General features: G+C 32.1%; 7 protein-coding genes across 8 annotated transcripts in view; 5 read left to right on the top strand and 2 right to left on the bottom strand.

Moving 5' to 3' along the window:
• Positions 1 to 5,082, bottom strand: part of LOC133194126 (ATP-dependent RNA helicase DHX8-like) — a 23,107-nt gene extending 18,025 nt beyond the window's left edge. The window contains exons 1-3 of the mRNA XM_061330101.1: positions 4,931 to 5,082; positions 3,919 to 4,004; positions 2,137 to 2,304 (exon numbers count right to left, since the gene is read on the bottom strand). Coding sequence (XP_061186085.1) covers positions 2,137 to 2,304; positions 3,919 to 4,004; positions 4,931 to 5,024 — 348 coding nt within the window. The 5' untranslated portion in view covers positions 5,025 to 5,082. The remainder of the gene's footprint in view (positions 1 to 2,136; positions 2,305 to 3,918; positions 4,005 to 4,930) is intronic.
• Positions 5,083 to 5,121: 39 nt separating this feature from the next.
• On the top strand, positions 5,122 to 6,166 carry LOC133194130 (GTP-binding nuclear protein Ran). The gene has a single exon (XM_061330105.1). The coding sequence runs from the start codon at positions 5,194 to 5,196 to the stop codon at positions 5,833 to 5,835; it is 642 nt and encodes a 213-aa protein (XP_061186089.1). The 5' UTR covers positions 5,122 to 5,193; the 3' UTR covers positions 5,836 to 6,166.
• Positions 6,167 to 10,993: 4,827 nt separating this feature from the next.
• LOC133193512 (uncharacterized) lies at positions 10,994 to 22,300 on the top strand. The gene is made up of 6 exons (XM_061329476.1): positions 10,994 to 11,132; positions 16,093 to 16,273; positions 18,216 to 18,386; positions 18,507 to 18,773; positions 19,680 to 19,936; positions 21,418 to 22,300. The coding sequence occupies exons 1-6, from the start codon at positions 10,994 to 10,996 to the stop codon at positions 22,077 to 22,079; spliced, it is 1,677 nt and encodes a 558-aa protein (XP_061185460.1). The 3' UTR covers positions 22,080 to 22,300.
• An 18,954-nt stretch (positions 22,301 to 41,254) lies between these two features.
• On the top strand, positions 41,255 to 77,222 carry LOC133193760 (uncharacterized). Of its 2 annotated transcripts, none has more exons than XM_061329691.1 (3): positions 41,255 to 41,497; positions 75,914 to 76,026; positions 76,942 to 77,222. In XM_061329691.1, the coding sequence occupies exons 1-3, from the start codon at positions 41,440 to 41,442 to the stop codon at positions 77,191 to 77,193; spliced, it is 423 nt and encodes a 140-aa protein (XP_061185675.1). In that variant the 5' UTR covers positions 41,255 to 41,439; the 3' UTR covers positions 77,194 to 77,222. The 2 variants fall into 2 exon arrangements, with proteins under 2 accessions (XP_061185675.1, XP_061185676.1); XM_061329692.1 differs by lacking the exon at positions 41,255 to 41,497 and adding an exon at positions 69,414 to 69,783.
• A 1,698-nt stretch (positions 77,223 to 78,920) lies between these two features.
• On the bottom strand, positions 78,921 to 82,908 carry LOC133193878 (mucin-5AC-like). Its single transcript, XM_061329794.1, has 5 exons — positions 82,695 to 82,908; positions 81,804 to 81,935; positions 81,280 to 81,445; positions 80,759 to 81,032; positions 78,921 to 79,320 (listed from the first exon to the last, which is right to left on the bottom strand). Exons 1-5 carry the CDS (start codon positions 82,906 to 82,908, stop codon positions 78,955 to 78,957), a joined length of 1,152 nt encoding a protein of 383 aa, XP_061185778.1. The 3' UTR covers positions 78,921 to 78,954.
• Positions 82,909 to 83,711: 803 nt separating this feature from the next.
• LOC133194124 (WD repeat-containing protein 75-like) lies at positions 83,712 to 101,806 on the top strand. Its single transcript, XM_061330098.1, has 19 exons — positions 83,712 to 83,815; positions 85,927 to 86,056; positions 89,504 to 89,569; positions 89,706 to 89,829; positions 91,592 to 91,686; positions 91,951 to 92,021; positions 92,275 to 92,379; positions 93,250 to 93,338; positions 93,496 to 93,651; positions 94,478 to 94,674; positions 95,255 to 95,442; positions 95,647 to 95,810; positions 96,108 to 96,294; positions 96,736 to 96,827; positions 97,754 to 97,840; positions 98,710 to 98,936; positions 100,251 to 100,373; positions 100,812 to 100,903; positions 101,555 to 101,806. Exons 1-19 carry the CDS (start codon positions 83,733 to 83,735, stop codon positions 101,796 to 101,798), a joined length of 2,520 nt encoding a protein of 839 aa, XP_061186082.1. The 5' UTR covers positions 83,712 to 83,732; the 3' UTR covers positions 101,799 to 101,806.
• A 12,296-nt stretch (positions 101,807 to 114,102) lies between these two features.
• LOC133193757 (perlucin-like protein) lies at positions 114,103 to 127,192 on the top strand. Its single transcript, XM_061329689.1, has 4 exons — positions 114,103 to 114,413; positions 123,724 to 123,803; positions 124,099 to 124,189; positions 126,459 to 127,192. The coding sequence occupies exons 1-4, from the start codon at positions 114,155 to 114,157 to the stop codon at positions 126,668 to 126,670; spliced, it is 642 nt and encodes a 213-aa protein (XP_061185673.1). The 5' UTR covers positions 114,103 to 114,154; the 3' UTR covers positions 126,671 to 127,192.
• Positions 127,193 to 132,392: the final 5,200 nt, after the last annotated feature.

Here is a 132,392-nt window from a genome sequence, read left to right as displayed (position 1 = left end):
CCCTTCATTTGAACAAACTTGAATCTCCTTCACATTGAAATTGGCCCAGTAGTTCTGGAGAAGAAGATGAAAATGTGAAAAGTTTACGACAACAACACAGCCACCGACAGACAACGGACAAATTTCGATCAGAAAAGCTCACTTGAGCCTTCAGCTCAGGTGAGCTAAAAAACAAATTGTAGGGGTGTGAAAAATAAGAAACTTTAATATGAATTTATTTAATATGAAATTATTTTAACTGTGGTCTGAAATGAATTCACATCAAAATTTTGAAATAATACAGCCTATTCCACTTATATTGAAATCCCTCATTTTGAAATATTTCTTATTTTTAACTAAAACTAAATCCCAAGTCTCAGTTTCTTGTTATCTTTGCAACAAAATATTGGTTAAATTTAAATCACTTATGTTGAATCATCACTTATTTTTTAAGTAAATTATCAGCCTGCTAAGCTGATAATGAGTTGTTTTTACTTTTCTTTTATGCTTGTGTTGAAGTCCTCCTGGCCAATCATCATCGCTGTTGGTGACATTCTAATTATAGAGATGGTAAGGTGTCAGTAGATATATTTTTAACTAATATGTCATCCTTGCATGTTTTTATAATAAATTACTGAGGGGTGTCTTCTTCTCTCAGATCAAATATTGACAATTAACACTTTTGAACAGCTGTTGTGTGAACAGATAAATCACAAGAAAGAAAAACAATGTTTTTAGTTAATTAAAATGAATTAATGTCTGCTTAAAGATAAAATTGTGAAATCTAATTCCAAATTAGTAAAGGATTTTGGGATAAACCCATGCACACACTAGCAATGATATACATGTACAAACAGCATGCAGCCTTCGAAGTTCAAACCCATTTCAATTCCATGGGAGTTTGGCAACTTTCGCCCTTACAGATAAGGAATAAAAATCAGAAAATTATAGACTTTTTGAAAAAAAAATCTTCAATGAACAAACTATTTCATTTCACTATTTAAATATTGTAAAGTTAATTGTATAGTTGGTTCAGGTTTTCCAAGTTGTTTTAGATTGGGATCAAGATTTAAAAACATCAGCATAGGCCAATTTCTCTTCATTGAACATTGGTTATATTGAAAAAAAATAATGTGTTGGTCTCTTGGATTTCAACATATCTGAAGTAGACCGTATTAAATATTTCAACATCTTATTTCCATACAACCTTCAAATGCCCTTAAAAAAAGATGTACACATGATTAAATAAAGGACAACAGCATGGTAGCATATTAATTCAGTCACAGTAGAGAAAGCAAGGTTACATACACTTTGTATATAGTTTTAAAAAAGACTTGCATCAAACTCAACACATATCTGTTCCATGACAATGACCATGGTGACATAATTAAGAATTGAGGTCATGAGATATGTTTAGATTATGGACAAATGATACTGCAAGAATACATAGAGGATATGCGATGTTTTGTAGTTGGATATGGAATTTATTTCACGAGTGGGACAGAATTTTTTTTATATTTCCACGAGTGCGAAGCACAAGTGAAAATATCAAAAAATCCTGTCTCACGAGTGAAATAAATTCCATATTCAACTACAAAACATTGAATTTTCTGTTTATTACATTTTAAATTCTTTGATTCTTCCCATTGCCTCTGTCTTTTCTTAACATGGTGTCATAGGCTTTGACATCACAGCTTAGCAGTTGTGAGATTGAAAACATTGTAACATGGATTTTAGCAACATATTTGGGAAGAAAGTGGCAGTTTTAGTTTTTCAAGATGGTTTAGTAACTATATCTTATTACAGCCCAGAAATCATTTTTTACTTAGATATCCTTTCACACTGTGACAAAATATCATTTTGGTATCCTTTCACACTGTGAGAGAATATCACTTTTATTCAATAAATAAATCTGACACAGTATTTCACTGTTGATATTTGTAAAAAAGTAATTAATTCCATGCAATTTTAACAATCTCCTTTTGAGAGTTCCAAATTATGGCTTTTAAAAATAAAAATAAAAAGTTAAGAGAATTATTTATTCTTTTATCAAGACTTTCAAAAATGATGCAAATTTTTCTCCCTCATATGGTTTAATTCAACTTTGTTACCTGGTATAAATGACCAAATCAAGCTGTAGAAATTATCCCCACTCACCCTGGTTTTGGGGTCGTTTGCCAGAGCTAACCCTGGGAATAACTTCTTTTTGATCTCCACATCACTCTGGACACTTTCTTTGTCAGTCTCTATTTCTTTCTTGGCTTCTTTCTGTGGTTTTGGTTTCATTTTCTGAATCAATCTGAGCAGATTTGCAACCAATGAATCCTAAAAAAAAATACCAAAGTATACGATAAGTTTGATACAGGAATTAACAGGAAAGGGTTTCTTTTTATTTTTAAATATGCAATACATACAACTCAAATTGTGTTAGAATTGGTTCCTTTTTTTTCTTTCCACAACTTGTGGCATATCATCAGGGATGGGACCAATTACATAAGAAAGTAATTAATCAAATCACAACTACTTGCCCAAAACCTTTTATTAAACAACCATCACCATTACAAAGATTTTGAAAAGTAATTAATTAAATTACGAGGGGTGATCAAAAAGTTCGCGAACTATCTCTATATTTAGAAAACCACAGTTCAGATTAGAATACAATTTGGCACAAATATAGAATTACATATGTTCTATAAATAGCAGATGTTATGTAATGTTTTGCTACATGTTTTTGACGTCACAATGTGAAAATGATGTCACAATGCAGGTGTTTTGTGACAAAAAATAGTTGACTCAGTCGTAGTTGAGCAACAAAAGGCTGTAAAGTTTAAAGTATATCTCGGAAATTCTTTTGCAGTAGCATATGATAATTTGTACAAGGTTTATATAAAGACAAAAGACTTGCCAGAAGTTCAATTATTAATTGGATTGATTATTTTAGTGAGGGAAGGGGGGTGGTTAAAAATGATGTTTGTTATGCTGCCTAGTGAAAGCAAGCTGGGGAAGAGGTGTGTCTTTAGTTGAGCAATTTGTTATGAAAGATCACCAACTAACAGTTAGAAAAATAGTTGAATATTTTAACAATAATACAATTACTAAATCCCTAAAATATTGTTTATTTTAAACTTTAAACATATCAGATTTCATAAAAAGAAGGCATCTATACTATATACATATCGGATAATCGATGTTTTTAAGACAGAGAACTCGGGTTGTGATGGTCACCATGCTCATTCTTGGAAAGGACATCTTTATCCACCCATCCTATTTTCGAAATTCGGCCATTTCTGACAAATGGACATTTTTTGTTATAAAAAATAACTTGCAAGGTAAGAAATATAGGACTAGGAAAAATCTTTTAGCTTCTGTGAACAGAACGCCACAGAGCATGTCACGTGACCTCCTGGATACGTGATTCGCGCATGGGCAGAACAGTGGAAGATGTGCATTAAATTCAGAGAGGACTACTTTAAAAAATAAGGAACACTGAAGCCTAATTTCATTTCTTTCATGAAAGTAATTCAATTAGTTCGTGAACTTTTTGATCATCCCTCGTACAATAACTTTGCAAGTATAATTAATGAAATTACAAATTAAAATTGAAAAAAAAAACAACACAAAAACAGGAAGTATTTTTTATTTATTATACATCAGTGTGAATTGAATGTTATTGAGAAGTAATGTGAATTACATGCCTTTTCTCAAAATTATTTGAATTACAATTACACATGTACATGTAATTGAAAGTTTGGCCAATTACACATGACTTTCAGTCTTTCAATTACATAGAAATTTGTTATTAATTACTGTTAATTAGCATAACACATTACCAATACCCCATCCCTGATCATAGACTATTTCATTTTTCACATTTCATCTAAGAAATGTTTAATTTATTTCAAATACAGAGTAATAAATTAATTAAACACCATTTCTTACCGCAAACTCAGCACCATTTTCATCCAAAGCTTTTTTAAACTTCTCATAAGTATCATTCTTTTCTGCGAGATGTATGATAAATTCAGCTGAAAAGACAAAGAGATGTATATATAACTTTCAAATCCATCTTGATTACTCCAAATCACTTTCCATTCACAAGTACTTTATTTTCTCGTAATTACGTAAGACGGTCTGCTTGCAAAAATTTCATTCTCGCATATATTTTTAATTGCATAGGATATATAGTATTACAGCAAAAACCAGCATTCGTGAAAATTTTGTCTCTCTTATTAATACCAAATACCTATCTGGCGAAAATAAGATGTTGCGAAAATTTGGTGATTTACATTTAATAAACAGTCTGGTCGAACCCTCAAAATGGTGTAAACAGAATGGGAAAACCACATCCCCGAATGGGAGTACAAGCATGTGTAGATGCAAAATGTGCGTATTTCACTCAAAAAGTAGAGGTTTACAAAAAATGCTGGTGTAAAAGATCATTTAGCAAATGTAAAATTACTCCTAAATGACAGATTCAAGGAGTTTTGATAGTTTATAATCCATTAATGCCATGGTCATTATATCGATGATGTGCATTGCATGACGGGCCAGAAAACCCTAGTTTGAGGGTATATGTATACGCCAATTTGGGGGTTCGACCAGACTGGTAAGCGTCAGGACTTATGCATAGTGTATAGATCTCTGGTAGAGGTTCTTCTAGACTTTTAAAGGACTGAAATTTTTGTTGTCCTATTCCGACTCTGAATATAAATACATATTTTAGAATCGATCAACAAATTGCTCTCTTTAATAACCCTCACTAACGGTCGCACCGTCCTATATATTACTGTAATGTGTATATATAACCATTTCCATTTATAAATCTTGGTAATATTAAACAGGTTTAACGGGTTTTTGCCAGTAATAACTGGATTGTAGTTGATATAAATGTTACACCATCTCTTCATTTTGGAGAAAATTCGAGTTCCTTCTTTACACTCAATTTTCATACCTAAGTCCTTGTCATTTAGTCCCAAATGGTTCTCAAGTTCTGTACAAACTTTAGAGACCAGAGACAAATACTCAAGCTTTTGCAACTCGTCCATCTTTTACTTCTATGAACGAATGTAAATTGAGATGTTTACTCCGGAAGTACGTTTTTCATCTGCGCACTTCCTGAGCGCATGCTAATTTTGCTACCTTCTTTCATAAAAGAGTGAAACTCTTGGCAGGCGCGCCATTTTGCGTAGCACACCGGATTGACTGAGACTCACAATGGCGGATCAAATTCCTACATTTAAACTTGTTCTTGTGGGAGATGGTGGTGTGGGAAAGACAACATTCGTCAAAAGACACGTCACAGGAGAATTTGAGAAGAAATATGTTGCCACACTAGGCGTTGAGGTCCATCCATTGAAATTTCACACAACTCGTGGCGAGATCATCTTCAATGTTTGGGATACAGCTGGTCAAGAAAAATTTGGTGGTCTGAGAGATGGTTACTACATTCAAGGACAATGCGCCATTATTATGTTTGATGTCACATCTCGTGTGACCTACAAAAATGTCCCTAATTGGCACAGAGATCTGGTGCGCGTTTGTGAAAATATCCCCATTGTTTTGTGTGGAAACAAAGTTGATATCAAAGATCGAAAAGTGAAGGCCAAAGCCATCGTGTTTCACCGTAAAAAGAACTTACAGTACTACGATATTAGCGCCAAGAGTAACTACAACTTCGAGAAGCCGTTCCTTTGGTTGGCCAGAAAATTGGTTGGAGATGCCAATTTGGAATTTGTTGCTATGCCTGCCCTCCAACCGCCAGACATCAAGATGGACCCAAATCTAGCTGCACAGTATGAACAAGAGCTACAAGCCGCAGTAGAGGTCGCACTCCCAGATGACGACGATGATTTATAGATTTTATTAACATTTTGCTGCTCTCACTGATATTTATATATGAAACAATTAACTTTGTATTCGTGTGAACTACCTAGTAAAAATACGTTGCAAGCGAACAAAGAACAGCCTTGCATAAAAATTCAGAACAGTTACAGATGTGAAAAAGTTAACTCGGGGCTTTTAAAAAAGAGACAAAACACGTATTTGCAAGAGACACATTGTGACACATTCACAAACATTGTTCAAAAAGTCTTTATCATAAACTTTATGTTTTATTTAAAATGGTTTTGTTATATGAAAAATGTTTGTATTTGTGTCAATTGTAAACAATAAATTTAGAAAAACTAAACTGTGTTCACTCCAATTGGTCATGGATATCGCTGTCGTATTGAGGAAATGTGAACAGTTGTGCATTTCAAGATGCTTTATTTGAATGGTTTTACTACCTTTAAGGGTTACAAGGCATTTGTTTGTCAAACCAGAAGGAGATGGGCAAACAAGGCATGCAGAATGCTTTTGGCTTCAGATTTATAAAAAATCATTTTTAATTTGTGAATATATTATTTAGGGTAAAGTTCTTATTATTGAAAGGTATGAAATTTTGTCAAAACTTTTGCAGAAAATTTTCTTGCCAAAACGTTATTTTTTAAAAATTAATGTGGTTTTCTTGGGGTTCAAACCCTAGCCAAAAAATCCTGAGTATAATTTTTTGTGAGACTAAAACGCTTACCCCTTAGCCTACACTAAGCAATTCACGACTAGTAGTGGCATTTAAATCGTGTTCGTAGTAAAACCTTGACTAAATTGACTTCCAAGTATTTCTTTGATATGTACGAATGTTGTGTTATACAAGTATAGTCAGAATTTTATTTCATAGACGAAAAATTTCAGACTTTGTAAGATTTTGCAAATTGTCGAAATTTTTAAAACTGTACGTCGTGAATGTTTGATGAAATATCAAAGAAAATTTTGTTATAAATTGAGATTTATCACCTTGAGTTCATATCTCTGGGACCATAGGCTTTTTTTTTCACCCATTTTCTTTCAGAAAAAGATATAGGGGGTGAAAAGGGTAGGGGTTGTTCTATGCTTTGATTTGAACTGTAAGTTCGAAGAAAATTTTTTAAACAATCCAGATAATGTTGAACAAGTATCATGTTTCTCTTCTTTGTGAAAAAATAAATTAAATCATATAAATGGGGAGAATTTTTTATTTTCAAAGAATGAATGATTACATTTAAAGGCTACGTAGATGCCTATTTAAGTCCTCTAGCATGGACTTAAACTGAACGTTAAAGGACGGCAGCATTTGCCTGCACTGAAGGAAATAGGTTGTCGGAGTTATCTCTCTTTGCACGTGATCGAGAGTTAATAGAACGTGCACAGGTACTAGGGTCTTGGTTTAACAAAAAGAAAAGCACTTTTTTAACATAATCAATAGGTATATATTTTTATAAACAAAGACCCAAGTACCCATGAGAAAGTGTTGAAATATCTAATTTATGGTTTTAGAAAAAAAAATTATCTTCAAAATAAAGATAGTTCCTCCTTTCTATTTTATTAAGTTGTTGCAAATTTTTCTGCAATTCTCCCCTGTATGCAAGCATAATTATAGAACAGAAGAAGAATATGTAATCAGCATACAGAATTCATTTTCAATTTTATATAATATATATTAAAAATCAAAAGTGTCTTCCGTACTCTGTTATTAATTATAAATTTATAGTGCTAATTGTTTTAACACATCCCCAGTAGGATATGAATATTTTCTGCAAGATAATCAGGACACTTCCTTCTCAAAACTTGATTAAGTTTACTCATAGCAGGGGGCTACCAACACTGGTAACACATACAGGTGATAATATATGGAAAGGTCACCTAGAAGAGGGGTCAGACTGAGACAAAAACACAATGGAGGAGCCAAAAAGGGACGGATACGGCCAGAAACCTATTTAAATACTAGAGCATATAGCACTATAAAACAACGACTTTTAGATGTTTCTAAGCAAAAATAACAGAGTATATCAAATTCTCCACAGGGTTATGCATATCAACATTCAATTGATAATTTCTGCTTGCAGTCATATATTTAACAAAACCTATTGACAAAATATTTAGACAGTTATTAACAAAATTTAGGTTATCAAATCATACCTTGAATATTGAAACAGACCAACAGTAACATAACTAAGATTAATAGATTATGTATACGTTGTAATCTCCATGGTATAGAAGACGAATTTCATTTTGTTTTGAAATGCCGTTTGTATATCGACCTAAAAGAGATTTTTTTTTTTTTTTTTTTTTAAAAAGTATCATTATACTAAGCCAGTGTCTTTAAATTGATTCAACTGCTAAGTGCTAATAATGTTTAAGATCTTCAAAATTTATAATTTGCCTCTTGTTAAGAAAAAAATATTGATGTATAACACTATTTTCATGCATGTATTTTTACGTTCATTCTCTCTGTGTGATTTTTTTTCTTAATAACATACCATTATACTTATTTTACTTTGATGAGTCAGTTGGCTTATAAGGAAATAAAGAAACTTGGAAAGTAGATGATTTTAAGTAAGGGCGGTAATCCAATACTTAAAATAAGTATACACTCTCAAAGTTGGGGATGATATATAAATAGCACAGGCACTTGTTTCGGTAATAAATTTTTAACCCATAGTATAATAATAACATTATTATACTATGAGTTAAAAATTTATTACCGAAACAAGTGCCTGTGATAAATAGGTATTATTTTTCAAAATATATAATTATCACTTGAACCTGCAGAAAAACAATAAACTGAATCAAAGTAAAGAACGTGTCACAAATAATAAACATATGAAATATGACAGCCCTAGTGCCAACATTCAAAAATTATTACCAAGATTAGTTTTTTTTTTTTTTTTTTTTTTTTTTTTTTTTTAAAGTAGGTAAAATTCCAAGGTCAAGGTAAAAATGTTGATACTATAGGGGAATGGTATTGTCATTAGAAATACACATGAGAAATATGAAAGCCCTAGCGCTAACTGTTCAAAATTGGTAAAATTTTGTAAAAGTGGTTCAAACTCCATCATCAAGAGAGGTCAGTTATATTGATACCGAAAGAAAGGTCTTTTCACAAGGAATACATGTGAAAAATGAAAGCTCTAGCAATCAATCAAAAGTTACGCGCAAAGTTAAAAGCTTTTTGCGGACAAACAGACATACAGACGGACAGACCAAAAACTATACGCCCCGAATCTTCAGTTGCAGGGGTATAAAAAGAAAGAAATATAGCTGAAATTAAAGAATTTTGGCAAAGTATGACATGATTCATGCAGCTTAAACTGTACACATAAATAATCATAACCATGTAAACTGCAAAAAAGTGAGGGAGGAGACATTAACTAATAATTTTACTTGTACTGTACTTTATACTTTTATTTTTTGAGAGAAGAGTACACGTATTTTAACAGTTTTTGGACACTTTTACAACATTTAATACATTGTATTATACTTTTACATTTATAATACTTTTTTCACTAATTGTTATTATTTATCACACCTTTACTTCTTTATACAGTGGATATAACTCATAGGGTATCGTTTTGTGGCATCACAATGGTTTTTGCGTGAATTTGATCGTCAAATATTGTAGATTTACCGGTATATATATATATAAATATAGGATCTTCCTTGATTTGTGGCTGGATGTGATTTTTTATCCAACGAGTTGTGTGGGTTTTTTTAGGGTTTTTTTTAATCCCCGAGCCTTGGCGATCATATCCAACCACAAAACACGGGAGATTCTTTTTATCACATGTTTACACTGTTTTTGTATGCAAATCCACATTATTTTACTTCAACATTTTCACACAAAAACAATCGTAACGTCACGACAGTGGTATGTGAAAAAAATATTCAATGAATATATCCATGAGATAAAGGAGTAATCATGATAAAACAGTGTAAAACATGAAATAGCTCTATGTAAAACGAATCTCTTAGTTGTATCTATTAGTTAGATATGATTTTTTATCCAACTCGTTTTTTTTTTTAAATCACCGAGCCTTTGTTTTTATCCCTAGACAAGGCTCGTTGATAAAAACGAACATCGAGTTGGATAAAAAATCATATCTAACCATAAACCATTGGAGATCCTACTTCTGACGACACGTTGCTCGAATATCAGTTTTGTATATCTTCGTAATATACAACAAATTAATCACAATTATCATTGTCTTCCGATTTTTAAACTGTTTTCAAAATGAAGATAAAGGCACCAAAACGTTTGATATTTGCAATGCTAGTGATTTCCAATAGGGTTATACATGTATAGTAAATATCATCCTTTGGTATCTTGCACAAATGCCTGGTAAGGTACCTTAATTTTTTGTGAGGAAACTTGTAAAAGTAGCAATACTTCAATGGCAACTTGAATTCTTGAAAAAAGTTATATATTAGTGAGGAACGTGTCGTCTGACCTTAGTATACACTATATATATATAATAACTAAATCCTGTAATTAATAACCAGAAGATCCGTTTATCGGTAATTTATTTTCAAGTATACAATATTAACGGATGTAACCCTAGATAGACTTGTCATTAAGACTACAGACCGAATTGCAACACAATTTTTCAACGTCAAACAAAGAGCACCTAATTCTTCATACTTTTGAACGAACAGGTAACTCTTAATTTTAAATATTATCCTAACACGTTAAGTGAGATGTGCAACTTTTCCTTCTCTGAAATACATGTATGTATCTCCCAATAAGCCATTTTTATGAATTGTAATTATGTTCATAATATATACATATATTTTGAACGCCTTGCATTTCATACTAATGTTATTTTGAGAAAATTCCATTAATATATTCATTCAATATTATACTCTTCTTTCAAAAGTTTTCTAAAATTTCTTCTTAAGTACTGAAATTGACAGAACAATTAAACAGTTTTTGAAAATTGCCATTAACATTTTTTAAGCAGTGAAGACCAACCCATTACTGTTAACTACAGTCAAACCTCGTTATCTCAAACTCGATTGGACCGAGGATTTCAAAATATTGTGGGTAAAATACTTAAAGAATAAGTGGTTGGGACATCCAGTTCACTTCGACAAATACACGGTATTCGAAATATCGGTGTTCGAGATACTGAAGTTCAACTGTATTTTTTTTCAGTGAACTATGATGGTTCGTTGGCGGCTCCTAGTTCTGAGCTTTGTTCCTCTTTGGCATATAGGATTTTGCCAGGAAGCGTTTATGCAAAATGAAACCGAATTGATTGACTCCATAGTGAAAGACTGGATGAAATGTAGAAATATTCCAGGTAAGACGTATCACATACTTAAAAATGATAATTTTCTGTATGGAAAGTTGTTCTAAAGCCTTTGTATGAAAATTTATTTGTCATTAACATAGCAACTACATGTATCATGGCGATGTTCATTCAAAAAACAAACAAACAAACAAACAAACAAACATTGAAATAAAAGGAACACGAAAAAGATATCAGTTACAAGTTTAAAAAAGTAAAAACTGTCCAAGAAGTAGATAAACAAGCAATCAACATTTGTTTCTGTGGAGATGGATATTTTTAAAACCAATACAAACCTGTGAACAGGGCATAAAACACGGAACACTGGATATTCAAGGGGTGTGATAAGGTGCATTGGAGGAGTTTGGGGGAAAAAGACAATATTCCACTGTAGTCAAAGTATTCAAACTTAATTAAGTATAATCAACTGTATTGAAATTTTTGCCAAATAAGATTATTTAATAATAAAAAATACAAATGAATATGCTAATTTTAATTCGGGGAGAGGTGTTGGGGTTCAAGGATGGCTAAAGGTTCGAGCGAATGAACTTTTTAGGTGATCATCAACTTTAATTCTTTAAAGCATACACAAAGAAAAAAGAAACAATTTAATGTACCTAAATCAAGTGCATTAAACGAATGAAAATTTACAATGCATAGATAAATTTAAAAAGCAGATACTAATTATACATTACCTTCGCAAGATCTTTTAAAAAAGAAATTTTTATCGAATCATTTTTATCTTTGATTATCTATCAAAAACAGAATTAAGAATCTGACTAAATACTTGGAACTTGTGAGATTACCGCTGAAGCAGTGAAGTTTGATTCAGCTCTACCCAAAGTATTTTATTCACGAAATTGTTCATAATTACTAACCTGCTTTGACACAACATTGACTACCGGTGTTGTAAAGTAGGATTTCCCTCAAAGCCAGCTTTTCCACCGGAATCTGTATTCTAGGATTTCCCTCTAAAGGGAAATTTCACCCTAGAGCCAAATCCCCCCCCCCCCTTTCTCTCTCAGAGTAGGATTTCCCCTCTTTTATCAATGCTTAAATCATATCGACAATATTTGGCGAAAAGTTTATATGAAAGTCAACTGATTCTTTTATGGAAATAAGATTGTTTCGTCTCAGGAATTGTCGAATTTAGTGTGAAATCTTAAAATAGATAGTTCAAATCATTGAGTCTCAACCCAAAATTTTAACTCTTGGAAAATTGTTTAAAAAAAAGTATCGTAAGACTCGAGGTCTCAACATCCTCTCACGGTACGTGTTTGTTTACGAATTTTAAATTATATCAGGTCACATTTACTTATTTGATAATTTGTTTGCCCTCTAAAGACCCGGGCCAGTATTTCACCTATGGATCTATCCTTTTGACAAAGAGTGCGTGAGAAAATTCTACAATTTATGTTACTGATGGATTCCATATGTCATTTTGAGAATATTTAAATCGAGTAATTTTTCAAAGGTGAAAAAAGCCAAAACCCTAAACAAAAACAATATGAGAAACACTGCTTTTGCAAGCCGAAGCTTAAGTATGTCCCCTAGATCCCAGCGATGTAATACTGGATTTGAAAGCAGAGAGCAAATACATGTACTTTCTAAAAGTTTTGCAAAATTTCAAATTTTTAGAAATGATTGACCCATTTTTCAGATCCATGACAATAATTAAACACCAAAATTTTGAGGAGACACATCGATATAATGCACATATATAGTCTGAAATACAATTGCAGAAAAATATCATTTAATATGAAATTCCTCTTTGTTTCTATGTTTCTATTGCCCTGTTCACACGGAGAGTTTAATTCGAATTAAACGTAAGTTACTGCGAATTAAATTTGATCCGCGTTCACACGGAGAATTTAATGCGAATTAGTTTAATTCGAATTAGTTTACTGCGCATTAAATTACTTCGCATTAGCTCCGTGTGAACGCTAAGCGAAGCTAATTCGAATTAAATTTTGACGCATGCGTAAGGGCAGAATTAAGTCACAGGCCACATGTCGATGGTCAAATATAGGTACTTGTGCTATTTTTGAGTGGAAAACAAAGGAAAATTATGTAAATCACTAAAATGTGTACAGACACTATGACATTATGTCAAATGTATATCTGCTCTGCACAATATGACGTGATTTGTAAATGACGTCATAATAGCCTCACTGAATAGTCTTGTTGTAGAAATAAAATTATAATTCGCATTAGTTTACTTCGCATTAGCTGTCGTGTGAACGCAATTTAATTCGCATTATTTTAATTCGCATCATTTTACTTCGCATTAATTTACTGCGAATTAAACTCTCCGTGTGAACAGGGCATATATTCTACAGTTAAAATTTGTTCGATCGATTACATGGTAAAGTAAATCTTGTCTAGTCCGGAAACCAATGGTTCCAAAGAAACTGGCAACATTCCGAATTAGACATCATATTAAACAAATGAATTTACTGAAAAGGACTTTAAGTTTACATTGTATTAAACAAGATTTTGGATTACACAACATCCGGATTAGACATGATTCACTATACTTTTTTTAAAATGACGTTTGACCAGATGAAAAGAATAAGAGTTTAATGCTAAAAAAAAAAAAAAACAAAAAACAAAAAAAAAAAAAAAAAAAAAAAAAAAAAAAAAGAAAAAGAAAAAGAATTGGATGGACGATTTAAAATTTTCATTTTTCATGCTTCAATGGAACTTGTCGCCATTTTGAAGAAGGTACGCTTGTAATATGTTGCCCCTTCTCCCTCATACACAAGTACGGCCATGGTATTTGATGGGGGAGGGTGATTGGCTCTGGGGGAAATCGCACTCTATAACTATTAAACAGAGTAAGATTTCCCCCCGGAAAATTGAATCTGGAGTGGGATTTCCGTACGGGAAATCCTACCCTAGAGTAATTTTTCCTTGGGGTAAATCATACTCTAGAGACTATTTTCCGGGAGAAATCCTACTCTAGAGCCAGTTCTCCGGGGGGGGGGGGGGGGTTAGAGGGGAAAGCCTACACTACAAGACCTTTAACCAATCCCACATCCCACACCAGCTAGATTCAATTTTCCGGGAGGAAATCCTACTCAGTGTAATAGTTATAGAGTGTGATTTCCCCCAGAGCCAATTTTTCTCCATAAAATATCATGACCGTACTTATGTATGAAGAGGGCGGGGTGAAGAGGGCTACATATCGTTACAAGTGTCCTTCGAAATAGCGACCAGTTTTGCTCTCAAAACGTTTTGCTTTTCAAATTCAATATTACATCACTAGGGTCGAGGGATATACTTATGTTTCCGCTTCCAAAAGCAGTGTTTCTTCTATTGTTTTGTTTATGGATAGTTTGCTTGAGGATATCAAACAAATAAACATGAAAAGTTGCTTCTCTTCAACTTCTAGCGGCCCTAATATGAAGTAATAGTTATGCACAAATATTTATTTCAGACATCAGTAAAACAGTACAGATTTAAACCTAATTTATCGAATTTAAAAATTAACCATTCGATGTTTTATTATAATATAAACAAGGCTTACATTTATATATATATATACATATATAAAACTCTTGAAAAATAAATCAATAAGACCCCAAGTTTTTGTTCTAGAAGAAATAGCAATGAAATTCATGCGAAAATTTTAAAATGACATTATTTCTTCACTAGCACTGAATTTTAGGAACATACTTTGAACATGTCAAATTTTCTTACTTTTAAGTGCAAAAAGGTCACCATTCATATTTCATTGGCACTTGGTAGAGACCTTTTTTAAACAATATCAAACTCAGTGAAGTGACCATGCTTATTTAAAAAGTGGATTTCTTTGTGAAGAAAATAGAAATACATGCGGTTTTCGGTGACCAGGAAATCTTAAATAGAACTTTTCCTCTGTGAAAAAATAAAATTAACTGCTTCTACACGTATTATGATAAACTGTATGTTGCATAACTTATTGAACGTCCCTCGTATATATATATATATATATATATATATATATATATATATATATATATATATATATATATATATATATATATATATATATATATATATATATCTGGTTTAGTCCCTCCTTTTATGTAAGTTTTCCTTTCAATCATGCAACTCTTTCTCTCTTGTGTGTATGTATATTGTAATGCATGTATATGACCTTATACGAGTATTAACAATGTATTTTCCTGCCCTTGAGGACCCTTAATTGGTAAACTAATTGAATTGATCAAATTGTAATATAATAGGAAAAATCTTTTAAAATTCTTTCTCCTTAAGAACAACTGTGCTCTGGTCAGTTATATGGATATGTAAGCTCAAATGCATCTATATAATGAAGATTTAAGTTCGTTCAAACCATACCCCTTGGGTGTAGGGTGGGGCCACAATGGGGGATCAAAGTTTTACATCTATGTTTCAATATATCTTCTCCAGAACAGTAAAACCATGTTAGTCACATTGATATTGAAGCATCCCTGTGTTGTGTGGATTCAAGTTCAGCTAAATTACCACTTTATATTAGGCAAAGGTGGGTCACATGGCCGTAGGAACCGGGGGGGGGGGGCACGGGGAGCCGTCCCCCCCCCCCCCAATAATTTTGCCGATATATAGATTACTATAGAAAACATGGCTACTTTATGCTTGTGCCCCCTCAATAAAAACGTCTGATGACCTTTTTTTTTTTTTTTTTTTGCTTGTCAAGGAATTTTTTGTTGATAGTGCCCCTTCAACTAAAAATATATGGCTGTGCCCCCCCCCCAACTGAAATTGCTTCCTACGGGCCTGGGTCACAATAAGTGGGACAACATTTTTCATGGGAATAAAAAAGAAAACATTTTTTATAATCTTCTGAAGAAAGTAAATTGAAAATTTTCTTTTGAAATAAGAATAAACCTGCATGTAAATCAGTTAAAACAGTACATCACATGCAGAAGTTATGTTTGCTACTAAACCAATTACATGCAATCAGTGAACATTTTGTTTTTCACAGGTTTGGGAATATCGTTGATACGGGATAGAAAATTTTTTGCCAAGGGATATGGACTCGCTCGACTTGATCAGCCTGTCAATTTTACGGAAACAACACCAATATACGTCGCTTCTCTTGGAAAAGCATTCACTGCTGCTTTATTAGGAGTAATGATGACCGAGGCACGGAGTCAATCCGTTAGGTTAGTGCATCACTGTAGAGTATCTTTTCAGTTGAAATCTGTGCATTTTCTTGGCACTCATAAGGTTGGGAAACCAACAGATTATTTTTATGCCTTCATTTATTAGGTGTCTGACTTAAGAGATTGTAATGAAAACACATGAATACTAGACTAAGTACTCTTTTCACAAGATCTGGTTAAAATTTGTAAAACTGTTCTATTTCTAATTTAGGGCCAAAAATAGACATATATGAACGATTACAATAATAAGGAAGATACATACCAGTGGATAGTATAACAATTAGTACATGACATTGCTTATTTTAACAATAATCTTATGACAATCTATTTCAGGTTAAAAAAAATTACTGGATATAAATTTATATGACTACTATAACAGGTTATCTTTAATATATATATATATATATATATATATATATATATATATATATATATATATATATATATATATATATATATATATATATATATATGTATGACCATAATTTAAAAAAAAAAATATTGTCTTCAATATCAAATATCCCAAAAACGTGTTTATTATCGTAAGCTGAAAAATTTGGAAATGTGCTTTTGATTAATTGAAATATTTCTTTTCTTTTGTGATCACATTTTTCATATGTTATCCAAAAATAAGTTTCAACATACATCGTGTTAGAATTACATCCGATACATTAGCGATTTTTTTATAGGGAACGTTGGTAAACCTACCCAGTATTTGTTTTTATGCACAAATAAGAGTCAGATAACCATACTGTATTTGTTTAAAAAAAACAATTGTGTAAGGGACCAGTCAAAATTTATCGAAGCATGTGCAATCTGGAAAATTCATTCTTAAAAATCTTAAAACCCCATGGTAACAGGTTTGGTAAAATTCATTGGTCCCATGCTCTATCTTGCAAAAAAAGTTGGCGTCCCATGCTAGTTACATGCGAAACATATGCTTTAAACCTTAACTTCTTATTACAATTTTCAACAAGTTTCAATTTCTTTATTTCCTTAAGCCAACATAGTTTATGCAATCCATTCATATTGACCATTTACAATTGTCAAACTTTATTAAGCCTCAAAGAGCATTAGTCTAATACATGTAGATATATGTATGATATACGGATTCATGGAAATACAATATATTGTATGCAAGAGTGTATTATCTACCACATAGTTGGTCCTATGTATCTTAAGTGTATCTTGAAAGTTATTATGTTCTTTAAGTAGTTCATTGCATAGACAGGGGGTCAATCTGCTAGCATATAAACAAGAAAAAATTGTCTAATTATGACTAGGTACCTTTATTAAAAATTATGAAACAAGGATTTTTCATTTTTGTTTAAATCATTAAGTGAGTACGTATACAGTAATCTTTAACAGAATTGAGAAGCTATCAAGAATAGTTTTATATTCTGATTAGTTTAAATAGATAATTTTTTGTATGTTAGATTTTTCCAAGTTTTGAATAACTTTTTTTCCGTGATCCATCTTTGAAAAAAGGTTGATGTTCCATGCTCGTTAACTGAAAAAAGTCACAGCTCCATTACTTGAAGACACGAAAAAGTCCTTGTCCCCATGTATTTTGACATGGCTTTTTGGATTGTATTTCCTTCGTAAAAGCAGTTGTCGTTCTTACAAAGGCCTATTGTACGCCTTTTTTAAAAAACCAGATCTGCGTATTTAAAACAAAATAACATTGACAGAGGCACTTATTAGGTTTTTAGTTTTTGTTTGTTTGTTTGTTTGTTTTTTGTTTTTTTTTTAAATTATATATTGCTTTTATTTTGATAGAAAATTCAGAAGAATTCAATGTAAGTTAAACATTCCAAAAAGTATGAAGTGTCCATAAAATGTCCATAAATATTGTTTTTCTAGTTGTATAAAACTTCACCGATACATTATTCTGATTTCTTGGTAATTAAGGGACACTCCCATTTTGATATTTTAATTTCAGTCGAGATTGGGATACAAAACTGTCTTCTGTATTCAAAGAGAATTTCAAGCTGCCGGATAAATTTCTTGAGTCCGAGTTGACAATCAAGGATCTCTTGAGTCAACGCACTGGATTCAGTCCTGCGGATGTTTACACTGGGTTGCCGAAAATAGGCCGGAAAGAATTTGTTAAGTAGGTTAAATTACATACTTTTATATTTAATTATAGGTCTATATTGTACATGTATGTATCAAAAACGTTTTGAAAACAAAACAAAAAAATCTAATTATGATAATATGTAAATGATTTTAGGAGATTAAAGTATTTACCAAAAAGCGCCGCTTTTCGGGATCAGTGGATCTACAACGATCTACTTTACTCAATAGCTGGTCACGTGGCGGAAGAATGGATGGACACAGAATATGAAAGCTTGATAGAAAGTAAACTTTTGAGGCCAATCGGAATGTTTCAGGCTGTCTGTGGGACCGATATATATCCCAACAGCTCAAAAACTGAATACGCACTTCCATATCATTACGCAGGAGAAGGACTGCGAGTAGGAAATAAACTTATTTACCAGCAAGTATTCGTCATCTCTAAATATCACGATAAATTTCAGAGTACCATTAAAAATAATTTTCATTTAGTTTTTTTGTACTATTCTGGGGTTTTTTTACTTATCATATCTTCAATTCTTAAGACTCTGAACATTTCAAAATAATTGAAAATTATTTTCAAATAATGTTTGATAAAAAAAAAAGAAGAAGAAGAATCCAAATTCCTTCGTAAAATAACATTTCAAATCCATCTCTAAAACACAGTTCTCAGTCCCTCTAATTTTTAAAAGTATTTATTGTTCACATTTTAAAAGTATTTATTGTTCACATTTTAAAAGTATTTATTGTTCACATTAGTGAAATTTTCAAAATAAATAAAACTTAAAGAAAAATATATAGAGGAGATTCAACATTTTGTAGTTGGATATGGAATTTATTTCATGAGTGAGGCTGGATTTTTTTTACTCGTGCTTCGCATCCGTGAAAATATGAAAAAAATCCCGTCTCACGAGTGAAATAAATTCCATATCCAACTATAAAAAATTGAATTTTATGTTTATTTCATTTTCTTTGATTTTCCCTTTGCCTCTGTCTTTTCTCAACTCAGTGTCATAGGCTGTGACGTCATATTTGATAGATTGGAAGCATTGTAACATGGATTTTAGCAACGTTTTTTGGGAAGAAATTGACAGTTCTAGTCTCTATCTAGATGGTTCAGTTACTGTCTCTATCTTATTACAGACCAGAATTTTTTATTACTTACTTTGATATCCCTTCACACCGTGACAGAATATTACTTTGGTATCCTTTCACACTATGAGAGAATATCACTTTTATTCAATAAATAAATCATAGTATTTCACTGTTGAAAATGTAATAAATTCCTGTTTACCATCATTGACGTGTTTTAATTTGAATACTGTGACAGAATTGGCGATGTGGGTCCAGCCGGATGTATTTCAGCTTCGCCTCAGGATTTGGCGAAATGGATCCGATTTATGTCCTCAGGGGGAAAGACAGTGGATGGATATCAATTAATTCATCCAGATGTTTTCAAAGAAATCATTAAACCTCAAATGATCTTAGATGATTGGTCTATAAATAGATTCCTTCTTGACAACGATTATCCTGTTCAGGCTTCCGGGACCTGGTATGGATTTGGATGGTATGGCGGGTCCTACAGAGGTAAGTTCTCAGGGGACTGGTATGGATACAGATGGTATGATGTGTCCTTCAGTTTTATGTTCTTGGGGACCTGTTATTGATATGAATGATATGGCGGGTCCTACAGAGGTATGTTTTCGAAGAACTGGTATGGATACAGATGGTATGACGGGACCTACAGAGGTAAGTTCTCGGGGAACTGATATTGATATGAATGGTATGCCGGTTTCTACAGGGGTAAGTTCTCGAGGACCTGTTATGGATGTGGATAGTATACGGGTCCTACAGAGGTGAAACATGATTGTTTTTAAAAATCAAATACTGTAGTTATCTGTGATTAGTTCAAAGAAAAAAATTGTAGTTCATTTAATGGTTACCGGTATAACTTCTCACAACACACCATAAAGACAAACGTTCTAAACATCATATCCTGGAGAAAGATGATACTCTTCCAATGGCGAAGACTGTAAAAATGAATAGTTTAAGTGATTGCAACAACATATTTGAGAAGCTTTTAGAAAATTTTAGATCACCAACTTTTATATAAATCAGTAGCTTTAAAATTAGACTTTTCAACATTTTATAGAGCCATTCCCAACAATGAATTAATTGCACCCCCTTCCTAGCAGACCTGTTTTATATCCTTATCAAGCTTATTCAAAAACTTCTGCATGGAAAGAAGTCTCTTGCCGTGGTCTTCAATTAAACAATTTTATATATTGACGATGTTTTATTAATCAACAAAATTATTCTTCATTTATACATTGATTTCGAAATAGAATACAGCACAAAGGCTGGAACATCTATTTCATATTAGGATGTTTTACTAGCGAAAGTCATAAATATCAAACTAACAACTAAACTTTATTACAAACATGACAACTTTCCTTATTTATGTACCAAAATACCATTATCACCCGCTTATTGTGTTTATATCTCAATATGATTCGAAATGCAAGAGCTTAATCTTTCTCATTTAAATTAACATTTCGTAAATTCTATGGTGGATACATACAGGTAGAATGTCGTTGTTTGCAAGTACATTTACAATCTCTTTATTTTTGCACAAATTGATATATTATAATTTACACACTTAATTGTCCATGGATTTCTCTGTTTATTCAGTCATAATTAGAAGCACAGCTTGAACTCTCAATAGGGATTACTTACTCCATCATGACACATGATTCCACTGCTGATGATTTCAGGGGTTCGAGTGTGCTCTACTCTCAATTTGTATTGTTTAATTGGACTTTTGAGCATGATTTCTTTTCGTTATCGTAACATTTCATTCTATTCAGTTAAGCATTAGGTCCCCTAAAACCATTCATATCTAATACATCAGGAAATACAATGTTTTTTTGCAAGATGATATTACTAGTATTATAATTAGTTCAGCATATTCATTTCTATTGTATGGATATGTTGCTATCAATTTCCAGTACAAGATTTTCGCTTTTTTGGTTGCTTAAATTGATAATTCTATATCTATATTATTTAAGGTTATAAAAAGCTGCTTCACCCGGGAAACTGGTACGGATATTCTGCTGTAGCTGGATTCTTTCCTGATCAGAAGGCTGGATTTGTGATATCCATCAATGGTCCCTGGTACAATAATTACAAAGTTACTCTTGCGCCATTGACTTATGTTCTCTCAGACATTCTTTTAGGTGAAAAACAATGGATAGACAACAATACTATCTGTAGTTTTCCTTTCCCCTGGAAAAGCACAGGAACTTCCACAACAAACAACCACACAATGTCCACCCAGTCAAACCAAATGGATATGAACCAGTTTACTGGGGATTACGGCCATCGAATCTTTGGGACTTTGAAAATCAGGGAAATAGAGTCGCAAAAACTTTCCTTTCAAATGAACTCTGCAGGAATAGGTAACCTCACCCTTGTGTCTGATGGCGTGGGAAAATTCCGGATGACGTTCAACGAACTCCTGAGTGACGTTGCAGAGAGCACGTGTAGTCTGCAGTTTTTTACTAAATCAGAGGGAAAATATCAGAAGGTCACTATCTCCTGCCTTTATTCTACTTTCGAGTACCAAAGAGGAGTTAATTTTCTGAGTCCTGAACCAGAGACTGGTACAGCCGCAGTGATTATTCTATCTTGGATCCCTTTACTCTTTTGTTTTCTGAACGTGTTGCTATGAATATTCCAAATTTATCAGCTGAACAAATTCTAAATTCTACCACATACAGGTATGTAATAAAACAGGAACTATACCATGTTTACTCCATCTTAATACCTGTTAAACCAGATGAATACTGTCACTTCAACAAACTATTAGACGAACAGAAATTGTAACGGGGAATTATTTACCCTAAACTTATTTCAGAAACTGACAAAATAATAAATCAAGTGTCAATTTTAATGATAATGTAGTTCTTATATACATGTATTTCTCCTTTCAAATGCAAATTTTCTGAAAATTCTGATTAGCATTATATTTGAATATATTTAGTTGCATTTATCATGTGTAACAATAAATAAATAAAAAGATTCAGCCTGCTGTTGTCTTATGTCATTTTTTGTTGTTGTTGATATTTGTAATGAATTATTGATAAAATAAACAGAACCATACACTCAATCAAAATATTCGAATTTATTGAAATCATGGTCTCCAGGATTAGAGTGAAGCCACATAATCGGATTAAAATTTTACCTTGAAAAATTCCTAGGTTGTGTGGATTCAAGTTTTTTCCTTTCAAATTACGATCCCCGGAGCCAGAATGCGTCTAAAATCAGGGATATAAATTTACATAATACATACATATAGGAACAAAGTTGTTTAAAAAATCTTCTTCAGAATAATAAGTCATGTTACTTGATACTGATATTGAAGCATGCCCGTGTTTTTTGAGGATACACGTTAAGTTAAATCATGAAACCTTTAGGATATGAATTGGCCACAACAATTTGTCAAAATTTTCAAGGGAACAGAGTGGAAAAAAGTCTTCTGATGAAGAACAACAGGGGCAAGTTTATTCAGATGAGCATTTTGGCATTAACAACATTTTGAAATGAAGTGAAATTAATTAAGAAATCAGGGAATTTAGGGAACTGTTTTTTCATGACACTTTTGTTACTCTAGAGACGTACAAAACATCATTTAATTCAAATGAATAACTGATACTGAGTTTATTCATTCCTCCGATTCGAGGTTTTCTTTATTAGATTGTACATTTGACAGATTATTCCAATTTGATCTGATGCAAAACAGAATGTGACAATTTGAAGCCTTATCGACCAAAGAACACGAACCTCTGTAACTTTTAATTGGTCCCAGAGATCTTCCAGAAGGGAAGCCATAATGAGGACGTCTGCTGTCAATGGCTGGCTGATAAATCATGATTCCATCTTGCCAGCATCTGATGCCTTTTGTTTTGTTTAAGGATCTCTGATCTGTGTCTGAAACTTAGGTTGAGAATTTTTATGTCTTCTTTGAATTCTGAATAATCATTAATAATCACGTGAATTTATTTTTGGTATTAATCATTATATGCAATTGCTGTGTTTGTAAATTTTTAAACTCTATGGAATTTATTAACACAAAGTGTTAATGTTGTGAACAGTTTATTTTTATTTTGTATCAGGTAAAGAATTTTAGATGAAATTAATAATGATGAAAAAACACAAAAAAAAAAAAAAACTATCGGTATTTTCATAAAACACTGATTGAAATGCATTTTTTTTTTAGAAACTACGGTTACATTCTAGGAAAAAAAAAATAAAAATTGAACACATATTTAGAACAAGAGGCCCATGGGCCACATCACCTGAGCACTTTGGTTAGATATAAACAATAATCACTTAAGCACTAAAAATTTAGATATCTAAGTGGCTGCTCCAATATCCTAACTAATGATATGAACAAATTTGCTTCTATATTGGTATGAGTAATCATGGCTTTTCTTGAGAAGAAGATTTTTCCCTATACACTGTTAATTCCAAGATAAAAATTTGGTCCTCTTATGTAGCCCAGTCATAGTCCCATGGCACTTAATATGAACAAATCTGAATCTACATTACATGAGAATGTTTCTGTATTATTGTTAATAATCATGGCTTTGCTAATGAGAAGATTAGTTTTGAAGAAGATCCCCCATATATATTCCTTTGTAAATCTTTGTTCCTATGTTGTGGCCGTACCCTACACAAAGGTGTTAAAAAGAAACTTGAATCTTTATTACATGAGGATGCTTCTGTATTTATATTACTAATCATGGCTTTGCTGGTCATCTGAAGATGATTTTTTAAGATATCTTCCAGTGTAAAACTTGACAGTGTGGTCCTTCATTTGAACAAATCTGAATTCCCTTCATCCGAGGATACTTTGTGGCAAGTTTGGTTGAAAATTGGTCAAAATTTGGAATTTAGCTCAATTAGTGAACTATGAAGTTCATAATCCTTGTCCCCTAAGGTCTTGTGCTAAAACAATTAAATTCAGAGGTATTGTAACGATTCCATATTAAACGATTTTTTAATAATACAAGAGCCCTACAGCAACGGTGATTTAGAAATGTAACTATGGAGCTGATACACAGTAAAATAGGAAGTGATCGAGAAACCGTTGGTAATCATGTGACCCACAGAGGGTATAAATACAGCTCTACAATATTGTTAGGACCATTCTTTGGAATCTTACCACAGTTACGATGCTAACATTTTAAAGGTTGACCTCTTGGGGGTTCGCCTATCTTTTTGTCGCTCTTCCTCAAAAAGGGAAGGTGTAAGACTTCAGAGATAAGCAGTTTACTGTCCGTCCTGAATAAGGCATTAAAACAGTAATTGCTGCTTCTGGAGTTAGACCACTTAATTAGAGTAAGGCTTGCCCCTAAGATAGATGTTACTGCCTGAATAAGGAATGTTCATATCTAGAGATATGTAAACTCATAAATCAGTAAGGTCTATCAACATTGATTTTTCCCCTAAGTAAGGGAAGACTCTTATTTGCATATATTTGCAGACCAGTAGTTATAACGTCGAATCATTTTAGAGAGGAATCAACTGGGTACGAACCCTTTTTAGCTCACCTGAGCCGAAGGCTCAAGTGAGGTTTTCTGATCACTTTTTGTCCGTCGTCCGTCTGTCCGTCCGTCAGTGTGTCCGTCTGTAAACTTTTCACATTTTCGACTTCTTCTCAAGAACCACTGGGTCAAATTCAACCAAACTTGCCACAAAGTATCCTTGGGTGAAGGGGATTCAAGTTTGTTCAAATGAAGGGCCATGCCCTCTTTCAAGGGGAGATAATTAGGAATTAGTGAAAAAATAACGGTATCATTTAAAAATCTTCTTCTCAAGAACCACTGGGCCAGGAAAGATGAAACTTATGTGGAAACATCCTCAGGTAGTGTAGATTCAAGTTTGTTCAAATCATGACCCCCGGGGGTAGGGTGGGGCCAAAATGGGGGATCAAAGTTTTACATAGAAATATATAGGAAAATATATTTAAAAATCTTCTTCTTTAGAACAGCAAAGCCATGATTGGTCATAATTATATGGAAGCATCTTCAGGTAGTACAGATTCAAATTTGTTCAAATCATGACCCCCGGGAGTAGGGTGGGGCCAAAATGGGGGATCAAAGTTTTACATAGAAATATATAGGAAAATATCTTTAAAAATCTTCTTCTTTAGAACAGCAAAGCCATGATTGGTCATATTTATATGGAAGCATCTTCAGGTAGTACAGATTAAAATTTGTTCAAATCATGACCCCCGGGCGTAGGGTGGGGCCACAATGGGGGATCAAAGTTTTACATAGAAATATATAGGAAAATATTTTTAAAAAATCTTCTTCTTAAGAACAGCAAACCCGTGATTGGTCATATTTATATGGAAGCATCCTCAGGTAGTGCAGATTCAAATTTGTTCAAATCATGACCCCCGGGGGTAGGTTGGAGTCACAATGGGGGATCAAATTTTTACATAGAATTATATAGGAAAATATTTTAAAAAATCTTCTTCTTTAGAACAGCAAAGCCATGATTGGTCATATTTATATGGAAGCATCCTCAGGTAGTGCAGATTCAAATTTGTTCAAATCATGACCCCCGGGGGTAGGTTGGAGTCACAATGGGGGATCAAAGTTTTACATAGAAATATATAGGAAAATATTTTTAAAAATCTTCTTCTTTAGAACAGCAAAGCCATGATTGGTCATATTTATATGGAAGCATCCTCAGGTAGTACAGATTAAAATTTGTTCAAATCATGACCCCCGGGGGTAGGGTGGGGTCACAATGGGGGATCAAAGTTTTACATAGAAATATATAGGAAAATATCTTTAAAAATCTTCTTTAGAATAGCAAAGCCATGATTGGTCATATTTATATGGAGGCATTCTTAGGTAGTTTAGGTTCAGGTTTGTTCAAATCATGACCCCCGGGGTAGGGTGGGGCCTTAATGGGGGATCAAATTTTACATAGAAATTTATAGGGAAATATCTTTAAAAATCGTCTTCTTAAGAACAGCAAAGCCATAATTAGTCATATTTATATTGAAGCATCCTCAGGTAGTGCAGATTAAAGTTTGTTTAAATCATGACCCCCGGGGGGGGGGATCAAATTTTTACATAGAAATATATAGGAAAATATTTTTAAAAAATCTTCTTTTTAAGAACAGCAAAGCCATGTATGGAAGCATCCTCAGGTAGTGCAGATTCAAGTTTGTTTAAATCATGATCCCCGGGGGTACGATGGGGCCACGATGGGGGATCAAAGTTTTACATAGAAATATACAGGAAAAAATCTTTTTCAGAAAAGCCATGATTAGTAAAACTGATATGGAGGCATCCTTTGGTAGTGTAGAATGAAATTTGTTCAAATGAGAGACCCCGGGGGTAGGGTGGGGCCACAATGGGGGATTAAATTTTTACAAATGAATATATGGGAGAACATCTTCTGCTCAAGAACAGCAATGCCATTTGTTATATTGATATGAAAGCATCATCAGGTAGTTTAAAATTCAACCCTCCCCCCCCCCCCCGTTAACTTTTCAATACTAAACTGATTTTTGCTCTCTTTTTTTCCTAGCCAATGTGCTCAGGTGAGCGATGTGGCCCATGGGCCTCTTGTTTTGAAAGTCTTCTTCAATCCTGAATATCAATATAATACCAACATATTTGAACTCTTGACCTTGATCTTGGAATTTGACCCACTTTACCTTTTGAACGGATGGTGCTAGGGCTATTATTCTTCATATCTATATGACCCTTAAATGCCATTTTTTTCCTTTGCTAGGGCTATTATTCTTCATATCTATATGACCCTTAAATGCCATTTTTTTTCCTTTTGATCCTCACCTTGAGGTTTAACCCACAACTTAAACTATCTGTAACCTAGGTCATATGTTTTAAATGTTTGGAGCTAGAACTTTGAAATTACATATGTGTATTATTTGTGACAAGACCTCCCTAGGGCACTATTAATTTCGACCCGTTGATGTTGACCTTGGCGTTTCACTTTTGAAAAACTTCAACCTTGGCCATAACTTTTGAACGGTTAGTCATAGGACTTTCATCTTTTACATTTGTTTCCTTGTGACAAGACCTTCATTTAGGTACCAACTGTTTTGATCTTTTATCCCTGACCTTGGAGGTTGACCTTCTTTAGAAAAACTTTTACCTTGGTCATAACCTTTGAACGATTGAAGATAGGGCTTTCATATCACAAGTGTATTTCTTGTGACAAGTCATTTCTTTGGGTACCAACATTTTTCACCTCATGACCTTGACTTTTGAGTTTTTCTTTATTTGAAAAAAAAAACTTTAACCTCGCCCATAACTATTTGGCAGTTGCTGCTAGGCTTTCATATTTCACATGTTTGTCTTGTGACTAGGCCTTTCCTTTGGTACCATTATTTTTTTTCTCATGACATTTACTTTGGAGTTTGACGAGTTATTCCCAGAAATTTAAGCCATTGTCATATTTTCTGAATGTAAATCATACACGGTACCAATTTTGATGCACCAGATGCGCATTTCGACAAATTATGTCTCTTCAGTGATGCTCATGCCGAAAGGTTGGAAATCCAAATTACTTAAATAAAAAGGATTTTGAAGAGCAGAAAAAAGTGTCAAAGACTGGAGCCAAATACGTCGAAGGATTAGAGCTATGCATGAGGGAGATAATCCTTAATTTTAAAATAAATTTCTAAATTTTACTACAGCAATTGAATTTATATCCGTATTTGAATGCTAGATGAACTCTTGATCTTGGAGTTTTACCTACATTTTTAAACTTTAACCTTGGCTTTGAGTTGCTGTAACGTGGACACCAGTGTTTCACAAACACATTTTGTTGGGTTTTTTTTTCTTTATATATATATATATATATATATATATATATATATATATATATATATATATATATATATATATATATATATATATATATATATATATATATATATATACTTCTTCCCCGTCTATGAAAAAAATAAATATAAGACGCATAGAAAATAACTACGAAAGCCGGATAGGCTCATTCTTGACAAGATAAAAAAATAATTAACTCGTTATAACGAGATAGTTATCTCGTTATAACGAGTTAGTTATCTCGTTATAACGAGTAAGTTATCTCGTTATAACGAGTTAGTTATCTCGTTATAACGAGTTAGTTATCTCGTTATAACGAGATAATTATCTCGTTATAACGAGATAATTATCTTGTTATAACGAGATAATTATCTCGTTATAACGAGTTAGTTATCTCGTTATAACGAGACAGTTTTCTTGTTATTTCGAGACTTAATAGCAATATAGGAATAAAAATGGCTGCAGTTTTAAATGCCATTGAATTTTTAGCAAGTAATTATCAGTCAAATTTAACTTGAACAATTGATAAATGGTTGAAAATTTAATTTGCTCTGGGGTTTACTTATGATTAAATCTTGAACTATCTCGCTGTCAATAATCATAGCAACTCTAAGGCGAACACATTTACACATTTTCGTGAACTCCTCCTCAAATTGTTGCATTAGGACGCGATATTTTTCTTAAAATAATATTGCCAAACATACTTGCTTCAAACTTTGGCAATTTATTTATGACAACTATTTCTGATGAATGACACTATTTCGATATGTTTTGGACGACGTACCGGTATACACTTTCATATATCAATTTCTATACCGCTAAAATTAAATATCATGCAGAGACAATATAAGTGCAACATATCGTTTATGCAACATATAATATATAGAATACAGTGTTATACATATGTTACTTCTGAGATTCAGAAATGTTTTGAAGACTGGGGATGGTGAGACATCAGCAGTTAGATCATAGGCGTAGTAATAGAGGGGCTAATGTCCACACCACCACTTTTGAAAAGGGGGCGGTCAAGAGTATCTTTGTGCCCCTTTCTCCATATTTTTTTTACCTGAGTAAATATCTCCCGAAAATAATGGCGAATACTCGTAGCTGGAATATCAAATCTATTTTTTTTTCTTTTTACTTGTCAAATATTTTACTTGGTTTACCCCCCCCCCCCCCTTGAACTTCGTGACTTAGCTTATGCATATTGTCCACTATAATGAGGAATGGTGAAGCAAAAATGATGTTACATCCTTTTAAGTAATAAGACGTTAAATCTGATCTGCTGATATTGACATTTTATCTAATATTCTGTCACGATTCACTGTTTATATTTTTTGCGGGGGGGGGGGGGGGGGGGGGGTTCCAAGTTGTGGAGATTCACGGAGACCTATTTGAGATTCACGTCTATTTGGCGGATCCTATATGTTTACCACATAGTGTCAGAACGTTAAACCAGAGTTTACAAAACAAAAAAAAGAGTTTACTACGCCAGTTCACTTTTATAATCTTTTTACTTAGGATTGATCAACGAATAGGCCTAATACTACATATGTACATTTATATTATTAATACAACATTGAAGGAATGTCGTTAATTATTTTCCTCATCACAATATTTATTATGTATACTTTACAAGCATATAATTTTTATTTCAAAAAGAGATTGATGATTTTTTTTTTTTTTTGGGGGGGGGGGGTTAATAAATAGAGGATATTCAATGTTTTGTAGTTGATATGGAATTTATTTCATGAGTGGGACAGGAATTTTTTTTTTTTACATCTTCATGAGTGCGAAGCACGAGTGAAAATATCAAAAATCCTGTCTCAACATACAATACACATTTCTCGGCAAAATTTATGCTTGAAATACACCCTAAGTAATGCTTATCATATTGTAAACTTTAGATATTAAACTTTCATTCTATACCCAAAAAAGGTTCACATGTCAACTGTTTTTACTAATGCTGAAATTCACCTTTTATTGTGGCTTCCGTAGAATAAAGAGCTCCAAAAGTTTTTTTAATTCTACCACATTGATAATAACGCAAAAATTACATATTGTAATTTAAGATTCCATGCCAAATTGGTAAATTAAAATGTTTCTTTCTTTTAATAAACAGAAGAAATATATAAATTATTAAGTGATAAGTACAGTATTAGTTCTTGATATTCATCATATTTATTATTGAGGGGAAGGAGGGATTGATGATAAAAACAACGTGGATTTAGTTTTTTGTCAGACATTGAATTTTGATCTTGCCCCTTTAAGACGATAAAATTGAACTGGTATTCCTTGTTAACAGGCAAGGAATTACCAAAATATGATCGTTAAAGCCTAACAAATGGTTTCATTTCCACATGATTTATTCGGAATATTCAAAATAATGGGATTATTTCTATGCATTTTTTATTGCGACAAATATTACGCAAACATTATTATAATTTTAACAAATTCAAGAAAGCTTTCAAGAACAGGGCAGTTAAATCAGCCAGAGTATATCATTTTTTCTGATCTCCTTGTACAAGTTGACAAAAGTTTGATGTTATATACATTCAATTTGAAGATGACACTAATTCTATTTTGCAATTTTAAGGTATAACACAAAAACATGAGGCGGTCACGTTTCCGTATATTTGTCTTCGGTCATTCCAATAAACAATACTAATCAAAGGCATAACACACAAAAAAACTAGTATGCTGTTCCATAAAATCTTTATCACGCACACTTCAAACAAATTTGACCGACTTGTTTCTGTATATTTCCTTTAAATAATGGTCTATTCTTTACTTAGATATATCAATTCTAGATCAATTTTTATCTCGTTATAACGAGATAACTAACTCGTTATAACGAGATACTAACTCGTTATAACGAGATAACTAACTCGTTATAACGAGATAACTAACTCGCTATAACGAGAAAATTAACTCGTTATAACGAGATAATTTTCTCGTTATAACGAGAAAACTAACTCGTTATAACGAGAAAACTAACTCGTTATAACGAGATAACTAACTCGTTATAACGAGATAATTTTCTCGTTATAACGAGATAATTTTCTCGTTATAACGAGATAACTTACTCGTTATAACGAGATAACTAACTCGTTATAACGAGAAACTAACTCGTTATAACGAGATACTAACTCGTTATAACGAGATAACTAACTCGTTATAACGAGATATTAACTTGTTATAACGAGATACTAACTCGTTATAACGAGATACTAACTCGTTATTACGAGATAATTAACTCGTTTTAACGAGTAAAATATTTTTTTTGTCTTGTCAAAAATGAGCCTATCCGGATTTCGTAAATAACAAATACATGTATAGAAAATTAACATAATTAAATGAAAATCGGGTCAGCCGATATTTATTTTAGTTGATTATTTACCTCAGTTTTAAAGTATTTTCTGATAGAGCTTATGTGGTATTATCTTTTCATGCAAAAACAAGAACATGAAATATCTTTAAAAGAAGAAGTTGGTTTCAATAATGGGCAACAGTGATAACTCCTCCTTAATTTCAAGGAAAACATTATGACCTTGACCTGACCTTGTTTCTTAAAATTGACGATCAAATCTTATTTGCCTGATACCATCACTAAGTTTTATTGTCTTCTTGAACGTTTTAAAAATTCATGAATTTCTTAATACAGTAGAAATGAGAAAAATCTATACTTAATTTCTAGTAAAAATGAACAAGTTGACAAGAAATGCACGAAGAATTTAAAGAGTTAAACGTCTTAAATACACAATGTATTGTGATAGAACTTCGGGTATTCGTTGATACAAATGTAATGCTGATAATAGCCATAAAAGTTACGCACGTGTCAATAATTACTATCAGGCATTTAATTCCAATCCATTAACGGTTTTTCTCTAAAGAACACGAGAACGTCATCAGTAATATGTTACCGAACCCAATTTAATAAAATTCATATTGTATACTCAATTTGTTTTTAAAATTTTCTAGAATCATGTCTATCGAATCTATAAGAACGATGAAGCGGCTCAGCTATACCTTTTCAAAAATTAAAAAAAAAGTCAGAACAACTGAAACTTCATTCAAGACTGGCAAAGCGGGTGACATGCGCATGCATTTCCATCGTTATAAGATATATAAGGAAACTCAGTGTTGACACAAAGCTATTTTTTACAAAAACATGCTAATAATTTTCAGTTGAATAAATGTTTGAATTTCCATTGCATAACAGAACAAGGAAGAATTCGTCATCTGTATGAATTTATTTGGATAAAATGAATAAACATAAAAATAACTGTCCTAAACATTGCTAATTTGAGTCATTCGAGGAAATCAATTCCCCAGATACACCACAAAGCTTAGTTCATCTATCACAAATTGGCAAGCTAGATTTTCTTATTCAGAAAGATACCAGTTACTCTGTATTTTTCAATAGTTTAACAGAGTAAAGACATTTTACATTTCGTCAACTGAATTGTTAAAGGCGAGATAAAGAAATATCCTTTTTAATTTACTGCTTTTGAGGAAAAAAGACGTGCTTAATGCGCGTGAAGAACTACCAGATATGGTATTGGAATTAATCTTAAAAGATTTAATAAAATTTTGATTACAAGTATTTCCACCAATTATCGATTAGATTATTCATAATCCAAAGATTACGATCCAAAGATTAGTCCTATAAACCAGCAAACCAATAGAGGTTAAAAATCAAAAAAGCAAACTTAAGTTAAAATTAATTACGCCTTGTTTGAGCAGAACTAAAATGAAAACCAAAAAATATGCTCGAGTCGATAATAATGAGCAAACCAAAATTGATTCAGCAACTAACTCTCCTTTTGAAAAGCCTCTCTGAAGTGTTTAACAATATAAAATTTTGCTCGAAGATTATAATTGCACAATTGTAAATTATACGTTAACGTTTTTAAGCATTTTTTAAAATTAAAAATTTGCATATTTTTAAAAATAAAGATATGGGTTTTTATATATGAAGGCTTTTAGTAAACGCACAAGCATCTATATAATCTATTTTAATGTATATCTTATTTCTTAATTTCCGTCTGAACCACCATGGTAAATAACCGTGTACGTCTGAATGAGTAATTTTTTATTGTTGCGTAAATCTTCTATCATGCTTCTTACTAACGTCCGATCGATCTTCCCACAAATATACAATAGAGAACTGTTTCGCTCTGCAGTTAGTCTACACATTTACAACACAGAATGAAAATGATTTACTAAGCTTGAGGAATGGATTAACTGGCCAAGTAAACATAATTTAGGTCTTGCGTCCAAAAGAGAGGACTTATAGCTATTTATTGTTTCTTTTTATTATATTACTCTACTCAGAGATGGCAATAAATAGATTTGCACATTTTTTTTTCATGATAATAGGTGGTTGCATATATAAAGGTTATAATATAATATTCCAGTTTTTTAAAACTTCACTTCCGGTTTGAATGGAAAAGGTAAAGAGATCAATCACAAAAAAATTGTAAAAGGTTAAGATAACGATCAGTGATCCATCTCAAAAAATCCATAAACAACACAACTCTGCGAAGAGGGCACAAAACACGGACCTCTGGAATACCCTGAGGCGGGACCAGGCGCCCAGGAGGAGCAAGCATCCCCTGCCGACTGGCCACACCCACCGCGATCCCCAATACACTGACCAGGCAGATGGAACACTCCGTAGTCAAATTTAGCACAAAAACAAAGGTTCAACAACCGGCATGAAACAGGTCAGCCAAAATACGTAGAGGCCGTCGAAATCCGTGTAACATCAACCTATCTGTCGATCAGTAGCTTGTCCCGGCTTAAATAAAACTAACACAACTAAACTAATACAAATCAGTGAACAGAGTACAAAACATACACTCCCGGAAATTCCATAGGTTGGATAAGGTGCATTGTAGGAGTAACCACACCCACCGTGAGCCCTATGTATTTATTAGGTAGACGGAATATTCCATAATCAAATTTAGTATAAATACAAAGGCCTAAGAATTTGTATAAAGCACTTCAGCCAAAATGTTATCTTTTCTCATTCAAATTTTATGGCCAATTTAATGTAATGTTAAAAATTTTGAAAAGTAGGTTAAACTTCAAGGTCATCACGGGGTAAAAAATCATAGTATATGTGGAAAAGTCATGTCATAGGTAATGCTCTTATCATATATGAAAACCCTATCTCTTCTCAATCAAAAGTTATATGCAAAGACATAATTTTTGAAAAGTAGGTCAGATTTAATGGTTAAGGTCATGGGGTAAAAAAAACCAGTCGTAGAAAGGGTTCGACACAGGTAATATTTATGTCTAATATGAAAGCCAAATCTTTTCTCGTTCAAAAGTTATGATCAATTCAAAGTTATGTTAAAAGGTCAACTTCAAGGTCAAGGTAACGGGGTAAAAAATCATAGTATATTTGAAAAGGTCTTGTCACAGGTAATGTACATATAAAATATGAAAGCCCTATATCTTCTCATTCTAAGGTCATGACCAAGGTTAAAGTTTTTGTGACAGACTGACCGAGGGAAGACTGACAAACAGATAGACTGACAGACGAATGAGATTCAATGTTCCTTCGCTTTCGCGAAAGTGGGGGAAATAAATTGTAAAAGTTTGAAGAAGTGAATTTTGTTTTATTGAATACACTACAGTTGCAAATGGCACAAGGATTTTTTTTTATTATATTGTGAAGCATATCATCGGTTTTATCACATGACAATGATCCAGGGTATCAGCCTTTGAAGTTTGTATGTCTTTTTTTTGTCAGCTTTCAGACATTCTGAATTTCATTATTAATAATTATGCCCCGGGATCGAAAGATCCCGGGGGTATATTGTTTTTGTCCTGTCTGTCTGTTTTTCTGTCTGTCTCTTGTCAACTTTAACATTGCCCATAACTTTTGATTTGTTGGAGCTATGACATTCATATTTCACATGTGTATTCCTTGTGACAAGACCTTTCTTTGGGTACCATCATATCTGACCTTTTGACCTTGGAGTTTGACCCACTTTAACAAAATTTTATGAGACATTAACCTTGGCCATAACTTCTGAACAGTTCTAACTTCTGTGTTTGGGGTTTTAAACTTCACATGTGTATTCTTTGTGGCAAGGCCTTTTTCTGGATATCAATCTCTTTGACCCTTTGACCTTGACCTAGGAGTTTGACCTACTTTTGAAAAAAACTTTAACCTTGGCCATAACTTTTGAATGGTTGGAGCTAGGGCTTTCATACTTCACATATGTAATCCTTGTGACAGGACCTTCCCTTGGATGCCAACCACTTTGACCTTTTGACCTTGACCTAGGAGTTTGACCTACTTTTGAAAAACTTTAACCTTGGCCATAACTTTGGAATGGTTGGTGCTACGGCTTTCATACTTCACATATGTAATCCTTGTGACAAGACCTTCCTTTGGATACCAACAACTTTGACCTTGACCTTGACGTTTTACTTACTTTTAAAAAACTTTAACCTTCGCCATAACTTTTGAACAGTTGCAGCTAGAGCTTTCAAATTTCACAGGTATATTCCTCGAGACAAAACCTTTCTTTGGGTACCAACATTTGCCATCTTTTGGCTTGGATTTTGACTTCCATTTGAGAAACTTTACTTTAACTTTTGCCATAAGCTGCCATACGGGGGCATCAGTGTTTCACAAACACATCTTGTTTTAGATACATGTATTTGTTGCATTTGTCTTTTAATCAAATAATTTGATGATAATGAACTCCCATCCTTTTAATCGCGAACATTCTGATTTTCATTTTTCATAATTTTATTTATTTATTTGTGTGGATAAATAAATATTTAACAATTGATCACTGAAAATTAAATTATTTTTAAAAATGCACAGAAAAGTAAGGCAAGTGTACACATGTACCGTTTGCAATAAAAATGTATCTTATATTATACTTTTGTTGATTTCTTTTCTTTCCCACCTTTCTTGTGGAAATACTTTAAAATGCAATATATATATATATATATATATATATATATATATATATATATATATATATATATATATATATATATATATATATATATATATTTGCGGTCGATTTGATGCTTTGCATCAATTTAACTTGTTTGTTTTAAAATCATGATTCCTTTCGTAAATTTCAGCTACTTTCATTTTTCGGTAAAAAAAAAAAAAGTTCTGTATAGTACTAAAGGTCATTTACTAGGTACAACCTGCTTTAATTAAAATGTAGCTAGTATATACATGTTTCACGACAATTTATGCATACAGTATCATATATACTGATGGAGGCTACTTTCAACTGCAGTAAAAATCAAACTTCCATAAGTACTGAAACTACATTTCTTTTTGAGGTTTTCTAGAAAATTTTCTAGACAATTCCTACTTTAACTTCTACCAGTAAATACGGCATATGTTTCTGTACATATAAAAATCAATACATACAATGCATTCATAAAAGGACCTAAATCCTTTTTGTTGCCAATGAAATTAGTTTCTAGTTCTGATTTAACTTTTTGTAACTTCAACATACATTTTCTTTTTGGGATTATCCCCTTTTTTAAAATATAGAAGACAAAAAAAAGACAAGAAAAAATAGCCTTCGATTCACCTGATCCCACCTCTGATGTCTTAGAGGTCCGTGTTTGCTCTACTCCTATTTTGTAATGTTTAATGGATTTTTGAGCTCGAATACTGTTCGTTATCTCCACATATTTCATTCAATATTTAGATGTATCAAAGATGTTAAATCATTGAACAAATGATAATTTCATTCATATGTCGACTAGATATATCGCACTTAATTCGAAATAAAAGACACCAGAGAGTCTGCCACATTTGTTTTATGTATATTTTAATTTTGGTTGCAAAGCATAATTCGATTGGATAAAAAATTAGTTTATATCGGATAACCTGTGCTGCCTACGTCACAATGACTTATGTCAAAACGTATCAATTCGCTTGACGTTACATCTAAAATATGTATAAATTGAAGGCATTTTTGAAGCAGAAATTGTCTTATTTTCTACACTTAATGATGGAAAATGAAATTATAAGGAATGATTTTAATACCTATCCGGTAGAACCTGGATTGGAACAGTTTACGCTTTTTATAATCCGCTTCGCAGTTTATAAAGCGTAAACTGCCCCAACCCAGGTTATACAGTATAACTTCGGTAGCTATTAAATTCATGCCTTAATTTGATGCTTTACTGACTACAGATGTTACTACAAGCCGACTAACAACAAACGTATACGACAAACGGGATGACCAACTTTTACATCGTCTACATCCACTATTTATGTACTTATATTCCACTATCACATATAATGCTTATATTTCCCAACTGATTTGGTTCCAAAAACATTTTCTGAGTACGATAATTTTTTTCTTCAACTGAGGCAAGCTGCTAATGACAAGTAAGTTTATGTAACTTTACTTTAAAAGTCTTTCAGCAATATCATTTCTAAAATTCTAAATGTTATAATAACTGCATTGCAAAAACAACATTCTTTGAGTCATATTTTGAGTGACAGGCTTCATGCCAATTGTCAAACCCTTGTTTTTGCACCATTTTCGACTTCGGATTACTCTGTATATTTTATTAAATATAAAGGGCTCGCAGCGGGTGTGATTGATCGACTGGGCATATTTACTCCTCCTAGGCACCTGATCTCTCCATTGGTGTTTCCAGGGGCCTTTTGTCCTGCTCATGATTTGGTTTGTTTACAAGATTAGGAGACTGATCAATTTTTGTTATCTGCACCCTTTTCATACTAAATCTTGCTTCCACAAAGGTGAAAAATTTAATTAAGATCCAAAACTTCGAAGTGCATATATTTGTTAAATTAGTTGACGATGGAGCAAAAGAAAAAAATATTATATTTTGTTTCTGTGATGTCACAAGGTATAATTGGATTTCCACAAAACAAAAAGTATAAACAAAAGCTTTGACTATTTAGACTTAAGAAACTGTAGCGTCAGGTTGCTCTTTTTACTCAAATTTTTCAATAAAGACTGGGTTTTACTGGGTAGAGATTTGCTCTTAATGTATTTTAATCCAAATGTAAACGTCAAATACTCTGTATTCTCTTTATGCCATGTTATTTTGAAGAAAATGAACAATGAAAGCATTTTTCTCGCCTTCTTTTTGCATTCTCTCTATGTTAAGGTTTATAGACCATTCTCGTTAATCAGCAAAAACGCTACATTTCAGTATTTTGAGTATATTTTTAATATTTTCTTTCATCTAATTGCTTTTTATTTAGCACATTATATACAACTGATGTACAAAATAGTCGATACCTTCACAGTAAGAAGAAATTGTAAAATGGTCCTGATTACTTACAGTGTGTAATTACAAAATATGTCTAAATCATACTCATATTATTTTAAGTTATAAAAGTAATCATACAGAAAGGTTTTCAAACAAGAAGGATGGATCTCGCAAATGATTGGTTAAAGTATCATCTATTGTACATGTATAATAAATAAAAATTTATCCACTAATCATGTTTCTTAAATCTCTGTCGGCCAGTTATAGATATGCAGTTTAATCTGACGTGAAACAGAATAAAAAATTGTAGCCAACTGTACACCGTAGATTCTTTTTGAGAAAAAGATCAGCAAAACGTCTAATTGATTTTCGAAATCTTACAGATGAAATTCCTAATGAGAATCCTTTCTGTTATTATCTGCTTTTAGGATTCTTTACTCTGATTCCGTCAACATCTCACATCTCTGTCGTCACTGGTGTTACATATTGTCTTGCATCAAATTAGAATTTTGTTACCTTTCATTATTTCAAGTTGCTCAGAGGGGGGGGGGGGGCATTATCAGATATTGATGTTTTGAACGACTCTGAGTTTCTACAGAGGTGCTCTTTTGTACAAATGCCGTATATCTGTGTATCTTTAGCAAATTGCTATAAAGTTAATATATATTTCTATATGCTATCATGTATATAAAGAAAAAATATATTTTGTGTCTAAATATCAATATTATTATAAAACATATGACATAATGATTCAAATGTTCAAGCAGTCTCCTTTTGAAAAATGACGATTTAAATTTTTTTTTAGCTCTGGAGTACGGAAGCCCTGGAGGGACATTGACTTACTTGTTATGACTTATTTGTTATAGCTTATTTGTTGTGACTTATTTGTTATGACTTTTTTGTTGCTGGTTATAACCAAGTGTAACGTAGCTATGGAGAACGTGTAGCTTGGCTTAATTTTATCATTAAAATGATATGTTTAGTCCTAGTTTAACTGTGGTTTTTGATTGATTAATTGTAATTTAATATCCAGTACAGTTGTGATAACTTTATCTGTTATATCTTATAACTTAGTTGTTATAACTTAATTGTTATTTGTTCTTTCTCATTTTGTTTCTTGTTACTTAATAGTTATTACTTACAGTTGTAATTCTTTTTTTTTTCTTTTTTGAACTTTTAGTGTGCATAATGATTGAACACATAAACATATTTAGTCATCAGTTAAAAATTCAAGGGCAAAATATTCCTTTCTTCATTTCTGAAACTACACGTAGCCTCCATCTTGTACGCCACGTTTTGGTACGGAAGCCCTGGAGGGACATTGACTTACTTCTTAGGTGTTTTGACTTAGTTCTTAAGACTTAATTGTTAATTCTTGTTATTCTAAATTTGTTATCACTCATTTACTTGACCCAAAACATGGCGTGAAAGATGGAGGCTATGTTTAGTTTCAGAAAAGAAGAAAGTAATATTTTGCATTTGAATTTATTAGATAAAATAGTAGTTATGTTAGTGTGTTCAATCATTATGCAAACTGGAAGTTACAAATAAGAAATAACTATTAAGTAACAAGAAATACATGTAACAAATAATAATTAACAAATAAAAATTAAGTTGTAACAACAAAGTTGCAAGATATTAACAGATAAGAATTTAGTGGCCACAACAGTACTGGACGTTAAACCACAATTAATCAATCAAAAACCACAGTTAAATTAGGACTAAACATATCATTTTGATAATACACATAAGCCAAGCCACACGTTCTCCATAGCTACGTTACACTTAGTTATAACCAGCAACAAAAAAGTCGTAACAAATAAGTTACAACAAATAAGTTATAATAAATAAGTCATAACAAGTAAGTCAATGTCCCTCCAGGGCTTCCGTATATAATACATGTGGGCCTTCAATTGTAAAAAAAAAAAGACTTAGAAGAAAAACTGTTACATAAGTATCATGCAAAGTTAATATTTCAGTAAAAAGTAAATCGACACTGGTTAACAAACTTGGACAGAACTATTACCTTGGAGATGTTGGAATACTTATGATGTTATCAAGTAACAACTTCGAATTCATTTGCTCAACAAACTTGTAAATTTTGGGACATTACTCATTAAATCAAATACATGCAGAACTTACTGATAACTCTTTTAAAGCATGCTATAAATCCCTCAGGTTTTTTTTTCTTTTTGGAATTTACAGTGATGATGAAATATGCTAAATTATAAAACACGTATTAGATAAATTCACTTTTTTTCTCAAGAGTATAATGGGGCAAAGACATTGTTGCTGACTAAAATGAAATTTTTACATAGTTATTAAAAGTAAAAATCTTTGTTTCCCTTTTGGGTACAAATATTTTGAATTAGTGTATTTATTCCTGACAACCAAGGATTCAATTTACTAGACTGCTTTTATCTTTATTCTTTAAAGATTGATACAGAAAGACGTTATCGACGGAACTGTAATATTTGGTCCAAATACGAATTCAGCTGGAAATATTTGCAGCTGGTGTATTTATTGCATGAAAGAACTTAATTAAATAATGTTCGTCTTGTTGCATAAAATCTGTTCAAACATTTAAACTGGAAAATTGTGATGGAAATCGCTACAAATAATTCAGAATACGGTATCGATTAAGAAAGAAGAATGCTCTCCTTCTCATTACAGTGAAGACTAGTGATATTTGATCAGATCTAGTGAATTTATGGAAGATGTAAAGAATCGTGGTCTATGCAGCCATGACCTCATCGAAACATTAGAACATTTCCTGAGTTTTCCTTCAGAAAAATGATTACCATTTTTACAAAAAGAGAGAAAATGACAAAGTGAATATGTTATAATCTTTACGTTGACTTCATCGAAGACAAAACACCTCTTCAGGTATACTTTCAGAGGAAATAATTCCGATAATCACAACCCTATTTGGATTGTAAAATGGTTATATTCTACAGACATCTATTGATAAACTTCTACATTTTTCTGGAAGTCCTAGGTAAGTGAGATTTTCTAAAGGACTTTTTAATTAGTAATGATATACAAGTATATTCTTATACTAAAGTGTGTGAAGATCAATTTTATCTTACTTGAAATAATTGTTCGTACGTATTTATCAACTATGCAGGAACATCTGAATTCTTAGATGTCAAACTAAAATGTGTTAATCAGTGTTAATTGAAATTTAAGCATATTAAAATGTTAAAAATAATCTATTTCATTTCACAAAATAACTGTATTCAGATTTTAAATAACATATATATATATATATATATATATGTGTGTGTGTGTGTGTGTGTGTAGGTGTGTGTGTGTGTGTGTTGCAAAAGTTATGACACTTCAACAAAACTTGAGAATTTTGGACATTTGTAAATTGTAAATGAATTGTGAAGATAACGAAAACTCAAAAGTCCATTTAAACATTACAAATTGCGCGCATTGTCAACACTGACCTCCAAAAACATAGGTGGGATACGGAGTCTTGAATGATAAGCATCCCTTGCCGACAGTTTACACCCGCCGTGTGCTCCTTGTCATAGACGGCAAATCGAAGAAAATCTGTAGACAAGTATGTGTGAAAATAATGGCTGAATACGAGGGTTGATACAAAAAATGTCACAACTGCTATAAAATCTTTAATAATAGAAAATTTTCATCAAAACTTTATATAACAATATCTGTGTATATGTTGACCTTTGCCTTAATTTTTTTTTTTTTTAGATATATGCAAAACTTTAAAAAATATCAAAATAAACACAGCGTTGGGTCTCGCCCATTACCTCACGGCAAGAATGTAGCTACGTCGTTATGCCGATTCACTTCGGCACTCATTTTTAATCTGATTATACATAAAATTTACGCAAAAAGAAATGAATTTAGAAATAAAACTTGGACAAAGTCTAAATAATTTAATGGTTCAATTCAAAACAAGACGCTTTATAGCGAAATGGCAGTAAAGATTATCAAAAAGAAGCTCGTAAGAGTTTAGAAAGATATGCGGATGAAATGAAAATCATTGCCGAAAAATGAGGTCATAAATACTTCGGTAAAGTTAATTTCTACTATGAGGCGATAGACAAAACCTTACGAAGTGTTACTATTTATATTTTAAAAAGTAATTTACATGTATATAATCGAAAGAAATTTTCAGTCAAAAATCAATATAGATACGGGTATTAGTATATCAAATTTTGTTGATAACATTTGATTAAAGATTTTATAGCAGTTTTGGATCAACCCTCGTAATTTCTTTGGAAGACCTCAGTCATCATTCGACCCAACGACAGATTGTATTTGACAACATATATACATGTGTGAATGGATGAATCTTTCTAAAATACAACAGGATAAAAGGAGATCCTAATGAGACGTTTGAAGTACATAAATTCGTGAATCTTTGTGATATTCTGTAGCAGAAAATAACTGAATAACTGTCATATTTTACACATAAGATTAATTAATGTCATATTTTCACAGATAAAACTACGTAAATCACTTCTATTTTACATTCGTATAGAATAGGGGAACCACTCTTATATTTTGCAAATAAAATGTGTGTCGTCTTTTAATGCTGTATTATTTTTGATAATCTGGAGGTTCTGTTAATGAAATATTCCTTTTGTTCCTACATGAAATTTATTTTCTTCAATATTTTGGTAATTCATACACTTTAGATTATGTGAATTAACGGTTAAATGGATGACTTTGAAAGTTGTTTTTAAAGGATGCAATGCCAAAAAACATCTAACGCAAGCTTAATATTCACTTGACAAGAGCACAGATCGATAAAGGTAACAAATTGATATCGTTGCTCTCTATTTGTTATGTCTTTCTTAAGATAGTTTAAGTACCTTTCTCGAGTTACCGATCGCCTTCCTTTCAAATATTACAATATAGTAGAAAAAGAGGGTCATTAACCGTTCCCAGATCCAGATATTGATCTCAACAGCTTCTTTATAAATCATTTTATACCAATGATATAGGAAATATATGTATAGTTTATTTCAGGATTATAATTGCAGTATATTTAATGTCATTTGTAATATTTGTTTCGTCCTGTTATGAATTAAAAATAGATTTTCTTGCAATTGAAGAATGAATGTAAACAAAATATGTATTTTTGCGTTTATAGCAATGAATTTCCCACAATATTGACTGACTTAAGCATATGTTGATTTTAACGCTTGATAATGCTGGATACGGTGGTACTGATAATGCTTTAAAGGCTGATAATGCTGGTAAAAGTGGCTGGTGATAATACTTGTAACAGTAATAATGGTAATAATGCTGGTAACAGTGGTACTTTTGATAAAGCTGGTTTTTATTTAATTTAATCAGTATTTTATTATGTAAAGTCAAATTACATAATTGGATTGGACATAAGGCATGTATAAGTCCTTTCCAAATGCTGGTTATTGTGGTAATGCTAATAATGCTCATAATGGCGTTTATGCTGATGATGCTGATTATGTTTATGATGGTATAATGCTGATTTTGCTGGTTGATGCAGTAGTATTTCTTCAATATGCTTATATTTTATTTGAATATTCATATATGACACTGAAAATAGTCCCTTTGCTGAAGAGCTACACAATTTTTTAAATCTGAATTTTCCTACCTTTTCAATTTATTCGTGTTGTAAATAATTGAGTTAAGTTGCAGGTACCCGTGCTGGCAGGGGATTAATTTCCTGTTTGCACTGCATGTCGCAATGACTTCTAACATATGGATAGTGCTGGATGTCCTACCCATGTAAACTCCCTCCAATCAACAACATTTTACCACAGGGTGACAACTTGTGAGAAGTGAAATACACTCGTCTTTTTACTTGGTAATTACATCTAAGATCGATACGTTGTTATTTCAGGAATATGTCTGTTCTGAATATGTAATGACATTGCCAATGTCGTGTCCAAATATTCAGGTTCTTGAACCTAATAAGCTTCGAAACAAACTTGCAAATTCATTAAATTAACATCCTGAAATTCGATTTTGTCAAGGAAAAGAGACACATATCCAACATATTCTCTTTCAATTGCTTCCTACAGAGCCAAAGCTATCAATAGTATTGCCTACGTCTTGGCCCTTTTTCGTTATACTTTATGACAGATGATACAGACAAAAAGAATTTGGATTCCTGGAATATATATATATATATATATATATATATATATATATATATATATATATATATATATATATATATATATATATATATATATATATATTGCAAATATAAATTTCTAAAATGTAAAGAAACTGTACACTTTCTTTGATGTTCAAAATTCTACATATGTACTGTCACCCTATAAATCTATATAACTTTTCACTGCTTGACTGTGAGGACATCCTTGTGAAACTTGAATCAAAAATTAAAATCCAAGACGAAATGGCGATAATGTCATTCATGTTACTTATATTAACATGACTTAAGTTGTTATTGTCACGATTTGTGAAGAAAGATTGTTTTGTAACATATGTCCTAGAAAAGTGTTAAATTTGTTTGTTGGATACTGATGAATAAAAAAGACAAGAAAAAATATCTTTATTGACGTCTCGAGTATAAAATTAATATACATGTTTATATTTGAAATAAAATTATAATATATCTGAAAATTAATACCAACTAATATCATTTGAAAAAAATGAGACTCTAAGAGTGTCGTATCAAATGGATTGTCACAATTTTTAAAATACTATTCCTGTCAACATCTAGAAAAATACATTTTTTTTAAATGAAGTGAGACGGATTTTTGAAATACTGACAAATCTGTTCTATATGATACCTAATAATATGTATTACACAGAGGAAGAGTCATTTTGCTGAGTACAAAAAACTGTGAAAATGATTATTGTGATCCATGATTGGATTAGTAATTCTTATTTTAAATTTACCAATTCTATTATTATTCATATGAAGCAGAATTTATTCAAAATCTTATACATGAAAAAAAAAGAAATCTCTTGCTGTGGCCTTCAACTCGACATTTAGATATATCGACGACGTATTATCAGTTAACAATAGTTATTTCCATTCATATATCGACACAATATATCCCAGTGAGCTTGAAATAAAAGATACCACAGAGTTTGACGCATATGTTTCATATCTGGATATTTTGTTAGAAAAAGATGTTAATGGTAATCTAACAACAAAGCTTTATGATTAACCTGATAACTTTAACTTTTCAATCTTCAACTTCCCTTACCTATGCAGCAATATATGCTTATCACCTGCATATTGGTGTATATCTCTCAGCTGATTCGATATGCAAGAACATGATCTACGTAAGAACAATTTCTAAAACGAGGTAAGTTATTGACAAACAAGTTGATGAAACAGGTATATCAACAGGAATATCAACAGTCTCGTTTAAAGTCATCATTTCGTAAGTTCTATGGTCGATACAATGACCTTGTCAGCAAATACAATATATCATTAAGTCATATGCTGACTGCCTTTTTTCATGCTAATTGTTAGGCCATTATTTACACACTGAATTGTCGACGGATTTTTTCGTTATTTCCCGATCATGACAAGGAGCAAGCGGCGGGTGTGACCGGTCGGCAGGAGATGCTCACTCCTCCATGGCACCTGATCCCACCTCTGATGTTTTATGGAGGTCCGTGTTTGCTCTGCTCCCGATTTGTATTGTTTTAATGGTTTTGAACTTGAATACTGCTTGCAAATACAATCTATCATTTTAAGTCGAATGTTTACCATACCAATTGTAAGGCCATTATTTTCACACTGAATTACATAGATATTTCCGTATACAAGATCGCGACAAGGGGCACACAGCGGGTGTGACCGGTCAACAGGAGATGTTTACTCTTCCAAGGCACCTGATTCCACCATTGATGTTTTTAGAGGTCTGTATTTGCTCTGCTCCCAACTTGCAGTGTTTTAATGGACTTTTGATCTTGGTTACTGTTCGTTACCTTCATACTTTATTCAATTTCATTAACAAATGTTACCTGTAGGAGATTAATTTGAGATAATATATTCTGAACGTTCAAGGTTAGCAATGAAGCCACTGAATCATATGCGGGGGAACGCAAGAAATAATACCCCAAGCGATTGACAAAAAGCAGTGCCGTAAATCAAAAGCCTTTACAATGCCCTCTGGTTTCTCTGTCCGAATTTCCTCAATCAGAGAACTATAGTTCTGCAGCAGTTGGGTCAGGTGATTAGGACGAGTAAGCATCCCTTGTTGACTTTTCACATCCGCTGTAAACCCTATGTATTGATCAGGTAGACAGAACATTTTGTAGCCAAAGTTTAGTATAAAAACAGAGGCCTTGCAATTGGTATGAAACATGTCAGCTAAAATACGCATTTTTAACAAATTAATTTTGTTGATGATCAGTCGATTTTGTTGATGATCAGTCACAAGATTCGAAAAACAATCCGGCAGATTCTGCGGTCCATTTTTATTGATAAAGCAGTTGTTTATGATATCGAAAAAGCCTTAGTTTTTAATTTTTCCTGAGGAGTGGTTGTATAAAGTGGAGAAATTTCGTACTTTTTGGTGTTATTGACTTTTGAAAAAAAAATGTGATTTTAAATTTCCTAGAACTTCTTTGGAGTTTTTGAGAATCCACATCTGATTTAAACCTCTTTTCGATTATGCTGTAGCACAGTACATCTGAAGTAGTTAATATTTTTGTAAGAAGTAGATATATTATAAAATTGGGTGTGGTTGAAGGAGTTTCCATAATACAAAGTAGAATTATTGATGTTATTAGAAGCCTCCAATGAAAGATACAATTACATTTGTTTTATTTCATGAAATTCCCATTTGGAAAGTTCACATGTAAATATTAGAAGAATTTTTTGGACATGAATACACAGATTTTCATTGATATATGTGTTATAAATTAACGAGTGAAAAAAATCAGATTCTGGACAAAGGTGTCCTAATGGTTTGAAGACATCAGTGTTTTAAATATGTGAAAAGTTATGCGCTCTGCTGACATTTTGTACTTGATCATTCTGAAAACAAATAAAATATTTATAATCTATATTTCTTAAACAACCTTCCATTTTCCTGAAAATATTTATATTCAGCATGACAAGGGGTATAAAATGCTTTATAAATAAAGACATTAGTTAAAGCAGGAAAAAATGTATATAAAAAAAACGTGATAAGCATAGCCAATATTCATGAAAATGAAAAACAAAAGGTTTTGATTCATAGCTCTGATGATTTTAGAGGTCCGTGCTTCCTAGCAATATGTATTGTTTCAATGGACTTTTGAGCTTTATAAGTGTTCTCTGTTCGTTGTCTTTTGAACGAGGTAGACACTCATGACAACTCTCAGCTGTCCACACTATCCTATCTTTAAAATTTATAGTCACGGAATTAGAAAGACATTTTTATTTTAAAAAAAAGCAAACAGTTGACGTATTGTTACCTCATAACGTTCCAAGGACTACAGAATTTATTGTTATAAGGACAATCTTCGGAGCAAAGGATCGCAAGAAGTGATGTTTTAATACCGTGATAATTTGAACCCCAAAAGGAAATTAATTCCTCTGACTGACAACGTTAGTGCTGAGCAGAACAGTAATTGATGATTTACATGACATTTTTATTTCGATCAAACGATCTATTCTCAACTTTCCTTCATTTTCATCGATAACGCTTGTGTGTATCTCGTCAACATAATTGTTATAAGCTTCAATAAACGAATCCTATTTATTCTAATTGCATTCCAAAATTGACATCTTAAGTTTGCAAGAAGAATTATTGTAGCAAAGGAAAACTTTATCAGAAATCAATCGTTTTGTAGAATCTGCTTTTCTTTGCTTTCCTGTCTAGAACATCAGCAAAATATTTTCGGTAATTCTGTCACTATCTGCATTCTGTCAATTGAATAATCAAGAGAATTGAATTCGATTGCTTCCGCACCCCATTCTTATTTACTTTTGCAAAGAAATGGTCTTTTCATCATATCTTTGTTAAGTTTTCTAGTACAGTTCCAGCGTATTTAAAATGGAACGATTATTTTGAATTTTGCATTAAAATCTTAAATTTTTTAGCACAAAATTGATAGGAAATACTCAAAATTAGATATTGAAATTGAGAGAACGTCTTGATTCTTACTATATTTTCGCTAGATTTTTTATCCTTAAATATAATTTATACTTTACAAGAGGTTTGCATTCAATGAACTTCGAATAAAGTCTGGTCTTGTCAGAAATCTAGTTGTGAAGTTGTTTGAGGCTAGGCTAGGTGGCATCTTCGGCTATTTTATTAATTGAAATTATCTTTCACGCATGCAGTTACGATAATAGACCTTCAATATCTGAAATTCATACCAAACTATCTTCATTATATATCTATCTATCTATCTATCTATCTATCTATCTATCTATCTATCTATCTATCTATCTATCTATATATATATATATATATATATATATATATATATATATATATATATATATATATATATATATATATATATATATATATATATATATATATATATATATATATATATATATATATATATAGTAATAGTAATTCATATCTTAATGCTTAATGGCACAAACTTGATGAGAAATAATCAAAAAATATACATTGAATTAAAACACCGTATTCTTATGTTTAGCTAGATTCATTGATTCTTTAGGACAAGGTTGGCTTAACAAAAGGTTGACATTCAGTGCACTCAGAGTAAAATGATCTTGTCAAAAACTTCAAATGCAGGCTTGATTTCGCCTTTACCAGTCATCTGAGATTAAATCTAATGAAACTTATCGAAATCGACTTTCACGCACGACAGCGGATATTTAATATCTTTGCTTCATTGCAAACAACTGTCCATATTTCACTCAAAATAGTAGTATGTCTTTTAAAGAATAAAAATTGTAAAGAGGAGACAATTTATATAAGGAGTTAAAAAAAATAAAATAAAAAACAAAACAAATCAAAACAAAATAATCAAAAATACAGAAACGAAAAACAAGAGCAAAGCATATTTCACTGAAAATACTGGTATGTCTTTTGAAGAATAAAAATTGTAAAGAGGAGACAATTTATATAAGGAGTTAAAAGGTTGCGGTTAAAATTGTATCGTAAAAGTCGTGAGAACATCAGATTATGTTCTTATTCGTGCCACTCAAACGAACATAAATAATTTACAAGTATTAGCTTTCTTAAAAAGCTTGTCTGACGTGAGCAAATTTATTATTATACAAAAAATCAAGAATAGTTAAATCCAGGGTAATCAACATAACTCTCCAGAAATAAATTATTTTCTAAGAAACAAGACCAATCCAGTGGCATCTACATCAAATAAGACTCAGACCAGAATTTATTCTATATACACTGAATTACTTGTATTTTTTTCATGGGCGTTGGAAACGGGAAGAGGATGGTGACTCCTCCCCCCCCCCCCCCCCAAAAAAAAAATATTTTGCCGATAAATAATATGCTACAGAAAAAAGCTACATTTTACTTGTCCCCTAAATCATGTAAATTATAAAGTATGATAACTTCTTTTTGCTTGATAAGGATTTTTTTTTTCTTGATAGTGCCCCCAACTGAACACTTTTGGTTGTGCACCCCCTCTCCGTGAAATTTGTTCCACCTGGCCTGTTCCTGAATACATAGATATAACCATTGCTTTTGAAAGAAAAACTTATATATACAACACATAAAAATCTAAACATCATTTGGTGAACAGTTTGGATAATTTTGATTTTTTTAAAATAATAAACATGTTACAAATGAGCTAGCATCTTTCCATGTTAGCAAAAACAATGTTCATCCTCTCTTTCACTTTGATTTTTTAAAAGTATGAATAAATCAAACATCTGCATAGTTAGGAATATGTCAATATAGACTTCAAAAATTTCTAAAGGTAGATCTAGAGAGACTTTGTATGCATTGAAAATAAACATCTATTAGTTAATCTGATAAGGATATTCGACAAGTGACCAGTTTCATTCCTGCTGTTTTGCTGGAGATGCACTGATGAATGATAAATGATGCATTCGAAAATGGCCAAATGATGTGTAACGTGTATGTATAATGTGATAATAAATAGGTCCAATGCTCTGGCTTGATTGGGTGTTTAGCATGTTTCCATTAATTACGATGCTCTCCAATCGATAGTTAAGTAAGTATGAAGTTTCCAAGATCGAGTTATCACAAGAATTCTATTGAACGACTTGACCAACAAGCCTCGGCTAAATCTAGTACTGTCTGACGCCATGACGTCAGACAATAAAATAAACACAAACACGTATATTAGGATGTGAAGCGCTCTGATAGTGCAGTTTACTTTTTACACATATGTACAAATGTTATATACAATTCTTCTTTGTCTTCCTTTCTACAAAACAAAACAGTATTTTTAATATAAAATCTTATTAAACATGTAAAGCAAGGGAGAGTAGGGTGGGGATTCAGTTATCTGCACTGAAAAGAGCCTTCGAATGGCTATAGAACTTTCGGTGATAACAGCGGTCAGTTAAAACCCGTGCAATGAATATTTAAATGTCACCTGACAAGGTGACCAGTATTACAGCCAATAGATTACAGATATAAATAAACACGAACACGTGTTATTAAAACCTTTGATAAATACATACACACACACACACACACATATATATATATATATATATATATATATATATATATATATATATATATATATATATATATATATATATATATATATATATATATATATATATATATATATATATATATATATAATTAAATTTCTACCAAGAAGTCTTGTTTATTTTGAACTCAAGTAAGAATAAAAAATGTAAAATTGCTCATTTTGCAACGCAAAGATATAAAACGAATATGATAATCAAAAGAAAAACAAACATAAAAAATACAAACAAAATAAGCAAAAGTACAAAAACGGAAAACAAGAGCGAAACAGAAGCAAAACAAAAAAATCAAAACAAAACAAAAAACGAATGAAGTGTACAAATCATCACATTAAGTGGGTACAAATAAAAAAGAGCATAGAAATAAATATAATGTACTTTATTGCAGAAGGAAAATCTAGTATGGGTAAGAAATGTATGCTTAATTCGTATTATCGATTTCTTGTTTCAAAAACAGATGCTAAATACAAAAATTCGGGCGTGAAGATCGGTATATATATGTTGGACGAATTCTGGTTTTAAATGATGAATATGTCAAATAATTACATGTCCTTTTAATATTTCTTTTCTAAAATAGAATTAAATGAAACAAAGTGATTAAAGCATGACAAAAAATAAAAACAGGCATCCTGAGATTCTTGCATTTGCAGTATATACAGTCTTCTACTTTAATGTGTAGCATAGATTCCTTGAAAATGATTCAGAAAAAATCATTGATTAAAGGACAAATATAGCAGTTGATGAGTCCAGAAACCACAATTCCGTCAAAAATCATCTAAGATAAACGAAATGCAAACTTTTTCTGTAACTCATCAAGAAAGATTCACAATCTCCTCCTTGGCACCTGATCCCATCTCTGATGATGTTGGAGGACCGTGTTTGCTCTGCTCTAGATTTGTGTTGTTTTGGTGGGCTTTGAGCTTGAATGTTGTTCGTTATCTCCATATTTCATCCTAAAAATCAGCTCTTATCTGTAAGCCTCTAGTAGAAAAAAGTAAAAACAAAACAAAACAAATGGGCCTGACTGACCGACAGACAAATGGATGGCCAGACGAACAAACTGAAAGGACGTCTCCCTCCAGTTTCAGGGGTAGGGGAGTAATAACAGAGATTGTCCTCAGTAGCAAATGAATGGCAGTGCATATCTGAAGAGAGTAATGGCCGATGGGTACCATGCTTGGCTATATATTCATAATTTATTTTAGATAGTTTTATTCACTACATTGTATAGAATCTCTCATAGAAAACACTAAAAGAAATTTACAAATTTAGTGAACGGTTTTATATAAAACATCCTTAAGTTTGTAAACAAGGAATAATTTCAGTGTGTCATATTTTCTCTCATAAGATTGTGCAATTTACGTCTGCCCACAGCTCTGAACAGAATTTCTTTCTGTTTTTACTTCAGTTGAGTCTAAAACAAATTATAGCTATCAAGAAGTCAGACATCTGATTACCTAATTTTGACTGCGATCATATTCATTAAAACTGTCAATATCGTTGAAATTAGTTTGACGTGCATTCATATATTTTTCAAAAGGAATGTTTGCAAATAAATCTCTATCAATAACATACCATTAATCAGCATTGATAACAACGTGCAAAGGGCTTTGTATTTAGACTTACTCAATGCATTATAAAAATCAGTACACCTCTCAGCGCCTTTTTGTTGTTGTCGAGAATCCAATATAATATAATTCATCACAATCTCACGAATTCACATGGGTCTCTGAGAAATGCCAGAGACATATCTGTAAATATTTTTGTTTCCCCCATGTAAAATTGATTTTATCACCCTGTCTATTAATGCTAAAGATTATGCATTGCTATTTTTTTTTCTGAAAGGATATTGATGAAATTACGTGGTAGATTCGGACTCAACATTCGAATAATTCTTTGGTGTTAATGTATACTATAATGATATGTATAGACTGTGAATAAGCATGCAGGGCATAAACATACAGGAAATTGCATTTCTGTAAGTCGAATAATAAGATTTGTATGATATAATTATGTGAAACCAGACAAGAGAATGTCTGAAAGTGTAGAAAATGTATACTAACATGGTATAATTAAATTGCATTGCATTCATGTAACAATGTTACATTTTATTTGTAACACTCTTACATTGTATATATAGCACTGTTTTATTTAATCGCCTAACTTTGACAATTTTATATACTTTGTCATCTTCTCCAGGGCGTTTATGATTTCACAAAAATATATAACTTTGCTTAAAAATGATAATTTACCGAAAGTTTTTTTTTATCAAGTGTAAATAGGGTAAGGATAATTCATTGACCAGGAAAAAATGTCATTTTTGAAAATACAAAGGATTCAAGCACCTTATAATTCGTTAGAACATAACAGAAGAAATCAATAATACCGAAATTTAAAAAAAAAAAAAAACTGATGTTATCGTTACAACAGATCAGAGAGCCATTGGGAGCATTCGGTTCACTATTGCTTGCGAAACATATTTTTTAAATGATGGCACGTTTCTCCATTTCCAGCTAATTAGTAATTATCTGGGCCTAGTACAATTGATTGGTCCTCAAGATAATTTAACATATACAATTTCAGCAGATTAATGTGCCTAATTCCATCATGGGACAATCTTTATTTTGAACCAGGCACGAATTGTTTATCTTCAAGATCATAAAACAAGATACATGTTTATACCAGCAATAATCTTTGCAAGTGTAGCACGTTTTTAAAAGCATAATCTTAATCTAAAGCAAATAATAAAGAAACGTATATCAAAGGAGTCTTATTTCTTTATAAAAGTATACGCCTGGATTTAACATGTTTAAGGATGCTAAAAATAGAGGTTATTTTGGAACATGCAAGAAGGAATCAATGTTTTGGTTACTTCTTATAAGTTTAACTAGGTACGTACGTCATTTATTGAATTGATATTCAAAAAATATTCATTGCAGTCCATACCTTCATGATCAGAGAGATCCCCGGAGGCAGATTGGATCATCGTCTTGACATTTTTCATGATACTTGATTGAAAATCTTTATTATTGATTATTAATGTATTATATTAATATTTTTAAGTATCACTCCTTGTTTTTGTCTTCACCTATCTCTCAGTTGATTCGATACGCCAGAGCATGCTCCCACCTCTGATGTCTTAGAGGTCTTAGAGTGTTTGCTCTGCTCCTATTTTGTAATGTTTAATGGACTTTTGAGCTCGAATACTGTTCGTTATCTCCATATTTCATACAAAGAGATGGTATAAATAGGCTTTACTTGTTTCCGAATTCTTGCTGAATTTATTTTTAAAAATACGATTAAACAGTTAAAATTCGGGACAGATCGATTTATTCTGTTAACGAAGATGAAACAAATTAGTTAATACAAGCCATTTTTTCAAATTATCTTTTTTTTTCAATTTGTGTTCAAGATGACCTTTTATTATCTCACAGATTTTATGCCAGTTTATTTTTAAGGTACACTATTATTTGTTATTTCCGATTTTAAATTCAAATCATATTTTTTTTCGCTGTTTAGACTTCGTTAAATATTCATATTTCTGTTTCTTTAATTGAACCATAACCTCTTCATATGTAGGACACATTTTGAAGATTTCAATTGTTGATATTTTAACTTAATATAATTTCTAAACATACGAGTAGGTAACTCTTACTTAGTACGTTGAATAGGCAAGTAAGCAGTTATTGAAATAGTACAAGTAGATATTAGAGAAAATAGGATAATTATTTTTAACGATTTTTTGATAGTATATAAGAGAACCAAGAAAATTATTTGGTATGATGTAGAAGGAAGAGAAATATGATTTAAGATATCTTTTAATTTTGATTCCTGATTTACGCTCATGTCTGCACTATTATATTCAAAATAGTTATTGAATATTAACGAACTCTTCCTGGTGCAAATATTTGCACTCTAGCAGGTGTTTAAACAATAATTAATTAATCACGTAATATGTCACATGACCTGTATTTGGTGAAACATTGTTCAAAATTGCAGTAGGAGACTGCTACAGAGATATTTTCTTAATGAATAATTTAGGTTTCTGTATTGATTAAGAACATACATATAAACAAGGTTTTCATTCCAATTGTCCAATTTGATTTGTAATGTTTTGATCAGATTTATTGCACTCGAAGAGATTTCTTGGTTAACACTTTAGGAAGTAACTGTTCATTTCTGACAGCCAATAATCTAATAACAGCAGTGAAGAAGATTTTTGTTTGTTTATAACGTAAGCTTTGGTTTGGAAAGGTTAATTGAAAATATTTTTGTGAAGAAGTGCACACAATGCTTAATTAGACGAATCACGAAAAATGTTAAAAGAAATGTGGAATCAAAGGGATTGTATGCTAAAGTTGACGTTTCACTAAGTACATTGCTGAAAATGGTTGAATTTCGTGTACATCTCCTGTTACTCATCAATATTATGATGCAGAGTATAGGTAAGTAAGTGATATTTCTATGTCTGATAGATTACACTTAAGCAGTGGGTGACAATTTTGATTCAGGTCAGCCATGCTCTGTAATTATTTGGTTCTTGTTCTAATGGGGTTTTGTATTATTTTCTGTTTCTAGACAGACTGATCAAACACTCAGAAAGCGCGCAATCAAATTTTTTCCAATCTCTTTAGATTTACTCTATTTCATTTCTTTTAAATAAAGGAGATATATTCACTGACTTTTAAGTCATTTTTGCTCGATCACTCTTTTTTCTTTGTAGCTGTATGAAATTTGACTTTCTTGAGAATTATTAAAAGTAGAAAACACATGATTTATGACAAACTTTTCTTCTTACAATATGTGTTTGAAAAACTACAACCTGGCTCCGGAACTATAAAACTTAGGCTAGCTCACTTTTGATCTTATTCTAACTATTTTATATGGAATAAATAGTGGAAAAGTGAGATTGAGATCTGAAGTGAGCTCATATAAGATTTATGGCCCCGGAGTCAGGTGATTTTACTTTTTCAATGTTGTTCAACATTTAATCTAAATTTTGAATAAATAAATAAATATATATATTTTATTACTAGTTATACATGTCTTCGAGAAAATTTATATACTATAGCATTAAGCTACTAAGTTTAGCTTAGGATCCTTAGCTAGGGACTAATTGTCGTAAGAGTCGTATGCTATGTTATCAGTTGGTTCATGCACTAAACACACACTTGACAAGACTGTGGGTCGATAGGCGTAACACCTTGGTATTTTTTTTTTAAATATCTACATGATAATCAATTGAATCTAAACCAAAAATATAATCAAGCTGTACAGATGTGTCAAGGGAACTTATTTTCTTTATTGTACATAAAAAATATTACCAAAAAGCATTTCATGATAAGGAAAAATTATATGATTTCATTTAACATACTTTTCTTTATCAGATAATTACATCTGCACGTTGAATCAATATTCTGTAATTACTGACAGATATTTCCGGAGACACTAACCAGAGTTGTTTCATTAACAACGTAATTATAGATAAAATGTCATGTCTTACATTTGAACATATTCCCTTGCCATATCTGTTGTCTTCATTTGAAAAAAAAAGAAGTTAATGGATGTAACGTATGTGGATATTTTTTGGACATGAAAAGTTATTTTCTAATATCTTACCCTTTTTAAAGTCATTTGATTTCTAATAAAAGATAAAATCAACCTTGAAGATGACATACTTAGTAGTTTATGATTATCAGATATACAAACATGAATGTGGGTCATAATTGAATTCTTATATTTCAAATGCGGACTTTTACATATTCGATACTATGAAATCATTAATTTTCATGGGGGTGTAATTTTCGTTGTTTTCGAGGTAGGGAGAGACCTACGAATTTATGACTAATGAATTCATGACCAGCACGGAATGTAAAATATATACATAACTACTCAACACATCTCCAACCACGAAACCAAATACCCACAAACCAAATACCCACAAACCAATAGTTTTTTCGCAAACCGAGAAAATTTGAACCCACGAAAATATGTGATTTTACAGTAATTAATTTTAGAAAAATAATTTGGCTCATGCTCGTCTTTCCTATGAAAATGCAAATTAATATTTTGTTTTGCAATACTGAAAAAAATTGAGCTCATACTTTATGTATGTTCTGTGTTTTCAGTTATCTAACCCTGATTACATTAATGCTTAGTTATCTGCATTACAAGTTGTACATGGATCTTCGTTTAACAAACTTAAATTCTCTTTAGAATTCTTTTTTTTTTTTCGTTTCATTGTCTGGAACAAACATATCAGAAATCAACAGAAGACAACATTCATGTGTCAGAAAATTCTGTTTGTAGTATCGTGTCGTTAATTGGGCGAATATGACGAACAGTACCGATCTCAAAAAAATCTATGAGCAATACAAATCCGTAAACAGGGCACAAAACACAGACCCCTGGAATTTCCAAAGGTGGGATCAGGTGTCTTGGGGGAGTTAGTATCCCTTGTCGACCGATCACACTCTGAGCCGGAATAATCCGTAGTCAAGCAAAGGCCTAACAATTGGAATGCAATATGTCGGTCAAAATATGGCCTAACCATATGTTCTATTTGCTAACAAGAACATTATAAAGACCACAGAAAGGACATGAAACCAAGCCTCACACTTGTTTTGAGAAAAGAAATTCTTCATAAAAAGTCATGTATTGCTAAATTTATGTTTATTTTCAACACTTTTTTGTGTTTAACAAAATGGAAGTCGGTAGATAAAACGGTTGAGATAATAAACACTCAAAATATTCCTTCTTCTTGGTCGTAAAGTTGTCATAATTACTGGAACCAAAAGACAAACACCTGTTACAGCAATTTTGCCTTTTATATACGCACCGTGTTTTAAACTCCTATTTGATAGGCTTTCGTCCTCACATAACAACAATTACACATTTAAAATACCGACAGGAAAATTAACCTTAAATTTGAATCAAATATACTCAATTAAATCTTTTCTCTCAAGAATGAAAGAAAAGTATTATCTTACAGAAGAAAAATGCATTAAAATTGGTTTAGAATTGTTAAACATCTGTCCATTGAAAAAAAAAAATTAAAAATCCCTAGTTTATCTAGTATAAAATTGGGGGTAATGTTTTTTTAAAGTATATAATATAATAAATAGTTCATGAAATAATTAGTGAGTTTTTTACAATCAGATATTTATCATGATCTGATGTCTGTATTGAATTAGAAAAGTTTGACTCAAAGACCCACATATCAAAGCCCTCATTGGGACATCGATGAAGGTTTAAATGGCTATTCATTTCAAAAATTTCCGATTCTTCTTTCAAGTATATAACTGGGTCTAAGAAATATTACCCGAGTCAATAAGCAATTTCAAATAACTTGCATTACATGATGGACAGAAGGAGCTATTTAACCGAGATTACTTTACCTTTATGAATGCATGAAATGATCCTGGACACTAACCACTCCAGAATGCACCATAAAGGAATCCGAATATCGAGAAGACCTAAAAGTGTTCAGTTTTATTCGAAAAAGTTATCAGTGAAATGTTATAGGAAAGAAGAAAAAATGCTTCATAGATGATAAAGGATTATCGTGAAACAACGAGGCTGTAGTATTCAGTCTTTTTATCCCCGAATGAATAAAATTTGGTGTGTAAAAAATTTTTAGTTTTATATATCACTTATCTCCAAAGAAAACAATTAGTGCATATAGCTGCTAATTACAAACTAGGAATCACAGGCAATGGATGGAAAAATAGCATGATTCTGCGAAAACATTAAACTAATTCCGATGTGATTGTTTAGTTTTAAATAGTGAGAAATATTTGAATTGAAAATTGCAAATCTCTAGAGTGGAATATAATCTTTTTTTAAAGATGGTGGATAACCACGTGTTTTGTTTTCTCTCCCTCATCGTTTTACTGCAAATTTTAGGTAAGTAAAGTTTACATTCATACAATTAAATTATCCTTCTCTAGTCATAAGCATTATATGTATATGTCTTTATGATAAATTTATTTGATAGAATAAATGACAAAATTTTAAATTTTAAGTATTAGATTAAAAAAGGTTTAAGTAGAGTGAATCATAAAATGAAAAAAAAAATTACAAATATAAATTATTATAAATCTTTTCAGATATAATGTATTATTATACAAAAAAATACAAATATATAGTATTATAAATCTTTCAGATATAATGTATTATTATACGAAAAAAATTACGTTGTCCTAATTTGGTGAACTTCATCCCATTCTTTTGTCATATGACCTGATAAAAAAAACAAACTTCTATATATGATCAGTACGCAAGATTGACCTATTTCCAAAAAAAAAAAAAAAAAAAAAAAAAAAAAAAAAATGTCATGAGCTTCTTTTGAAGTTTCTTGATTATAATGTTTCTGTATATCTTAGGTGTGTGGAAGTTTTGGCAATGTATCGCATTTTCTTGTAATAGTCTTGTAATAGTCTGGACATAGTTTATTTATATATTAATGAGTTTTTTTTCCTCTTTACCCGAGATTAGCGTGTGTATGAGGTACTAAAATAAAGGTCAGTTCTACATCAAACCAACTTATGAAACATAACTTAATTTTAAGAAGTTTCCTAAAGTACATTTAGTAGTTGCTCTAGCATATCAATCTTGTTCCAGCTGCAAAATGTCGAGAGTAGGTAGTATTTTCACTAAGTCAGTCTAATAATTAGCGTTTTTACATCTATGGGTCATCTATATTTCTACAAAGTACTCTTTGCCAGAAAGTCTAGCAGTTAATTGTCGCTTTTAGATATTTCAAACTGTCAGAATCTTTGATTTTTATTTTGACATGCATTCATATCAAATCACCATTAATGTATACAAATAAATCCCCTCTCAATAACATACCATTTAACGTTGAGGTAAATCTGTGTATCTGGGTCTATATTTAGGGTTACTCAATACAATATTTAATCCTTTAAAATTCTAAGTTCTTTCCTTCCTATTTAATAGAACTTATTGAGAACATCTGCTGAACTCTCCTCGTTAATTACCTTTATGAGAAGTTCACACTGAACGAACATATAAAACCAGAGATGACAAAGATTATTTTTCACATTCCCTTTAAATATGGATTGAATGTATATATATACTACAGTTCCTTTATGAGATTTCGCTTATATAAAATGCTCATGAACCTGAAATAAATTAAAGATTAATTAACAAAAAGTTATCAGTTAACCGCGAGGGGTTCTCTACATAATAAAGGTTTAATTCAAATATGTCATAAATTGGTTCTTTCTTCAAATTTTGTCCATTTCAGAATGTATATCAATAGCACTTAGATCCTTAAGCCCATGAAACATTGATTTAATCACACTTCAGACAACGAAATAAATTATATTGATCAAGAAATCATCGTCAACTTAATTCTCAACTATTTTATATTTTATTGAAATCACAAAGTGTTAAATCTTTGCCTTACGAAAAGAATGAAATATGTGGAGATAACGAACAGTATTCGAGCTCAAAAGACAAATGGAATGTTATGCAGAGCCACTCACTGATTTGTTACAAATCCACGTCCTTCAAAAAAAGACATGCAACGGTCCAAATTTATTTATGGAATGATTGTCATTGAGGTGTGGTATATAGAAAAGATGGTTTAACACTTTGCTTTTCCTGGCATCGACTATCATAAACATGACAGGGTCATAAGGATGATGTTTTCATTTTTGGGGAGTGAGTAAGAGATTTTAAATTTTTTAGTGGGAGATATTGTGTTATTGATACGATAAGCAATGTAAACTATTAGTTTCCATATAATTTTGTTATTACAGATAAGGATATGGAGATTTTGTCTTTGCAAACACCAGATATAATCGGAACTATTTTATTTAAATAAATTACAGATATTGTAGAATGTATGGGGAATGACATAAAATTTTGTTATTGTTATAAAACTGTCGAAATTAATAATAATTGCTCCTTTTATATATCCCCCCTTCACTGTGGGACATGGAGACCGGTCCTTCGGATGAAACCGTAAAAACCGAGGTCCTGTGTCGCAGAAGGTACTGGCACGAGAAAGATCCCTCACTGCTCAATGGCCCTAAGAGCCGAGGATAGGTCAAAATTTGCAGCTCTCCGCCGGAAAGTGGTGACTTCTCCGTATGAGTGAAAAATTCTCGAGAGGGAAGTTAAACAATAAAACAAACAAACAAAAATACCCCCCCCCCCCTTCATCAAGTTTCGAGCAAAACAGTTTTCAGTGTGTTCGATACTATTTTATGATGACTTTTCGGCAAAGTTTTCGAATCAGATTTTTTAGCAAATTAATTAAAATTGTTGTTAAATAAAGTAAATGTGGTTTGTGATTACCTACATTAATGTCAATAACAAAAACAACAAAATGATGTTGAATAAATTAAATAAGGCAAACACTTGCAAAAATTATAAAACAACAAAAGCAGATTGTAGACTTTGTAGGAGTCCTTGAAAATCACCGTTTAGACGTCAAATTTAGATGTTTTCTTAAAATTGCTACCAAGCAGAGCATTACAGTACCTCCACTGAATTTTCCACGGTTGTTTGTTTGTACGGCTGACGATATTTGTTTCTTCTTTGGTGTTCTTGCCCAGGTTTCGCGCGTCGTTTGACCCACCATTCGAACTTAGTGTAGGACGAACGGACGCGGCAAACGTGTAGGTGACCCAGACTATTGGTTCTAATAATGCTCTAATGCATGCAAAAGCTGATATTCTTTCATCCGTGATTTAAATTTTTTGTTGTAGCCGATTTTTTGGTTACAAAGGAGATCCCTGAAAAATTTAATGGATTTCTTTAAGCAAAAAATTAAGGCGTACACAGACGCAAGCTTAAAATAGGTTTCTAGTGCATTTAGTTTAAGATGCAAAAAAGTTACAGATGTTGCAGACTATGGTGTCTTCTATTTCGAGTTTACTGGGATACAATTAACTGTTAATTATTTAAACGTCATCGATATATCTATATATTGATTTTAAGACCATAAAAAGAAATACCGTTTTTAAAAATATATTCTGCTTCATAAAAACACAAGAACAGGCCAGCTAATAAAGGTTCACATTAAGAGCCAATTTGAATTCCAAGAGATTTTTGGAAAATCTGGTCTCCAAAGATTGCATAGATAATGTCCATGATCGTGAAGAACTCAAGCATACTTTTGATTTCATCTTCCAAGTACAGGTCTTTAAATTCAGAGTGTCCGTGTTTGTCTGCTCCCGATTTGTATTGTGTAAATGGACTTTGAGCTTGAATACAGTTCGTTATCTCCATATTTCATTTGATAAAGTAATTTTGTAAATGACCATTAACAAGCTTAAAACATTTCTGCGTTCCATTTTTATTAAAGAAGCTGTTGTTCACGTTGTCAAAAAGCCTGGTCTTTAATTCATCGTGAAGAATGAGTATATAAAGTGTAAAAAAAAAAAATTATCGAGTCAACTGGAAGATATAAACTGCGCAGGTGATAATGGTATATAGCTGCATTAATAAGGGAAGTTGACGATAGAAAAGCTTATCATGCTTATCATATTTGTCAAGATAAAGTTATCAAATGAAAAGAAATCTTTTGATGTCGCCCTGAATTCGTCAATAAGTCATACTGACAACGTATTGTCAATTAACAGTATTAATTTTCATTCCTACGTTGATTTGATATATCCCTTGTAACTCGAAATAAAAGACACCACATATGCGTCTGACATATCTGTTTCATATTTGAATATTCTACTAGAGAAGACTATAATGGCAAACTAACAACAAAACTTTCTGATAAACGCGATGACTTTAATTTTCTATCTTCAACTTTCCTTATATATGTAGAAATATACCATTATCACCTCATATGGAGATTATGTCTCCCAGTTAATTCGATACGCAAGAGCATGTTCGGGTTTTTGTTTACCCGATCATGACAAGGAGCATACAACGTGTGTAACCAGTTGACGAGGATGATTGCTCGTCCATTGCATCCGATCCCTCTTCTGGTGTTTTAGAGGTACCGGTCCGTGTTTGTGTATTATTCCAATGGACTTTTGAGCTTCATTAATGTTCGTTACCTTCATTTTTCTACTTTTTAGGAGTAGGCAATTATTTCAACCTGTCAATATCGTTGAAATTATGTTGATGTACGTACATCCATACTCACTCACAATGCACATTTTAAATAGTTCTCCTAACGAGTGCTATTTACTGGGAGAACGGTTTGCACATTAAGGTTCTTATTCAGCAAAAGTCAATACGACATTTAAACATTAACATTAAAGTACTTAGATGTTATGTTTAAAACTTCGTATTGACTTTATAGTCACTCTCAATTCGAAGTAACGAAAATCATCTGTAAAAGTTCTCCCTCCGAGGAGAGAAGAATTAGAGATAAAGCTGAAACCTTTCCCATTATCCTGATGTCAGATTGACCTTACCGTTAATAGTTCTCAGGTGGTATATGTTATTACATATCTGACACTGTGGTGTTACTGAAGTACAAATTCCACAATGAGTAAGTCAATAAATAAATAAATAAATACATTTTAGAAAAATAAATCATTGCTTGTAAATAAATAAATAAATACGTGCGTGATGTCTAGTTATCTTGCCCAATTATTTTTAAAATGGCTTTTGTTTGAAAATTCATCTGATATAATAAACTCTTTTGTAGATAGTTCATGTACAAGAATAATTTACCGAGTTTACATTATCAAAGCCGATTAGGTTTCTCAATTTAAACAAAACAAATGTTCAATCTACAATGACATAATTCGTCACATTTTAATGAAGAAACTAAAAAGCATGTACAGTAATTCAAAATAAAGAATATAATAAAAACTTTTTATTGTGGAATATTTTAACAATGTTCTGTAAACAAGTTTTAAAGGTTTGACATTACAACTCACTGCAAATGTATTCATACACAAAATTAAAGAACACAAGAGATATGCAGTTATATCAACTCCATTGAGAATGCAAATATAGCGATAATAACTTCACGAATTATTAAAGATTACAAAGAGCAATAATCGAAATTTGTGAAACTGTTGTATCGATTATAAAGGGTAAAAAATGAATACCGGGGTATCTTGCAAAAATTTGGTGATCTGCAGTGTATGAAATGCAGCGTACATGGTTTTTGTGATTGCAACAAACAAATTAAACCTACACCAAATACTCATTTATTCATACGTTGATTCGATATATCTCACTGAATTCGAATTAAAAGACACCATAGAGTCTGATATATTTATTTCCATTGTGATGCTTTACTAGAGGTGTACTGATGGCAAATTAAAACCGAACTTTAAGATAAAAGTGATGACTTCAACTTTCCTATCGCCATGTCCCTTTATATATTTATGTAGCAATATATCATTATTATCTGCATATGAAGTTTATGTGTCGTAGTTGATTCGATAAACAAGAGCTTAGTTTGCCTACGAACAATTTCTAAACTTAGGAAGACTACCGACAAATAAATGGTATGAGAATATCACCTTTTCATCTAAATTCAACATTCACAAATTCTGTATATGCATTGACTTTGTTTGCATATAAAACATGCGTTAGGTCAAATATTGACTGACGTTTATAAAATAATTTGTTTGGCCAATATTTTCACTCTGACTTGTCTACGGAATACTCCATTTACCCGATAAAGACAAAGGACTCATAAAGTGTGTGTTTGAAAAGTCGACTGGGAATGCTTACTTCTTCATCGCACGTAATCCCAAATCTGATTTTCTCAGGGGTCCATGTTTGCTCTGCTTTAAATTTGTATTGTTAACTTGACAGATCTCCGAATACTATTAGATAATGGTTATTTCTTGTATGAGTATATATATTAGGTCATATGTATTTCACAATTTAGTAAGCTTAAGGTGATATTTTTTTTTTCGTTTACTTTTATTGAGTTTTGTATTTTACGTGCTAATTCTTGATTCCTTTTTTAAAGGAATATATTTTATATTTTGATATGGTGCTTGTTAATTTAAAAAGATAAAAAGACATTTTTAAGAGTTTATCACTTTTGTTCTGGAGACGCATGTTGTGAGACATAAATAATTTGTGAATGAAACGTTCAGTTGACTTTGTTTTATCATCCGAAATGAATTGTCAGTTTTTTAAGGCAACACAAGAAATGTGGTTTTAAAAATAACCAAGATACAAGAAACGTGCCTGCAATTGCTAGTTGGGTTGATGAAGGACAACATGACTTCAAGTTTGCTGTCATTACTTAATGATTATTAAATACCACATCAATATTGCACTCAAAACATGTCTGATAAGAACTCAGTTCGATAAAGGTAACACCTTGAAATACAAGATCATTCGATTTTATTTTGTCATTTTCACAATACCTGTCAAATATGGTATGGTTAAAAGGTTGGACACAGTTTACAAGTGACATGAAATTTAATGTTAATATGAATATTTCTATAGAAATCTCAAAGTGACTGGTGATCATCTAACTGACATACATGTACATTTACTTACTAAATAAATGTCAATAATTAGAAATCTCAGTGACTGGTGGTCTGTCAAGTATAGACAGATATCAATGATGTCCTAAATGAACGCCAGGAGTACAATATAATCTTTGTGTTAAAGATTGGCCAAGCTGTATAATATAATCCTTGTGTTAAAGGTGGTGATCATGCATGCATCGCTGGACCAATTTGTTTTGATTTCAGGGGGTTAAAAAGTGTAGTGTTGATTTCCAATATCAACAGGTCGACTTTTTTAATATGGGCTATGGACCTGATTAACATTTTGTAATACTATTTTATTCATCAAAGTCATGTACTTTTAATATTTGTTCATAGTATGTAAAAAAAAAAATGCCACTTTGATCTTTTCACACTTTGAAAAAAATATTTTATTTTTATTCCATAAATAAATTACAGTACTAGTATTTCACTTGAAAATGTTATAAAGATGATTATTTCTCTGATTGACCTTTGCAAAACAGATTCAAGGATCGTATATGAGCCTCCTTTACTTTAATAGCGGACTACATGTATGTGTTGATCCGTCTACAATAATTAATTTTATCGGTATGATCCATTTTGCTGAATTTTAGATGACATATTTCCATTATCATCGTCAAATGTAATGAGGTTAATCAGAATGTTTCAAATACACCAGTCTGATTTGATCTTCAATCAGAGATAATTCGGAAATCCGTTAGAGTGAGTATTGGCCTTCTATTTGTTTGTAAAACTTATTTACCTCTGATGAAGATTAAATATTCTGATTATCATTTCTAAATTCAAATTCTAGATGCAATCCTTGGCAAAGAATCAAGGAATGTCTTAATTACCAAGTTTCAATTGACCTTTAATTGACCTCGAACTTTGACCTCGGAAACAATACTAAATAAGAATTGACCTCTGTTGTGGTGAACCTACAAAAACTTATATGAAATTAAATTATGATGAATTGATTTGAATATAGTATTATATATGATTACTTTCAATATTTTCTATCCGTGTGCGTGTGTTGCTCTGAATTGATAAAGAAATTTACGTACATATGAGGCCATACAGAACTTAAGTTCCTTTTATTTTATTGAGAATATGTACAGCAAAGTTCGGGCTTTCGTCTTTCGTTTTATTGGTTTCATGTTCTACAGCAGACATCTAAATAAGGAGTTTGTAGTTCTATATTAATCAAGATATAAATGGTAAGGATTTATTCCCATACTTATAGGATCGATAAACTGCATCTGTAAGACTTGAAAGATTTTGACTGTTATTAATATCTCTCCCTTTTATTCTTTACCTACAACGAAAGCATGTTAAATGATCTATTCTACATGGTATGAATCTATAATGGAAAAACATATAAACCTACATTTTGATAATTTTTTATACCCCGGTAAATGATTTCGGGGATATATTGTTTTGCCCTGTCCGTCTGTCTGTCTAGCTGTCTGTTTGTCCGCAAAAACTTTAACCTTCCCATGACTTTTGATGGGTTAGAGCTATGGCTTTCAAATTTCACATGCCTTGTGACTAGGTACCAACATATTTGACCTCTTGACCTTGGAGTTTGGCCCACTTTTTTCAAAAATTTACCCATTTTAAACCTTGGCCTTAACTTTTGAACAGTTGGTGCTAAGACTTTCATATTTCACATGTGTATCCATCGTGACAAGAACTTCCACGGGTGTTAATATTTTTGAACTTTTGGTCTTGACCTTAGAATTTGACCAACTTTTAAAAAAACTTTGGCCAAAACTTTTGAACAAATAGTACTAGGGCTTTCAAATTTCACAGGAAATTTCTTTGTAACAAAACCTTGCTTTGAATACCAACAAGTTTGACCTTTTGACCTTGACCTTGGAGTTTGATCTACTTTTGAAAAACTTTAACCTTCGCCTTTAATTTTGAACATTTGGTGCTAGTGCTTTTATATTTTGCATTTATATTTCTTATTACCCTTTGACCTTGACCTTTGAGTCTTATCCACTCTTAGAAAACATTAACCTTGACCATAACTTTTGAATGGTTGGTTCTTGGGCTCTCATATTTATCAGGTATATTCATTGACACAAGTCCTTTCTTCGGGTAACGACATTTTTGATCTATTGACCTTGACCTTGGAGTTTGAAACGCCATAAGCTGCCATATGGGGGCATCAGTGTTTCACAATCATGTCTTGTTTTGTCTGCTTCATATAATTGTAAAACTATTGGATTGTTAAACATAGACAGCAAATGCGGTCTCAGCAGGAAAAATGAAACGCTTATATATCTGTTGTATAGTCGGGGCACAAATACTTCCACTTATTCTGAGAGAAAAAATGTATTTTTAATAAATTCTCAATTTCTCTATGCAGTGATATCTTTATTGAATGTATGAGAGGCTCTGGTAGAGTAGAGGAATTGAAACTGTAAGAAATTAACAAATATTCATACAAAAAGAAATTCACTTATTGTTTAATTGGCGAAGAATGCTATAAATTACTCATACACACCGGTTTAAAATTCTTCATCGAAAGGATAAAACAACTTTTGAAGATAGATATGTACTGTAGCTAAAGTTATGCTTATTTTATGACATTTTTCATGTTTAACAATATGAAATAAAGCAGCTAAAACTGTTGCGCGATAACACACTTCAAACATGCCTTCTCCTCGGTCGTAAAGATGTCATAATTAAAGGCACCAAAATATGGGCACATGTTTACACTAGTGCTGGCTTTGTTAAGTGGAAGATAATTCTAGATTTAGAAACAGGGGAATTTTGTCCCCTAAGGATAAAGGATTGATTATATAATTGTATAATTAAATCCATTTAATTTTTTAAATGAGTTACTCGAGTAATGCAATCTGATTTAAAATCAGACTTCTTAGATCCGCGCCTTAGAAACTTTGTTTGGGAACGCAGAGTTACGGCGCGGATCTATGAGACGTCTGATTTTAATTAGATTGTTGAATGATGCAAAATCAGTAAAATGCCAATGTTATGATATTTATATCGATTTATTATTTGGGCATTGTCATTTTAACAGAAAGTCAAAACGTATTCAAAATGACAAAAATTTTAAAAATGAATTGAATATTGAAACAATATGGATTTATTCATTATTAATTGTTTAATGAATCATAAGAAAATGTTATACTGGAAATCCTGACATGAAATTTCATTATAAAGCCTTATATACTATATTATATTTTGTTAAATAAATTATATTTTTGACGAAAAGGTTTACGAAAATAATATAAAAAGGTTTCTAAAATCCGATTTTTTTTTATGCCACTCTCTTTCATATCAATATATACAAAACTTTTAATAGATTTAACACAATAATTTGGGAAATCCATCTCAAACGGCTTATTGGTGTATCTTTTTAACTCTCTAAATGACTCATGGCAATAAAAAGCTTCTTTCAATATCTTTTCAATTTTAAAGACCCTAGTGTTATCGATCAAACAATCAATTTCAGCATTCCTATAGTTGTATATAGATAGTAAATTTCATTATGTTAGGAACAATGCATGATGCAATTTATTACATAATTTTTTTCACATTTTAAAAGAGATATTATTGCATATTTTGACTATAGACACTAAAGGACGATAAATGATTCTTGGAAAAATCAAAAATATATTTGTGAAGCTAATGAAGATAGCTCATGTATTCACTTTAGTTATCGGACAAAAATATGCGTTGATGTGAAACGTACAGAGGATCGAATCATCTTATTTTAGAAAAGGCATCATAAACGCAGTGAAAGATTAGTGCACAAAATGCTCTGGAAGGATCAATGCTTTAATAATCCATTTTCATAAGCCTGGGTTGTATCTTGTTTTGTTTTCACTATTAAAAGCGGTTATCAGCGAGAAGGTGGGATTTGTAGAACGTTTAATAGGATTCGGAATGCCTACAATTAGTCTTTAGCGAATAATTTCTGATGAAAACTCGGTGATAAGGTTATTGGGAAATGATTATTTTTTCTGAAAAGTAAACAAATATTTAGACGTGATTGTTTATTTAAGCGATGCCAGAAAAAATTAAATTTAGAACTGTAAATTCTGAAGAAGGGGAAATTCATTAAGTTTAAAGCTGTGCACGAGGGAAAATGGCATTAGAAATGTAAAATGGTGCGATTTTATAAGCATTTTCTGACCTTCTGGATTTTCTTGCATGTATCAGGTACGTATCATAACAATCTTTCAGAACTATTTTTCTTTAATCTTCATATCTATCTTACTTGTAAGCAGCTATCTAAATTTTTACATTTATGGACATGATTCTGACCGAGAATTTAGCATCAACGATATATTTATGCGTAATGAGTCGTATAAATATGACTTTTCTTACCTTGCTTAGACCTTACTTGAGATTAGAATTTCAAGATTCGTATGTATATGATTTAACCTACTATTACTTTTTCGACCTTTTAAAGAATAATGCATGCAACTTACAACATATCCATTAATTGGCAATGTTCCTAAATCATAAGACACAGTATAATATTGACTTTTCTCTCTTTGTTACGTGTGTACACCTTTTCTGATATTATTATATTACTTATAATTATATGTCTGCTCTCCTATAATCTTTTTATAAATGAAGTTGTCAAATATATATAAGATCTTACATGGTTTGTGGTTGAATATGATTTTTTTTATCCAACGAGTTGTGGTTTCTATTCCCGAGCCTTGGCGAGGGGATAAAAATACACAACTAGTTGGATAAAAAATATTCAACCACAAATTATGGGAGATCCTCTATATATTTATATTATATATAATACCTACCTCTAACGATTGAGATATCATTAAATGTTTTGATACATTTTGTTCCTCATGCATATACCATCATGTATCGGGATGGTTTCAGTGGAATCAATTGAACTTGATTTAATCACCTCTACTAGCAGATTATTTTTTCCTTTGGTTTAAAAGCAATGAACTGGCCTATAATTACTTTTTAAGAAGTTTGCCAAATTAAAACCTGTAAGTATTGATACAAATGAGAACAGTAGTCTTTGGATTACTGCTAATTTTCTCTCATCTACTGCGGTTTGCAATAAAGAGTTCCGAAAGTAGTGAAGTCATTTTAAAAAACCATGTGTGCATTATAATCTGTTTTGATAATCGATTATTGCCTCTCTGACAATCTTTTTTTTTATCAGCAAGTCATACAGGATGTTAATGATTTCTATTTTGACTTGCCTTTCTTTAGAGTGATTTTTACCCCTGCATGTCAAACAGTTAATAATTACTGCATTTCTCACGGCGCTCATATCTGTACAAGAACTATCAATATCGAAAGAAATCATTTCGACGTGCATTCAAACCAAACCATAATGGATTTTTGGAAATAAATTGCCTATTAATACACGTACCTTTCAATTTCAAGTCATTACGGTTTATATTCACGTATACTTAATCCGTACTCAATCCGATAAACATAGAACAGAATTCAAAGCTCCTTAGTTCCTTTGTTCAACGTTTATTCCAATTCTGTAAGAAGATATTTTGAGTGCTTCTTTTTAATAACATTCAATGCCAAGTTGAAAAGTTCGCTAAGAGGTGTGAAAAACATCAGAGAAGTTTCAGAAATCACAGTCACTCTCTATGTAAATAATTTCAAAAAAATTGTTTACTTTGAACTTCGTAATATTTCCATAACTCTTTTAGTTCTAAAGCAATGTATATGGGTAATCTGATCTCTTTGATACTGTAATGTTAAATGAAAAGAATTATGCGGTAGCAGAATTCACAAAAATAAATTTAGGAACACTTTTTTTTTATCCTTTTCTCTTCATTATATCAATATATCAATATATATATATATCAATATATATATATATATATATATATATATATATATATATATATATATATATATATATATATATATATATATATATATATATATATAAGATTCTGGTACATTTATTTTAACATTATGTACAGCGTAACACCGGAACTCTAATCAGTTATATATTTAACATGTAATAAATGTTTATATAAAACAAACCTCTTCGTACATTCAAGTTTTTTTTTCTATAGACATTGGCAATTGTAGCTAGTTATGGTGAGAACCTCGTAAGCTGCTGGAACTTATGTTCAAACCATATGTATAATATTTATACTATAAAATGTGTTCAAATCAATACCATGATTTGAAAGAAAATTTTAAAATGTTATTTATTTTTTGATACAAATATCTGCTCAAGATAACTTGCCATCATTTTTATACTTGGTTGCATTCATTATATTATCTTTCTCAGCACTCAAGAAAACTTGCCATTTCATTAAAACTATTTTTAATTGCACACAAAAGTTTAATCAAGTCACGAATATGACGAATAATTCATTCAAAATGGGCTTTTGACGTAATTAATAAATCAATCAAAAACTATCAATTGCTTTTGAATAACGACTATCCCTGCAAAAAACTTTTAAAATGAATATCGATGCCTTTACAGCGTACTCATTTGAATTCTTTGAGAAAATAAATTTTGTATGTAATTACTGGTTTGGTTGAGATTTTTGGTACACACTGCTAAGATGAGAATTCTATATACAGTATATATTTGCTTTTAATGATTTTCTAATGACTATAGTACGTACTTGATATCAACAATTTGTTGCATGCAAAATGCTGAAGAACATGTAGAATCATATTTCGTCATTTGCGTTCCCAGTTAACGTTAATCATGTTAATACCCTGACTAACCCTAAGATACATGTATCTCGGATGTTTGTATTGCGTGTAGAAGTAAAATCATTTTAAATATGAAAAATATACATGTATTCCACATTGCCAAAGTCATATTCTGAGATGGTCGATTTTTACTTATGTTTTATCTCAAGTATTTAGAGAAGTAGGGAGTTTAATATTCTACAAGCACGTGTACGTCTGTAGATTTTATGGTCATTCGGCAACAAAAACGCAGTAAAGCAGAATGTTCTGAAGAAAAAGAATGGCTTGGGAAATGACGGTAACAATAACAGAGATTTTATCTTGCTTCTTTGTATACATGTATGCTTCAAAGAAAGAAATAAATCTTAAGTGTGATTCAAAAAGTTAATCTGTGTCGTAATTCCTGCACAAGGAAATGATGCAGTAACAGTCTTTAAGGTCGATAGGGAATCGTCTAGAGTCTTAATGAACATACACAAATTTGATTATACATTGCGTAAGCAAACAACAGCACAGCATGCCTTTCACTCCTTATGCAAATGTTTGAGATCAAACAGATTGATTATTAAATGTGATTTAAGTTTGCTGTGACTTGGATAAAAGGGGAAAAAATAAGAATTTTTCAAGAAACTTTTAAACAGGCTGATGATGAGCATTGCATGAGAGCCTAGCAGTAATCACAAGACGTAGTGCAAACAGGAAAACCGACCTCCGCGCAGTGTTTACTTTAGTAAAGCAAGAAACATTGCATCCAAGTATTGATTACAGACGTGTTAAAGATTCAAGGATGAAAATTTCGTTTCCCTGCAACCTGATATTAAAAATGTCCTTGAATGATCAATTAAAAGAGCAGAACTGAATGATTGATTCTAATGTGTGATCTTTGAACATTACAGAATTTGAAAAGGTTAATGCGACGGACTATTTAATGTCCAGAATTAACTTGTACCAAACACGGATTATCTGTTTTAAAGACCAACCGATGTGATATGGCACATTGTTTATCTTTCCACAACTAATTATAGAGAGAAAAAAAATTTTATTTGTGACAGAGAAGTAAAAACTTAATTATACAGCAGAGTGGATTTCTGTTTCAAAGAAGCATAATATTTTATGGTCTTTCTAACTATCCTTTTATCAATCTTAATATGAAAATAACACAAATTTAAAGAAATTGTTTCGTGTCTTATTTATTTATTTATTTTTTGCCTATATTATTCAATTCTATATTTCATTAACCTTTGCAATTTAAAAAAAATCAGTCTGAATTAATGAAAAAAGAAAATGTTTCTTAATCAAAAAGATAAAGACATACACTTACTAATACTTAAAAAAGAAAACATATTGCTGAATTTTTTTTATTTTTATTTTTGGTTGAGAAAAAATATCGCCTAAACTGACATTAATTTTCTAAGTATTTATTATTGAAATTTAATTCATCCGAAAACTTGAAAAATCTTAGGTAACTATTGTTTTTAATATACATTATATATACTTCTATAAATACATTTGGTAGTCATATATGTATGTACTTGAAGGGAAAAAAATCTATATTGCGAAATTGCTATACATTATATATGTATATACTTTAAGTTTAACTAATTCGTTCTACGGATGAAACGAATTATGAATACAGTCACGTAAATTTACAGTCCCATCGACTTCGCTATAACCGAGTTTTAATGTATCTGCATATAGATTAATGACTGCATATAAGGTTAACATCGTGGAATGAAAGAAAATAAGTTTTAAGAAATCGTGCATATTTGTTTAAATAATGATGGAAAAAAGAGCAAAACATTAACTGTGAATGTCCATGACTGCACCATATCCAATTAGTGTCCAGGGTTTGATAGATGGATTTGATAAAATTAAACAGACACGTTATCTGACTTTATTTTAAAACGCACAAAAGATCCATAAATCTTAATAATGAAACCTCTCTGGTAATAAACGTCGTAAAAGGAAATTAATTATCAGCGGATGGTTATAAGTAATGGTTCTAAGAGAGTAATTATGGTTTCCTATAGATAATAGACATTCGCCATGTTTGCTAGCTAAAGTATTATAATATTGTTAAGCAGGATTAACTTCCGTTTAAGTCACCATGGCAAATAGTTCCTAAGGTTTGGTAAATTTTTTACAATGGTATACAAGATTTCTCTCGTCGTTTCGATCGAATGTCTTACAGCTTTTCTAATATTTATCTCTGTTAGTTTTTTTTTTCTTTCAAGCTAATTTATTTACCATAGAGTATAAAAGTAAATCGCTGAAACCTACATGTCTTCGATTTTTTTCTGTACACAAGACGTGATTTATTCTTCTACCTTCTGCTCTTCGTCTTAAGTTGGAAAATTGATCTTTTCTGCTCCGCGTCCTAACTTGGCAAAGTTAGAAAAGGTGCACGAAGAAATCTTTAACTTCGATATTCCTTGATTATTATGATACACACTCTTTTGATGTACAGTTCGGAAAAATTAACGGGTACAGTTACAACTAAATGTAACAAAATACAGAGCTGAAACAAGCAAATTCAAAGAATTGTGGCCCCCTGCTTTCGGTGTCTTTGTGGATGGGATGCCATTATTTATGGCATATTGTAACTGTCTTGGTTAAACTTCAAGGTCAAGGGGTAAAAAATTCTAGCATATTTGGAAAGGTATTCCACAGTAATGTACATGTCAAATATGAAAGCCCCATTTCTTCTTCATCAAATGTTATAAGCAAAGATTAAACTTTCTGAAAAGTAGTTCAAACTTCAAGGTCACAGGGTCAAAAGCCATAATATATTTGGAAAGGTCTTGTCACAGGAAATGTATTTGTGTAATATGAAAGCCTTTCCTTTTCTCCTTTAAATTTAATGACCAAATTAAGGTAATGTTAATTTTTTTAAAAAGTAGGTCAAACTTTAAGGTCATTGGGTAAAAAATCATAGCATAGATTTTTAAAGGTTTTGTCACAGGTACTGTACATATCAAATATGAAAGCCCAATCTCTTCTTAATAATTCAAGATATAAAGCCAAGTTTGAATACTTTTATGTGTTTTAACCATGAAGTATTGGACTATAAATATTGCGCAATATCCTTACCACTTGATGTTGCCAAAGCTTTATGAATTTTTGTATTCTATGGTTTTAATTTTAATTTTTACTGTAGTCAGGATTGCAACAAAACTGTTTTAAAATTATTAATGATCTTTATCTATTTTTACTAACAAATAAATTGGATAAAAAATGTTTGATACTGTTTGATGTTCAAAACATTTAATTTATACAGATATATTATTTATACATTTTACAGTCAGTTCAGAGAATAGTTTCATCACTTAACAAACATGTATATTTTTTCTACAATGTATATATATTACACATTGCAAATAATCATATTTTGGAGTCTTGAAAATATGAAAAACTTGCTGTAAATTATACAAAATATCAAAACGACGAACTGATTTACAAACTTTGAATGGGTTATTGTTCATAATAATATTAAAACAATGATAAATAAAATGCATATCGGATGTCAGGAGTGCAACACACTAATGTAAATTACACATACTATATATACTCGGGTCCTTGTGCCTCTTGTTTTCATTATTTACACAGTTATCTATACAATTTACAGGGATCTCGTTGGGTTTAAAGTGTTGGCACTGTATTTCAAAGAACTGTGACTTAGATCCCAGTGAAAATTACAAAGCTGTGAAAAAAGAGTGCTCACCGGGACAGTATTGTCAGGTAAGGTTTAAAAACAGGGCTCACCCTGGCAGTATTGTCAGGTAACCCAGAATCCAGTCAACAATATAGTCATTTTATATATATATATATATATATATATATATATATATATATATATATATATATATATATATATATATATATATATATATATATATATATATATATAATTATAGTATTGTACTAATAATTTAACTGTGCACTGCCGGGCAATATCGCTAGATAAATGTGAAGTGGTAAATTGACTAGTTTCGGGCAATATCTCCAGGTTACTGTGAAGTAATAATTCCCCTTCATAATAATGAATAATTTAATTTTGGTTGTAACGCGTCATCTCATTGGATAAAAAATTAGTTTATATCGTATAACCTGTGTTCTCTACGTCACAATGACTTACGTCAAACACGTATCAGTCCGCTTGATGTTATTACATTTAAAATATGTACAATTTGAAGGCATTTTTGAAGGAGAAATTGTCTTATTTTCTACACTTAATGATAGAAAATTAATTGTCAGGAATGAATTTAATAGCTACCCAAGTTATACTGGACAGTTATAACCTAGGTTGGAACAGTTTACGCATTTTTATAAACCGCTTTGCGGTTTATAAAGCATAGACTGACCCAACTCAAGTTATACAATATAATTTGGGTCTACTAGCTATTACATTCATTCCTTAATTATCTTGTCACTATTCTGATTATGATGATATTTAAAAAGTCTTAGTTTTTGCCAGTGTAAGTTCAAAAATATGTTTCTATTATACTCAAGGTAATTTTATAGTATCTTATAGTTAGAGTGTTTTTTTTTTCTAAATTGATGAAAGATGAAGAAGAAAATAATTAATTTTATAACTGCTTTAATTTGAAAGAATAGTTTCATGAATTGATATAAATTTTTATTTGTACATTTCAGAAAGTTTACTACTCTATGTACAGTACAATGGATAACAGAATTTATGATTCTACAGTGAGGGGTTGCGCATGGAACTGTCTTCCCAAAAATGATTTCAAAAACTGTTCTTCCGAACTTCATGGATCACGTGGATGTGTAACAAAGAACTGTTGTCGTGATAGTGACCTATGTAATACGGGGCCACGCGTATTGACGTCATCAAATATGTTATATTTAATTGTCATATTCATTTTATGGTGTTATGTGACTTGAAATGCTTATTATACTTTTAAGTTTTTGAATCAACTCTTGTCTTTTTTGGTGGACTGCGTAAGACTGCTGACACAAAAAACAAGCAAATTATATTAAACACATGTTCATAAACCTTTGTTACATATATATAAATTATGTTTTATATAATTATTTATACTTTGAATACGTATATTTACATTCCGCGTGTATGTTGCTTATAAAGTGTGAACACGGACGAGGAAGTCAAAGGGTGAGAATCCCTGTATCATCCTTTGGGTAAGTTACAATTAATGGAAAAGCCATTGCAGCAGCTACTAACGTTAAACTGATCAATATGAGAGTAAATTTTGATTTTCGCTTGTATGATATTGCACTTGTTCGGTAGATCTGTGTTACTTATTTCAAATAACAAAGATAATGATTTTTCTTAATTCAGCTAATATCCACAATACATTATTACATTCCTAGAATTTAGATAATTGTGAATAAAGAAAGAAATAGCAAATCAAAAACGTATTTCGGACGATGATGTGGAAACAGAACAGTAGCTTAGCTAACCTAATGTCATGGTTACTTAATTAATTCAAATGTGGGGTTTTGTTTGGGTTTTTTGTGTTTTATTTTCCAATAGAAAACAAGATGTGTTTGTGAAACACTGCTGCCCCAGTATGGCAACTTATAGCGAAGGATAAACTTTCTCAAATGCAAATCAAATATGTTGGTACCCAATGTAAGGTCTTGTCTCGAAGAATATACCTGTGAAATATGAAAGCCCTAGCGCAACCATTGAAAAGTTAAGGTCACGGTCAAAACTAATGGTGCCCAAAGAAAAGCCTTCGCACAAGAAATACACATGTTAAATATAAAAGCCCTAGCACCAACCATTCAAAAGTTATGGCCAAGGTTAAAGTTTTTCAAATGTAGGTCAAACTCCAAGGTCAAGATCAAAAGGTGAAAGTTGATGGTATCCAGAGTAAAGTCTTGTCACAAGGATTACAAATGTGAAGTGTGAAAGCCCTAGCACCAACTGTTCAAAAGTAATGACCAAGGTTAAAGTTTTTCAAAAGAAGGTCAACTCCACGGTCAAGAACAAAAGGTCAAAGTTGTTAGTATCCAAAGTAAGATCTTATCACATGGATTACTTATGTAAAGTATGAAAGCCCTAGAAGCAACTTTTTAAAAGTAATGGCCAAAGTTAATGTTTTCCAAAAGAATGTCAACTCCAAGATCAAGGTCAAAGTTCTTGTTATCCAAAGGAAGTTCTTGTCACAAAGATTACATATGTGAAGCATGAAAGCCCTAGCTCATACTGTTCAAAAGTTATAGCCAAGGTTAAAGGCCTTTCCTTGGACACCATTAATTATGACCATTTGACCTTGATGTTTGACTTACTTTTGAAAAACTTTTAACCTTTTCCATATTTTTTCAATGGTTGCTGCTAGGGCTTTCATATTTCACAGGTATATTTCTCGAGACAAGACATTACTTTGGGTACCAACATATTTAGTTTGCATTTGAGAAAGTATAACCTTTGCTATAAGTTGCCATAAGGGGGCATCAATGTTTCACAAACACATCTTGTTCTCACTTTGCCTTATAGGGACCAGAACAAATTAGCTTTATTGATAATACATACTTTGTTATCATCATTTCGATATCTTATTAATAGTAAACATATTTACAATTAAATCTAATGCATTGATGTATATTATTCTTTACCAGAAAACGAATTAAAAAAGAAAGAAAACTTTAGGAAAAAATTTTAATGAGCAAAATTACTGTTTACCAGGCATCTTTCTTCAAGCTCTTGCCCTTTTGGGGTGGGGCTTTCTTTGGAGGGCTTGGTTTTGTTTTGGTTGACTCACTTGGCGGGGCTTTCCGGGGTACCGGCTTAGAAGCCGGTTTAGGAGTCGGTTCAGGAGCTGGTTTAGGAGTCGGCTCAGGAGCTGGTTTAGGATCCGATTTAGGAGCTGGTTTTGGCTTAAAAGATGTTGTTGGAGCCTCGTTTACTTCGAGAACAGGGCGAACAACGTTTTTCGTACACCAAACCTTGTAAACGATTGCGGTGATGATAATTGTAACGACCAATGCTGATGACAGAATGATGATTACTAGTACTGCCTTTTCTCCAAGACCAGAGAAGGCGGGCTGTAAAATGAGAAGTAATGACGTTATTTTCATTCATGATAATAATTATTATTTATTATTTCGAGAAAAAAGTTAAGGAATGAACTACAAACTCTTCACATACATATGTAATAGTGTCAAATACTGTTTATACTGTTTTGTTTTAATTATTTATTTGGAGTCTTTAGATATATTTAAGTGTAATGAATGTATGTATGTCACGCATACAACTTAATTGAAAACTGAGATTATATGGAAGTTCCAAATTTCATTAAAATGAATATCTCAACAAAACTGTACTTTAGAAATGACCCTAATTCTTCAGACTTGGCCAAGTTATTCGAGTATAACCTGGTTTAGTTCAGTTTACGCTTTAATTTATAATCCGTGAAGCGGATTATAAAACAGTGTAAACTTACCAAAAACAGGTTATACTCGAATAACTTGGCCAAAAATTAGAGCCCTTATAATTTATTTTTTAAATCATGAAACAAATGTGAGTGTAGAATTTCATTGCTTTTTATTAGTTCAAATTATGCCGCTCAATAATACAATCGTAGCAACGGAAGTGAGGGGATCCAGAAATTGATACACAGGCCTTGCAGCCATGTTGTTGTTTATATGTGGTAGATCGAGTTACTGTTTGAAGTTAAAGGTTTATTAAATGTGGAATTTTCCACATGATAATCGTGATGACTTTAACTTTTCAATCGTCAACTTCCCTTACTTATGCAGCAATATACCTTCATCACCTGCATACGGGGTTTATATCTCTCAGTTGATTCGATACACAAGAGCATGCTCTACGCATGTGCAATTTCTAAAACGAGGTAAATTATTGACAAACAAGTTGATGAAACAAGAATATCAGCAGTCTCGTTTAAAGTCATCATTTCGTAAGTTCTATGGTCTATACAATGACCTTGTCAGCAAATACAATTTATCATTGAGTCAAATGCTGACTGACGTTTTTTATACTAATTGTTGGGCCATTATTTACACACTGAATTGTCGATGGATTTTTCCGTTATTTCCCGATTATGACAAGGAGCACACGGCGAGTGTGACCGGTCGAGAGGGGATGCTCACTCTTCCATGGCACCTGATCCCACCTCTGATGTTTTGAAGGTCCGTGTTTGCTCTGCACCTATTTTGTAATGTTTAATGGACTTTTGAGCTTGAATACTGTTCGTTTTCTCCATATACATGTATTTCCATGAACCCCAAGGACTGAAATGAGAGGATTACATGGATACCGATGATTCAGCTGGTTGTCAGGGAGCGTGTCCCCATACCAAAAGAGGTTATACAAATTTAACCTGTGTTCTTTTTTGGATATTAACCAATCAGAGGATAGAATACAACCAGAATTAAATTATTATAATACATGTATAAATAAACACGTACGTTTTTGTCGTAACTAAAATAAATGTATATGTATTTTAAAACTGTATACAACCGTTTCTCCCGACTTCTGAGTGGTTGCAGTTATTATCATTGATTGGACAGTTGAATTGGAGGAGGAGCTTAAGTAACTCTGTGTTGTTGATTGGTTTGAAGACGTGACGTTTACAGTAGAAGAGGTTGTCGTCCCAGTTGAATTTGAGGAGATATTTGAGGAGGACTGTGTTGGTGTTGCTGTTGTTGCACCGGTTGTACTTGAACAAGAGCCTTCGTCTGCATTATCCACACAATTTTGTTCTCCTTCACACTCAAGGAAAGTATTTATGCACCTATATTGATACATAATGAGTAGACAAATGTGAAACAAACAAATGTAAACCGGTAAAACATTCAATATATGGCCCCCTCTCAAAAAATGTATTTTGGAAAATACAGATTATTTTCATACGAATCTTTACTTTTGATTTACTGAACTTTGTCAGAAAGAACTCATATTTTCAGATATCAGGAATAAATGACAGTGTATATGGATCTGAATAAGTCTCTACCTATCAATATCTATCGAGTAGAATGTACCTGTTGGTGTCGCAGAGGAACTCGGATCCCGAGCAGTTTGCGCCTGATTTCTCTGTGAATGCTGTTACGACTATGCTAAAACCCTGACCATTGTATGTTTTACTGGCTTGTGTCACAAAGGAAAGCGTAATGGGGGTGTCGTCAAATTCGAACAATTGATTAGTTCCTGTAGACATTCACAAATAAGCTACTAGTATTTAAACTGATCTTAACAAGAAGATTTATAATTTAGAGGAAAAAAAATTTCTCGAAATATTTGAAACCTCGTTATTTCAAACTCGATGGGCGGATAAAAATTTCCGAAATATCTGACGATTCGGAAACTGAGGTTAAAATACATCAAGAAAAAAGTGGTTGAGATAACCAACTAACTTTGACATTTCCATGGTAGAAGAGATATATCGAAATTCGAGATACCGAGGTTCACACGTACAATGTATAATTTGGAACGTGCAATATATATCATTTCGAAGAGATTTTTCTACAGCTTTGTTGATAATGGTAAAAAAAAATTGTAATGGTACCATATCCGTTTCCACAAAGTGTCTGGTTTGAGTTGGACATCGTTGCCGTTCCGTTGATTTCCAAACGATCTACACATGTGTCATTAACAGCGTCAGCCAGGTCAAGGGTCACAATGACTAGGGCCTTGGAACCTATAATGAAGGAAGAAGGTTTTTAATTAACTAAGTTTTATACTATGTACACAGTTAAGCTGCAATGATGTAGACTTGAACGATTTCCGTCTAAAAAACAAAGGTGTGTTTGTGAAACACTGATTCCCCCGTATGGCAGCTCATGGCCAAGGTTAAAGTTAAACTGACAAAAGCAGGTCAAACTCGCAGGTCAAAGTCATTCATGAGGTCATAATAGATGAGTCAGTATGACACGAATGCCCCCGTTGAAAATGTTTTAAAAATGTGAAGTTCCCAAGTGTGTAAAAATAACCATGGGTGGAAATGACACAAAAATGGAATATACTGCTACATTCTTTATCTATACCACAGCATACTCATTCTGCGTCAAATGGTGATCACTTACAAAGAAAGTAACATGACGGAATGACGGACGGAAAGGGGTACCACTATAATTATATGCCCCGGCAATTTCTTGGCGGGGACATAAAAATGAGACGGCAACATTGTTGCACGTAATAAATAAACAGACAGTTAGACAGGCAAGGAGGGACGCTCTTAATTATATGTATCTGTATCTGCAATTTTTAATGGCGATACAGTCATAAAAATTCTAATTTATTGAAATTAACATAGAAAAAAAAATTCCTTGGTTATTCAAACAATAAATCTGTATCTTTTGACTACATATGCATCTTTCCACAATGACATCTGGATTGAAAATTATCTACACCTGATTTCGAACAACAAATAAAATATGTTAACTGAACGTCAATTTACCTGGAGCTGAAGTCCATGTCACTTTGCAGTTTGTACCATTAGGGTAAGTAGAATCATTTTGTGAAATGATTTTACCACTGGAAATCCCATTTAAAGATGAGTTTGAACAACTTCCGTCATTGTTAACCATATAAAATGTCGGCGTGGTACCAGAGACAATTGTAAAGGTAATAAACAACGTTATAATCAAGGTCCACAAGTGGTAATCGTCCATATTTTCAAGTTAGTGAAATCAACGTTGATCAACGTCAAATTATTATGACGTAATGAAAGGAACTGGCGGTAAAAGTTGGATGCTATTTTATGCATTACTTTTATAACTTTATTGAAAAAAAATACCAAGTTGCAAAACTAAAGCGACATTGGTTGAACATTAATCATCCCTAATTAGGCCACTTTTTTTGAAATATTGCATGCAGTGTTTTTCAAGACCGACCATTTGGGGACAACCTAACCACAAATAAGACATTTGGTATTTTTTAAAAGTTTGATTCAGGTTATTTTAGCTTCTGATATATGATATCCTATATACATACATTGTATATATAAAAAAGGATTTTGATAGTGTCATAACCAACAATAAACTGATACATGTAACTAGTATGCATTTTTAATTATTTGGGGGAGAGGGGAAGTAGTCGGTTTAAGTATAATTTTTTGTCTAAAATTTTATTATCATTTTTTAACTTATCTACCGACCCGATTTTGGTGCGAAAAGTCTTGAAAAACAACTTTAAGGGAAACAAATTAGTTTTTTGATATGTAGATATTTTTTCACTTGGAAACTGCTCCCCACCCACCCAGCCCACCACCCCCATCCACTTTTTGTTGCTGTACCGCTACGGTCAACCAATTTTCAAGGTATTTTTTAAGTCGTCCCTCTCCCTTTGAAAAACGTCGCTAAGCGCTCATTCCCGCAATTTTAGCATATCATGTATGTAGGACTAATCCGGATAACAGATCATCTCCTTTTTACTTTTATGATATTTTTAAGGATATGCGCATGTCAAGTAATGGCAGCCCCCATGAGTAAAAAGCATGGGCGAAGATAATTTTTCTGTTGTAAACGTCTCCGGTTCTAGTATTGTAAAACACAAACCTGCATTTTCTTCAGACTCAAAGTGAGTTTATTTGTATAACTATATTCTAGTAGAGAATCGATGGTATGAGAATTGCGAGAGAAAAAATCTTGTGTTGTAATTGTTTACATTTTTCATTTCGACCCAGGAGCTTGTGATCCTAATCTTTTTTAACAGTTAAAGACCAATAAGGCGAATTTTTTCAGGTTGGAAGATGGTAAGTCTGATTAAATTCCACGCTACATCTGTTTATTTTTGTCACGCCGGTGGTAAGATGACTTAAGTTTCTCGGTGAGATGGTGATTTTAATCGTGTCAGTTATTGAAATCTCATAACAGGTCGGGCACAGCCCATATCCCATATCGGTGTCAGTATTTATAGACCATTTGGGAGAGAAAAATCTTTGTGTTCAATTCTGTGGAATTGCGCATAAGTTTAAACCATGTGGAATAAAAAATAGATATTTATCAGGTCCAGCACAATACCCCGATAAAGGTATATAGCTTGATAAAGCTATATAGCTTTATCAAGGTATTACAAATACCTTGGTCAAGGTATTTTATGTAATGAAAATACAAAAAAAAAATCTTTAAAAATTAAATTTAAAAGTCAAATTATGAGTTGTGGTCAGTGTGTTCACTCGTGCATGAAAAGTACTCAGGTATCAAAAAGACAGCATAAAAGAACGTCTCCTCACATGACATGCTTTTATACTGATTTCTTTGTGTTTGAGTACTATACATGCATGACTGAATTTACTGACAACAACTCATAACTCAACTTTCAGTGTTTACTTTTTTAGGATTTTTTGTATTTTCATTACATAAAATACCTTGATCAAAGTATTTGTAATCGATTTTTTTTATTGATTGAGCAAGATGTTCGGCTGTTACGGGCAACTATGGGTATGGTTTTTACAAAGTTACAGAGAAATTGCACATGGAAAATTGACCAAACTGTGTTAATTGTGCAAGGAATATGTTTATTCCCCGATACCTATGCAAATGTGCTTCTGCTTTATTTTGATAAAAATTGGAATAGAATAAGAAAGACCACCATTCTGTAAAATTTGTCTCCGATATGGGCGATTGCAATTGACCACCAAATGGGAGTTAAATGACCGTTGGGTGGGCTATGCCCAACCTGCATAGTACTTATGTAGTAAGCACTATGGTAGCAATAGCGTGCATTTGTCTCCACTCGGACACATGAAAAATTACAGAAGCATCAGACTGACATGGATGCTAAAATTAAAAAGAAATTATCTTATTTATAGTTCTGCAAATGTACATGAAAGTTTAAGTCTTTGAAATCTTGATTTTTTAATCATTAAAAAATGATATGCTGTCATCTCAGGGTGAACTAATTTAGGAATGAATTTAATAGCTACCCAAGCTATACTGGTATAACTTGTGTTGGAACAGTTTATGCGTAATAAACTGCGAAGCGGTTTACAAAAATGTGTAAACTGTTCCAACTAACCCAGGTTATACCAGTATAACTTGGGTAGCTATCAAATTCATTCCTTATATTGAATTTAATTTTCCATCATGAAGTGTAGAAAATAAGACAATTTTCCTTCAAAAATGTTTTCAAATTGTACATATTTTAATTGTAACATCAAGCAGATTGATACGTTTTTGACGTAAATCATTGTGATGTAGGCAACACAGGTTATAGGTTATAAACTAATTTTTTATCCAATCAAATGTCATGTTACAGCCAAAATTAAATTACATGTGTTAGAAATTCAACCGATTTTAGGAAAAAAATGAAAATACATTGAAAATAACCACCAAACTTATCATAACAAACCGTTTTAAGATTGAGAAAAGCTTCCAACCAATAAATTAATCCATATAATAGCATTCTACTCATTTTCTCAATATTTTTCTGCTTGTTTCAAATTTATCTGCCATTTTGTCATTAAGAATTCTCTGAATTGTTCGTTATTTTTCCTTGATTAGAGTTATCGCCCTTGATTGTTTTGCTACATTGCCAATACATTGAATGCATTTTTTCATTAAATCAGGACAATATGAATTGAACGATAAGATATTATACAGTGTATATATTTAATAGAATGCAGTGGTTAAAGTTTCTATACATATCATGTCTTGGTTGCATAATTTTTTCATGTTTTCTCTTTGCAGATGTTTGTTTGTGTTATCTGGCAAGTACATCAAGGTCTACAGTGTAAACGGTGGAGAATGTATGCATCACCTCGCCGGCCACCATAATGAAGTCACAGGTGTCCTCATCAGTCCCAAGAATAAACTACAGGTATATATTTAAGAGAGAAAAAAAAACTATTTTTACATTTTACATGTTTACACTTGATCTACATTTACATTTTACATGTTTGAAAGCAGTAAAAGTACACTTTAGTTTGAATTTATCACTGCCCTGTATCATTATATTTTCATCAATTAAGTATCGTCATGTCACTTTAGCAGAAATTCTCTGTATATATTTCTACACATGAGTAAACACAAAAATGCCATTCAAATCAATTTCATGGTTGGGTTATTAATAAAATCAATGGGTGCAAGTATTATAAATTGTTTTCGCATGTGCAGAGATGAAAAAAAAGTGAAATTAACACTTGAAAAAAAGAAGAAAAATATTCTGAATAAAGTGTATAAGAAAAAAGTCATGTGATCTGTATATAATGATTTAATTTTACATTGAATTTTTTGTAAAATATTTAATTGCAAAGCTGAGGGTTATTTTAGGCAGTGATGATGTTTAAATGATATGCAGTATGTATGATATACAGTACCAACCAGACCCAACCTGACACCTAAGCAGTCCCAGAAAGCAGTCCCCGGGACTGCTTTGGGACCGCTGTGGGACTGCTGTGGAACTGCTCTGGGACTGCTCTGGGACTGCTCTAGAAAGCAGACCCAGCAGTCCCAGCAGTCCCTGGGACTGCTTTCTGGGACTGCTTTGTTCACTCATGCATGAAAAAGGTTCTGAGTGACATGATAGCTCCGCCCCTTGTGTATTCTGAATTTCAGACTCCCTGTTGTTGTTTTGTTTACTTTCAGCAGAGAGGTGTTTAAGATAAAGAATAAAAAAAACCCAAGGATTTTTTACAACATTTTAATAAGTAGGGATAGATATACATGTAATTACTAAATGTCTTCAGGGGCTGTAAATTTACACAATTGTAGTCTAGAATTAATTTTAAAAAATGAAAGTAGTTTAAAAGGAAGTCAGGAGATGACTTTTATCCTTTAAATTAAACTTTAATACAGGTGTTTGAAAAAAAATATATCTAGGCCTATTTAATTAATTAATGCTAATTAAAACTTTAATACAGGTGTTTGAAATAAAAATACCGAGGCCTATAGCTATTTAATTAATTACTGCTGTCAAGTTACGGTATGTACTCAAAGTTTGCATTAGCGCTATTAAAAAAAAAAAACAAACAAACAAACTTTTCATTACAATAAGCCATTCAGAGGGACGTACTGTACTGGATTTTTTTTTAAATTGAAAAAGCTTAAACCATATGTATGCTAAAAAAGAGCATTCCATGCTATTTTTTACCGCCCTCAAATAAAACCTATTATTATATAGTCTATAAATAGCCCCTATATAATCTATACAAACGCAAACAGTTCATAACACTACATATTCACCGGATTTGAAGCCGTATTCACCGGAGGGTGAGTGCACGTGCAGTGGCATTGTGACGTCACAATCAATACCTCAAACAACGTTGAGCACAATGGTTGCAACGGTCGGAGCTAGCTGGATATTTGAGCAGGAAAAATTGTTTCGCAAGTCTATGGCAGGATTATTTTCTTAACATTTCGATGTCTCACACACAGCGAAAGGAAAACATGGAAGATATAGGTTGTAATCTGGACATTTGATTATTTTTCTACGACAGAAGTTCGTTAATGAAAATGGAATCGTCAGGCAGTCTTTATGTCTTGTTCATTCAAATTCTGACTATATAATAAAACAATTATGGACTCTTTCGATGGTGAATATGGTTTGTTATTCACCAGAAAAATATCAATATTGACCGAGGCGAAAACAATTATGGACTCTTTCGATGGTGAATATGGTTTGTTATTCACCATCGAAAGAGTCCATAATTGTATAATAATTTATTAAATGAACATGAAATAAAATTACTCTACCATTCTTCAGTCATAAACAATTATATTTGTAAAAAATTATTGGGGGATTTATTTATGAATTTGTTTTTGGTTTATAAACAAGTTATTAAAAGAGTAAATTTATAAACATTTTAAAATATTGGGAATTGTGACTTATTTCTTATTTGTTTTGTTTGTGTTTTCCTGGCCGATTAATAAAAAGCAATACAAATGTATAAAATGGTGTCAACACCTGAGGTTTCAATCGCCTTCGGGCATGATTAGCAGAAAGTCAATGCATGTTATTGGGTATCAGTGTTACACATCACTGAACATGCTGGTCAACAATGAAACTAATTTCAATTTATGTACTGCAAAATATCTTCGTTTCAATAAATGTGTATAAATTTATTTTGGGATTAATTAATTTTGAACATAATCTGAGGGTTCCATTCGCGTGATTTACAGATGTTCACTCAAACGTTTATATAATAAAAGTATTATTGTTTTCTGTTACATAGATAATCTAACGATAATTAAATTGGCAAGTCAGTGAAAATAATCATGACTGAAATATAATACACAAAGAATTTTTCAGAAGCTCCAGTACTTAAGAAAACTGCATTCAGAGTATAGTATGGAAATCGGCCTTGCTCTATAATTATAAGGCCTATTCAAACTTAGTTTTGATAGAAAATAAATAACTCAAGTTTAATTTTCTATCAAAATAAATAAATAAATAAATAACTATGGAAACCAATATCAATCACAGTAAATTAAGAAATTGATTTATTTTGGTGAAAAATTAATATTACTAGGGCTGTGTCAATATATCGAATATTCAATACGTATCGATTTTCAAGGAATGTATCGTATCGAAAAAATAACTTCCAATACGTATCGGACAGGCAGTTTTCCTTATAATTCTGTAAAAAAGTTGGGAATTTCAGTTACCAAAGATTATTCTTAACTGTTTTGAATTAAAACTGGTCAATAATGAAATAAACATTAAGGAGATAGCACATCTTAAATAACTATTACAAAATACATAGACAACTATATTTTAACATGTTATGTTAGACTCACCCAGTTTTTATGAAATTTATGCATTAAACGTCATTTACAAGACATTTGTGAAAGACTTAATAAATAATCCAATATATTGCATATCGCTTTAAAAAATATCGTATCGTATCGAAATATTTTGCTCAATACACAGCCCTAAATATTACCACAAAACTGTGTTTAAATATTCATGTTATTAGTAGGTGTGAATGTCTTCTTTGTTCAATATTTATTATTTATTATATATTTATTATTTGTTTCTATATGCGTAGTGTGATTTTCTTAACAGTTCAGAAATGACTGTCGCATGAGAATTGATACTGCTCAGAAAAAAATGGATCATCAATTTCAACTGCCTTTTATAGTTACATTGTTTATTGGTTATCTCATTTCTGAGTAAGCTCCGCCCATTAAATTAGCTTTCTTGGACTGCTGTGGGACTGCTCTGGGACTGCTTTAGCAGTCCCAGAAAGCAGTCCCCGGGACTGCTCTGGGACTGCTTTGTGTCAGGTTGGGTCTGGTTGGTACTGTATGTACCCCTCTTTTACAGCTTTTGTCCAGTTCCTTAGATGAAACAATAATTCTCTGGGACTATGCAGATGGGGTCATTTTAAAGGTTTGTATTTTACTATCTGTAAGATTCCAACAAAATTCCAGCACTGAGACCAAGTGGCTATTGCTAATGTTCCAGTGTTTTTAAAATGAGATTTCCAGTTTTTACTATTACCGGTAATATTGATTTTGTTTTTCAGAGGTATTCCCTCCATGCCCCTCTTTACGGCTTGGTTGGTTTTACCAAAGATGAGACAAATATTTTTGTAATGGTTCGTCGAAATCCAAAAGGGATAGACATAAGGGACAAGAACTTCAAAGAATGTTAGTATCACAGCTTGCCATATTTAATTAAGTGCAAAAGAAGAATAAAATTTCATGTTTTAGTATTTTTTTAAAATCTGGATGTATTATTTATTGTACTTGTATAATGCTATGAAACAATTTCAAAATCCAACAAGCTAATTCGAAGAATTAGTGTCTTCCGCATAAGGAAAAAGAGGAGGGTGAAAGAACAGGAAAAAATTTTGCAGATGGAGAAAGAAAAAAGTTCAACCCTGACATTTTAACTTATGGCCTTAAAGTCAATAGCAGTCTTTTTAAAGTTAAAGAAATTGATGACCAAAAGTTTCATTGCAAAAGCTTACAGAACTAGACGAGCTTGTTGCAAAGCAACAAATAAGTCTTCCGTCTAAATTTTAAGGAGATGAGATCGAGTTCGGGAGACATCTACGGTCATATGAGCAAGAATGAGCCATTTACCATTACTTCCGGTGTGACCGGAAGTGACGTCATTTTGACGACTTTTGATGATCTCCTTAGCTGCTACTTGTCGTTTTGAACAACTTTGCTTCTATGATGCTATACAAATTCTCAATACTTTTTGAGTTATCAGGAAAACACTTTTGGCCCCTCTAGCTCCCTGATTTTAGGGGCCAGCCCCTTATTGTTGGTATCTTTTGAAAGATCGTATCATTCTACACAACTTTTGCTCTATATGTTTTAACAAAATATTTACAGGTAAAAAGATATTGTAGAAAAAGTGTTAGAAATTTTAAAAATCCCGATAGGACTTTTTTCGGGCCATAGCGAACGACGAAGTACGGCACTTCCGGGGAAAAAGAAATGCGTATGTCACATCTACACATAATGCTCTATCATCGCTGAAAAATTTCATGCTTCTACCAGGAAGCCCTTTTGGGGAAACTGCCGGACAAAGTGACCCTCCGAAAATCACTAAATCGCGGAAAGCTCGGAACCGGAAGTGACGTCATCAAAACAAAAAAATATACATCTAGATTTTTTAATCTTCTATCAGACCTGTAAGTTTCATGAAAATCGAGCGAGCCGTTTCCGAGAACTCGCGTGCACAAAATCGGTAAGAAAAAAAACAATAATAATAATAACAAAAAATAGTGGAAAAGAAACCTAAGAAAAACAAGAAGGTCTTCCGCTGAAGACGGAAGACCTTAATAACTAAAATTATCTGAAAACTATATGTACAGTATATATTTCTGACCTTGACCTTTTGACCTCAAAATCAATATTGGTTTTATTAAGATCATGGGGAGTTGTGATATAAAATTTCATTACAAAATCTCAAAGGCTTATAAAGTTTAGAAAAAAAAGTGTCACACAGATAGAATGTATAAATTCATGAACTTGATCTTTTGACCTTAATACTCAATAGCAAAAGGGTTCTTCTCTTGGCCATAGGAAGTTGTGATATTAAATATTATCGAATAAAGCTTAAATAAAACTAAAGTTATCATCTGGAAAATGTTATTTGCAATGAATAAATTTCTGACCTTAGACCTTTTGACCTTAAAATCAAAAGGGGTCTTCTTTAGGCCATAAGGAGTTGTGATATATAATTTCATTGCAACAGCTCAAAGACTTTTTAAGATATCATCTGGAAACAAAAGTGTTACACAGAAACAAAATGAATGAATTTATGACCTTGAACTTTGACCTTTTGGCCTCAAAATCATGTAGACTGTTTAATTAATTCAAGATTAAAAATTGCCTCCATATAAGCTTTTTTGTTGCCATTGAAATTGAAAAGATTGTTTTCCATCTTTTTTAGATTCTGATGTTTGTGAATATGACCCCAAGTCAGGCTCTCAGAATAAGCTGCTGAAGATAATTCTGGGAAGAAAGTTAGTTGCTGTTGGTGCCAAGGTAATTCTAATGCACAGAGTCTTCATTAACATGGAAATCTTTTAAAATACAATGTAATAGAATTTAACTGAAAATTTTGACAAAGAAAAATAAAAGAAAAAAATCTGGTATGTAACCCCCCCCCCCCCCCCATTACCACTCTCCCTTTGTTAAACAAAAGTTCATATAATGCACAGTAATAATTTCATGTGAGTGTGTATTTTTAAAATTTAATTTTGCCAGTTCTTGTTTTCAATAAGTTTATTTTGTTAATTTTATATCTAGGGAAGATACATAGTCGGAGCAAAGAAGAAAAAGGTTGTCATTTATGACTGCAAAAAATCAGAGGTTTTCATGTGAGTCCTGCACATTCCAATATATGAAAATACAGGAATGTTTTTTTTATGCATGTTCTTGAAAAGTGTAACAGTGGAATTTTTTAAAGTTGTAAAACATTGGAATTACCATATTTTACTCATAGATCATTGTGCCTAAACACAACCAGTTTCTGGGAGGTACATGTATATAATCATTTTGAAAAGATCTTACAATTTTATAATTCTTCTTCATTAAATGATAGACTGATAGTAAACAATTGTGATTTTATAGGCATGGTTTGACCGATGATTTTGACAAAGCTATCACTTGTGTGGCTTGTCATCCAACTGAAGATTGCATTGTGACGGGCTGTGAAAATGGAACGATTGTCTATTGGTAAATTTTAACACAGTGACTTTGGAACAACCTTACCCAAAATCATGATTTGTATGCTATATGTCACGATAGACTGTGTCACAATAATTGCATTACTGCTCTTTTGCAGGGCAAAATGATGTATTTTGGTGAAATATAATGTAAAGGCAAATTTTTTAATATACGTCATTTAATTATCTGTCATCAAAAACTTTGCCAAACGCTATTTATTTGCCCTGCAAAAGAGTAGTACTGCAGATATCGTGAAAAGGCTAATTACATGTAATCCCTTTTGGGTCAAAATTTGGGGGATTTTGATCATTCAAATATTTGTGTTTTCAATTTTTGTGAATCACTTGCAAAGAAGGGTACAAAAATATAAAGGACTTGGATTTTGGGGGGGGGGGGGGGTTGAAATTTTCATATTCACAAAATACTACCAAAACTGAATTAAACTTTTAAATGACCCATTGTATAGTAGTTTTTGATCATTTGATTAGAATGTGATTTGTTAAGCAAATAAAAACTTGAAATTTTAGGAAGAGGGTCCCAAAATGTATTCTAGGTTAAATTTTTGACACTACAATCTTAATTTTACGAAACTCTTTTAAAGTGTTTACCAGTATTTATTCCACTTGGTAATAGCTTCTCAACAAGTGAAGAGAATTAAAATATGACTGATTTCCATCAAAATGAATTTATTGTTGAATAAAACCAAAAAAAAAGATAATCCTGAATTTGCATGCCTTTATGAGAGAATTAATTCCTTCTATATCCCTTCTAAATCTTGCAGTGCAGGTATATAACTGAATTTCTCAAAAAGTAAAACTTTCTTATCTGGGAATTATCTTTTGAATAAATTATTTTCCTCTCTACTTTTCTTGGATAAAGGTGGAATTTCCTGACAAAGGACAGAGTGGTGAAATCTTCCTATAGTTGGCATGCCCTGCCTGTCCTAGATCTAGAGTTTACTTCTGAAGGTGAGTCTCAGAGATTATTCTACTGAAAATGCAAGATGATATAATGTGTAAGCCCCACTGGGGTGAATAATGTAAGGAGCTAATTATAAGAAATTGAGGATAAACATTGTGTTGTTATCTGATTTAGATTAAATGGATATGAATATTTGATTTTCAGGCTCACAGTTGCTGAGTGGGGGACATGAGAATGTTTTGGTGAAATGGCAGTATAACTCTAAAGAGAGAGAATTTCTTCCCCGTCTTAGGGCCCCAATAGATCATGTGGTCTGTTCCCCTGACAACCAGATTTTCGTCACTTGTCACCAAGACAACTGTAAGCAGTAGAAAGAAGTTTGAATTTCTTCTGTAATATAGCTTAAACTTAAAGTAGTTATTTAATTAATGTAATTAATTAATTTGTTCATTTATTAAGAAAACATAAATGCAGTGTGGTTAGTTATAAAAACTATAATCTAACATTAGGCATACTTCTTATACAAAGAAATTATTATTGCAGAATATTTTATGCTACCTTTTACATTTTATGAGGAGTACTAAAAATGTAAATGATCATTAGATTAATCACTCAGGAATGAAAAGTACAATGTGAATAATAGAAGGTTATGAAAAGTTATACAGCATCATTCACTTAAAACCATTACTATTATATACTGTAAACCAACAATTATTGGCGTCATCTTTTATTCGTGATTTTTCTGTTTGAATTCAATCAGCGACGGTTAACTTTCGCGACTGAGGAAACATTCTCGGTACTTGTAAATAAATTGGCGTATTCAAAATTTAGTGCAATCAAGGGGTATGGAGTTGTTGGCACAATCATAAATTAGCGCTACACATGTCTGTGCCATGTAATGTATAAATAAATGATTTATTAGCAGTATTCATGAATAGCGCATCGTTGTCTGCGCCAAAGCCGCTAAAATATGAAGCCTGCTTTTTTAAGTACACATTCAATATAAAGCAAAATAAGTGGTTCGCGGCGATTAATATTCGCAAGTTAAAGTAAGTCACGAAACTCGCGGATATTTCTCGCACACGAATAAAAGTTGGTTTACAGTATTATGTATATGCAAAAACCAAGTTGTATGAGCTTAAAACTCTGTCCATATCAGACTTGTGATGATCTTTAATCTTTCCAGGTATAAATCTGATTTCTAACACCTTTGAGTTGCTCCAAGTGATCGATGGATTGTCCCTGTGCCACCTCCAGTCCCAGCTGTTGGTCAGACAGTCTGTACGGCTGTTGTATGACCCCCGGACTAAGGCTCTTGTCACCAATGGACGAGTCGGACACTTACAGTTCTACTCCCTGGAGGCTGATAAACAGCTGTACAATGTAAGGATTGTGTAGTATTAGAAAATTTGTTGAGGGATTGAACATGTTGAAGTTGTTAAAAGAAATTTTGAATTTGGTTTAGTTTGGTTTTTTCATGGATTTCATGTTTAAAAAATCATAGAAATTTGAATTTTTTTTTTAAAGAAATATTTGCCAGAGATGTGTATTTTTTAATCAAAAAACAAAGACTGGACTTCAAATAAACTATGATCAGTGTACAAAATTTAAAATCAGGAAAAGGGTTATACTCTGTATGATTTATTTCATTAAAATTTCTCTTTGACCTGTGTTGGCTGAATTTTGTTGCACAGATTTTGTTATATCTTGATTGTAACAGAGAAAATTCTATTTGTGTAGAAGTAATGTACCAGATACTATTACAGAAACAGGTGGTGTTTTTCATCCAAAATTTAAATCAGTACTTACCATCTATTTTTTGGAAGGATTTTACGTGGAAAAAAATTGGGAAAATTTAGTTCCTTTTAGGATAAAATGACCTTATTACCTAGGGGAAACTGCCTCTATTATGTTGTGATTTTGGGTCATGAAACATACTGACAGATGTTATTTTTTTGTGTAGCTGGACATTGTACAGGAAAACTACACTTCCCCAGAGGACCTTTCAAAACCACTCTACCCCACAGAGGTGACCAATGCTGCCTTCAGTAGTCATGGCGACTGGTTAGCAACAGTTGACATGTGGGATGATGGGGTCATGACCCCTGATATACAACTCAAGTTTTGGATGTACCAAGAAGAGTCACAAGAGTAATTAGAGTATCTCCAAACAAATTTCTAAACTCCTTAAATAAAACTTAAAATAGTTATATTTCATATATTTCATATGGCTGTCACAAAAAAAATCAAAACAAAACAAAAAAACAAACAAACAAAAAAAAACAAACAACAAAAATCAAAATATGAGATAAAGCAAGTATCCTACTTAAATGTATTTCTGATATTATTTTGAAGGTACACCCTGAACACTATAGTTCATTATCCCCATGACAAGAAGGTGATAGATTTAAAGTTCCGTCCCCATGGAGATGACCTTGATGTGATTCACAGTGTAGTGACCTCTAGTGAAGAAGGCAAATTTAAAACTTGGATGCTTGTAGATGATACAGATATTTATAGTGAGTTCTGTCAGGTGCTTGACTTGGGAGTATTTCTTGAATTCTTGACTTTGTTGACTTTAACTTAAATAGAGGTAAATACATTTACATGTATATGTACTGTTTCTTTGGGGTTTTTTAAACTACAGGTTTAATTTCAAACTAAAAACAGTTACGATCAAGTAAACAGCAATTCACATATTTACGTATTTTTAGGGCTAAATTCTTATTGAATTGTTGAATGAAATATAATATAAATAACATCAATTTCCAAAAACATAGTAAGAGAGGTTTTTTTTTTTTTTTTTTTTTTTTAAGGGAAGAATTCTAAGTGGGTTTGTGACTGTGTTGGATACTACAGAGATAGACCTGCTGGTCCGGTATCATTTTCAGAAGATGGATCTCTGCTCGCTGTAGGATTCTCCTCCACACTCACCATCTGGGACTCCGACACCAATGTTTTACGTCACTGCTTCCACAGACAGACAGATGGTTCTGATATCAAGTGAGTTTACACTCAGATTTTCCTGCTACACCCACTCAAACATTTTATTTGCATATTTATAAGCAATTGACATGAACATGTAGTTGTGTGATTTAATGACATGTTTCTTGATAGAAATTTGTTGAGGATAAAGATGCTGTTTCTGTTGAGGGGAATGTTTCAAACATTTTATTTGCATATTTTTAAACAATTAAAATGAACATGTAGATATGAGTTGCAGGGTTGTCCCTAAGAAATGAAATAGCAGGGACTTTAAAAAAGAAAAAGGGGGTCCGGGGTTTCTCCCCTAACAGGGAATGAAGGGAGAATACTACAGTAACTGGGGGATTATGTCATTGTAGGTGGGGAAATTCCCCAGGTCTTAGGAACAACCCTGGACTGTTGCTATATGACTACCTTGACCTTTAGATCATAGAAATGTTTTTCTTTTTATTTTATAAGACAATGTGAGTTTGGCCACCATTCCTGTTGTCACCTGTTGGTGAGCCTGTCCTCTGATTTACTGTGTGTGTGGAATCTTCTCACCTGCTCATGTAGGTATTTAGATGTTACCTGTACATGTTATACAGTTGTTCAGGTATTTTTTGTTGTTCAAACTTTGTAGAGTTTGTTGAGGCTTAGATACCAAAATACATTATGCAGAGTTTGTTAATTCTAACTACTGCTAAAAAGTCTTTAGGTGAGAAATGTTGACACATTTTCCTTATTTTTATAGATTTGTTCTAATGGTATATATAATCAATTACTGTGTAGGCCCTGAATCTGTAAATATTTAAAAAAAAAAATACCACAGTTGATTTAAAAGTAAATTCTTAACTTTATTATAATTTGTACAATTGTCTGAATTCAAAAGTGTATCAAAACTTATTAAATACATTGTAGACCTGACATGAAGAGTTTTAAAATAATTTTTTACAGTGGTGTGATGTATCAGTTTAGATGTGTGTGTACTGACATTGACATGTTTTATTTACAGTGGTGTGGTGTGTATCAGTTTGGATGTGTGTGTACTGACATTGTCATGTTTTATTTACAGTGGTGTGGTGTATATCAGTTTAGTTGTGTGTGTACTGACATTGACATGCTTTGTTTACAGTGGTGTGGTGTGTATCAGCTTAGATGCCCGTGTACTGACATTGACGTGCTTTATTAACAGTGGTGTGGTGTGTATCAGTTTAGATGCCTGTGTACTGATTGACATGCTTTATTTACAGTGGTGTGGTGTGTATCAGTTTAGATGCCTGTGTACTGACATTGACATGCTTTTTTTACAGTGGTGTGGTGTGGTGTGTATCAGTTTAGATGTCTGTGTACTGACATTGACATGCTTTATTTACAGTGGTGTGGTGTGTATCAGTTTAGATGTGTGTGTACTGACATTGACATGTTTTATTTACATTGGTGTGGTGTGTATCAGTTTGGATGCCTGTGTACTGACATTGACATGCTTTATTTACAGTGGTGTGGTGCATCAATTTGGATGCCTGTGTTCTGACAGCTGATCCCCTCTCTTCATATATGGCCATTATTGACAATGAACAGAAATGTGAGTACCACTGGTGGAGCAGAATATTTTTTATTTCTGTTGAATTAAATACACATCCTTTTGACACTGAATTGCAAGTTTTTCAGTAAAAAAAATTTTTAGGTCAGTAATTCATAAAATGATAAATGAAAGTCCCTTGAATATTTTGGTTGTTCAGTTGCATATTTAAAGTCATTCTGAAAGTGATGCTTTAAAAACAAAAATAATTGCTATGAATTTGAGCCCGAAGTTTAATTTCTAATGTAAATGTTTATTATATGGTCTTTTACAGTGATTGGGAATGCCATAAAGGTCAATGGGACTATGGCGCAACTGTCAAAAATTTTAAATGGCCATTTTGAAAGTGAATGGGCCATCTATATATTCTGATGGGCCATTTTAAGAAAAAACAAAATGACAAACAAATGTGAAATATGAAAGGAAACACATTTTTTATTAACTAAATTTTATTTTTTTATGTATGCAGTGTAGCACATTCGAAGGAACCCACAAACAATATAATTTTCTTACAATTTGGGTAAATAACGTCAAAATTTCAATTAAACATTGGAAGTGAGTGAGGTAATGTACCTTTGTTGTCCTAAATAAAGCGCTTCATGTAACAGGAAGCAATTTTTGCCGGGTTTTAACCAATTAGATTTGTTGTATTAAAATGATTGCATTTAAAATGAAAATAAAACAAGCAAGAATGTTGTACGCAATATATTTCCAACCAACATCGCTAAAATTTGAATGCGCACCTTGGCGCCACAAATGGTTAATTTAATGGGCCAATTTTCACTTCAATGCGACTATATGGCACATGGCACAAGCCCTTCCCAATCACTGCTTTTATACTGTGAATATTATCAGAGTATTTTGTATTTCAGTGTACATATTTAAGCCTTCAAGTTCAGACATAGTTTACTCCAAACCCTTACTATCAAAGTCACCTGTCACATGTGCAATATTCATACCTCAAACAAAGAAGACTTCCACAAAAGGGAAACAACTGGAATGGCAGACTTCCTCACAGTTGTATTTCTTTAATGAAGAGCAAGAACTTCTTACCATTGTTAGTGAAGAAGAAGAACAGAAAAGGAATGCCTTAGACTCGGTTAGTATTTCTGTGTAGTCTGAACAGTTAGATATACAGTATAACATGCTTAAAGCAAACACATTTATAAATTTATGCTTATGGAAAAATGATTTTCATTCCCTGTGGTTTTAAAAAGTATTGTGAACTTAACAGATATAACAAATTACATTTATAACAAAGTGAAATTTCCATCCCTGGCACTTTGTTATAAGCTTGTTTTACTGTAAAGGTAATGGATTTACTTTTTGTTTACATTAGATGCATGGAAAGGAATAAAATTCTCAATTTTAAGTAATAGACTTTGGTTTGGTTGAACATTTTTTAATTTTGTCCCTCGAGATAAAAAGTCATAGATGCAAAGTGAGAATAAAAAAATAACCAAATTAGAAAGAGAGATACATGTATTATAAGAAAACTTCTTTAAAAATGCATGAATGTTGTTATTGGTAAATGTAGTACAATTGAAATTGGAATCTAGATTATCAATATCTTGATATGAATAGCATGGACATATCAAAGTGAGCTGGACATCCCAACTGTTTTTTCTTTTTGTATTTTAACCTCAATATCTTGAATCCTTAGATATCTTGAAGTTTTTTCTTGGCCCCATTAAGTTTGACATCAAGGTTTAGACTGTACTTATAATGGTGCATAATGGTATTACTGTAAAATAACTTATTTTCATAGGATCAAATTTTCATGGTTTGATGAAAAAATAATAGAGAGGTTGAGATTTCATACGTGTATGTGTACGGGTAGGTCTAGTAGGGAAATTCCCTAAATTCCTTGTGTATTACATCATCAGTTTTAGTGATGACAAATTGTCTACACATTCCTACAATTGTAGAGTGGTATCTATACATAAGTGTAAACTTGAAGCTTTTATAATAAAAATTAGTCAATATATGTGTGAGAACATAACTGTTGTATATTATTTAGGATGTTTACTTTCACAAGCACTTATTTCAACCATTTTTTTTTTACTGGCTAAAGTCAGAGAGATGTCACAAATCAACTAAATAGTTGAAATGGAGACATCGATCGCAGTGTACACGTTCATGTTACATGGCATTAAAATCTCAACAGACCAACTACAAAAATGTGTACGTCAAAGTATATGTACATGTACGTGTACAATTTTAAGATCTCAACCTCTCTATTGATTTGTGGGTATGTGTCATTTCATGGATGAAGAAGTGCTGAGATGTTATTTGTTTGAATTTTACATTTCATGAAGCACATGAATTCTTGGTTCTCTTTATACTATGATCACAATGAAAATGAACCCCCAGAGAAACTAGTGATTTCACAGTTACGTTTTTGTTGTTCTAGAGAGCCATTCAGGAGAATCTGCCATCCACCCCATTCAGTGTCTTTATGGGGAGCAAGAGGAGACCTCTACAGGACAAGGGGAGACATATAGAGAGGGTCACCCCCTCTGTCATTACTAAACAGGTCAGTAGTAAACAGTGAAATACATGTAGAACAGACTCTTCAGATAGAGATAGACAAAATAAAGGGAAAGAGGTAGACAAAATAAGGGACAGCTCTTTACAACTGTTTGGCTGGTTATTTAGGTAGTTGTGCAACTTTTGCAGAATTGTTCACTATGACTTAAATTGAAAAAGAAAAAAGAAAACATTTTTAATCACCTTTTTTGTATAAAGATTTGAAAAAAAAAAATACAAAAAATTTGAAGATCAAACCTTGGAGAGATAATATAAAAATATTAAGAGTTCTAACAAAAAATTTTGCTAAATAGCAATTAATTTTCAAGTATATGTATATAAAATCATTATTTCACATTAAATGTGAAAAGATTCCTCATATTGCATTTTTTATCAACATTTTAATGTTTACTTCCCTCTTTGAAAGGAGTATTATGTATTTCAGATTTTGGAGTCAGCAGCACACGCTCAACCACCAGTTACCTCCCTTTGTTTGCCATTCTTAAACTCATTTATCAATAGAAAACAAAAAGAAAGGTATTTTATCATGCTAATGGTTTGTTTTTCTTCAATTCAAAGCACAAAAAATCAGTAATTTATGCATCACCAAAAGATTGGGGTTTTTTTTATCTGACAGTTTTAAAGAACTATATAAAAGAGAGTACTTAAATTTTTTTAGAAATTCAAAATATCTTAATGGAAAGGTACAGAATTTTCAAAGGTATTTCATCACATTTTACTGATGAAACAAAAATATTTGTAATAGCTGAAAGATCTGACACATTACAACATAACCATGGACAAAAAATTTCTGTACTGAAACTTTTTTAAAAAGTCAAAACTCAATGCATCATGGTAAATAGTCTGTAAAGATAATTACATTGTCAGCATGTGTCAAATACAATTTGAATGTTTTAATGAACATTTAAGTGAAAATAACATACAGTGTGTGTTTTTATTGGTAATGAAAATCAGAAATTATAAATATTCCTGCATCCACTAGATTTTATCCTTGAGCTATTGAACACCTTTCGAAAAATTTTTGTAGGAATTTGTTTTAAAATTTTGAGACATTTTGCATACAGATAATGCAGACAAACACAGTTGAAATTGTTGTGGATGATCAAGATTTGAGAAAAAACTCTCTGTATTAATATAGTCTTACACATTTTTTTTCTTTGATTTCAGAAAAGCAGAAGAAGAGGAAGAAGAAGATGAGAAGGAGGATAATGAAATAGAAGGAAAATCTCAAAATTCTGATTCAGATATGGAAGTAGAGCAATCCCATGATGCCTCAAAAACTGATTCCCAGAAGACAGTTCATAAGAATGATTTTAATTGGCTGAGTGATTTGCATATTAATGAGAATGATGAAGAGTTAAATCATTCAGTTTCATATATAACAGACTGGAATTTTGAAATAAAATCATGATAATTTTTTTCCTAATTAACAAATGGTTTTATTTTGTAACAGGTGTGACAATGCTTTTTTAAGCAAAATACATGTAACTTACTTGACATTGATACAGTATTTAGGCAGATGCATTTGGAGAAAAATATTACCGGAAAGGTCTGTTAGAATAATAGTGCAGGTGAACTCCTTTAATTTGAACTTCTGTATCTCTAGGACCATGGATATGTCAAAGTGAGTTAAAAGTCCCAACAATGTTTTCTTTAAGTATTTTAACCTCATTATCTCAAATCATCGGATATCCCCAGTCCCATCATGTCGAGATTATGAAGTTTGATTTATATATAAAGAAAATGTAAATGTACTCTCCTGTTTAGAAGAAATCTTAAGAGCAGCTGGGTTTTGAAATCTGTCAGACAAATGAAAGGAATGTCAGTAAAATTAATGTGACACCATTTATTGTAATATATAATTGCTCAAAACTTCTAACAACATAGCGTATTTGAAAAAATAATGTTTTTAAAGAATAATTAACAAGAAGGTATTGAGTTATGTTAATATGTTATTTAAACATGTTAAAATGCAAATCTACATCTTCAGTGTAGATTCTTAATGACATATTTTGCACGTAGCTTAAGATATTGGATGACACCATAGCTATTCATAGAATGGCGTGTTATCTTGCGGATCGTTGTTTACTTGCGTTTTTCATTCCCAATATGAAAGAGTCAAGATATATCCCGAACGCAAATATCGTCATTTACAAAAAACAATTGCTGATTGGTCGAATGATGTCGATCAACTCCAATCACAACTTGAGAAAAAAATCCCAACTTTTTTTAACACCGTATACCAAGGGCTTATGAGGAGAGTAGCGTATCAGAAACCCTTGGCTAGGGAAGATGCTTATGAGGAGAGTAGCGTATCAGAAACCCTTGGCTAGCGAAGATGGCATATGCATATATCATTGTCTAATAATACTTCAGATAATTCATTGTTTTGTAACAACTAATGTTGTTAGAAAACTTTAATTTACAGTTCTGTCCTCTCAACTAGTTTGCCAGTATATGCTATACAAGAGAAAAAGGTAATTTACGGTTGTGCCCCCTCGGAAATAACGTCTGATTTTGTTGTTTGTCAAGAAGTGTTAGGTTGCCGTTCGATCCAACACACACCACGACCACAGTGAAATTGCCTGATAGATATAACACACGGTACATGGGATGAAGTGTGGCTTGAAAAGGGGGTTGAGCCCATACCAACCGTGTTATGCACAGGTGTCGATCTGCAGCATTAGTACGGACCTGAAAGTTTTTGCGGGTCTGGCGAAATAGAGAAAATGGGACAACGTTTCCTGAAAATTTGAGACTGTGTCATTTAAGCTTTAGACATAAGTTGTACGTGTTTTATTCCTAGTAAATGCTTTTTAGCTCACCTGAGCCTAAAGCTCAAGTGAGCTTTTCTGATCACATTTTGTCTGTAGTCCGTCTGTCCGTCTGTCTGTAAACTTTTCACATTTTCAACTTCTTCTCAAGAACCACTGGGCCAATTTCAACCAAACTTGCCACAAAGCATCCTTGGGTGAAGGGGATTCAAGTTTGTTCAAATGAAGGGCCACGCCCTCTTTCAAGGGGAGATAATTAAGAATTAGTGAAAAATGAATAGTATCTTTTAAAAATCTTCTTCTCAAGAACCACAGAGTCTGGAAAGATGAAACTCATATGGAAGCATCCCCAGGTAGTGTAGATTCAAGTTTGTTCAAATCATGACCCCCGGGGGTAGGGCGGGGCCACAATGGAGGATCAAAGTTTTACATAGAAATATATAGGAAAAATCTTTAAAAATCTTCTTCTCAAGAACAGCAAAGCATTGATTGGTCATATTTATATGGAAGCATCCCCAGGTACTGTAGATTCAATTTTGTTCAAATCATGACCCCTGGGGGTAGGGCGGGGCCACAATGGAGGATCAAAGTTTTACATAGAAATATAAAGGAAAAATCTTTAAAAAATCTTCTTCTCAAGAACAGTAAAGCCATGAAGAGTCATATTTATATGGAAGCATCCTCAGGAAGTGTAGATTCAATTTTGTTCAAATCATGACCCCCGGGGGTAGGGCGGGGCCACAATGGAGGATCAAAGTTTTACATAGAAATATATAGGAAAAAATCTTTAAAAATCTTCTTCTCAAGAACAGCAAAGCCATGATTGGTCATATTTATATGGAAGCATCCCCAGGTAGTGTAGATTCAAATTTGTTCAAATCATGACCCCCGGGGGTAGGGCGGGGCCACAATGGAGGATCAAAGTTTTACATAGAAATATATAGGAAAAATCTTTAAAAATCTTCTTCTCAAGAACAGTAAAGCCATGAAGAGTCATATTTATATGGAAGCATCCTCAGGAAGTGTAGATTCAATTTTATTCAAATCATGACCCCCGGGGGTAGGGCGGGGCCACAATGGAGGATCAAAGTTTTACATAGGAATATATAGGAAAAATATTTAAAAATCTTCTTTTCAAGAACAGTAAGGCCATGAAGAGTCATATTTATATGGAAGCATCCTCAGGTAGTGTAGATTCAAGTTTGTTCAAATCATGACCCCCGGGGGTAGGGCGGGGCCACAATGGAGGATGAAAGTTTTACATAGAAATATATAGGAAAACTCTTTAAAAATCTTTTTCTCAAGAACAGTAAAGCCATGAAGAGTCATATTTATATGGAAGCATCCTCAGGTAGTGTAGATTCAAGTTTGTTCAAATCATGACCCCCAGGGTAAGGTGGGGCCCAATGGGGGATCGAAAGTTTTACATACGAACATATAGAATAAAAATTTCTTCTCAAGAACAGAAAAGCTATGTTAGTCTTATTGATATGGAAGCATCCTCAGGTAATGTAGATTCAAGTTTGTTCAAATGATGACCCCAGAGATAGGGAGGAGCTACAATGGGGGATCAAATTTTTACAAAGAAAGAAATGGGAAAATTCTTCTCGAGGACAACAAATTCATTTGTTATATTGACATGGAAGCATCATCAGGTAGTTTAAAATTCAAGCCCCCCCCCCGTTCATTACTGAGCTGATTTGTGCCTTAGTCTAGCCAATGTGCTCAGGTGAGCGATGTGGCCCATGGGCCTCTTGTTTAAAAATTCCTCCAAAGGACTATAGCATGCTATTATTTTTATGTAGAGAATATTTCAAAATTTTCCAATATACACATTTTCCAATCGGCTCACTATTATGGAAAACTGTTTTCTGTCACCTTATGTGCAAACATACCATCTAGGTCGGACGAGGTATATTCAAATTAACACGCTTTAAACAGCTGTTAAATATGGTAGATTGCAAGTGTCATTACTCTATTAATAGAACTAGGGTGGATTTTCCAGTTTACAAGATTTATGTAGGTACACACAGTTTACCTTTAAGACGGACATTTTTTAAAAACAAGGTAAACAAAATTAGTTATTTTCCATTTAATTTTGTTCCATATAATAAGTCGGTTATTGATAAACATTGTAAATGTTATCAAGGTCAGATCTGTACATTGTCACGGTCATTATAAAATGGAACAGAATATTGATTGTGAAGAAGATCCATTGATGTGTCAACTTGCCGAATTTTCAGTACAAATGGGACAAAACATTCACAAAGAAAAACAAGCAATGTTTGATATTTTAGAATTTATACTTCAGAACAGTACACAATGCGAAATTCCTTTCAAAATGCATGTCGTGGGATCGTCGGCTGAAGGTATAACAAGTTTAGATATATTCAAAATGGAAACAGACATGGATTTTATGTATGAATCTTCGCTGTTTCAAGCCTATGAAAGACGAGAAATTCGAGGTATTAATAAAGACCAGACTATTTTCAAAATGGACAGCGAAGGTACAGTTTCAGGTTATGCTCACTTAAAATTTCAAGCATACGATGACACAACGAACACAACGTATGAAGACATTATACCATCAACAGATCTTCTTACACTGAGCTCAAAATTTTTTAACGACTATATTACACCCCTGCAGAAGTTTTTCAGTCTTGTCGGAGCACCTCATGTATCCGAAGGATACATAAACGGCCCATCCTTAACAATGGGGATCTTAACACAAGGAAATGTTGTCACCAGTAATTTCCCACCATGGTATAAATCTTTCGACCGGGTTTTTGCAGTAAAGTGTGATGAATGGCCGAAGATCGCTGATGAATGGATACAAAGAGAAAGACGTTTTAGCTGGCCATCAGGGGAAATAGTTGCAAAAGCTGTAGAAACAGGTTGCTATTTGGTACCTATCGGCAAAGACGACGCATATGAGTGGCGAATATCTTTTGTATTAGCTGAAAAACTTCTTGTTCGAAACATGAATCAAATGCAAAAATTTGTGTATTCGTTTCTCAAATCGAGTAGGAAGGAAATTTTTTCACCAGTTACGTCTGCAATTACCTCGTACGTACTAAAAACGGTATTATTCTGGGTCTCGGAAGAGAATGATGTTGCGAATTGGCGACCTTCTACAGTATTGCAACACGTTCGTTTATGCTTCTTAAGGCTGACTGATTTCTTATGTTTCGGAAAATGTCCACATTACTTTATGAGATCGTGTGATTTATTTTACAGAAAAATGTCCCATGTAGAAATTGTTGCGGTTATAGCAAAATTGACAAATATAACGAATTCAAGGGATTTTAAAGCAGTTATACTCAATTTGGAATGTATTAAACTTCTTAGCAAGAACATGTTATTACCACTCATGCCAATGATGAAAATTGTATGGGAACAATGCCTAAATTATATGGGAAGCTTCTGTCACGATGGTGCAATGAACTTTCCCAAGTGTGTGTAGAAACATTGTTGCAGACCGAAAACTTGAAGCGTCCAGAGCAGACAATGTTGATAATTGCTAAAATGCTGAGAAACGTAAAAAGATATGACAGTATTTTATCTGTGTCATTTAAAGATACTTTAGTAAGAATATTGTCCTGTTTGCAAATTCGTGCGAAGTGTGCATATGATTTCCAGAGAATGATTGCACCAAATGGTACCAAAACAATCGACGAAAGGTTTCAAATAGTACCAAATGGTACCAAAACAATCGACGAAAGGTTTCAAATAGTAAACCACTTAATTAAAGTATCTAAGTTGCAAGTAGAAACACTGTGTCCGGGAGACTTAACACAAATTGCTCACACGTTCTTTTCCTTTGGTTGCTTTGAAAACTGTTTAAAGATTATATCTCCTATGTTAGAAATATTGAAAACAAAATTCCAAACAAAAATTAGTTCTTTGATGTCGGTTACTCGAGTTTTTATGTCATTGATATTTGAAGAAAGTGATGCGTTATTTGCTTCTCCCATACGTCCCCTAGCTGAGATAGAGTTATTTCCCTTTGAAGTACATATTTTAACAAAGGATTTACAATTAGAAATGGTGACATTACAAATGCAGAATGAAATGTTAAGTAGCAGCATGCCGTTGCCAATGAATTTCATAGCATTCCGTCTTAAATTGAAAGTTGACCCCCTGCTCTATGCTTTCTACTTGAAATTTCAATGCTGTCGATTTCTTGGAGACAATATGGGGTCGTGTTCAGCTCTTAGAGATTTTAAAGAAAGTGTATCCTCTGGAATCTTTCAGAATCCAAGAGCTTTTAATCTTCTTGGTTGCTGCTTGAAAGAAAATGGACACATGGGGGATGCAATTTTAATGTTCGTAAGATCGGTTCAGAAAAACAAGGAATTGCTTGGGACAAAATACCATATTGCAATATTAGTTATATTACTAAATCATGCTTTTCATTCTTGATTTATTTTTCAATTCCTTATATTGTTTGTTTGTTGTTTAACGTCCCTCTCGAGAATTTTTCACTCATATGGAGGTTCCACTACTTGCCGGTGGAGAGCTGCAAATTTTGACCTATACTCGGCACTTACGGCCATTGAGCAGTGAGGGATCTTTTTCGTGCCAGCACCTACTGCGACACGGGACCTCGATTTATACGGTCTCATCCGTTTTTGATAAATTTATGCACTTTGAAACATGAAAAAATACGTCCGAGTAACCGAGTACCAATTTTAGTATTCGATACTCGGACGTTCGATCGAGTAACCGGGTACTCGTTGACATCCCTAATATATATATATATATATATATATATATATATATATATATATATATATATATATATATATATATATATATATATATATATATATAAGCTATTTCCTTTTTCTGTTCTGATCATAACTTTGACAATGGTGCTCCCACTGACTCAGAAATAGAAAGAATGGCACGATGATTCAATACAGTTGAAAAAAGCACAAATATTTAAGAAACTGTCTGTCGAAAAAAAATACAAGTTATACTTTTGGCGGAAGGGATAGAAAACACATAACAAGCTGGATAGAAATCATATCCAATCATAAACCATGGAGGGTTTTTTTAAAATCAATTTTTAAAACCTAATTTGTATGATTTTTTTACTTTTATGCTGTTGTATTATAATACTTTGGTACAAATATACATGTTACAAATTCTTTGTACTTATGCTAATTATTATATATGGGTTTTTAAGCATTTATTATAAGTAATCCCCATCTGCTATAATCATCCTCCTCCTCCTCTTTAGTTGGTTTCTTTTCTTTTAATATTGACCTTTGCTGCTATCAGTTTTGAATTTCTTCTTATGTGTATTATTCTTTACTTGAATGCCCCGAGGGGCCCCGAATTGGTATCAATAAATCTTATCTTATGCTGTTGTATGAAATGCATACATGTATATGTTATTAAGATACCCCATGTATCAATATTTTGGATTGAACTTGCATTACAACGTCAACCATATTACACAGCTTATAATAGTGCATAATGAACTTTAGAGTAAAACAAGATGTGTTTGTGAAACACTGATGCCCACTTATGGCAACTTATAGCAAATGTTAAACTTTCTCAAGTGCAAATCAAATATGTTGGTACCCAAAGTAAGGTCTTGTCTCGAGGAATATACCTGTGAAATACGAAAGCCCTAGCAGCAACCAATGAATAGATATGGAAAAGTATAAAGTTTCCAAAAGTAAGTCAAACATCAAGGTCATGATCAAATGGTCAAAATTAATGGTGCCCAAGGAAAGGCCTTCTCACAAAAAAATCACATGTGAAATATGAAAGCCGTAGCACAACTCGTTCAAAATTTATGACCAAGGTTAAAGTTTTTCAAAAGTAGGCCAAACTCTAAGGTCAAGGTCAATGAATTACAATTGTTGGTATCCAAAGGAAGGCCTCGTCACAAGGAATAGACATGTGAAGTATGAAAGCCCTAGCACCAACCGTTCAAAAGTTTTGGCCAATGTTAAGCTTTTCGAAAGTAGGTCAAACTTCAAGGTCAAACGGTCAAAGTTGTTGGTATTCCAAGTAAGTTCTTGTCACAAGGAATATATATGTGAAGTATGAAAGCGCTAGCACCAACCGTTCAAAAGTTGTGGCCAAGGTTAAAGTTTTTAAAAAGTAGGTTAAACTCCTAGGTCAAAGTCTAAGGGTCAAAATTGTTGATATTTAAAGAAGGTCTTGTCACAAGGATTACACATGTGAAGTACGAAAGCCCTAGCACCAACCGTTCAAAAGTTAAGGCCAAGGTTAAAGTTTGGTAAAATGTTGCAAAACTGGATCAAACTCCAAGGTCAAGATCAAATATGATGGTACCCAAAAAAAGGTCTTGTCACAAGGAATACACATGTGAAATATGAAAGTCATAGCTCCAACCAATTGCGGACAAACAGACAGACGGACGGACAGGGCAAAAACTATATACCCCCGAATCTTCGATACGGGGGCATAAAAAGGATTAAACAAGAGAAATTGTCAAAAATGTAATCACCTAAGCAGTAATCAATCAACTAAGATTGCTTTGAGGTCTGTTAGAATAAGCAAAATTTTCAAAAACCGAGAAGAGCCATTCTAAGGCTGTGATGGAAAGACGAATAGAAAAGCAATTGAAAACGCCTTTTTAGTGATTTTGAAATGCGTATAAAGGATCTTTTGAAAAAAAAAAACTTTTATATATATTTTTAAATATATCTTTAGTGATGAAAACTATTCTGTGATTTGACTGTAAAATGTCCAAACAACATCTGTAATTTGTTGATAAACATAATGATTTGAACTATAAATAGTGTCAAACATTTTCTTCAATTATTATTTTTAGAAAAGATAGATGAAGTTCATTGATAATTATAAAACAGCTTTGTTTTACAAAATTTACAATTAAACGCATAGAACACAAAAATTCATAAAGTGTTGGCAACATCAAGTGTTAACAAAATTGTGCAATAATTATAGTCCAATACTTCATGATTATAACACATAAAAGTATTTAAACTCGGCTTTATATCTTGAATTATTCCCTACCAGTATGTATGTCAAAAAACTAGCTAAAAATATATATTTAGAAGATAAAAGTATATTCTTTAATAGTATATTTTCCTTCACAGGACAAACACTGTAAGCAATTTAGGTCAACCATGCAGAAACATTCTCCTCATCGATTTTTTTTCTTTATATTTATCTATATTTGATAAGCAGTAATTCTAACATTTTTGTTGCACTCCTGACCAAGGGCATGAGAGTCTTTAAAGTAGAATTGTGATTAACATAAATTATATCAGAACGTGTTCTGTTGTTTCAGTGAGGCTGGGGAAGAATTGAATTTTATAGCAATTTTTTAGTGTTATTTTTTTTTAAATTATTTTCATAAAAAAACTTGAAAGAAGATAAAAACACCTCTGGATTGATTTAATTGAAAAAAGAGACAGATTTTAATATTAAAACTGGCAATAATTTAATGCTAAATTATTCAAGTAGATCATTATTTGATTAAAGAATATTTATTTGATTAAAGAATATTTATTAGTATGATAATAAAAGTCTTTTCATCACAACTTGGATCTTTAAAAAATGTGTTGCACTCCTGAAATATCGATGTGAAACACGTACAGACAGACCCTGTAATTGATAGATCTATTTGGTAAAAATGTTCTTTGTGTCTTTCTTTTCCAAAATAGAAATCAGAGAATTATACACTGATAAACGTTTATCCAATGCTGGCTAGCAAAACATCAAATGTTGCACTCCTGACAAAATTGGGTATGTACAGATACTTGACACTCATTAATGCTGCTTGTGATTTATATAACATTTTAAAATCTTTATTGGCATACCAGTTATTGTTTGGCACTTTGTAAATATTTTTTGACTTAATTGTTATTATATATATTTTTAAAGTAAGTGATTTTTTTTAAACTACATTTTTTTTTTTGCCCTCCTGGCATGTATAAAAAAATTTTCAGCATAAGCAATTGCCACAACTTGGTCAAACAAAAGTTGTTACAGTCTAAAATTTAAAGCTCAATACTTTGAATATTATCAGGAAAGTCTATCCCAAACATAAACCATTTTTATTAACAAGTATTTGACAGATCTTCAAAAAATATTGAATTTTCAAAATCACAAAAAAGGTGTTGCACTCCTGACATTTTAAGCATCAGGTTTTGGGCATAAGTTTTGTGAGTTGAGATATCAATGAAATATTTGGCAGGTGTTTAGCCTATATCAAAATACATATGCTGAGATAGAATTTTATTCCCATTACCTATATTTTTAGTGCAGGCTGATAAATATGTGTCTGGTCATTTTTGTTTTAATTCTGATCACCTATTGCGGATGTAAAAAGCATGCATTCATTCTGGCATTTCTATAAACTTTTATGTTTCCTTATACATCATGTTAAAGATCTAATAGATACTAATTTAATAGAGAAATAATTTTTAGGCCCCGTATCGAAGATTCGGGGGTATATAGTTTTTGCCCTGTCCGTCTGTCTGTCTGTTTGTCTGCAAAAACTTTAACATTGCCCATAACTTTTGAACGGTTGGTGCTAGGGGTTTCATACTTGACATATGTAATATTTGTGACAAGACCTTCCTTTGGATACCAACAACTTTGACCCTTTGGACACTTTTGATCCAATGGAGATACGATGATGTGTCAAGGATAAGAAAGACCCCCCCCCTTTAATTTGCAGTTATTAAAAGTATATAATGAAGCGAACAAAATATGACTCCCCCCCCCCCACCCGAAAACGTGGACCCCACCATCACCACCACGAAATAGATTTTTGTCACATTTTGGAAATAGTTTTTTTTTTACTGGGGTGGACCCCGCCCTGGAAAAAAATTCCCGAATCCGCGCCTGTTTAGGAATGAAACTGAATATTGTTCATTAATTTTCTAATTGTAGAATGAATTGAATGCCACAGCAAGAGACATCTTTTCATATAGAAGTTCTTTGAATAAATTCTGCTTCGTATGAATACAAAAACGGGACTGCTCAAATATAACGCGACACAATTAACAAAACAAGTTTGTAGATGACACATGGTAATTAAATTAAAGAGGTCTATTTTTATTGAGGAAGCAGTTGTCTATGATGTCAGAAAATCTTGTCTTTATTAGTTTATGGTGGGAAATGGTTGTATAAAGTGTTGAAAAGCTGCAGGTTTTGATGATTTTGGGAAAAAAATTCAAATTTTCTAGAAGCTCCTTGGAGTTTTCAAGTATCCACATTTGAATAACACCACTTCTCGAATATGTTGTTGTACAATACTTCTGAAGTTTCTCCTTCACTCGGTTAATATTTTCGTGAGAAGTTAAGAAAGAGATTTGGTAAAACATTTACTATGTATCTTTGTTTTAATGATTTTAAGAAGTTTAGGAATCCAGTATAGATATGGTTATTCCAATTCAATTTGTTTGTTGGGAATATTAAAATATTTAAAACTGACATATGATTTTGAAAGAATTTCCTCCTTAGAAAGGGAACTATGAGTATAAGTTGGGCTAATAATTGTTGAATAATATCCAAGTTTCTCAAAAATGCAAACGTAATAATAAGCCTTACAAACAAAATATATGCCGTTGCCTGCTGGCACCAGTACATATGGATCGTGTAATCTATTTTTTTTTTCACTTCTAAATTATTGAAGACAGAAGGTTAAATAGTTTTCATATTGTCCCTCAACACTTTAAAACGAGATTTCATCCATTTTATACTTTTTATCTATTCTGACCTTGTGTCGTCTTCTTCATATTTGACCCATCGCCTGGCATATTCTTCGACAAAATTCATAATATTTATGAAATTTAATCGATCCTCACCTCACCTCACCGTCGCCCGCGTTGTGTAGTGGTTATAGGGCTTTTGCTCTAGAGTCGCGGAGTAAGGAGTTGATCCTTACGTCGCGGGTTCGAATCCCACTGTGGGTCGTGGAGACCGGTCCTTCGGATGAGACAGTAAAAACCGATCGAGGTCCCGCGTGTCGCAGTAGGTGCTGCCACGAAAAAGATCCCTCGCTGCTCAATGGCCCTAAGTGCCGAGTATAGATCAGACTTTGCAGCTCTCCCCCGGCAAGTGGTGGCGTCTCCATATGAGTGAAAAATTCTCGAGAGGGACGTTAAATAACAATAAACAAACAAACAAACCTCACCTCACCTATCCTAAATCAGGAAAGACATTAGGCCCCAATACATTGCCTCCACCTGCCTCTGTCTTTAGCTGCCGCCCTCCCTGGTGCCCAGCTATTCCAACCTAGCTGTAATCTTTCTTGTTCTTCTAAAATTGTATCGATAGCAGCCAGCTGATAATAAATCTTTGCGTGTTGAAACCGTGGTTCTCTTGTTTATAGATCTGAAGTGTTTGATTTTTAATAGAACGCTAGAACCACAGGCACTTGTTTCGTATACGGGGTACCCTTACTTATGCTTACTGGTAAAAATAAGTAGGGGTGCCCCGTATACGAAACAAGTGCCTGTGGTAAAAATAAGTAGGGGTGCCCCGTATACGAAACAAGTGCCTGTGGCTAGAACGCTATTTTGATTTAGAACCTATGTCAAGCCGGTTGATCCATGGTTGTTTCAATGCATTTCAATTTGTATTTAGCCAAAGAGTAGAGAAATAGAGAAGCAAAGAATATGTCAACAGTTGCACCAATATTTCAAAGAAGAATTAGCTTTATCTTCAGAATCGTTTCTAGTTATTAATTTTTACTGAAGCATGTAACTGAATATTTAAATATCTGATAGGTCTGATGATTGGAAAAACTTAATATTGCAAATTTGAAAATTTGATGACTCTCTGGATGTAACCTTTAAGAGGTATAAAAATCAATAGCCAGGTACTTTTCAATGAGACGGGTCTTCACTACACACAGCAAAACCACTCCTTTATACTTCAAATAAAAATGTTGGTATCTATGCTTTTAGAATCGGCAAAACTGGTAGCCAAGAATTGGAGATTAATTTTTGTAGCGGTGCTTCTAGTTTGTGCTATGGCGGAAAGCATACAGAAATCTCTATTTGAGACAGATCCCAATTTGGCTAATTTTCTTCCTGAATCTTCGGGGGTGGTTATCAATACTTTTTCTGGGATAGATAAATTGATGTGCGCGTATCAATGTGTTTTAAGTCTTAAATGTGAGGGTTTTGGGTATAATATTGCACAGAAGGACTGTCAGTTGATGATTTGTTCTCTTTACGGATTAAACAAGCAAGCAAGTCGAGGATGGCGATTTTACAACATTAAAAATGGTACGTGATCTTCATTATTCTGTGTGGTTACTACACCATTATGTGAAAAGAAAACTATTTTGCATATTTTAGATTGTTTTTCCTTCGAGAAGGCACAGAAGCTGAAAAAAAATGTTTTTAAGTATTCAGATTGAATTATTCCAAAACCATTTGCTTTTTTGAAATGTCTCATTTTTGAAAGATCACTCGCCAATATCAAAAGGAATGAAGAAACATTGTTTTAAGGTTCACGTTACGTCAATTTCAACTTAATCCGTTGATCCTTCAACAAATACATGTTTTATTGTGACGTTAATATGAAAAGTGGTAATTATTTGATTTGGAAGAAAGAGTAACACTCACAAAAGTAAGTACATATGTAGTATTTTACATAATTTTACATAATTTTTCAATGGATATTTGCAGGTACCCTTAATGGTGCATATAATTATCATCATTGACTTTCTTAACATTCAAATTTGAATGATGCCAGAGAAAATGAACTATTTCTTTACCATGTTTAGTTAAAGAAAATGGTTTATGAAAGAGTAAGAGATAAAAAAATCTTTGGACAAAACTGACTGGAAGTTGTTTACATTGTTATCATATGTCCTGGATTTCAAGTAAAATCAAGTTTTTTGGATACAAATTTTATCCTCTTTGTTTATTTCCTGCATTCAAAAGAGTAATTTACATATGTGAAATGTACAAGACCAGATGGCATACGAAATGAGCTATGTACACATTCATGACACATTGAAGACTAAGCCTCAAGGGATTTTAAAAATGGATAAAAGATAAGCTTGAGATATCAAAATTATATTTAATTGGTTGTAAGAAGAAGCACAGATTTTGGAAATTAATATTCTGTTCTTGAAAATGTTGAAAACAAATAATCTGTCTTTGACTGGCAGGAAAATAAATAGTCTTTCCTTGATAAGTGCTACGACACCCCCCCCCCCTACGAAATAGAGTTTCGGCGTTTTCCCTTTTTGTTTTGGCTAGTCAGACTTTTTTTCAGTGAAGAAGGAAATAAATAATCTGTCCTGGATCATCCTGGAATTAAATTATCTGTCCTTCACCACCATGAAAATAAATAATCTGACTCGCACAAATCCCCCCCCCCCCTTCCGAATCATGTGATCGTCCCCTAACCTATAGTCAACGCAGTTATATAATGCAATTTTAAACAGGATTTATGTCATTCATGATTCATAATTTTTATACGATGAATGTTTTCACTTGATAGATTTTGGTATAAATATAAAATAATGCTGTTTACACCCCATCCCGAATTTTAAAACGTCATGTTTTATTTCTTTGTAAATTATTTCTATTTAAATGTTGCAAAAAGGCTACATGTAGGAAAAAATCCACAACTAACAATCTTATTTTTAGTGGGGGTGTAACAGAAAACTTTCAATCTTTTTAATTCCTGCTATATACAAATTGCCTTTTACGAAAGCCTATTAATTAGGATCAATCTATGGGGAAAAAATTTAAAAGGCGTTATAACGCCTTTTGAAAAGGCGGAATATCGCAAAAAAAGGCGTATTAACGCGAAAAAAAAGCATTATTACGCCTTTTTTAGAAAGGCGTTATTACGCCTTTTCAAAAGGCGTTGTTACGCCTTTCCAAAAGGCGTTATTCCGCCTTTCTACATGTAAAAGGCGTTATAATGCCTTTCAAAAAGGCGTTATTACGCTTTTCAAAAAGACGTTATTACGCCTTTTCTAAGGGTGTTATCACGCCTTTTCAAAAGGCGTGATTACAATTTTCCAAAAGGCGTTATTACGCCTTTTATTTTCAATACATGACTAACTTAGCCCACCCCGGGGGCTAAAATCGTACCCTCGGGATATGAATTTCACGATTAAATATAGGGTAATTTTTCAAAAAAAGTAATTTAAACATATTGTAATTAAATTTCCAGGGAAAAAAATTTAAATGGGTAATATATTTTCAATGTTAAACCAACTTAGTCCTTCTCTGATGCCAGACTTCTCTACCAAGGGTCATGGATTTTACAAATTTGGTTGAAGGCTAATTGCTCATTATACCCATGCAAATAGTTTGCCAGCTTTTTTCCAAGAGGAGAGTAAAATATTTCAAATTTGACATGAATATTTAATACATGGCCAGCGAAGCCCCAAGCTGCTTTTGCCTATATCCTGGATTTACACCAGTAGTGTGTTGACCTCTCTTAATATGCATGCATCTGCGAGATGTGCAAGAATTTCGAATTTCGAATGTAAATAGTTTTTTTTAATTTTTAGTTTCTTCACGAAATCAACCAGTCGAATACGCCAGATGTGCAGTGAAAAACGCTCACGAAACACTCTATCTTATCTCCGTCTGCCTACATAAGGCTGGCCGCCATACTTAATGATCACATAATGAAGCCCTCTTACCTTCATTAAAGTTGACGAATTTAATGAAGCTTTAATGCACCGATTCGTTCATTAAAACATTAATACAACGGAATTTAATGACACATTAAAAATGATCAGTTTATTGAAGCTTTAATCGCTCATTATATTAAATATTGATACAACCGGATCCAGAATCGTTTTTAGTTTTAAATTTCTACTGAAGCATGTAATTGAATATCTAATAGACCTGATGATTGGAAAAACTTAATTTTGCATACGAAATATCAATACTTGTGTTAGGTTTGAAAATTTGAGGACACTCTGGATGTAACCTTTAAGAGGTATATCAATCCATAGGGGCTTGCCTTCCGGATTGTTAAATGTAAAATAAATTAATAAAATTTTGAATATACTTTAAATACACCTAAAAGTTGTTCAATAAAAGATTCTGACACTTTCAGTCAAGAAAAAAGAGTTATGTCCAAGACAAGATATAGTTACAATATTGACAGATTACTTTTATATAGTTTGCTATAATATTTTTCTAGTTTTGTATGTACATGTATATAAGAATACTTTCTGTTTTAAGAAGTTTTCCTTACTGTCAATATCCACGACATCGCACCGATAACGAATCATGATTGTTCAAAGGATTATGGTTTCCACCCTTAATATTGTGTTTTTAAATGTGAGTTACTTAGAAACTATCACTTATAAAGCTTTCCCTGTAGTGTTGATATCGAATCATGTTTGCTCCACATATAAGTACCGTCTATGTTACTGTGTATGTGTATCTATCTTTAAATACTTTACCTTAACTAAGATTGTACTTGCTATCAATATCGTCGATATCGACGATATTGTATCGATATCGAATCATGATTGTTAAAAACATAATGCCTTACCAACTTTCACCCTAACACAAAATCTTACTTTTAACCTAACCGAAGACAACAACTTCTGTATTTCTTAATGCAATACTTGGGCATATTTACTTTCTGATTAATAGCTAAGCTGACCATTCTGTCGATATCGTCGATATCGACGATATAGTTTACGACATAGAATCATGATTGTTAAAAACAGCATCACCAACTTTCACCCTGACCCAACACCTTACTCTAAACCTTACCCAAGACAATAACAAACCCCAACCATTTGTATGTAATCCCAATCCTAATTTATTTTTATATTCATGCCAATAATCAATCAATATCTACATCACTTGTAGCCTCGTAAAATTAGGTTATACTTCATTTTGAAAATGAATTATACAAATAGGATCGATATCGATATCTATGGTATATCGACGACATAGACATAGTACCAAGTCTCATATATGGTATCAAGTATTTCCAATAAATAGTTCTGATAAGAAACGATATCGATTCGATATCGATATAATATTGTCGATATCGTCGATATCGACCTCGAACTCGTTGTATGAGAAAAAACACGTTTAAAAAAGACGTACCACACCTATATACATAAACTCTACAAAGGACGAAGGCTCTCTTCTTGGAAAAAAATACCCCCACCACTTCAAAGCCAATTTCTGGACTCTAAAAAATTAATTTATTTTGTTGTTATGGTTCTGTTACCTACAGTGATGATTTTCCTAAATGTTGATGCGTTTGTCAGTCGACCGGCAACACGCGTTTAATCAACAGAAAACGGATACAATTTCTACAATTTGCAGCTCATTTTTCTAAACCGACCTGGGAAGAACGGAAGTTTACAAAATGGCAAGGGCAGATAATCATTGTATAGGGTAATCGAAAGCGAATGGTAACATGCACCCAAGGACTTCCAGCTTCGCAGAAAAATGTTTACCGACAAGAAAAGACAGTGAAAATGATAAATACTGGCTAAAGTTTGGTTATCACAGGCTAAGGCGGCACTGGGAAGACTCATTTCATTTAATGTATAACTAATTTGTTACAAAATTTACAGGACACTTGCTATACATCAGAGACATTAAGCGCGCTATATGTTATACCACGATTATCGCCCTTAGTGTCGTTACCATGCAACCATGTAAACTTCCGTTCTTTGCAGGTAATGACACCTTTTAATTTTTTTTCTCCATAGATTGATCCTAATAGGCTTTCGTAGCCTTTATCTGTATCACAAAAAAGAGAGAAAAGTTATGTGTGTATATTTCAGATTTTGACTTTTTATTCAATGCTTTTGAAAACAATCAATGCTGTGATGTACAGATGCTAATCAAGGAATTTTCTGTAAGAGAAAGGTCCTTACCCAATAAAAAAATGAAAATTTGTTAAGGCCAACAATAAGAAATGATTTGTTTGATTCCTGTTGACCATTCAAAATTGCCCTTAACAAATAAATTTTGTACCATTTTAAATTTTCTTGCTTTTAAGGGGGGGGGGGGATTTCAAACTCAAAATTAAAGTTAAGGTTGATCGTTTGATCATTTCTCTAAGATGCATTTAGATTTCAAACCTTATAGCATTAAATATAAATATGTCTAGCTGTATTGTATAAATAACGGAAACACATATAAATTTCTGACAAGTCCTTGCCCCCCCCCCCCCCTTCCGACAAAAGAAATACAAACAAAAATGATAAAAATTAAACAAAATAAAAAATCTATACATCAGGGTTAATCACTTGTGAATGAACCGCTTTCTTTCATATTTATAATTTAAATAACTCTTCTTACCGATTTACAAGGGATCCATGTTTTTCTTACATTGTAATACATATGAATGATTCTTATCAAATTATGTGGGGTAAGTGCATTTACATGGTTCCTGGAAGTGTTGGGGTAAGTCCTGGTGATTGGTCACTTTTAATTAGTATAATTATTCATTTCAAAAAATGAAAACCGTAGGGGGAAGGCAGGGACAGATTATTTATTTTCAGCATTTTCAAGCACTAAAGTTTAGAAATTATGTTAACATTATACACCATAAAGTGTACGATTCCATCAAGCTTACCAACCAACTCAAACTTAGCAGCCGACACAAATTCAAGAAAGCACAAAAACAGATTATCCGAACAGATTCAGCAGATTTTTACAACAGATTATTATGAGTAAATTTTGGAAATAGCCGATCTATTACGTAAATCCAGGCATATTTGGGTCGAAATATTTATTATCAGTGTCTCTAAATTTTCAAGTTTATCAGAACAATATTAAAAGAAAAAACTTTTTCTGTAAACTTCTCTAAAAAAAAAATGACTGCCTTTTGAAAAGTGCGGAGTGTTGGGCAGGGTCAGAAAATGTACATTTTAAAATAAGGACTTAGTCTACAAAATTAAAAGAGTGATTTTACATGCATGTAGCAAAATTCTCTACACACAAGTCACCCAATATGGTTAGTGTGTAAGCTTTAAATTTGATATTTTAACTTGGCTGCTTTTTTATCAATTAATGACCTCAAACCCATTTTACATACCATTTTCCATCCTCACAATGTTAAGGTCTTGTGATTTCGGAACTCCACACAAACCCTTGACATAAGTCGTTATTTAAAAGTTGGGCTTGTGGTTACACATGACGTAATGGGTAATTATAAACTAAACAATGAGAATATATATTTTTAAATCCGTCGTTATCAAATTGCTCAACTCCAGAGTATATCTTTTGTGATTGTAAGAAGGACGATGTTCAAAAAATTAATCCCCGATGTTTTATTTAAAGTAACTAGTCACAAATCCTAAATAGTGACATTTTACATTTTAAAGAAGAGTCATATTTTCTTACAAAACTTACCTACAATAAAAGCTGTTTTCTGATTGGTTCCAGTCCTAGACCAGGAACAAATGAAATAATAGCTTTCTAGCCCAACATTTAAAAACGACATATGTCAAGGGTTTGTGTGGAGTTCCGAAATCACAAAACCTCGACATTGCGAGGATGACCATTTTCACATTATGCATCAAGCTTAAGGTGAGAATGTATTACCAGTTTCAGTAAAATACATGTATATAAAACGGGATACCACATTCACGATATCCACGTATAAATGCTATACTAAAATGACAAAATTTTATATCTCATTGTGGCCTTGAACTTTGACTTTTTGTCAGTATTTATCAATTCATATGATGCTTATTATTGTCCACCAGAATTGTAATTTTGTTTATTTATATGTTGTTCAAAACACAAGTATAGTTATGACACAGAAAAAATTGTGCCCAGTTTCCTTAGATTTCTATCTAAATCGAGTCAATTTGACCTTGACCTTTGACCCTTTGTCATGAAAATAGACTTTCTCTTTGTTTTTGCTATTGACTGTACTACATATATTTAAATTTGGTTTTAATGCATTTTTAAATACTCAGGTATAATTATAATGGCAACTGATTGTAGATACCTATTGCCCTTGCCTGGAATTCTTTAAAAAAGCGTCAATTTGTGACCATGGTAACATGAAAACAGTATATGAATACCAAATGTTACTTTGCAGTTTATATTAGAACTATATATGGACTTTCACACCAATGTATTTATTTTTTCTCAAATGTCCGCAAAATTTTATACCAGGCTTTTCAAAAGAGCCTCAAATCTGCTATTCCCCCCCCCCCCCCCAGAAAAATTCGACTTAAAACGGGGCATATTTTTTCTATGAGAAAAGGTTATCCAAATACTAGAAATTATGTATATTACTATAAAAATAATGTATTTTGGTAAAAAGATAGTCATGTAAATATCCTGTTCAATTATAGACTTTTAATTGGTCATAAAAGGCAATTTGTCATCAAAATTAAACGTTTTCTGCGCCATGAAAATGTATGCTGGTTGCCATGTTAACCATTGACCATAGCAACCATTTTAGTTTCATAAAAATCCAAGACCTACATGTAGCGTGCCACACTCCCTATATAAAAGTTTAAATGCTTACAGAGAATGGCTATTAATATCTTAATTCAATTCAAAATTTCAAAACACAAACTTGGGATGCTTTGAACATTGTGAACATTATAACTAATATGGCTCTGCTGTTCTGCAGAAGAAGTTAAGGAGGATGGATCCTGCTATCATAAGTCTTTAGAATTTTTTGTCAAGTATATTACTATCTACACACATAGCAGAATTAAAAATCAATATAAAAATGAAGGTCAGTACGCTTCTTTTGTCACTACGGTGCATTTAATATGACCTTTTGCACTGTAATTGCGTCTTACAGTATATTACTATCTACACACATAGCAGAATTAAAAATCAATATAAAAATGAAGGTCAGTACGCTTCTTTTGTCACTACGGTGCATTTAATATGACCTTTTTGCACTGTAATTGCGTCTTACACATTAATCACTTTTTTCTCAAATATTTTTCATTCAAATAAATCATGGGCACAAATACGGTCTTATTCTATCTTGAATACACAGATTAAAAATTGTGACAAAGGGAAAATTTCAAATTACTTCGCATAATCATTTATTTGAACTTTCTGAATGTCAGAAAAATGTCATTAAAAATTTAAAAAGCAATAAAATTATCTTATAATCTTTTACTGAATGTTCAAAGTAATCTTATCTTTTCAGAAAAGAAAGTTAAAATGATTGTTTTTTTTTTTTTTTTTTTTTTTTTTTTTTTTTTTTTTTATAGATATTACTGAAAAGTGTCGAATTAAAGCTAAATTTTGAGGTTTTGAGTAATTTTTATTCACTGGACTTTCACAATACATTTAATATATTTGTCACAATATGATGAAAAAAAGTGAATTTCTCTGTGCTTTATTTAAGGAATGAATTTAATAGCTACCCAATTTGTACGGTTTATAAAAAAGCGTAAAAAGGAAAAAAAAAATGTTTTTCCAACCCAGTTTATACCGTATAAATTGGACAGCTATTAAATTCATTCCTTATACTTTAATTTTCATTTATTTATTGTAAGTAATTAAGAATGATTGCATTGAAAAACGTTTTGAAAAGTTTTTGATGCAAGATATTATTTCCTTTTTTATCGTTTTAAGGAAACCAAGTGGAATTTCGCTTATAATGTACAATGTACAACAGCATGTTAATACAGTGTGTATGTCTCTCTTGTTGAGTAATTTAAAAACTTTTTTACAATGAGGGAAGAGCATTGCTTTAAATGACACACCCATACAATGATTATTTGAATTCAAGAGACCGGTCTCTTTTTTTCATTCAAAAGTTGTGAATAAGAAGCAGTTTTAACAAATATTTAAATTCTGCAATAAACAGAGCACTGTCATGGGAAAGATGCGTATTGTCTACAATTGTTTGCATGCTTGAAAAGAAAAATATAATGATAAAAGTACGAAATGAAATTAAAAATATTACTAACTGAAAACGTTTTCATACGTTTTCAATATATAGGGGTACGTTTAATCCACGTATGTATATTTGAAATGCGGTGAAAACAATATTATGATACAACTTTTCTGTTTGTCATGTTTATCATGTCGCCGTGTGTACTTCAGTAGAGCAAGTTACTTCTGTGAATAAATTTAGCTGATCCATTGAAAGTCTTACTGTATTCCCACCGTAATTTTGTCAGAGTTACTACAGACTCCTCAGATCTCGTAATTTGCTGAATACCAAAAGTAAAAGATACTGAAAATGGTTTGAGGGGTGTGACATCAGGCCTATAAGTTAACTGTGGTGACACTTAGGTTTAAATTGAAATTTACGATATTTGACAACTAAGAGAAGACAATAGAAATTGCATGTCTGATTTGCATTAATGCAAGCTCTTACGAATAGAAATGTGTCCCTTCCTCAAATATCAAAGAAGAGAAAGTTAAAGAGCTAAGGGCTAGAATGCACATATATGGCCCCATAATTAACAATATTTTAAAAATATGATTAATGAAATATATTTTTGTGTATTTATTTTTTAAGAAGTTGAGTCAAAATGACGAAGTTTTCATTAAATAGGGAAACAGTTCATTAGTTGCATTAACAGTTAGCTTAAACATTTCAAAATTTGAAAGACAAAATTTTGTGTTTTTGTAGCTTGTGAATATGGCTGGGCTGAGAATAGCGGGCATTGTTACTTTTTTAACCAAACTCGATCTGACTGGAGTGATGCTCAGGTAAAAAGATTAACTGATAATTATGTTTATGTTTGTGTTGAAACTCAAATTAAGACTCACCATTCCTCTGTTTACTTATGTATTATTTTGCTTTTAATAATAATAATTATTTTTTAAAAGAAATCTTAGTTTTAATTGAAATGCTAACGTTAACATTTCTAGAATAGCTTGTAGTGCAAAATTTGACATTTAGCTTTATAATTTTTAAAGGAATAATAGCCATTCTCTCAGAAAGAGTTATCTCTCTTACCAGAAGGACAATGAACCTTAAGGAATGCGTTCTTTTTTAATTTAGGCGACCTGCCAGACACATAATGCGTATCTTATAGAAATTGGTGACCGAACAGAAAATGAATGGATTACAGAAAAATTTCTCGAAAGAGTGGGTATGGAATTATATATTACATTGGCTTTTTCTGCTTGTCCTTGCATGAACCTTCTAAGTTATAAACAGAATTAAGATAACTGTAAATATATATATAGGATCTCCCATGGTTTGTGGTTTGATATGATTTTTTATTACATTTTCAACAGTGAAATACTGTGATTTATTCATTGAATAAAAGTGATATTCTCTCACAGTGTGAAAGGATACCAAAGTGATATTCTCTCACAGTGTGAAAGGATATCAAAGTAAGTAAAATATAATTTCTGGCCTGTAATAAGATTGAGATAGTAACTAAACCATCTTGACAGAGACTAAAACTGCCAATTTCTTCCCAAATATGTTGCTAGAATCCATGTTACAATGTTTTCATCTCACAACTGCTGAGCCATGACGTCTCGAATGCTCAACTATGACGTCACAGCCTATTTCATTGTGTTAACAAAAGACAGAGGCAAAGGGAAAATCAAAGAAAATGTAATAAATAGAAAATTCAATGTTTTGTAGTTGGATATGGAATTTATTTTTCGTGAAAATATCAAAAAATCCTGTCCCACTCGTGAAATAAATTCCATATCCAACTACAAAACATTGAATATCCTCTATATATCCAACGAGTTGTGGGTTTTTATCCCCGAGTCTTGGCATCAATGGTACGACAACAATACCTATTCCTCTATCTTGGGCACTTCCAATATGAGTTTTTCTTTTAATTCTGTCTTATTTATTTCATATAAAATTGAATAGAAGACTTCGTAATTTTTTTACTACAAATTCATTTGTAAACTTAAAACTGATCCATCATATATAATCTTTGATATTTTTAGACTATTAATTACACACACTTTACCAAAAATGGTTCATTTTCTTGTTTTCCGTGACTCAAAAAGTTTTTCTAAATCGTATACAATTTTTGTCCATTTTTTAATTGTAAACTGTTTCTTTGTTCTTGCCTATAAAAAAAACCCTAGAGCTTTTTTGCAAGTATTCGTAACATCAACATTTTCTATTTTTTGGGGTTTTTTTTTCCATTGACCTGTTTTAAAAGAGACATTCTGTTTTGGACATATTTAGTTTCATGCCAGATACATTTCTAAATTATTCTATAACCTCTAAAGAATGTATAGGAGTCTTCTGATCTTTTAAAGGAAGTGTGCAGTCATCTGCATGTTGTATTATATTTATACTTTTTGTCATTCCAGATTTTTGAAAACCCTTTGTTTGGATTTCATCTGATAACAATTGCTAATATTTCTACAACAAAAAGAATAACATTGCAGAGACAGGACATCTTATACCTCTATACATATCGCATAATTTCGATATCCACCCATTATTTTTAATTCTAAAAAAATAGGATTATTATACAGTGCGGTGACCCATTTTAAAAAGTTTTCTCCAAAATTGTATTTTTGTAGAACTTTAACGTAAAATTCTATTCTACAGATTCAAAAGCTTTTTGAAAATAAAGAAATAGCAATATTGATTCCAAGTCTTTTTCTTCACAATATTCAAAAATATCAACAATTAATCTTGCATTTAGGGCTATATTACGTTCTTTTATATATGCTGAATGATTAACCTGTACTGAATTATCCAGTATTTTTGTACATGTATTGTGTAAGCTAAGATAAAGGCAATTATTTTATTGAATTAATTATATTTTGTAACAATATGTCATGCGACTTCGTAACATAATGATAACAAAGCCAGTGCGCATGTCATACCATTATAATTAAAGCATCTAATTCAAGGATTCTATTTTGAGGATGATAATGAAAATTTTTCAAGGCTGATTATATAAATTTTGAAAAATCAAATCGTGAAAAACTTGTAGGTGACATAAGGATGACCTATGTTCAGGGAATGTAGCCATAAAATATGCAGAATTATAATCAGTGCGCTATAACAGTACAGATTTTTCAATTGTATTGGATTTCCTGGCGGCGCTGCAGATGACCATTAAAGCCCATAGTTTTCTTTTTTTAAATAAACGTTATTAAGACTGAAGTAAAATAGGTATCATTTGACGAATTGTCCTTGGGTACGTTAAAGACCGTTGCGGCTACGTACCTCTACGATCTTTAACGATATGCTGGCCCAGTTAGCCGCTACATGGGAATAACAATTCATACAGTGTGTTAAATAGACTTAGAAGCTAGCTTAGCTGTTGGGCTAGATATCTACTATCTTGAACGCAGTCCTTTTCATAAAGAGCGTATTATTCCAATTATCAATATTTATTCATTGTGCATATTGATTTTTTTAAGGAACTTCTGTCTGGTCTGGAGGTCGTGATGACGTCACTGAAGGCGTGTATGTTTGGCAATATTCCCAATCAGTATTAGGTTTTTCGAACTGGATCCCCGGAGAACCAAACAATGGCGTATCGGCCAATTGTCTGGAGATTCGAAAACAAGGAGTTTGGAGTGATGCTTTCTGTAGCGATAAAAATCCCTTTATCTGCGAGAAACTTATGTAAAATCGGAAAGGTTAAGCCTTGCTAAGTTATTCACCGTATAACATCCACTGAATTTTTTAACAAAGTATTTTGATGTATATATATGATAATCAGAATCGGTTTTAGACCCAAGTATGAAAGAAAGAACTACCAGTAACTTTTTCATAAAATGAAAAAATGCATTCTTAAAACTCCTCTTTCATATCAAGGAATAGAATATCACTCTGCCGTTTTACACGTAATAAAAAACTTGAAATCATTTTTCAACGAGACCAAAACCCCGCAGAAATCTGAACCGAGCTCATTTTTTTCAACCGGTTGTCAGAAAAGACAGAAAAATCAGAGTTACACAGGATAGAAAATGGCCTCTGTTGGATACAATAGTTTGGACCACAATGTAGCTCTTCAAGAAGACCATGAAATTTATCCTGCTTACTGTGCATGAATATAGTGTTTTCATGTTTATTCATACAATGTTCTTTCTGTTTTTGTATTAATAAAGAAATAATGCTAGTGCTTATCCTTTGCATATCAAATTATTTATAATAAATCACTTCAATTATTTTTTCCTGATCATAAAATTCAATAACTGGTTTAAGAATTATTTATCACTTACTAATGAACTCTACATTTTAAAAAATCAATAGCAAAATTAATTTCCAAATAAACTGGAAATAGCGTTTGTAAAATAAATGTGGGAATAGACAGTTATAGCACAATTAATTATGTTAGATTTGATAAATTTTGTTAAAATAATTGCTTTAAAAGAAAACCAAATTCAAATAGTTTGGAGGAGGGAAATCAAGAGCCCGAAAAGTTTTTGTTGTCCGACATCAATCACACAAAAAGTGCATATTGTACATGAGACTTTATACGTATATGTATTTGAAAAGATAAACAAATGAAATAAAGGGTGGCAATTTGTAACCGGTTAATCGATTAATCGGTCGGAACGATGGTAATCGGTTAGAAAATCTGCAATCGGTTAGTCGGAAAATTTAAGATATGTAAAATTGAACGCAATTTTCTTAAATTTCATTTTTAAGAAAGGAAATCGCTGCATCAAAGTTGATAGTTCAGCGTTTTTACACATCTGATTTGGAGGTAATTATGGCTCTCCGGATTGAGATCGCGAGGTAATAGTTGATCAATTTGTGAAGTATTAATTACTGTTTTTATAAACATTATATTGATACCCTGACCACCCCGTAATACTTTTGATTTTACATAATCTCCATTGAGCACTTTTAATGAGTATGTATACGTATCGATCTTTTGCCGTTCTCTATTATATTAGAAAAAAAAAAACATTGTATAAGTTAAAGTTCGGACAAAGTTTTGATTACTGTGACAATGAAGAATGAATTTGTGCGACATCTGCAACTGGAAAGATATCTTTCTGTGTCTGATTTCTCATGCAAGATTCATGTTGTTTTTTTTTTTTTTTTTTTTTGTCTAACTATTGAAATTGAAATAAAATAATGTATATGTACATATAGTTTCCTGATCAAGATAATAAGCAGAATGTTTCTAACTTCTAACCACGTCTCTCTTTCAGTCTTCTTGTGTATATAAATACAAATACATAAAAAAAAGTCAAAAAATGTGTATTTTGATACGATACGACTAACCGGTTAATCGGTCGGAACGTCTTGCGGTTAACCGATTAGCAATTCTGTATTCGATTGCCATCCCTAAATGAAATATAAGTTGTTTACAGACTGACATGAATACAAGTACCAGCATTTTATATTTAAATTTTAATCAACATGCATTCATCACAACAAGTTTTTTTTTTCTTTTGTAGGATAGGATAGAGGTAGGATAGAGTCATGATGAAATTTATGTGAATTTAGTCTTTTGTCACACATTGAACTTTTGTTTTTGTTCTCGCGCCTAGGTCTAATTTTTGATAATTTTGGACTAGTACATGTGTACATGAATGTTCAAGTTCGTGTATTGTATCAGAATTTGATTTTTAATAAATAGAAGAACTGAATAAAAACAATGAGTTCTTTTTATGAGTTTTATAATTTTATTCCCTTGAGTTCATTAAAGAGAAACAGATTGAACAAAAGTAGGGACATATTTCTTCATTGCTATGATTAAATAAGATTTTATGCGAAGACTGCATGTTAATATTATCTAGGCGTAAATGCAGATCTGTAGCTCGCTGATCTGAAAAGAAAAAAAATATTAAGGATGGGCGCCCTATTTTTTTTTTTATCAGGCCAGCAAGCTACAGATCTGCAGCTAATCGAGGCGAACTGCAGAGATGAGAATCGATCGTGATTTAATGATGAGTTAAGATTTAATAACGACTAGATGACAACATCACACACAGTTGCCTTCTTTCCTTTTATCGTTTGATCTCTCGTTTCTCATTTGTAAAATATACACAAAGAGCATGAAAAAGTAGTTTTAAGAAGCAACTTGCACATTCGAGACCGATCTCAGGCTTACACATTATTAAGTATTCATTTGAATTGTTCTAAAGGTATAAATCTTCAGATAATAAAATATGGAATTAAAAGCTCTAGCTTAGATAACATTTCTAATTTTGTAGCGTTTGACTTTTCTGTAACACTCAACTTTTGAGTGGTTTTGATTTGTTACATATTTTTATCCAGTCGCATAAGTGCTATAAATAATGATTTCAAGTACACTTAAACTACATGTATATCAGAATCAATTAAAATTGTTTTTAAATAAATAAATAAATATAGCATTTTAAATTTAAAGATGTTATATACGTTATTCACTTTTCCTGAGATGGAATTCTATGGCACGCCGATTGCTTCAAAATTATTTTCTGCACAACGATCACGATTTTATACACGAGGTTTATGAAAAATATACACGAGTAAAATAAAAATGCACGTATCGGTAAAAATTGCACATAGTTTGAAAGATTTTAACACAAACATAACGAAAAATACACGAATCCGAAATTTTTTACACGATTAAGGGGTATAAAATGCACAAACGTAAAATCAAAAACTGCACGTGCAGAGGAAACTAGAAATTAAACAATTTTACTGCGCATACAGCTGCGCATATCATTATTATGCACATAGAATATTCATTGTGTTCTTGGTTTTCTGTACTCTTTATCTCTTTATGAATGCTGGATGTATCGACAGAAAATGGCGTTGACGATGATATGCATGTTTGTTTGCTTCTTTATTTCTTTGCTAAAACTCGATCCGATTTCTAGCTAATGCCAATCGAACGAATGAAATGTTTTCTTGTGAACTATGTGAAAAAAAATTAAAAGTTTTTCGGAGATATTATATTTTTCTTATATTGACCGAGATCCTAGCCAAAATATGGAGGTATTATATGATGCCAGACATAAATTGTGACAAGAAAGGAATCGCATGTTTGTGTTATAATGCGGGGAAAAAAAAGTACCATTGCATATGATGCACTCGACTCCGAAATGAAAGTAATACGCTCTATGGCTTTATGAAATTCTCTAACTTATAGATACAACTTTAATGGAAAGTTCTTGTATAAAATAAAATTAACACATGCGTAATATACCGATTAATAACGTGGATTCTTCATGAAAATGATGGCAGAATTATAGCTGATTATAATCATTAAATTGTAGAATTTGTTTTGGTACTTCTCATTTGTACTAATTATGAATTCATTTGGGCAAATTTTTTTTTTTCATTTAGGAATAGGAAATTATTCATTGGCTGGATATATTTTTTATTTTCAAAAAGATTAAAAAGTGTGGATTACCTGACCTTAGATATAAACAGTATGTTTTTAAAGTCAAACATAAAAAAAAATATTTTATTTCTAATTATACATGTATCTTTACTTATAAAATATGAGGATATCAATTTTGGTTGGATATCTGTAGCCTACATTGTTATGAATTCCTTCCATGATATCGCATATTTTCAGTCATAAACTACTCAATAAAAAACAAGACATTCCTAAGGGTAAGCATTACCGTCATTCGTAATGGCAATTACTTGATAAATGTTTTCACTTTTAATAAATAGGACCATATAAAGGGAAAATACATAAACTCTATGTGCTTTAGTACATGCGGTTTTTGTGTTTTATTACTTAAAATTTGTCCAAATGAAACAACAAAACTCTACTCAAATAATCCTGGCACCGGTAAAACATATCATTAGTGGCGGATCTGGTTCGTGGATTGATTGAGTCGCAACATCTTAATCTATGTATTATTAAAGTTTCAAATCGTTGAACCATAATGACACATCAGAAATTTTAAAACATAGTGAATTACTAAATACATCTACGTACAATGTTAAAAATAAGAAAATGGGAATGGATATTATAATAAATAGAAAGAACATAGCACGTGTTTTATCACTCTTGAAAAATGCAAATAAATCACGTTCTTTATGGATCTCGAGGTTTGACAAATATTTTCCAAGATAACAAATTCTCTTTACATTTAGAATTCGTATGCATAAAATTTTAATTATTTTCTGAACACTAATTTTTTGTAATAACACCTTTTTACCCAAATCTATAGTCATTATAAAAAGAACATGACTTTATCATTATAAAATGAAAATAATCTTCAATAACATTCAAGGAACATATTTGATGCAAGATCCACTTTTTAAAAGATTATTCATGTGCATATCTAACATTTTTGAAAATTCAGATTATGTGCTAAAAAGCCTAATCTATGCAATTTGTATTTTGTACGTATACATGTACAAGTAATTAAAAAGTTTGCTTTATAGCAATATTGTACATGTGTATCAATGGCATTAACCAGGTCTTGTTTTACTTCGAGCATGACTACGAATAAATATAAGAAAACATATGATGAATAGAAACCTCAAGAAATCTTTGTTTTATTACCGTGTGCAAATTTATTGTTGTCAAAATCTGCATTGAAAATAAATATGCATGTGTAGCCAAGTCACAGCTAATTTAAGTTCATCTTGTATGTCTTCTTGAATTTGGTCTAACAATATCGTTACAGTCCAGTTGAATTGCAATCCTGATTTCGATAGACTATTATATGTACCCTTAATAAATTCTTAAAAAATATTTCAGGCACGAAGCATCAGGAGGGGCCCCACTTTTTTCCAAACATAACTTCTATTGTAAATGTCCGCTGAAAAGCTGGTTGCCCCCACCCCCTTTGTTGTAGGATAGTTTAAATTCGAAGTAATTTGGTATTGTAATGTGTTTCGAAAAGAAAGTGGAAGGTGGACCCCCCCTCCTCCCCCCCCCCCCCCCCCGAAATAGGATTTTCGAGTTTGGACACTTAACCTTTTTTTTTTTTGCTTGTCAATGTTTTTTTCAGGTAGGTTGTCAAATAAAAAATTCTGGCTGCCCCCCCCCCCCCCTTTCAAAAACGATACTACGTGCCTGTACTTTATAATTTTTAAATTTTCTTAACTTCTTTATATGCATTTTGACTATTTAAAATAGACTACCGCCGGTACATTAAAAACAACATAAATAAAGCTTTAATTCACATAAGTAAAACGACTGTATATTTTTTCTACATTTTCATGGAGTTTTAAGAGAATTCACCACACGTTGCTCAAAAGTTAAGACTACATGTACTACTTTGTTACATACATAATTATATCAAAAAGTGAGATATGCGTTTCAATATTAAAATTTAAGTTGCACAATTATTTACTCGATTTTCTTTACGGTTGACTTCCAAAAAGTTTTCGGTCAATTTCCACAACCCAGATGATCGCAACATTGCTTCAAAATC

Source organism: Saccostrea echinata, unplaced genomic scaffold, assembly GCF_033153115.1.
Source record: "Saccostrea echinata isolate AGI-Se365-2 ecotype Australia unplaced genomic scaffold, CSIRO_AGI_Sech_v1 ptg000028l, whole genome shotgun sequence".
Taxonomy (NCBI): domain Eukaryota; kingdom Metazoa; phylum Mollusca; class Bivalvia; order Ostreida; family Ostreidae; genus Saccostrea; species Saccostrea echinata.
This window is presented reverse-complemented; position numbering and strand designations above follow the sequence as displayed.

Coding starts and splice junctions, on each gene's coding strand:
- LOC133194130 (XM_061330105.1), top strand. CDS start 5,194: ATGGCGGATCAAATTCCTACATTTAAACTTGTTCTTGTGGGAGATGGT.
- LOC133193512 (XM_061329476.1), top strand. CDS start 10,994: ATGGTTCGTTGGCGGCTCCTAGTTCTGAGCTTTGTTCCTCTTTGGCAT. Junction 18,774..19,679: donor GGAAATAAACTTATTTACCA/GCAAGTATTCGT, acceptor ATACTGTGACAG/AATTGGCGATGTGGGTCCAG. Junction 19,937..21,417: donor GTATGGCGGGTCCTACAGAG/GTAAGTTCTCAG, acceptor ATATTATTTAAG/GTTATAAAAAGCTGCTTCAC.
- LOC133193760 (XM_061329691.1), top strand. CDS start 41,440: ATGGTTATATTCTACAGACATCTATTGATAAACTTCTACATTTTTCTG. Junction 41,498..75,913: donor CATTTTTCTGGAAGTCCTAG/GTAAGTGAGATT, acceptor TACAATTTACAG/GGATCTCGTTGGGTTTAAAG. Junction 76,027..76,941: donor CACCGGGACAGTATTGTCAG/GTAAGGTTTAAA, acceptor TGTACATTTCAG/AAAGTTTACTACTCTATGTA.
- LOC133193878 (XM_061329794.1), bottom strand. CDS start 82,908: ATGGACGATTACCACTTGTGGACCTTGATTATAACGTTGTTTATTACC. Junction 81,446..81,803: donor ACTTTGTGGAAACGGATATG/GTACCATTACAA, acceptor GAATGTCTACAG/GAACTAATCAATTGTTCGAA. Junction 79,321..80,758: donor CTCAGAAGTCGGGAGAAACG/GTTGTATACAGT, acceptor CTCATTTTACAG/CCCGCCTTCTCTGGTCTTGG.
- LOC133194124 (XM_061330098.1), top strand. CDS start 83,733: ATGGGCGAAGATAATTTTTCTGTTGTAAACGTCTCCGGTTCTAGTATT. Junction 93,652..94,477: donor CACTTGTCACCAAGACAACT/GTAAGCAGTAGA, acceptor TAATCTTTCCAG/GTATAAATCTGATTTCTAAC. Junction 98,937..100,250: donor AAAGGAATGCCTTAGACTCG/GTTAGTATTTCT, acceptor TTGTTGTTCTAG/AGAGCCATTCAGGAGAATCT.
- LOC133193757 (XM_061329689.1), top strand. CDS start 114,155: ATGGCGGAAAGCATACAGAAATCTCTATTTGAGACAGATCCCAATTTG. Junction 114,414..123,723: donor ATTTTACAACATTAAAAATG/GTACGTGATCTT, acceptor GTGTTTTTGTAG/CTTGTGAATATGGCTGGGCT. Junction 123,804..124,098: donor CTGACTGGAGTGATGCTCAG/GTAAAAAGATTA, acceptor TTTTTAATTTAG/GCGACCTGCCAGACACATAA.